The following is a 144,179-nucleotide window of genomic DNA, read 5'->3' on the forward strand; positions in this document are numbered from 1 at the left end:
GTTTAAATGTGCTGGTCGTTCCCCACGTTGTGCCGGTAGCTAGCGAAAGCTTCTGGCCAGCAACGGGTCTCATCGGGTTGGCGGCCCTTCATCGCGTTGTGCCGGTATCAAGTGTGGGTAGCGGGTTCGGGTAGGTGGAGTGAAGGGTTGGGGTAGCGATGTGGACAGGCGGTGGGATTGGGGGGTTTTATAGTGACTTGCAAAACGGTTATTTTTTAAAATTTAAACCTAGCCGCTAAGGCCTAGCCAACCCAGCCAATGAGAGCCGGCCACGGAGGACCGCTAGGCATGCCCAACGCCCGGGCTGAAACTCCCGCTCAAGGGGCCACGCCGAAACCCAAACCCACCCGGGGTGATGACTTGGGCATTTGTACCCAAACCACGCCCCGACCCTCACCCCATACCTCATAGTCTAATAAATGAATATAAGGCATTGCTCAATATAAAAAAAAATCACATAATAAATAAAGAATTAATATATATAAAATGAAAAGTGAATGATATTGTTCATTCACTTTTCATTTTATCATATATTAATTCTAACTAAACTAGTTATAAAAATTGTCATCGCATTGCACGGACCTTTTTTTGTAATTTATGTAAAACCCGTGAGGATCACAATGATATCAATCTAACCTTGTGAGAGTGCGGAAACCAATCACAAGGTGATTCAAGAAACAATATAAAGATCAAATAATAAACACACAATAAAGAACAATCAAACCGAAACTTGCATTCAACTTAGAAGATGACTGATACAAGATCGATGGAACTCGGTTCCCTAGCTTGGTGTCGCCTGCCTTCTACTAGTAATCAACAACCCCTAATCAAGTGATTAGGGGTGTTTATATACAAAACATAAGGGCCGAAACCTAGTCAAGCCCATGCGACACATATGCAAGCCCAACCCACAAGTGTTTAACCCAAAACATAAACAAACTAGTTACAAGATCAATCCCTATTGTTAACCTACATGAATAAACCTTCAGGTTCTAACAATCTCCCCCTAGGTTTATGCATGCAGGTTCTTCCGACTTCAGCTGCTTTGATGACCACCACTTGCTCTGTCACTACGTCCTCCAAATCCTTCCTTATGAATACGAATCACAGAAGCTACTGCAGACGTCCATCCCTTAGCAATTTCTTCATACTTTTCTGTAGCTCGGATTTGGTTGCTTGCCAATACTTCAAGATCTTCAACAGCAAGATTCAATAAATCAACCTGATCCACCAAACAGTAACTCTCATCTCCATCACAAACGATTACAGCTTGACCTAGACGTTCATTATACGCCCAAAAGTGCATAGTCTTCAGTGCCCCTTTAGGAATCTTTCTCACCAACGGAATCGTCTTTTCCTTGTCAGTAGCGGGCCAATGCACTATCTTCATCCGCTTGTTTGTATATGGATCCCTGATTCCTTTTGCTGGTTTAACAGTGGTGTCTGCTGTACGCATTGAGGGAAAACCTTTGGCAACTTCCCTTTTCAATCTCTCGAAGAACATATGACCAGGTCCATTAAGCTTATCATCCACATAAGGTTTATTTACCAAATCTATTAAATCAACCTTAGTGAATGACTGAAATTGCCCTGAACGCTTGTACCATTCGACTGGTCCAACTTTTCTCTTAATCCACCACCTGTTACGATCATGATCATAACCCCAGCTAACAACACCAGATCGATTCCCTTTCTTGTCATCGAGAGTTTCACCAACATCCATCAAATGATGTGTAGCACGTGCATCTTCATCATCAGGATTTGCATTTTTGTTCTTCAGAATTACAAACTCTCTTCTTCTTCTTCAACCTCTCTGCTTTCGCTTTCTCTGCTTCTGGATCAGTAACTCTTTCAAAGTACTTTTCCATAGCAGCAGCCTTTTCAGCATTATCTTTCTCAAAAGCTTTCTTTCTGTTCTCTACATCAGTGGGATCAGAAAACTCTTGACCAAATTTCTTTTCAAGCTTGCCTCGCAGATCATAAACAATATTAAACAATAGACCAACATCTCCCTGCAGTTGTTCAATCTGTTGATCTTTCTTTACAATGGTGTCTTCAAGTTGTATGATCTTCGCATCTTTATGGATAGAATCTTGTTCGAGCACAACCAAGCGTTTCTTCATATCTCTCATACTTATAAATTCATCATCATCACTGGAATCACTGTCGAAAGGCATTCTGAGTGGTTCAATAGGCCGTTTACCACTTGAACTGCCCGGTTCCTCATGAATAGTACCAGAAGGTCCAGCACTAACAGTATCAGAAGGCCCAGCTTCAGTGTGAGCTTCAACATTAGGTACAGCTTCAGTTTGAACTTCAACATTAGGCACAGCTTCATGTTGAGCTTCAACATTTGCCATAACTGTATCATCACCTTGAATTCCAGCATCAGACTCAAAGAAACTATCTGTAGTAGTGGTGGTGTCATCAACATTTGTTTCGAAATCAAACTTATATAAACCTTCAGCATCATCAGCAACAGTTACGGATTGATCTTTGCTTCGTTCGATAAACATTCCGGGTCTAGGATCCCGTCTTTTCCTTTTTAGTGGAATATCATCAGAATCCCTTGGGCTTTCTTCAGGCTCTTCAGTAGACACTGACAGATTGGTAGGAGGATTACCCATCGTATCAGCCACTTTCTTTAACAACAGAGCCAAATTCTCAGCAGAAATCACCGGATTAACAGTAGAAACAGCATCAGCATTGACTTCAGGAGGAAGCTCAAAATCATCATCATCAGAATCACATGCAATCTCAACACCTTCATCGTCAGAGTTAATAGTGATACGCTCTGGCTCTGGCTCATTTTCAGTACTCCTTTGAGTGTCATGTTCTTCAGCAACTATGGCACGTGCAGGTACGGCTTGTGCCCTGACTGGATTCTCAACAACATCTTCGGTCTCTGCAAACTGACCGAACTTCTCTAATTCAATTAAACCCTCAAACTTCTTTTCTGTTCCTTTCTTTGTTGTAAGAGTACCAAAACAGGAAGGACCCATGGGCTTTAACTCCAGTGTGTTACCCGATCTCCTCAATTCAGGATAACGAGCATTCAGAATCATCTGCACAAACCTAGGATACATCAAAAACTTATCCTTTCGTAGCCCAATAGCATTCCTTTTCATTGCCTCTAGAACGTATCGTGAGTAATTGAACGGCTCATTGGTAATTACACAAATCACTGCAGCCGTCTGCGTTGTGTTTAGTTGATCAATTCCCCCTCGGTTCTCTGTCATGCACAATAGAAACATATGCAATAACAAACGCCAGTATGGATGAACAAACTTTTTGACCAGAGGAGGAAATCTTCCTTCATAGCTTAGACGTGGCAAGATAGCTTCAATTGCTCCAGCAGCTAGCTCGATTGGATCCGTTTCTTGATCATTAAACTGCAACGCTTCCCTGATGACCTGCTCTGTCACGATAATCTTTGTTCCGTCGATCTCGGCAGTTATTGCTCCCTTTCCTTCAACAATTTCCACCTTTGCAGTCTTCCAGAAATCTCGTATAAGACTTTCATACACAACCGGATTGTCTCGAAGAGCGTGAACAATACGGCAAGTATTTAAGCCTTTAATCAAAGACGTGTACAACTGCTTGTGCTTTACTGGTGGAGGTGCCAAATACGCAACTTGATTGTGAGAGGCAATAAACTTTAGGTCCATTTTCTGCACATCACACAAAACTTATAAGTTTCCAATAGCACAGTGATAAAAATTAAAAATAAAACAAACACTGTTACTGTTCACTCGTAACCATGAGTCGCAACCCAAAGTCTCGAGTCGAAACCATGAGTCGCAACCAGGATAACTGAGTCGCAACCATGAGATTGCGAGTCGCAACAGGCCAAAATGAGTCGCAACTATGAGTCGCAATCTCGAGGTTGCGAGTCGTAATCAATGGTTTCGAGTCCTGCTGTTCTTGATTGCGACTGGAAACTTCATCGGAAACTTCAACATGTCATCGGAAAACTCATCGGAAACATCAAATCTTCATCGGAATCTTCATAGATTCGCCGGAATCTTCAACAATCCTGCAAAATCTTGAAGAATGACGTCACATTTACCTGTTGATGATCTAACTTGATTGTGAGTCGCAACCGGAATATGAGTCGGAATCTGGTTACGGCCGGAACTTCGAGAGAGAATTCAGAGTAGATTGCGAGTGAATAATGAAGTTGTGACTCGTAATCTGCCTTTTATATGACCACTGTTGCCCATGGGCCCAAGTCTGTTGGGCTTAGGCCTCATGGACTTGGGCTTAGCAAATATTTTCAGAATTTTTGGGCTTAATAAATGTTTTTCAACAGTAACTTAAACAAACCCAATTAAAAATTGATTTTCAAATAACCCATCAAACCCATTGAGCATTATTTTGCAAAACAAAACCTAAAACAAAAATAAATAATAAAATATTATTTACAAAAATAAAAACAGGAAATTTGCATAGATGCTCAGGGATCAAATCACAGGGTCTCGGGCATGACTTCACTTATCAACACTGATCTACTAGAGGATGATCTAGACAATTGCCAGTATATTTGTCCTCTTAAACTCATCTCCCTAGATCTTTTCCATATAACTGCCTGTATCTCTTTTTATCATGTTTTGATATTTTAATAATGAACACCCAAACAAATACTAATCAAATCCCGGAATTATACACAGCTCACTCTATCATGCAAGCAGTTTCCCTACCACATATTTCACAAGCCCAATCCAAATTTCTGAAATCTTAACTGGGAATAGGTTGAGAAAAGAACAGAATAGATCTTAGAATGAGATGATATAATATACAGATCAAATGAGTTTTCTCAATTTGATATAGGTTTCTTGGGTTTCTTTTGGGCACTAGAGGGCCTCTTTCGGGTGTTAATTGATCTACATATCGACAACGTACAGCTAGGTCAGCATGTATCTGGATGCAGCAGAAGCTGACGTTGCCTAGCACCTCCAGGTCAGCATGTATCTGGATGCAGCAGAGGAGGTACACGACTTTTTCAGATAAGATTTCAGAATCAGACCAAAATTGTGTGTATCGGGAAAAGCATACAAACATTCAAATAGACTTGAGCTAATTCCAAGTGATTTTCTTTTCTGAGGTCATGTACTGGTTTAGTTCTGAACAGAAACAGCTATTGTTTCCAATCTTAAGGATAGAGCCTACCAACACATCATACTAGAGTCAAACAATTTCGATACTGGTCTTACATGAGTCAGCCCTTGACCATAAAGTGAAAATTCATTTCATTTCCCAGTCCAGCCATACTTCCTTTTTGAAACTCTTTTTGTATTTTTAATTTTTCAATTTTTTTTGTATTTTTCGATTTTTTTTCTCCCCCTAAATTTGTGCATAAATAAAAAACTACCTAAGAATAGAAAACTTTATGAACAAATTTACCTACGAAAAACAAAACAAAACAAAAGTATGCTCAATCAGTAAAACGGATCATTTTTAGAAAATCCACAAGCACTCTGAATTTCGAGCTGCTGACAGGTTTAGTGAACAAATCGGCAGCATTTGCATCTGTGTCGATCTGTTCAAGCGTAATCAGACCTCTGTCAAAACAGTCTCGAATGAAATGAACTTTAATATCAATGTGCTTGGTTTTGGAGTGAAAAACAGGATTTCTAACAATTTGTATTGCAGCATCATTATCGCAGTAAATAGTAGTGTTAAGATATGTCAAACCATAATCCTGCAATTGATGTTGCATCCACACCACTTGAGAGCAAGAAGCAGAAGCAGCAACATACTCAGCTTCAGCTGTGGATATCGCCACCGTTTGTTGTTTCTTGCACTGCCAAGAAATGAGCCGATCACCCAAAAATTGACATCCCGCAGAAGTGGATTTCCTGTCACTGTCAGTACCTCCAAAATTGCTGTCAGAGAAAGCAAACAAGTCAAAATTGGAATCTCTCGGATACCACAGGCCAAACCGAGGTCGGCCTTTAAGATACCGAAAGATCCGTTTAACAGCAATAAGATGAGAAGTTTTAGGATTAGCCTGATAGCGTGCACAGTTGCAAACAGCAAACATGATGTCCGGACGGCTAGCAGTGAGATACATCAATGACCCGATCATTGACCTATATTGACGTTGATTTACAGACTCTCCTTCTTCATCTTCAGTCAACAATGGTCTCTCAGCCATAGGTGTCTCAGCAGGCTTTGCATCCGTGAACTTGAACTTTGCCAGCACATCATCCACATACTTCCCTTGATGAATCAGAATTCCTTGCGAACTCTGCTTGACTTGAAGGCCCAAAAACAGAGTCATCTCCCCCAGAGCACTCATTTCAAACTTTTTCTTCATAACTTTCTCGAATTCCTTGCATAGATCCTCGCTTGTTGATCCGAAAATAATATCATCAACGTAGATTTGAACTAAGATTTGATCGCTGCCTACTCTCTTGATGAACAGAGTCTGGTCAATAGTGCCACGTGTATATCCATGAGCCAACAGATGTTCTGTTAGGGTAGCATACCAAGCTCGAGGAGCCTGGTGTAACCCATACAGTGCCTTGTCTAACTTGTAGGCATAATCAGGATGATCGGGATGCACGAATCCTGGCGGTTGCTCGACAAAAATTTCTTCCTTCACATCTCCATAGAGAAACGCAGTCTTGACATCCATCTGATAAACAGTGAATCCCATGTATGACGCGTACGCCAAAAAGATCCGGATGGCTTCAAGTCGTGCAACAGGAGCGTATACTTCATCATAATCCAGTCCTTCGATTTGCCTAAATCCCTGAACCACCAGTCTTGCTTTGTTTCGAACGATAACTCCTGCAGAATCCTGCTTGTTTCGAAATACCCATCTAGTTCCAAGCTTACGCTTTCCTGCTGGCAACTTGACAAGCTTCCATACTCCAAGTTTTTCAAACTGGTTAAGCTCTTCGTGCATAGCATCTACCCAGCCAGGTTCCTGCAAAGCTATATCAATAGTTTTAGGTTCGATTTGAGAAAGATAACTAGAATATAAGCAAGTGTTAATGGTCCCTGATTGACTCCTGGTCAAAACTCCTGCATTTACAGGACCAATCACATTTTCGATTGGGTGATTGCGTTGAACGCTCGTCGGTATGGCCAAATCTGGTACCGTCTCCTCTTCAGTGGTGGTGTTGCTACACTCCCCCTCATCAGGTGCACTTGTAGTGTGAATTACAGGAGAAGTGACTGTACAATCCTCAGGGATAGGATCAGGAAACATTGCAGAGTCACTGGTTGATGCACCTTCAGGGGATTGGTTGACCACCGGTGTCGGTGTAGGATGTTGCGTGAACACCATTCCCGGTGGATCAACAGTATGATGCTTCACAATTTCTTCCATCTGTACTTCGTCCTCTGTATCTTCAAATGACAATGATTGTTTTGGAACTGATTCACCTGCAACTGAAACATCACTTGACAAAATGTTAAATGATTTAAACAAAGCAGAATAATCATATAACCAATCTGGACCGACTCTAGCGTCCGTAGCATTCTCTTCAAGCCATTCGATGTTGCACGACTCAACGACTTTCCTAGTTACTTTGTTGTATACCCTATAAGCAGAGCCTTTAGCATATCCAACAAAGTAACATTCGTCACCTTTGACTTCAAACTTTCCATTTGAGTCCATTAGTAATAATACACATGGACAACCAAAAATACGAAAGTGTGAAACCGAAGGTTTATGTCCTTCCAGAATCTCATAAGGTGTTTTCATGTGACGTTTATTAACTAAAGCATGATTCTGGATATAACAAGCCGTGCTAACAGCTTCGGCCCAAAAGAAGCTAGGAAGCTTTGAATCAGCCAGCATGGTACGTGCTGCCTCAATTAGAGTACGATTCCTTCTTTCAGCCACTCCATTCTGTTGTGGAGTGCGAGGCGCACTGAACTGTCGATCAATTCCCTTTGCACTGCAGAACGTATCCAAAGTAACATTCTTGAATTCTGTCCCATTGTCTGATCGAATAACCTTCACCTTAGTACTCGCTTGATTTTCAGCCAATGTAATGAACTGTTTCACCAGTGCAGCAGTTTCGTTTTTGTGACTGAGAAAATACACCCAAGTGTAGCGAGAGTAATCATCGACGATTACTAGACAGTAGGCTTTCTTCCCGATACTCAGCACATTCACTGGACCAAAAAGATCCATGTGAAGTAGTTCGAGTACAGCTTTTGTCGAGGGTACTGGTTTAGACTTGTGAGGTTTTCGATGAGCCTTCCCTTTCGCACAAGCAACACACTTCTCCACCAACATGAAATCCTTGATCGGAAGATCTCGCACCAATTGACCTTTAGCTAGACGATTCAGATTTTTCATATTCACGTGCCCGAGTCGACGATGCCACAATAAACCATCATGCTCTGAAATCTTCGAGAATAAGCAGGTGATCTCTTCACACGGCTTCTTGTTCATATCAATGACGTAAGCGTTTCCTTTTCTTTCAGCAGTCATCAAGAACCAGTCTTCTGGAATAACGATCCCAGGCTTCAGAACATGACATCCCTTCTTCGTAAAATGAACTGAATTCCCTCTATCACAAATCTGCGAAATGCTCAACAGATTGTGTTTCAGTTCTGGAACATAATTGACATTTTCAAAGCTGAGAACACCGTTTTGAACAGTTCCTTTCAAAGTGATTCTGCCAGATTCACCTCCCGCAAATGAGACATATCCACCATTAAATTCTTTGACATTCACAAGCTGGGATAAGTCTCCTGTCATGTGCCTGGAACAGCCACTATCCATGTACCAGAGGCGCACGGTAGTCCTCCACAGCTGTTCCTGCACGAGTAGCGGGATTAGTTAGATTTAGGAACCCAGCCCATAGTGGATCTGGGTTTCCCTTGAGCATCGAAATACGTAACTCTTTGCCACACTAAATTCTCTTTGTTTAGAAATTTTGAAACATTTCTGTGTGCGGCCTTTTGATGATATGACTTCATTGGGTTGGATTGCATGCCATTGACCTTAGGTTTCCAAAACTGTCTTGACCAGTTAGAATTTAAACTTTCAAAAGCGTTACCAAAATAATTTCTCTGATTACGCTGAAAATTTGTTTGTCGATTCTGATTAAGGCGTTTGGCTGCATTCCAATCCTGATCAGAAGGTCTAGTCCTGTGATGATCTTTGCTCTTCATCGTCTTAGTCCGAGCAGACTTCATAGACTCCGAACATTTAGATCGATTAGACGTAACTTTCTGATTTTGCCCAGATGATTTCTTGTCTGGTGTCCTTGGGAGTTTACCACAATTTCTGGCAATGTGGCCGGCAATGCCACAGTTAAAACAAGTTTGACGTTTCACATTTTGAACATTTTTGACATTAGGTCTCTACTTGTTCGATTTCATGCGATTCAACGTTTTAGTTTTCTGACCATGTTTGATTTGTGGTTTTTCTTTAATCAACTTTTCTGCTGATGATTTCACCCTTTTACCAACCCCCTTTTCCTTTTCACCTACTCTTGATTCCGAATTTGAACATGTATGAGCTTCATCCAAATGTGTTTTATCAACACATTTATCATCTGAAACTGATTCAGGTTCACTTTCCGAACAAGAAGAAGTTTCAACAGTATGCTCTTCCTTAATGCATTTCTCGAGTGAAACTGATTCAGGTTCACTCTCTGATCCTGAAGAAGTTTCATCAACTTGCACTTCCTTAACGCGTTTCTCGAGTGAAACTGATTCAGGTTCACTTTCTGATCCTGAAGAAGTTTCATCAACATGCATTTCCTCAGAGCATTTACTTTGTGACACAGGTTCTGATTCATTTGGTAATTCGGTTTCCAATGGGGTCCCACTAGATTCAACATTAGGGACTCCCACTGAGACAGGTTCAGAAGAAGAATCAGGATACACTTGATTTTCTTGAGAAATAGTTTCAGTGGTTTCACTGAATGCATCCTTGGGGACCGCACCTGTAACATTATCACAAACTGAAACATTTGATATGTTATCATCACAAACATTAGCTGAAAAACTATCATCACCACAAATATTGTTCAAATCATCCACACAAACATTATCAGTTTTGCCCAAAACAGCAGGCTCACAAGACGAAACAAACGCAGAAAACGACGCAAACAAAGAATTGGTAAAAGCAATGTCTGACTCAGTTGGTTCAGAATAATAATCAAAATAAGGTTCAGAAATGTTTGAAACAATAACTGGTTCACTCCCATGAACATCATCACATCTTACTTCTGAGCTATCATCTGCACATGACAACGAGATGTTAGGATCAATTGTGCCTTTAGGAATAAACTTTAAAGGCGAGGGCTTTTGTGGCTCAACAGTTTTGTTGTGAACAGACGATTTGCTAGATGAGCCATAAGTCATTTTGCTTTCATTCAAGATCTCCTCCTCTGACATTGGCAAGTAAGTGTAATTGTTATTGTATGGAGGAGGAGTCTGATTGTAACCCAAACCCGACCCTTTCTTCTTAGAGTAAGCCAATTGTTCATCACACAGATTTTTTATTAACTTACTGGAGGAATCAAATTTCTTGATGTTTAATTGATTGATTTGGTATTTGTCTCTTACACTCTCCAGTTCCTTAGTTACTTCACATAATTTTTCTTTGACTATCATTAATTGGCCTTTAGCTACACTGACATCGTCCTTTAGTTGAACGATGTCCTTACGCTGAGCTTCGACTTTTTCTTTGAAAAGTTTTTCATTTTTTGTTAAAGTGAAATTTTTTCTTTTAATTTCATTGTAATCTTCGATTAGCTCAGCGTTGTGTATTCTATAGGCCTCAACACGTTCCCTACATTCAGGAGTGCAGAAAACTGAAAGTACCTCTTCTTTGGTGAGACCTTTGACAGGTGCTGACAGGATTTGAGTCATGAAAGCGAAATCGTCAGCAGCAGTCTCTTCCTGTGACTCAGGGTCATGCTCGTTAGAGGTCATGAAAGCAATGTTAGAAGTTGCAGCTTGATTATCTGGAGCTGATATGTTCAGACGCTCAATCTCAGAGGACCAGTCAAAGTTGACATTTGGCTGCACCACCAGCGCTTGTGCTAATCCCTGCGGCTGTGGACTTCCAGAGGCAGCTGCATCTGCTATACTTGCAGTAGATACAAGAGCCCTTTCTCGATTAGGAGTAGCTGGTTGTGCAGGAATAGTAGGATTCTGGTCTCTGTTCATGGGTGGCTTCGGGCAGTTCCTAGCATAGTGTCCTTCCTCATGACAGTTGTAACAGCGAAGATTGAAGGGCACTTTAGAAGCTCCATTCCAAGCGTTGCCCCACCTGTTTTTACCCGTTTTCTTCACAAACTTTTGAGCTCTGAATGCCGCCATTGCCATTTGCCAGGTGATATCCATTTCTTCAACATCATCTGGATGAATCTGTGACAAATCATCTTGACTCCACTTTGGTGGATCAAGCTTCCCTGCAAGAAAAGCATTCAAACAGTTGATTACAGAAGCTGCTATGTCTAGCTTTTCCTTTGACTGACTTGCGAAAAATGCCATCATCTCATTGTTCGTAGAGTGAGCAGAGGCAGAGGCAGCAGCAGAAGCCTTTCCAGCATTTTGAACTGAAGCTGGAGAAGCTGAAGAGATGATTTGATTTGAGGATCCAGATTGAGAGACAGAGGAATTGTTGCGAAACATTTGAAATCCTCCTTGTGATAGAAGAGCTGTGTTGCTGTCGCTAGACGTGGTTGGAGCTATTGAGAAACCGGCAGCCAGCATGCTGTTCTTGTAGTTAGTCTCTCTCTGCTTGTCATCCAATTCACAAGCTTTGATATGCGAGATCATCTCAGACAGGGTACATCTTGCAAGATCTTTGGTCTTCTTGATCATGGCAACATGATGATCCCAACTCTTGGGCAAAGCATTGAGAAGTTGTCTGTTGGTGGAGGCGTTTGAGGTATGAATTTCTTCCATCTGCATTTGAGTCACCAGCTTGACAAACCTTTGGATCTGATTATCTACTGTTTCACCATAAATATGGTTGAAATTGTTGAAATTTTGTTGCAGCAAGTTCCTTCGACTTTCTTTCATATCTTCGTTACCTTCATACACTTCTACCAGAGAGTCCCACAGTTCCTTGGCAGATTTGCAGGTGCGAAAGCCCATGGCAATATTAGGACCCAAACCCATGGTCAAGTAAGAGAAAGCTCGATCATCTTCTTCAACAATAAGCAAATCATCTTCAGTGTATTGTTCTCGAGGCTTCTTAACTTTAACATCAGGTTCTGTAGGACTTTCCATCATGATTTCCCTAGGTCCCCTCAAAATGCTGCGCCATAGCTTGTAATCTTTAACCTTAAGATGCTGTTCAAAGCGCCACTTCCACTCGGGAAAGTCGTTGGCATCAGTTAGCCTAGGAATGCGTGATGTGGTCCCAAGCTTTGAATCAAGTTCTTGTTGCTGAGTTAGGGTAGACAATTCACTGTTGGTGGTTGACATTGTTAATTAATCAGTTAATTAATTAATTAATTTTATTTAGTCCAAAGTCAACAGTCCAAATGTCCGTCACAATGTGTCGTTGCGAGTCGAAACGAGGTTGCGAGTCAAAAACTTCTGTTGATTGCGAGTCGTAATGACGATGGTTGCGAGTCAAGTCAAACTGTGGATGCGAGTCGTAACCGAAGTGGTTGCGAGTCGTAACAGAACAGGATGAGCCGAAACCCGGTTGCGAGTGAAGGTCAAACAGCTGGTTGCGAGTCGTAACTGGGCAAGATGAACCGAAACCAAGACTGATTGCGAGTCGTAACTAGGCAGGATGAACCGAAACCAGCAACTGTTGCGAGTCGTAACCGAAACGTGATGAACCGCAACTAAGAGATTGCGAGTCGTAACCTGCAAAACAAAAGTGATAAGAACTGTTGTCTCGCAATCCCGACTTTTCAGCAAATTCCAAAATTCAAAGATATTGTAATCTTTGAATCTGTTGCACCGAAATCCCGAAAAATAAGCAAACACCAATGCTGAAATCAACAGAACCAAAATCAGTGATTTTTCAATGAATATTTTTTTAAGAACAGTCGATGAACAGATCTGCAAAAACACTTCAACAAACCGGATCAGTAATATATGATACTTCTTGAATCCGATTGATATCAAACCGAGCCCTTGAATGGCTTCAATGGCTCTGATACCAATTGTAAAACCCGTGAGGATCACAATGATATCAATCTAACCTTGTGAGAGTGCGGAAACCAATCACAAGGTGATTCAAGAAACAATATAAAGATCAAATAATAAACACACAATAAAGAACAATCAAACCGAAACTTGCATTCAACTTAGAAGATGACTGATACAAGATCGATGGAACTCGGTTCCCTAGCTTGGTGTCGCCTGCCTTCTACTAGTAATCAACAACCCCTAATCAAGTGATTAGGGGTGTTTATATACAAAACATAAGGGCCGAAACCTAGTCAAGCCCATGCGACACATATGCAAGCCCAACCCACAAGTGTTTAACCCAAAACATAAACAAACTAGTTACAAGATCAATCCCTATTGTTAACCTACATGAATAAACCTTCAGGTTCTAACAATTTAGTCTGTGTTTATATGTGTTTAAAATAACTACGAGCGCGTTGTACACGGAACCGCTGACAAGAAAAAAAAAGAAAATATAGAAAAAAACACTAAAAATAATCAAAAGAAAATCAACTAAAAAGTTGTATGGTAATGATGTTGTTCAGTAGAAACCCGTAGTCAGAGATGAGCAAATAGTAATGGGTACCGGTACTGAATTTCCTGAACCGAAAGATCCTAAGTACCAGTTCGGTACTGACGTTTGGCGTTCCGGTACCGGTTCGCTACCGGTTTTTACATTCATATACCGATACCGTAACCGGGGTATCAGTTGGCACCGAGCTCATCCCTACCCTTGAAACAAAAAAAAAGGTGTAGGATACCGTTGTTGTTCGTACGGTACCCGTGATAAGGGATGAGCAAATTGTACTGGGTAGCAGTACCAAATTTCTCGAACTAAAAGACTATCAAACTCAATCGGGTACCGGCTTTTAGTGTTGAACCGACATTTTCGATAAAAGTAACGGTTGACACCAAACTTATCAAACTTATAAAGTAAAGAAAATAATAATTATTATTATATTAAAATAATAAAACTATAAAAACCTGTATCTAATATTTGATTATAATATAATAGATTAAAAAAACTGTTCATTGCGTCCTGATTTTAATTTTAATATATAGATAATAGATAATATATAGATAATATTTACATCTTACGATCCTATCAAAACAAAAAGAAACAAATTATTATTTTCTAATTCATGGTCATGGTTTACTTTCATGGATCGTCCCTTTATCGATTGAATTCTGAGTTGAATTATTCTACAAACCAGTATAAAAATAAGAAATGTAATTTTTTCAAATGAGAAAACAAATGTCTTGAAAGAAATCAAATGAGAAATGTCTTAAAAGAAATCAAATGAGAAGGGTAATTTTTTCAAAGATAATACAAAGATTATGCATATGCAAGTCACGTTTGTTTTAAAAAAAAATATATATACCATTAAATCGAGCTTCTTTTGATCTTTAATATGAGTACCATAAAAAAAATGAAAGCTCAGTTGCGTATTACATAACGGACATAACGTAAAACACAATGAGAAAACCCAGTTACGTATTACACAATGGACATAACATAAAACACAATGAGTATCAAACTAAAAAACACAATAAAAGGTAGACGAAAAACACAATCGATTACAACAGATAAAAGACACAATGGACATAACATAAAACACAATGAATATCCAACTAAAAACACAATGGAAAGTAGAACAAAAACACAATCGATAACATATAAAAGACACAATGAACATAACGTAAAACACAATGAGTATCAAACTAGAAAAACATAATGGAAAGTAGACTAAAAACACAACTGATGACGACAAATAAAAGACACAAGTGAGAGCAAATAAAAGATATAATGGACAATAAACTAATATACAATGAACAAAAAAAATAAAACACAATGTATAGCAGAACCTATAACACAATGTAGAGAGTACCCAAATATAACATCATCTTCATTGTGTCATACATTCTGTTATATGTTCTGATAAAAATGCAATGAACAAAACCCAAATTAGCATTGTTTTATAAGTTTTGATAATAACACAATGTATAGAAACCTTAGTAAAAATGTAAGGACCAAACCCAGTTGAAAGACACAATGGTCGCATCCTTTAACACAATACAAAGAATACCCAACAAATATGAAATTTTTTATTTTTATATAGTAATATCATACTTATATTAAAGATAAAAAACACTCGTTATTATGATGATTTTTTTAAACAAATGTCGTATGAAAAAAGTTATGGACGTTTTAAATTTAGTAGAGGGATTGATATGTGTCTTGCATGTGGAGAGAGAAAGTCAATATATGTAGAATTCCTTTTATCCCATCTATTATTTTCTTTTCCTTAAAACTAACTTAACCCTCCAAATCTAAGATCAATGGAATACAATTCTTCTTACCATTCTTATTTATGTTGTCCTTTGCATGATCTTAATCCCTAATAGAATATCTGTAAAAACTAAAGAAAACAAAAAACAAATTAGTATTTTCTAACTCATGGTTCATTGTCCTGGATCATCCCTTATTTTTCTAAATATCTATCTACTATAATAAAAGAAACCAATTTTTGTACACGTGTCATTCATTGAAGGTATCCTTAAATCTATATAATTATTATATATTAAACTAGGTTATAACCCCGTGTATTACACGGGTTGAATAAAAGTAATTTTATATATTAAATAATAAAAAGTTATATCTATACGAATCATATTGTATGGGTTGAATAAATGCAATTTTATATACCAAATAATAAAAAAAAGTTATATATTTAAAACCATGTGTAGTACACGGGTTGAATAAAGTAATATTGTTTACCAAATAATAAAAAAGTAATATCTTTAAAAACCCTTGTGGATTATACGGCTTGAATAAATATGATTTTATATACCAAATAATAAGGAAATTATATTTAAAAAAAAAACTAATGACATACTCGGTACGCCATAGATTTGGTGATTGCGGAGATGATTATTAAAAAGAAGATATAGTGGTCAAACATGTTATTCAAGAAGCAAATAAGCAACCATTTGAGTGATAAAATATAAATTATATTTAAGAAACCCGTAAGAAATCTAATTTAAAAAAAAATTAAGACTTTGCTATTATTAGTAAAGTCAATGATTTTATATTTGTAATTTTGCTTGGTATTATTTTATTAAAACAGTGTATATTATACATATAATTATATTATGTATTAAGTTATTGATGTTATCCAAAATGTTTTTTTTTATTTTATTTTATGTCTAGCATTATAAATACCATAGTAAAAGTTTAAAGTTTATTAGAGATAATTATATCATTGAAAATAAAAAGAGTAAATTTGTATATGTCATCTTAAAATTTGATGGAAATTTACCATTTTTTACATACTAAATGCTTTATATAGTAATATAGATGCTCCTACTAAATATTATTTTATTTAACTCTTCTACTTAACTATGGATAATTATAATTTATTTTAACTTTAATGTATACTTCTCATATATAATATTATTTATTTGATTTTCTATATCATAAAAGGACACATGGCGTTATATGAGATGATCTCAATTATTTTTTTCTACCTAAATAAATGTATACTATAACTATTAATTGATATATATAGCTAATGGGTAGGGTTACTCTACAAAGTGTGTTTTTGCTACAAAGTGTAGGAAGTGATTTTGACTATTGGATGAGTGTCTTTGATGGTTGAGATCATCTTGGTGGCGTTTTAGTAATATGTGTGTCTTAAAATAGGATGATTTAATTAATTAAGGGTAGATGTGTCATTTAGCTTGTTTTAAACATGGAAATAATAGTCATCCCATAAATCACTTCACATTTCTAGCGATTCTCTCTCTCTCTTTCTTTCTTTCTTTCCTTCTCTCCTTCATGAAAAAACACAACGCTAAAAAAACACATCATGAATCATACAATATCACACATCGTGAAGAAACCCAAGAAAATATATCGTGAATCATACAATATAACACAACGTCATTTAACTTGTATGGTGTGTTTTACAATATAACACATCGTGAAGAACCCAAAAATTATATTACACAAGATCAAGAAACCACAAAAGACAAGTCATTTGTGAATCATAACTGGTATAACACGTTGTGTATAACCTGTAACTAGTAAAACACACCGTCAAGAAATTATAAATACATCTCCTTCCTAAAAACACGTTAATAATTACAAAATACATCTCCTTCCTAAAACATAAACTGCTATAACACACTGTGAATTAACTTGTAATTGGTAAAACACATCGTCAAGAAATTATTCATGAAGGATTGCAGCTGGCAAAACACATCGTCAAGAAATTGTTCATAAAGGATTACAGCTGGTAAAACACATGTTACATTGTGAATGTTTAACACAACGACAACAAATCCTCTAATTAATCCAATCATAAACTCCTAAAGCACAACGATATTAATCTGCTTGCTGTTAAAACACACTGTCAAGAAATCCTCCAACATTAATTCAATATCATAATCATTGTTAGATAAATCATACAATTGCTACAATACATCAATTCAAGTTATGCAATATCAAAAAACAACCATCACCACAATCAACCATAACATTTGACGCCATGATTTTGATCAGTAAAGATGTTATGAAGAACCAGATGCAATATGAATGCTCTGGGAATATGTTGTATTAATTGTATAATTTAAACGAAACTGTCGAATTGATTTCAATGAGATATCTACTTTCCTTAATTATATGCTTAGTTAGTTAATCTATTAATATAATCCATAATTACAATAATAATTAAATTACCTTAATACCCTTTAGATTTAAAACTCCCAATTGCCACATGTCACATGTAGGAGACTTCCTACACTTTGTAGGAAAAAATGGCTTTGTCGCCAACTCCTACCCTATAGCTAATATTTTTAATACTTAATAATAAATTAATATCTTCCAAAAAAATAATAAATTAATAATATAAATAGATAGATGGATGACGTATGAATTGTGTATATATTCGTTTGTTGCATGATTATTGTATTATCTTTTAAGCCGTATTCTTATATAGATTTATTTGTTATTAATATTAATAATAATATTAGTATTATAATTATCTATAAGACATGGCCTCATATAATGACAAGTGTCCCAAAACAGTTTTCTTTTATTATATAGTATAGACTAAATAAATAATAAATTATTATTAAATCTTATCATACTTTAATAAAATATTATCCTCAAATCTGAATTGTTAATTTAATATATTTTTAAAAAAATACCTCTCTTTCCTACTTATCTTATTTTAAATATATAAATAATAAATTAATATTAAATGTTATCCTAATTTATTAAAAATATATTTTTTTATTATTTGGTATACAAAATTATATTTATTCAACTCATGTAAAATACGGGGTTTTTAGAAATATTTTTTTTATTATTACTATTCAAAGTTACATTTATATAACCGTGTAATACACGAAGTTTTTAAAGATATAACTTTTTATCATTTGCTATATAAAAATAGATTTATACAACACGTGTAATACACGGGGTTTTTTAAGGATGTAACTTTTTTTATTATTTTGTAGATTTTTCGACCCGACTATACACGAGTTTTTTAAAGATACTACGTTTTTAGTATTTAATATACAAAACTACATTTATTTAATTTGTGTAATACACATGAGTTTTAAAGTTATAACTCTTTTTTTAGATCTATTCAACACGTGTAATATACGGGGTTTTTAAGGATGTAGTTTTTTAATTATTTGTTAGATTTATTCAACCCGATTATACACGGGTTTTTTAAAGATCCGACATTTTTAGTATTTAGTATACAAAATTACATTTATTTAATCTGTGTAATACACATGGTTTTTAAAGATATAACTTTTTTTATTATTTGATATATAAAATTACATTTATTTAACCCGTACAATATGCGAGGTTCATAAAGATATAATTTTTTATTATTTAATATATAAAATTATATTTATTCAACCCGTGTAATACACAGGGTTCTAATCTAGTTACGTATATTCAAATTCATCTTCACACTCGTAAGTTACTATTTTCAAAAAAATTACTTACTCCGAAGGATCATGATATCATCTCATTTTCTCAAATAATTTGTTGAGTTAAATGTAATTTTAGTCCATGTGGTTTGTGCCATTTTGTTAGTTTACTCCAAAGGTTTCATCTGTCACCTGTGAGTCCAAAAAGGTTTCACCGTTGCCATTTTAGTCCACTGGGTTAACTTCATCCATATTTCTGTCAATGAGAAGGGCAATTCGGTCATTTTATATGACCGAATTTTCCTTTTAGTTAACAAAATTACATATAAAATGATCGAATTGCTCTTCTCGTTAACAGAAAAATGGATGAAGTTAACCTAGTGAAATAAAATGGCAACAGTAAAACCTTTTTCTATGCACATGCAAAAAATAAACCTTTGGACTAAACCAGCAGAATGGTCCAAACCACAAGGACTAAAATGACATTTAACTCTAATTTATTTGTATTTGTTTTTTTTTCTACTTACTCTTTACTACTACTTTGAGTATATTCGGGTTTTATGTAACTTTGAATTTATCTATTTCGTGCTTGGCCTTATTGATCGACACAAGAGTTCATACAAGTGTATGTCCTGTTTATTTATCACCATAAAATTAAAAGTTAATTACATAGTTAGTCCCTATGGTTTGCACAAAGTAACATACTTAGTTACTAATAGTTTAAAATCACCTTATAGGGTATTAATTTTCATTTTGTAACGTTTGGAGGTGTTAACGTTAATTGTTTGTTAAACTATTAGTACCTAAATATGTTATTTTGTGCAAACCACAGGGACTAACTATGTTAATACCCTAGAAGTTAATATCTCCAAATGTTACAAAATGAAAAGTTAATACCATAGAAGGTGATTTTAAACTATTAGTACCTAAGTATGTTATTTTGTGAAAACCAAAGGGACTAACTCTGTAATTAACTCTAAAATTAATAAATAATCATTTTCTCTTCAAGAGACATAGATACAGGATGAAATTATTAATGAATTATTTTGACATGTTGTAGGTCCTTATAAAGATCTTATAAATACCTCTTCTTTGTTGTTTAATGCATAAACAAGTGTGGAATCCAAGTTTATACACAACTGAAGCAAGAACACTATCAATAACACAAAAAATATCACTTCAAAAGTTCAATGTGTTGATTTCAGCAGAGTAACAGTACATGAATACACAATAGTATGCTCCCACTCTTTGAAAATGTGTTCTCTGCTCAATGAAACAGTGATTGTTGTATATATACACATACAACAGATGTGATCACGAAGGTAAACATCTGTCATGCGAAGGTGACCTGTTTTAGACGAACGACCACCTTCGCATTCATTCATTCAGTGAAGGGGGCCGAAGGTCCACCTTCGCACCTTGCCATGCACGAAGGTTTACTTTCGTGTCTACGAAGGTCACAATTGACCTTCGGCATATTATGCGGTCGTTGGTTTAAAAAATTAACAGAATTACTAACTGTTGGCCAAGTCAAGACAGGAGGATGTCTTGACTTGGTCAACGTACATCAAAACATGAAGTACAACACAAGTTAAGACCGTATCATTAAAAAACATAAACATTACAAGCTACAAACATAAATGTATCAACAAACTCCCCATTCGCTATAGCTTGTTGTCTTCGGTCTGATTAGCATGGTTGCGAGTCGAGACCTGTCTTCGATAGTACCCAGCCAAACCTAAGAATTGTCGAATCTCGGTCTCTAAAACATTAAATATTGTATCTCGAATGCTTGAAAAAGTTTTATGGAACCAACACCGCTCATCGGGTATCTTTACCGAAGTCGTTATTATTGCCACTGTCAAGGAAGCAGCAGTCACCAGTCACGAGATTCCGGCAAAGAAGTAGTCCACTACGTCCATTATCTGGATTGTTCTTTCAGACTGACCATCCGTTTGTGGGAAGATTCCCAGATTTTCTCACCGAGGGAAAGCTGGTTTTCACAGCTCTTTGAAACCAGCCTTACACATTGTCTCCTAGAAAAGGCGACTTTACGCTCGAAGGTCAGTTTGACGAAATTATCATTCGATTATATCATTGGTACCATGTTAGTTTGATTCCCTTTATACTTCATTGCTTGATAAAAATACAAGCAAAGTCAATGAACTGTTATAGGTCACTGAACCAAGAAGAGCCATGTGGTCTTTAGCAGTGTCTTCTGAGAAGCTTTGACCTTTTTTCGACACACCAAACCATCCAAAACTTATTTCTAAAAAATGAGTTTTGTTGTGAAAAAGAGGAAACAAAATTTGCGGCCCAATCAGCTATCGGTAACCAGGTTAAAATTTTAAGTTAAGTCTGTGGAGGGCATTTTAGTGGAAACAAGACGGGTTATCGGGGCTTACGCGGGCCGCGAGCGACCCATAATTTTTGACTTTGGTGTGGCTGATCTGAACTCGAGGGGAGTTTGTTGGTGATGATAGGAGCCGAGGACAGGTAATCCTTAATTTGCTAGTTAACACGCTGCAACGCGCGTGCAATATCTTACCCGACCCAATGTGTTCGGCCCAAGGTTCTTCCATTATGTTCCTTCCCAGATCAAGAAACGACTCGATTGCACGGTTTGCTGATGCTCTACCTCCAGACTATCCCACCCAGTCTCTTAGACTGAATTCCCTAGTACGAGACCCTTACCGAGATCATCAATGCTGAGAACCGGAAGGTCGAGTTCGCTTCTAAGATACTTACCATTTAGAGTAGATGGGATGCTTGGTGGGGAGGATGTAAGGACCTGCACGAAAAGTTGTTGCTGCTTTGTGTACATTGATGCCCATAGCGAGTGCGGAACGCTGTCTTGGGAATATCTTCTCAAAATTGATAAAAAGTGTGGTCGATCAGGTATGGGGTATTCAACTCCAGGTATGAATGGAAAACGGGTCAAGGAATTCATCCAGATCCTGAATTCACAAGTGGTACCAACACCACCGAACACCAGTGAACAATTTCGCCACAATGAAAACATCCCTTGTTGCCCTGTTGCTGGTTCTGCGGTGCTTGCTGCTGCACACGGGGGTTGTTAAGGACAAATACTTGCATTGACAGTAGCTTGAGCTGGGGCTTGACGAGGACCATGAAGTTGAAGCTGCAAGAATTCAAGACATTTGAAGTTTGGCTTGCGATTGCATTCACATTGACTTAGTTCCAGGCGCCGCGCCGGGCACGGTCGACATGACTTTTGGTAACCGTCGGCGGCTCCCGCCCACGGTAGGGTCGGGGGTGCTGTGAAGAGTTTTCTCGGGTTAATTGAAGTAGCTACTAACAACCAATTGAAACAAGAAAAGTTGAATAGTATTTATACAAGGGGGAGGTGCCTGAAAACAAGCGGGTGGCCTCCCGGTGGGCCTGACAAGGTATTTTTAATTCGTGATTCTTGCAATAAATCTTGATAAGCCTCAGTCCACTTACTTCCAGAGTTGATGCCCTGATAAAAGCATATTCGAACGACCCTTTTATACTTCATTGCTTGATTAAAATCCTTGTCTTCAAAGAAGATTTCATTCGAAAGTTAGGTGCATCATCTTTAAAAACAATCATAGCGTCACAGGTATCAGAATCATAACACCAAAGCTTCGTGTTTCCCAAGAAATCCTGCTTCATCTCCGTTAACAGGATCTTCTTCATTACCTTTGGAGGCTCATACTTTAACTTATACCGACCAGTATTCGTTTCAGGACCAAGGTATAAGTGATTTGAATATACTAGGGAAATTGAGGCTTGTAGAGTTCATCCTTCCACCCTCTTCGTTTTTCCAATCTGAGCTTCTTATTAAATAGTTTAAAACGTGGATCTTCTGCTAGATTGATTACCCCAAGACTTGCTAATGTTGATACATCATAATAAGGTAGAGAAAGAAAACTCAACAATGATCTAAAATACTCAATTATGTGTTCTCTCTTCATTACCATGCAATGTAGTCCTTTTACAAACATCCAACAAAGGATACTTCCCGACGAATGATTCTTCTCTAACTTCATATATTGTACCTGACTGGGAGGAGGTAGAGGTTTAGGATGGCGTTTAAGGAAACCGGCCTTCCATTCTTTAAAAGTCATCTCTCGGTCAGTTGGAATGGCAGATGTGTCATGTTCTTTCAATCTTTCTTGAATGTCATCCTCTGTAGAATACAGGAAGTTGTCATCAAATTGGATCAAACTCAGTATTGTCATCATGAACATACGTCTCTTTATCGATATCGACTACAAATTCAGTTTATTCAACGTTATCCAGATCTGTGATATCGAATTCAAGTGGAAGTGACTCGACTTCAGCATCATCAACTTCTTTAATCTTGAATAGGGCCTTTAAGTGATCATTCGTAAGACCATGCACAAACTCCCCTTCTTCTATAGGTTTACCTGTAACTGGGTCTGTCTCATGCATTGGAGGGATGGACGACTTTCCCTAAACTTCCAACTCTTTCAATACCACATCACCAACATCTTCTCTGATAGATTTATACGACTACCCCTGAGGATCAGATCCTATTGGCCTGCCGTTCCATTTTTTGGTTCTCAACTCTGCATTTACGAGTAAAGCAATTAGCACCTCAGTAAAATCACCTTCATATGTTTCTTCCATAGCTCCAACAATATTTCTTTCAAAGTTAAACTAGAAGTTTTCTTCAATACTTTCCAGTGCACCAATCATATCAGATTCATCAGTCGGTGCGACCGTGGTGACTGCAGAGACAGGAATTATAGCAAGGCTTGAACCACCGACTAATGCTGAGGAAGACGTGTCTGGGTTTGAAGCACTTGGAGGATTGTCGGGCTTAGATGGATCTTCTTTGTCATCATCTTTCTTTTTTCAACACTTCATCTGGTTTACACCTTTCATTCTAGATTACATCCACCATGCCCTTCATTTCATCAAAAGTTTGCTTGACACTCTTGAATCCAACCACTATCTTTCCATCACGTTTTTCTTGCCAAGCTCTGAATGTTGCATTCTTTCTAGCGAGTTCTTTCTTTAGTTTTCTAATTAAACATTTCTTGCCTTCAGTCTATCAATCTCAATCATTTTGGCAGCGTCTGCAACTTTGAGTCTTTCGATTTTAGCTTCATGTCTTTCATTAGTGGCCTTCAAACTCCGAAGCTTTGTGATCCGAAAAAGCTAACACCAATTGAAGCTTATGTTAGGACACCTGTCCACGCATGGCAGTGTAGGTCCCTTAATCCTATGGATCTTGACAGAATTGTCTATCTAACCTAGAGTGCGGAATCCTCTAGATCAAATTATCACAGACAGATGTAGAAGCAGAAATCACCACAAACTGATCTTTATTGATTATCTATCAAACTTATTACAATCAATCAAGATCCTAAATACACACAAAAATTTGTCTAAGCCCTATAGCTATTACGAATTCTCTCTTAATCTCCCTGTAAACTCTTTCTTTAGTGATTATGGTGATTACCCTAAACCCTAATGCAAAGCCTTGTTTATATAACACACGTTTGTAACCTGGGCTAGGGTTAAAGCACATGGGCTGCTAATTGGACAAGCCCAATTCGCCTACCATTCCCCCAATGTGGGTTTGGTTTGGCCCAATCAGATTAACTAACTAATACAAAGCTAAACCCGCTAACCGTTTATCGTTTCACTAATTACAAGATATCTAAAGACCCAAATCTAAAAGTTGTTGTCACAAACATGCACTAACAGACTCCCCCTTGACAATAGCTTCATAAAACAACTTTGTCTTCTATCATCTTGCATTCTTCATGTAATCTTTTCATTGTCTTTGGTCTTTGGATAGCTTCAGCTTCAATAGCTTCTGTCAGCAACAGACTCCCCCTAAGCCGATGCATCCAATCACCAAATCTTCAAAATCATTAGCACTTGAGTAAGCTCTAGTTCAGTAGTTGCATAGCAATCTTCAAACTCTTCAACCTTTGTCATCAATGTAGAAAGGAGGTTTCTACCATGCATCCAATCAAACTCCTCTTCACTAAACTTCACAGCAAAATCATCACTTTACTTAACAGGAACAAATTGCAACTATCTGTATACAAGGAGGTTTCATGATATTCATCGTTTGAAGTGTTTGCTTCGGAAATACTTTGAAAATTAATGGAGAAGAAAGGGGCGAGTGAAAATGGATGCATGGGTTGAAAAGATCTATATAAATATACTAATAAATGAAAATATTTTTTTGACACATGTCAATCTCTGGTGCCTCCTTATCTTATTTTTCAATTTTTTTTCCTACTAAACAATATTTTAACTAAATAGATTTTAGATATCTTAGTTTTCATTTTTTTCTTACTAAACAATAGTTTAACTAAATATAATATAGACGAGGATAATAACTTTTTATAAAACTTTAAATTAATAATCTCCTTATCCTTATTTTTCAATTTTTTTTCCTATTAAACAATAGTTAAATTAAATATAATCTAGATAAGGATAATAACTTTTTTATCAAGATTTGAACTAATGATAATATATAAATGATAGTAACGTTTTTATCAAACATTTAAATTAATAATAATACATGATTTGTATTTTCTACTTCTCCGTAGGAGATAGAAGAAGTTTTTTTTTTTCCTTCTAGAATGAGGCAAATATATAAATTTTTATTCTCATTTAAATCGTATTTAGTTAAATTATTTTTAATATAAATATTATATAATATTTAATAGGATACAGAAATAAGAAAATAATATTAAATTACAAACTTCACATATCTCTCTTATTTATCTATTATATCTTTATTTTTTTCTTATTAATAATCATTTGATATTTCATTGGTTCTACCACGTGTAATACACATGTTTCTAATCTAATAATAAATAAAAAACAAATTAAAAATTTTAATTAGTAATTAGTATATTGAATTCATCATTTAAATACATATATTGACCATTGTATTGTTAAACATTGGTATTCCTTTGTTTTCCTTGATCATACAGAAGTCCTACCCTCAAAATATATAGCAACGAGGATCCACTAAAGACTCCTAGAAATGTGGATCACAATAAAGATTATATCAATCAAATATATTACCAAAATAAACATAATAATATCTTCTTCTAATAGTCCCCCTCAGCTGGAACGTGGACGTGCAGAGACGTTTGAGCTGGATCTAAATGACTCAAATGAGTATCTGGGTAGACCCTTTATGAAGATATCAGCGTATTGATGAGACGATGGAACACGAGAACCCGAATGTGGCCCAGCTGAACTTTTTCACGAACGAAGTCGATGTCCATCTCTACGTGTTTAGTACGCTGATGCTGAATATGATTCCCGGATAAGTAAACAGCGAAGACGTTATCACAGAAAACAATTGCGGCTTTTTGTGTTGGAGTGTGAAGCTCAAGGAGAAGATTTCGAAGCCATGTGGCTTCGGCCACGACATTTGCTACTGCCCGGTACTCGGCTTCAGCACTAGATCTTGATATAGTCAGTTGTCGTTTGGACGACTAGGATATAAGATTATCGCCAAGGAAAATACAATACCCGGAAGTGGACCGTCTCGTGTCCGGGCACCCGCCCCAGTCGGCGTCAGAGTAAACCAGCAGTGAGAGATTGGGTTATGCAGAAAGGCGAAGTCCAAGATCAATAGTTCCATGGATGTACCGTAAAACGCGTTTCATAAAGTCAAAGTGTACATCTCTTGGGGCAAGCATGAACAAGCAGATCTGTTGAATGACATACGAGATATCCGGCCACGTAATAGTGAGGTATTGTAGTACCCCGGCTAAGCTGCGATATAAGGTACTGTCTGGTTATGGGTTTCCTGCTGTGGCACTTAGTTTGGAGGCCGTGTCAACTGGAGTATGACAAGGCTTACATGCTGTCATGTTAGCTCTATGTAGAATGTCGCGAGCATACTGGGATTGAGCTAGGAACACCGATTGATGATCTCGTGTGACTGTGATGCCGAGGAAGTGATGCAGTAGGCCTAAGTCAGACATAGCAAATTCAGCAGATAACTGAGTGATGATCTAATTTAGGAAGTCTGGTTTATTTGCAGTGACCAATGTCGTCGACATAAAGTAGAAGATACGCTATATCATCACCACGTTGATAAATAAACAAGGATGTGTCACACTTGCTATTATGAAATCCCAACGAGGTAATAAATGTAGAAAATCGAGTGTACCAAGCCCTCGGAGCTTGTTTTAGCCCAAATAAAGACTTCTTTAACCGACAAACATAATTGGGGTGAGCGGGATGAACGAATCCTGGTGGCTGATGCATGTAAACAGTTTCTTGGAGGGTACCATTTAGGAAAGCGTTTTTTACGTCCAACTGGTGAATTAGCCAAGATCTTGATACTGCTAATGAGAGGACAGTGCGAATGGTTGCTGGTTTTACCACAGGGTTGAATGTCTCAGTGCAGTCTGTACCGACAGTTTGTGATTTTCCGTTGCAAACGAGACGAGCTTTGTACCGATCCAAGGTGCCGTTGGCATTAAATTTATGACGAAATAACCACATTGAACGAATAACCGGGTTGTTTGCAGGACGGGGAACTAATTCCCATGTATTATTAACCTGTAGTGCACTAAATTCATCATTCATGGCACGCATCCAGTTATGGTCCGGTAATGCTTTGGTATGCGAGTTTGGGATTGGTGAAATATTAGAAGTGGTAGCGAGATTGTACTTTGGGTTTTGTTTCGTGACCCCTACTTTGGATCGGGTTTGCATAGGGTGATCGTTGATGGGATGGTGAGGTGGGGAGGGGGTGGGTTGGGAACAGGTTGCGGGGTATGAATGATGTCGGTCCTGGAAGGAAGGTTATGGGTTTCTGGTTGGTTGAGCGGATGGGTGTTGGTAGTACCAGGACTAGTGGGTTCGGTGTTGGAGGATAAGGGCGTGGGTGTGGGTGTGGGAGTTGTAGTGTGGGAATCGGAGGGTATGGCAATGGGATAGGTTGAGGGAAAGAACTAATGTGTGATAGGTGGAGGGTCATCCAGAAATTTGTAGGATGTAGGGGTGGAGACTTCGGTGAAAGGGTAGGTGTTTTCATCAAAAATTACATGTCGCGAGAGGTGTACCCTTCCGGTGACCGGGTCATAACATTGGTACCCGCGAAAGTCGGAGGGATAGCCCAGGAAAACACATCGGGATGAGTCAGGTAAAAGTTTGTTGGGTTGTGTAGCAGACATGTTGGGGTAGCAAGCACAACCGAAATTCCGAATGTGATCGTATGTCAGGTGGCATAAGAATAGAGCATAGGCGGGTGTTTTAAACTGAAGACGTGTGGTGGGTAAGATGTTATGTAGGTAGGTCGCAGTGTGGAGAGCTTCGACCCAAAACGTGGGTGGAAGGTGAGCGTGAATCAGAAGAGCCCGAATGACATAATTAAGACGACGGAGCGTTCTTTCCGATCGGCCGTTCTGTTTAGAGGTTTGTGGGCAAGAAAAGAGAAAAATTAGACCATGTTGATTAGCAAAGTTTTTAAAATTATTATTGTCAAATTCACCTCCAAGGTCACACTTGAATGTTTTAATGGGTAATTGGAATTGTGTTTGGATAAGCTTGTGGAATTTCGTAAATGTTGAAAATGTGTCAGATTTGTATTTGAGTGGGTAGACCCGTACATAGTGTGTATAGTTATCAATCAATACCATATAGCACTTGTAACCAGAATTGCTTATAATGGGAGACGTCCATAAATCACAATGCACAATATCAAACGGTTTAAAAGTACTCGAAATAGAATCAACAAAAGGTAATCTTTTACTGTTTGATAATTGGCAGGAAGAACAAACAGAAGAGTCAACATTTTTATTGCATTTAAAATTAAAATTACGATTAAGATAGTTTAGCACATTCGCTCCGGGATGCCTGAGATGATCATGCCATGGTTGGTGAGTTCCAGAGGACAGCAGGGTGAACTCTGGCTTGGTGAACGGGTAGAGATCTCCAGTGCTATTGTGGCGGGAAAGGAGGCGTCCATCCTTGAGGTCCTTCAAAGAAAAACCAAAAGGATCAAACTCAATGGAAACATGGTTATCAGTAGTAAATCTACGGACAGCTAACAAATCTTTTATAACACCAGGAGAGTGAATAATTTTGTTAAGTTTGTAGGTTTTATTTCAGAGGGTGTATAAACCATTACCCGAACCATTAATGGGTAAGCGTTGACCATTTCCAACAAATATAGGACCAACAGGTAATAAACTTGGAGAAGTAATTTTACCTGAATCAGAAGTGATATGAGACGAGGCCCCCATGTCCATGTTCCATTGCGGGTTACTATAGTTCAAGTGCATGTGGGAAAGTGCGACACTGATGTCACTTGGGCAGAGAGCATTGCCATTCGGTATATCAAATAGAGCAGGTGGGGTAGAGGTGGTCTGTTGGACAAGATGGGCCTGATGCGACGGGTTGTAGTGGGCCGGTTGGGATGGGTAAGGTGTGGGTGGTGGAGTCCATGTGGGTTGGTTATATCGTTGCTGAGGGATGCCTATTGTGGATTGGGCCTGCTGGGTATAGGACTGGGCTTGGGCCGGTTGTGTATGATTCTAAGAGAAGCCCATGTTGGGTTGGGGAACTTGGGTTTGGTTTTGGCCCCATGAAGTTGGCCTCTGTTGCATGTTAGGATTTGAAGACCGGTTCCTATTATGACGTCCTCCACGAGCGGATGGTCCACGACCCCTTGCTGCTTTGGCTGGATCATAATTTCTACCCCGGTAGCCGTTGGGGTAAGGCGAGCGAACCGAATCTGAGTTTGGCGCAGCCCCAGTGTGGAGAAGAACCGTGTCACGATTTGGCTGTGAACGAGCAGCATGTCTATTTTGCTCGTCTTCAATCATACCCCGAGCCGCATCCCATGTTGGTTTGCTTTGATTAATAATTGCAGCAATGGTGTCGTATTCAACGGGTAGGCCACAAACCATTTAAATAACGAGTCGGTTGTCATTAACCGGTTGGTCCACATCGCGTAATTGCTCAGCTATGTCTTTCAATGTTTGACAATAATCATCGAATGAGGAGCAGGAGGAGAGTGTAGTGTTGGTGAATTTAGTTTCAAGGGTAACGGCGCGAGCGTGTTTGTTGTTGATAAAGATTTCTTGTATTTGCAACCAGGCGGCTCGGGCTATAATATTTGTGTTCAGAACACGGGCAAGTAACTCATTGGATAAAGTGTTGTATATCCCTTGTAGGATGAGGGCATCAAGTTTGGACCAGGCGGAGTAGTTTGTGTCGGTTTTAGTGGATGGGTTGGTACCGTCAATGTGATGAAGAACTTTATAGGCACGAACATGAAGTTTGAAAAGCTTAACCCAGGATGAGTAGGTTACTTTCTTGCCGTATAGGGTGCGGATCTTATTGTTTATGTTGGTGACCGTATAGGCTGGGTGTAGGGGTTGTTTTTCTCGGACGGATTGGTTTTGTGAAGGTGAAGAAGTATCATCAGTGTTAACCATGGTTGTGTTTGGATGATGATGCAGGCGTAAAAGAGAAAAAAAATTAGGGTTTTGGTGAGGCTCTGATTACCATGTTAAACATTGGTATTCCTTTGTTTTTCCTTGATCATATAGCAACGAGGATCCACTAAAGACTCCTAGAAATGTGGATCACAATAAAGATTATATCAATCAGATATATTACCAAAATAAACATAATAATATATTCTTCTAATATGTATGTGTTAATCGATTACATTATATTTATTTAACTCCTTATCTTAATTTTTAAATTTCTTTTTCCTATTAAACAATAGTTTACCTAAATATAATTTGAATAAGGATAATAACTTTTTTTTATCAAACTCTGTATTAATAATAATATACAAAAAATAATAACTTTTTTATAAAACTTTAAATTATAGGGTTAATCAGTTACATTATATTTGTTTATTTAACTTCTTATCTTAACTTTTCAATTTCTTTTTCCTATTAATCAATAGTTTAACTAAACATAAATTGAATAAGGATAATAACTTTTTTATCAAACTTTGAGTTAATAATAATATATAAAAAACAATAACTTTTTTATCAAAATTTAAATTAATAATAATATATAATCTGTATTTTCTCCTTCTCCGTGGGAGATAGAAGAGGTCTTTCTTTTTTTGCCTTTGAAGAATTAGACAAATATATAAATTTTTATTCTTATTTAAATTATATATTTAATAGGTTACAAAAATAAGCAAATAATATTAAATCATAAACTTCATGGATCTCTATTATTTCTTTTATTTTTTTCTCTTATTAATAATGATTAAGTATTTCATTGGTTCTACCACGTCTAATACATGTTTCTGGCCTAATAATAAATAGAGTAAAATTCCGTTTTGCTCCCTGTGGTTTGGTCGTTTTAATAGTTTTGCCCCAATCACTTAAAAAGTGTAATTTTCCTGCAACAGTTTACTATGTTTTCTCTATTTTGCTCCATGGCCTTAACTCTATCCATATTGTCTATTAACTAGAACGACATTTTGGTAATTTTAGGAATAGAGGTAAGGTCTTTTTGGTAATTTACATGTGAAGATATTTCTAGAATATATATACAAACACGTGATTGTAATATACACACACTCGCATCTTTCTTCTATCTCTACATAATATATCCCTCTCTTCCTCATCACCAACCACCATCCACCACCGCACAACCACCAGAACCCACATCACTAGAACCCAACCACCACCACCATAACCATCACTTCCGGCAACACCTCACCGGAACCCACATCCTACAACTACAAGTCCTCCCATTTCCCCTGCCACCACAGCCACCTGCTCTGACCGCCACCACAACCTCCTTCTACGACCACCAAAACCACCCAACCCCCATCACACTATGTTTCCTCTATCTCTTTCTCTCACTCGTGATGGTCGTCGTTTGCAGATCTTGACCGGAGATGTGAGTGAAACCCTTATTTCTTTTGCAGATCTGAACAAGACCTATTCATCTTCCCACCATTTAGGTCGTTTCGAAAGACAAGAAATAAGAGGATCTTCAATAACAAAAGGTTTGATGCATTAAGCATTGTTAACAACATATGAGAAAAAGGAAATTGGCCCAACATAGTTTCCAAACATGGCATACATATTCCGGCCCAACATAGTTTTCATGTTTTTAGCCGACCAAAATCTTAAATACTAGATAAGGTAACCATCACCACCCATGACGGCAGCAACATTGGCTATTCAACCACCCCTTATACCGTCGTCAGTTGTGAAGAATGTAGTACACATTAGAAGCAATTCATTTGCCTTGACGACATCGCCACCTACTTCTGGTGGCCGTCGCCGCTTTGCCGTCAGATCCACAAAAGAAAACGCAAAATCAAAATCAAATGATGGGGTCAGGATATCTGAACAAGATCTATTCATCTTCACTCCCCTTTCATTTGCAAATCTGGACCGGAATTGATTAGTTGATTAGGGCTTTAATTTTGGAGAAGGTGGTGGTCGGCGATGGTGTCAAGGTGGTGGTCGACGATGGTGTCTACTGGTTTGAAGAGAGAGGGAGATAGAGAAATTTGAGGGTGTGAGATGAGAGAGAGATTATTTAGGTTTTTATATATAAAAATAAAATACTGTAAATCTAATATATACACATACATATATATTTAAGGAATTAATTAAGAGGATAAAAAATTTGGATTGGAAAAGCCTGAAATGCCGCTCATGTGAGGGGCACGCGACCAAATTAATGAACGTTGTTTATGGCGGGGAGCAAAATGGGGAAACATAGTAAACTATCGGAGGAATAGAAAGGCAAAACCCGACCCTACCCAACCATTACCCGACCCGACCTGAGAACCGATCAAGCATAAAATACAGAACCGATTCACTACCCTAAATATAGGGTTGGTTCCGAGTTTTTATGTAATCCGGTTTGTCGGGTACTAAGTATAAGAACCGACCCGACATATTTCATTTTTGAGCATGTTTTGTTATGAACTTGGGAAGGCTATTGTACATTCACAAACCATCCGATGATGATGAAACACAACATTCTCCATGATTTCGGCCTTATATACATTTCAATCTATGTTTCTATTTCAATTCATTAACGGTGGTGAGTTATTTCTTTGTTAATTTTCATTCAAATGTTATTGATAGTCATGCCTAACTTGAACTAATTTGACCACGCAAGTAAAATATGTTTGTTGTATATTAAATAGTTATGTAATAGTGGATACGAATTTGCAAGTATTTCATGCTTGATGGGGTGTTTACGCTTCAATCTAATGTTTATTATCCATGATTAGTCTCTTTGGACACCAAGTGTTCGATAAAGTGTCCGAGTGAAAAATTTGACCAAACATATTAACAAAGTTTGTTGTTTTTGATCAATTGCACTACTAAAAGTAGATAAAACCTTCTAACAAAAAATTCATAACTTAAACATCGAAGAATTCAAAAAGTATTGAGTATTCACATTAGCAGCCAAGAAATTGACTGCAAATTCAATGCAGATGGTTTCTTTCTCTATATGAATGTATCTGTGAGAGCATCATGCAACCATTGTATGTTGTATATTTTAGGGATTCAAGCCCCAATCGCTACTGGGCTATGGCCTAATCTTTTTTAAGTAGCACTTTAGTTCGGTCCATAGGTCCAAGTCGGGTTTCACCATGAAAAGAACCGAGAGCCGACCCGACCTGATTTTATATGAAAATTGAAACTGATCTAAATACTTAGGTACTTGGGTTCGGGTTGGGTTGGGTATATTTTCGGTTCGGTTCTCGGTTATTTACGGTCCGGACCTAAACTTGCTCACCCCTATGGAGGACAATGACAATCTTTAAATGATTGGGGCAAAACCATTAATAACGACCAAATCAAAACCACATGGAGCAAAATGAAAGTTACTCTAATAAATAAAAACAATAAAAAATTTAATAAGTAATCAGAACATCGAATTCATTATTTAATATACGTATCTTGACGAATGTATGTTTTAATTGATTACATTATATTTATTAAACTCGTACAATACACGAGGTATTTTATTTGAAAATTGAAACTGATCTAAATACTTAGGTACTTGGGTTCGAGATGGGTTGGGTATATTTTCGGTACGGTTCTCGGTTATTTTCGGTCCAGAACTAAACTTGCTCAAATGACAATCTTTAAATGATTTGGGCAAAACCATTAATTACTAACGACCAAACCACATGGAGCAAAATGAAAGTTACTCTAATAAATAAAAAAAACAAAAAATTTAATAAGTAATCAGAACATCGAATTCATTATTTAATATACGTATCTTGACGAATGTATGTTTTAATTGATTACATTATATTTATTTAACTTATACAATACACGAGGTATTTTAAATATATAACTATATTGCTTTATATAAAATAAAATTTATGCAACCAAAGATATAATTATATTGCTTTATATAAAATAAAATTTATGCAACCATGTCTTACAAGGGTTATAAACTAGTTTAAATCTAATGGAGAAACATACAAATTCAATTATAAATAAATATAGCCATTCATTAGTACGCAAAAGACCAAGACCCAAATATACGAAGTGATTAAACTTTATGAGTCAGTAAAACGTTTTCATTCAGTAAACATAGTTGGATTTTCTAAGTAAGCTTCAATTGATCTTTGATACCAGGGAGCTCCTCTTTTTTAACACAACAAGGAAGAGTTGCATAAAATATTCCATGTTTCATCCGTCTCCTGATCAAATTATGCTTCTTTTGGATGCCCTCTGGTAAATGTATGCCTGTAATATAGTGTTCCGTCTTTGTTTTTCCTTCAATGAAGAAAGTATCGTACTCGAAAAATAACTTAATGTCCTCTCTCTGCAGTTCAGACATTTTTAAGGACACGTGTAGGCCTTGCTTGGTTAACTTCATCTTTTGGCGTCCAGGCATGCTCATCTTTATCTCTAGGCCACGACGAGTCACACACTTATAGATTGAGAACGAATTAATCGGCGACAGTGTTGCTATTACCTGGCATAATCCCTTGCCTAGAATCGATCGATCAGAGAACATATCTGAAGAACAAACAAGATATATAATCAGAACATATATATTCATCTATTTTCAACAGATAAGGTGAAAAGCATGTACCATAATAAATCCAACTGCGTGTGGCGGTGATGTCACAGAAACTGTCAATGATGTCATTAGCGATGATGTTAACAATGTTGTCATCTTTTTTAGGAATTCTCTCTTCCTTAATTTCACTACTGGTTTGGTCTGGTAAGCTCATGTCCCCCTCTTTAAGTAACTTGCCTTGAAGAAACAAGGTGTTGTGTTCAGCACATGCCCTCATGTCCTCAAGTTTTAGTCCAGGCAAATCGAGGTTTATTTTCAGGCCTTGATCGGGTACCTTTAGTGTTAAGCTTCTTTCGCGGGAATCCAAGTCCATTTCGAATGACACTGAAGAAATTTTGGGACACAGAAGTCTTATCGGTGATTGAACCGAGGAATCTGAAATCGAACAAGATTCATTAGATACATTCAAAATAGTCATATGTTTTAGATGAAGATACACTTATGATCATTTGTAAAGAGTTTAAGCAAATATGTGTACTTTAAGATTCATAAAATGCATCAAGAAACAAACTAAAAGACAAAAAAAGAAGGAAACTACCATCTGTTGGCATAGTAGTATAACTTCGGTTGATGCTAAGAAAACGGGATGCAGAGACAACTGTTGGACGAAATGATCTTTTGATGAGGTTGGAAGTAATGAGGCGCAGGGAGGAAGCCATTTTGGATTCAATATAATAACGTAATGAAAGCACCATTAAAGATATTTTTATATAAGCAGGGAAGTTAGGGTTTTGGTGGAGTTTCTTGGAGAAGAAGGGTTACAATTTAGTATGAGGGATTTTTTTTTTTCTTTTCTAAAATTATGATAGATTTTCATAAAGTTCAAATCATGGTTTAATATATCTTTTTTGTTTGTATCTCTATTAAAGATGATATTCATTTTTTTATTATGTAAAATTTTGAATAAAATAGAACTTTCAAAATTTACAGCATTATGTAAAATTTTGAATAAAATAGAACTTTTAAAATTTACAGCATAGTACATACATATCTCGTCTCTAGAGTGCTATTTTGAGGTTTATTGTTAATCATTTTTTTAACAGTAATCTCTTTGTAGATTATCAAGAAATACATTTTTAACTTATCAAGAAATACATTATTATTTTTTATGGTTACTACTTATTAGTGTTGAGGTACTTGTATGAACTTAATCATGTTAATCGGCTATCACTCACTTTTTAATATTATCATAGTTTTTTTTATGTTTTTAATGGTTAGTAACCAATGTACTACATAGGCTAAAATCTATACTATATAATAAAAGAAACCTGATTTTGGACACATGTCATTCAATGAGGGCATCAATAATTTATTGATAAATTTTAAATTAAAAAGATTTAAATATTATATTAGAATTTTATTATAATTAGATTAGATAAATGATTTAAACTTCAAATATATTTTTTTAAAGTTCAAATATATCTATTTTGTAAATGATAAAACTAGGGAAGGTTCCGAAATATATTGTAGATAATCGGTATTGACGTATCATATTAAATTAACCATTTATAAATTAAAGACCACAACTAAAAAGAAAAATAATTATTCCATAAAAAAAGTAATTCGTGTTCCATATAAATCTTACCAAGAATTTATTAACATATTTAGATTTACTTAGTTGTCGTATGGTGTCTCATGTCTTTATTTTTATTTTTCACTTATATAGATGTTTCATTGGTTCAATTGTACATGTAAAGTATTACACTATACATAGTATTTTCTCAACTATAGTTAATTGGTTTTATTGATTCAACTTTTGTCTATTTACATTACTTATCTGTCTAGAAGTCACTTTTCAAATCTTTCAAATGGTATGGGACATATTACATTATCAATAGTTTTTATTGGTTTCCTTGGTAATTGTGATAAAAGTAATTATTTCATACAATTCATATTGGTTTATAGCTTTGAACACGAGCATACCTTATATTAATGTTAATGATAGCGAAAGTGAGGAAACTATATTTGGATGGTAGAAAATATAATATTATGCCAATATTAAGAATTTTATTATAATTAGATTAGATAAATGATTTAAACTTCAAATATATTTTTTTAAAGTTCAAATATATCTATTTTGTAAATGATAAAACTAGGGAGGTTCCGAAATATATTATAGATAATGGGTATTGACGTATCATATTAAATTAACCATTTATAAATTAAAGACCAGAACTAAAAAGAAAAATAATTATTCCATAAAAAAAGTAATTCGTGTTCCATATATATCTTACCAAGAATTTATTAACATATTTAGATTTACTTAGTTGTCGTATGGCGTCTCATGTCTTTATTTTTATTTTTCACTTATATATATGTTTCATTGGTTCAATTGTACATGTAAAGTATTACACTATACATAATATTTTCTCAACTATAGTTAATTGGTTTTATTGATTCAATTTTTGTCTATTCATTTACATTACTTATCTGTCTAGAAGTCACTTTTCAGATCTTTCAAATGGTATGGGACATATTACATTATCAATAGTTTTTATTGGTTTCCTTGACAATTGTGATAAAAGTAATTATTTCGTACAATTCATATTGGTTTATAGCTTTGAATACGAGCATACCTTATATTAATGTTAATGAAAGCGAAAGTGAGCAAACTATATTTGGATGGTAGAAAATATAATATTATGCCAATATTAACCATCAGAATAATCTATTATCAGATAAAATCGGACATGTTACCTTTGAACAATAAAATGTCAAAATAAATATTAGTAGTGGTATAAAATTTTAAGTTCCTATGACAAATCCTAAAACAAATATTAGATCATATTATTATGAATGGCTATACAAACTTCAATATTTATTTCGTATTTGGTCTGCATATTACTCTATATTATATATACTTAGATCATATTATGAACATATTTTTTTAATTTCACATTATAATTATGATTCACCCCGTGTATTACACGGGGCAATAATCTAGTATAATATATATGAATCATGAGTGTATAAAGAAACAATATATAAAGAGTTAATTACATAAGTCCCTGTGGTTTACTTTTACATTAAATAACAATCTAAGGTACTAATAGTTTAAAATCACGTTTAAGGGTACTAACTTTTGATTTTTTAACAAAGTAAGGTATTAACGTTAATAGGATGTTAGTTAATAACCCTGACACCCTCACGTGCCATAACGTGAGGGTATAATTGTCATAAAAAGTTCTGTGGCTTTCCCTCCCAATTTATAACCTGTTCCCCCTTCCCCCAACTGAAACCCTAATTCCAGCCGTAACCCCTTAAAAATCCAAGACATCAGGATGGTTATGTGCAAGTGTGGTAGAGCAGCATTGATGAAGACATCCAAGACCTCCTAAAACCCTGAACAGGACTGGGGATGGATATTGAGAGCTGAGGAGTGGAAGAATCTTTGTTATTATCATCATTTGGTGGCCATTCATCAAAGAAATGGTGCATTATTTTCTGAGGTTCATCATTTCTGTCAATTTTCAAAGCCAGATGATCCAACAAGGTATAAGCAATAATCAAAGTACATAGAAACCTGTATGGGCTAGAATCCAACAAGAAGTGGTCTTGTGAGAAAACATTAGAATAAGGTCTAGAATAAGATGGAAGGTGGGTGGCGTTATTATTATTGTAATAGTCAGAAGAAGAGAGTGGATGTGAATTGGGAGAAGGGTAATTTGGGGATTTGGTACAGATGGAAGATGGGATCATTGGAATGGCTATTGGTGGTGTTTTAGGTGTTGGTGTTGTTGACATGTTGACTTCCACAGGCTTTCTTGAATGGTTTCTGCCTCTGGATCTATTTTCTCCCAAATCCCATCTGGAAGCAGTTCCATCCAACTGCAATTTTTATCAAGAATTCAAAAAGTTTTCATCTTTATGCATTAATTCATATACCCTAGTTCTCAAACTTGAGAAAAGTCTTGATCTTGACATCAAGATTCTTAATTAACATGCATCTTTGAGAATTCTTGATTTTATTATCAAAAAACAACTGATTGAGGAAGAATAGTAACATAGCATGCATATATATTGAAAAAGTTTTGATCTTTATGCAATTGTTGATGTGCCCTGGTTGTAAAAACGGAAAAAGTTTGATTCTTGACATCAAGAAACACTCAATTAACAAATGGTAGAAGCTTAACATGTTGAAAAGGTTTTGATCTTTTGGTGAAAGAATAAAGGAAGGTAAGAGAATGAATTACTCGAGGGATAAGGTGGCTGGTGGTGAAGGGGGAGCTTTGTAGAAGAATCTAGACTTGTTTTGATGGTGAAAAGCATATCAGGGGGTATAGGCATACCAGAGGTCACGTATTTGTAAACAAGTGCTTGATGTTCAAGTTATTGCAATTGAGTGGCTAGGAAGGGATACCTTCCACTATGATTCCTTACACCTTCACCTGTTGTACTCATCATCTTGATTCTTGAAACTTTAGGTTTACAGAGTATAGGGGTTTGAAGTTGTAGAGTCTAACGGTTAAAACAGGGTTTAATTATAAGCATTTAATTTGAGTCAATGACAATTATACCCTCATGTTTAATGGCACATGAGGGTGTCAGGGTTATTAATTAACAGGCGATTAACGTTAATACCTTACTTTGTTAAAAAATCAAAAGTTAGTACCCTGAACGTGATTTTAAACTATTAATACCTTAGATTGTTATTTAATGTAAATCACAGGAACTAACTATGTAATTAACTCATATATAAAAGAAGGGTGAGGTTCGGCTACAAACTCTTTTTCCTACAAAGTATACAGAGTCATAAAACACCATAATTTCAGCCATAAAATACACAACAAAACCCACAAATAACAAAGCGAAAATCACTAAAACACAATATCCAAACTCTAATAGTCCATAAAAACTTCAAACACACCATCGCAGAACTATGAATATAAAACATAACATGATAATCAAGATAAAACACACTAATGTTAGTGTCACACCCCCAAAATCCACCTGCGGAGTACTTCCGCTTGGGAGCGTGACATGACCAGGATCAAGCCACAAATTATATCAAACATAGTATATAATAATAACCATAGACATAATTGATGTTCAAAACCAAACATTGTATATGTAGCGGAAGCATTTAAGTAAAACCCAATCATAAGTGTTAACGTATGAAATATCATAAGTGTTTAGTAAGCATTCATGAATCCTTGTCCACAACGACCCGCTCCTCCTTGTGCAAGCTCCATAAAGTACCTAAGGTCCTGCAAGGCATGCAGCAAATAATCAACAAACTAGTTGAGCGAGTTCACAGAAAGTAAGTTCATAACAGTAATGCGTAAGTTCATCTAGTGGGGGCTTCCCATACAAGCATATGCTATTGGTGAGGGATTCTCACATTTATCCTTAACAATGGGGGATTCCCATTATGGTATTTACTAGACTATTTGCAACCATGTGTTCTTCTTAATCCGAGAACAGGAATACGTACTAGGTCACGCAGGATTTACGTGAGTGCCCTTCCCCGAGGACAGTGGTACGCGTGGGGTTTACGCAGGATTTACGTAAGTGTCCTTCCGACCCGGAAGACAGTAGTAGGTATTAGTTTACGTAGGATTTACGTAAGTGTCCTCCCGACCCGGGAGACAATGGTAGATACTAGTTTACGTAGGTTTTACGTAAGTGTCCTGACTATCCTGAGGACGATGGTCTATAGTCTAGTGATTGCGTAAGTACGAGTAATCATTCCATATCCAACATATCCAACCCAATTCCCAACCCGGGAATCCCATGCCTTGGCTGTGTGAACTCACCTTGGTTTGCTCGGCAGATACACAAGGAATACTGGTAAGCTAGTAAATGGTCAACCTCGTCCTAACAGGGTTACCACACAAGTCAGGTTTTGACTCAAGTATTGCACACCGTTATCACATAAGATAGCATATAGGGAACACACACGGATCATGGCAAATACGCAACCTCATGTTCTACAGTTATATCATATTCAAGGATGGGCTCGCACAAGCCCAACCGTCTTGTGCGATCCATCGTATGTTTCCCAAACATACCCGGCCCAAATATTAAACCCATCAGAAAGTGGCCCAAAAGATATACGTGTAAGTGACATTGTGCGATTCAGTGTTACTTGTGCGGTTAAGTCCAGCCCAATAACCTTCCGGCCCAGACAACATAAACCGGCCTTGTGCGACTCGTATTGGGCTTAGTGGCCCAATCGTTGAACATATGTGCGATCCAGCCGGTCTTGTACGATCAGGAATGGGCTTGTGCGTCCGGATCTTTGGGCTGTCCGGCCCAACAGTTAAATGAACATATAACTGGTGTGTGGCCCAACACCTTGTGCGATCCACACTAGCTTGTGCGATCCACCAGGTGTTGTGCGATCAGGCAAAGCTACTTGTGCGTCTAATACTTGTGCGACTGAGGTGCCTTATACGTTTGAACTTGTGTGTGCTCTTGTGCGAATGGACTTCCTTATGTAATCAGGAAGTCTTGTGCGATCGAGTTTAATGGCCGATTATTATGAAATCAGTTACAATTATTCAAAGTTTCCAAGTTTATCATGATTGTCAATTAACATAATTCCAAGTATTTGGTTACCCTAGTATCGATCAAACAGGGATATCGAATATCCAATTCTCATGAACCCTAAAATCATCTCAACTCATAATCAAGAACAATCTATCGAAACACTTAAGCATACCCGATTTAACAATCATAGAGCCTATTACAGAATCATCAATAAGTTTAACAAATCCGAGACATAACATAACAGTGGATTATCATCAATATACAATACCGATTTCATAACCATGTAACCGATTAACCATCTATTCGGTTTGATTCTACATCATGCAACCTACTCACAAGAACATCATCATATAGCAGCCGATTCATCAACAACACTCAAAATAACAACTAACATATCAAGTACTAACCGGATTAGAGGAGAAGCAAAAATGATCCGAGCACAATGATCTTGCCGTCGGTTCCAAGTAAAACGAGAGAGAGAGGTAGCGACTAGGGTTCTTGTGTGTGTTAGTGTTTTGTGTAACCAACTAACAATACCAATCCCCAACTATGGGATTTACACGGTTAAGGGAAGTGGGCCGTAACCCATACCGGGCTGCCCATGAGTCCCGAAAACAAGCTAAACGGCCCAAAGGCTTGTGCGAGTGATGTGAGCTTGTACGGTTCAAGTGGTCTAGTGTTGTGCGGTTCAATACATACATGTACACATAATATACGCAATGCACATAACACAACATTCATTCAATTATATAATCAAGTTCACATAAGTACGTAACATCGTAACATTCATTAACTCAAAGTGTCATATAGGTACGTAACGTTACATCAAAGTGAGTCTAAAGTTCGAGTTGTCACATTATCCCCAACTAATTGGAAATTTCGTCCCGAAATTTGGTATGCACTCACTGAGGAAGCTAGGTAAACTGTATTGTTCACTGATTTTCCTGGGGTGTCACATCCTCCCCCCGTTGATCTGGAATTTCGTCCCGAAATTCCGAAGTAGTAGCTTCAGCCTCAGCAGTGGTTGTACTGTTCGCGAACAATTGGGGGTACTTTTCTGTCATCCTGTCTTCGCGTTCCCAGGTGTGCTCTGGACCACGTTTGGAGTTCCAACGAACTCGAACAAGAGGGATTCTCTTGTTTTTGAGGACCTTCACATCCCGGTCCGTGATTTCGACTGGTTCCTCGACGAACTGCAACCGCTCGTCGATAGTGAGTTCTTTGAAAGGAATGATGAGGGTTTCATCTGATAGGCACTTCTTTAGGTTCGATACATGAAAGACATTGTGAACTGCCCCGAGTTCAGCTGGTAGGTTCAACTTGTAGGCTACTTTGCCTATCTTCTCAATGATTTCGAACGGTCCGACGTACCGCGGATTTAGTTTGCCCCATTTGCCAAAGCGAACCACACCCTTCCAGGGTGAGACTTTTAATAAAACCCGGTCCCCGACCTGAAATTCCAATGGCTTTCTACGCTTGTCCGCGTAGGCTTTCTGACGGTCGCGTGCTGCCGCCATGCGCTGTCGTATCTGTGCAATCTTTTCCGTGGCGTCCACTACAATCTCTGGACCCGTAATCTGACTATCCCCCACCTCTGCCCAACAGAGAGGTGACCGGCATTTACGCCCGTACAATGCCTCAAATGGAGCGGCTTGGATGCTGGTGTGATAACTATTGTTATATGAAAACTCCACCAAAGGGAGGTGCTTTTCCCAGCCGTTGCCGAAATCGATAACGCATGCCCTAAGCATGTCTTCAAGAGTTTGGATCGTTCGCTCAGACTGCCCATCCGTCTGAGGATGATATGTTGTGCTCATGTCTAGTCGTGAGCCGAAAGATTTGTGCATCGCTTGCCACAGTTCTGACGTGAATCGTGCATCGCGATCCGAAATGATGGATGTGGGCACCCCGTGCCTCGAAACAACTTCCTTAAGATAGACGTCTGCGAGAGTGGAGAACTTATCCGTTTCCTTTATAGGTAGGAAGTGTGCAGACTTGGTGATTCGATCCACGATCACCCATATGGTATCATTCCCCCGCTGGGATCTAGGTAGGCATGTAACAGAATCCATGGAAATTTCTTCCCATTTCCATTGCGGTATCTTGGGCTGCTGGAGTAGACCCGCTGGTTTCTGATATTCGACCTTGACCCTCGCACAAGTCAAACATTTGCCGACATAAGTGGCAATGTGGGCCTTCATGCTAGGCCACCAGTATGTTGTTCTGATGTCGTGGTACATTTTATCCGACCCTGGATGTACCGAGTAGCGAGACTTGTGAGCTTCATCCATTACAAGTTCGCGTAGACCGCCATAAAGTGGGACCCAAATACGCCCCGTTACATAGTAGGCGCCGTCTGCCTTCTGTTCTAACCGCTGTCGTGAGCCGCGTAGGGCTTCTGCCTTAACGTTTTCTGGTTTCAATGCTTCTACCTGAGCATCTCGTATCTGCGCAGGAAGGCTAGACTGAATCGTAAGCTGTAGCGCTCGCACGCGCCGAGGTAAGGTGCCTTTCCGACTGAGGGCATCAGCCACAACATTGGCCTTGCCTGGATGGTACTTGATAGCGCATTCGTAGTCGTTCAATAGTTCAACCCATCGTCGTTGACACATGTTCAAATCCTTCTGCTTAAGGATATGCTCGAGACTCCTGTGATCGGTGTAAATCGTGCACCTGGTACCGTACAGGTAGTGTCGCCATATCTTAAGCGCGAAAACAACAGCTCCCAGCTCTAAGTCGTGCGTCGTGTAGTTCCGTTCGTGAATCTTGAGTTGACGTGAAGTGTAAGCAATAACCTTGTCGCGCTGCATTAACACACATCCAAGTCCCCGAATGGATGCATCACAATAAACCACGAAGTCATCTGTGCCCTCAGGCAAAGAGAGGATAGGTGCACTGCAAAGTCTATCCTTTAGGTGCTGAAAAGCAGTTTCCTGGGGATCTCCCCAACGGTAGGTGACACCCTTCTGTGTCAGTAGCGTAAGCGGCTGAGCAATCTTTGAGAAATCCTTGATAAACCGTCTGTAGTAACCCGCCAAACCCAAGAATTGGCGTATTTCCGTTGGCGTTCGTGGTGCAGGCCAGTTCCTGATCGAGTCTACCTTGGATGGATCGACATGGATCCCATCCTTGTTCACTACATGGCCTAAGAAGTGGACTTCACGAAGCCAGAAGTCACATTTCGAAAACTTAGCGTACAGCTGTTCCTTCCGTAGGAGTTCCATAATAAGGCGTAGATGCTGCTCGTGTTCCTCCTGACTCTTGGAGTAAATCAGAATGTCGTCGATGAAGACAATGACGAACTTGTCTAGATAGGGTTTGCACACCCTGTTCATAAGGTCCATAAATACGGCAGGCGCGTTCGTTAATCCGAACGGCATGACAAGAAACTCGTAGTGGCCATAACGAGTTCTGAATGCAGTGTTGGAGAGGTCCTCATCCCGGACTCTCAGCTGATGGTACCCCGACCTCAAATCTATCTTCGAATAGTAACACGACCCTTGCAACTGGTCGAATAAGTCGTCTATGCGTGGAAGAGGATAACGGTTCTTCACCGTCACCTTGTTGAGTTCACGGTAGTCTATGCACATTCTGAACGTACCGTCTTTCTTTTTCACAAATAGTACTGGAGCTCCCCATGGCGAAGAGCTTGGACGAATGAAGCCCTTTTCCAAGAGCTCTTGTAGCTGCTTTGACAGTTCCTCCAATTCTGATGGAGCTAGACGATATGGTGCGCGAGCTATGGGTGCTGCTCCTGGAGCGAGCTCGATTTGAAATTCGACCTGACGGTGAGGCGGTAAGCCAGGTAAGTTTTCAGGAAACACCTGAGGGTAGTCGCGTACAACTGGAATATCCTCTAATTTCTTTTCCTTTGCTGATGCGTCTGTAACGAGTGCCAAGATTGCGGTGTGACCCTTCCGCAAACATTTCTGAGCCTTCAAGAAAGAGATGATGCCAACCACAGCACCACTCTTGGCGCCTTGGACTTCGAGAGGTTCTTGACCAGGACGTGGAATGCGAATAATCTTCTCGCTGCATAAGATCTCTGCCTGATGTTGGGACAACCAATCCATCCCAATCACAACGTCGAAACTACCCAAAACTATAGGAATGAGATCGATAGAGAAAGCTTGACCAGCTAGGATAAGATTACAACCCTGAACTACGTGCGTGGCTTCTAGACTTTTACCGTTAGCTAACTCTACTACATGTTTGGTGGGTAAAAGTGTTGGTGCACGTTTTAGCAGTTGACACATTTTCACAGACATATAGCTTGTATCCGCACCCGAATCAAACAAAATAGTAACGTAAATATTGTCGAGGAGAAACTTACCCATAACCACATTGGGATCGTTCATTGCGTCACCTCGACCTAGCACAAAAGCACGTCCCCTAGCCTCGTTGCCATTGTTGTTGTTGTTCCCACCGTTGTTGTTCCCGTTGCCCTGGTTATTGTTGTTGCGATTCTGGTTCAACTGAGGACAATCGCGTTTGAAGTGACCTTCAGCCCCACACTGGAAACATCCCCGGTTTCCACGCTGTGGCTGCTGCTGCTGCTGTGGGTTCTGTGGAGCTGGTTGTTGCGGTTGCTGGTTCTGGTTTGCAGGCCGTGGGCTCCTACAGTCTTTGGCCTCGTGACCCATCTTGAGACATCTTTGACAACGACCCTTGTTGCACTGGCCGCTGTGATGTCTGTTGCAGTTGTGACACTTAGGGTGAAACCCTTGATACCTTCTCTGTCTATGACCACCAGAGGATTGCTGACTAGGACTCTGGTAGTGGTCAGTCTTCTGCTGCTGAGCTTGGGATTGAACGGATGCTGAACCTTTGCTAGAATCCCCATCCCACTTTCTTTTGTTGTCACAGGGTGTAGTGGGAGTAGCGGCTGAAGTGGTAGCACTGATGCGTTTGGGCAACTTGTTCTGATCTACCGCCTGATCCGTAAGGCGATGAGCAAGACGCTGGATGTCTTGGATGTTATCGAGGTTAGCCGACGTAACGTGGCTCTGAATTTCCGAGGCTAGACCCTTGAGGTACAACTCGATGCGCTTGATCGGAGGGTCTACCATGGTAGGACACAAAATAGCCAGCTCATTCGATCGCTTCGTGTATGCTTCTATCTCTGACCCCGTCATCTTCAAATGATAAAACTCGTTTTCCAGCTTGTGAATGTCGTCACGCGTGCAGTACTCACGCTTGATGAGTTCCTTGAAATCGTTCCATGGGGTGGCGTTAGCAGCTGCCAGCCCGAGAATCTGAACTTGGGCGTTCCACCAAGTTAGTGCTATTCCTTCTAACGTGCCAGTGGCGTATTTCACCCTGCGAGCCTCAGGGCATTCACACATTTCGAAAACTGACTCGAGCTTCTCAAACCAGTGGAGGAGTCCCACTGCCCCCTCTGTGCCGCTGAAGGTACTTGGACGACAGTCCATGAAGTTCTTAAAGGTGCAAACTTGCTGCGCTGGTTGACCTATTGTGTACGAATAGGGCAAAGTTTAAATACAAGGGCTAGTTTAGGAATGTAGGATCTAAAGATCCTAGCGTAAGTTATAACTACAGGATATTCTACCTGCTTGAGCAGCTGCAAGTGCCGCAGCAACTTGAGCTTGAACGAGAGCCTCTAGCTGGGCTTGAGTCATGTTGATTCGTCCAGACATGATCTTCGTAGTAAAAGTAACATAAGTGAGAGTGGTTCGCGAGTAGGGCGATGACAGAAAAGCGTAAGCACGTAGGTGTTCTCATATAATAAAGTCATGTGTATCTAAGCGTAATGCGAGCAGAGTTCTAGGCAGTTCTAGCAAACAGGTAATAAACATAAACCTTATTACCTAGGATGTCGAGTCTTGCACGTGGAGCGAAGCGTCGTTGTGGATCGTTGAGAGCACTGTTCTGGTTATAGTCTGGTTTTAATAAAAACGTTTTCCCATATTAAAACCAAGTTCTCTATAACCAATGGCTCTGATACCAATCTGTCACACCCCCAAAATCCACCTGCGGAGTACTTCCGCCTGGGAGCGTGACATGACCAGGATCAAGCCACCAATTATATCAAACATAGTATATAATAATAACCATAGACATAATTGATGTTCAAAACCAAACATTGTATATGTAGCGGAAGCATTTAAGTAAAACCCAATCATAAGTGTTAACGTATGAAATATCATAAGTGTTTAGTAAGCATTCATGAATCCTTGTCCACAACGACCCGCTCCTCCTTGTGCAAGCTCCATAAAGTACCTAAGGTCCTGCAAGGCATGCAGCAAATAATCAACAAACTAGTTGAGCGAGTTCACAGAAAGTAAGTTCATAACAGTAATGCGTAAGTTCATCTAGTGGGGGCTTCCCATACAAGTATATGCTATTGGTGAGGGATTCTCACATTTATCCTTAACAATGGGGGATTCCCATTATGGTATTTACTAGACTATTTGCAACCATGTGTTCTTCTTAATCCGAGAACAGGAATACGTACTAGGTCACGCAGGATTTACGTGAGTGCCCTTCCCCGAGGACAGTGGTACGCGTGGGGTTTACGCAGGATTTACATAAGTGTCCTTCCGACCCGGAAGACAGTAGTAGGTATTAGTTTACGTAGGATTTACGTAAGTGTCCTCCCGACCCGGGAGACAATGGTAGATACTAGTTTACGTAGGTTTTACGTAAGTGTCCTGACTATCCTGAGGACGATGGTCTATAGTCTAGTGATTGCGTAAGTACGAGTAATCATTCCATATCCAACATATCCAACCCAATTCCTAACCCGGGAATCCCATGCCTTGGCTGTGTGAACTCACCTTGGTTTGCTCGGCAGATACACAAGGAATACTGGTAAGCTAGTAAATGGTCAACCTCGTCCTAACAGGGTTACCACACAAGTCAGGTTTTGACTCAAGTATTGCACACCGTTATCACATAAGATAGCATATAGGGAACACACACGGATCATGGCAAATACGCAACCTCATGTTCTACAGTTATATCATATTCAAGGATGGGCTCGCACAAGCCCAACCGTCTTGTGCGATCCATCGTATGTTTCCCAAACATACCCGGCCCAAATATTAAACCCATCAGGAAGTAGCCCAAAAGATATACGTGTAAGTGACATTGTGCGATTAAGTGTTACTTGTGCGGTTAAGTCCAGCCCAATAACCTTCCGGCCCAGACAACATAAACCGGCCTTGTGCGACTCGTATTGGGCTTAGTGGCCCAATCGTTGAACACATGTGCGATCCAGCCGGTCTTGTACGATCAGGAATGGGCTTGTGCGTCCGGATCTTTGGGCTGTCCGGCCCAACAGTTAAATGAGCATATAACTGGTGTGTGGCCCAACACCTTGTGCGATCCACACTAGCTTGTGCGATCCACCAGGTGTTGTGCGATCAGGCAAAGCTACTTGTGCGTCTAATACTTGTGCGACTGAGGTGCCTTATACGTTTGAACTTGTGTGTGCTCTTGTGCGAATGGACTTCCTTATGTAATCAGGAAGTCTTGTGCGATCGAGTTTAATGGCCGATTATTATGAAATCAGTTACAATTATTCAAAGTTTCCAAGTTTATCATGATTGTCAATTAACATAATTCCAAGTATTTGGTTACCCTAGTATCGATCAAACAGGGATATCGAATATCCAATTCTCATGAACCCTAAAATCATCTCAACTCATAATCAAGAACAATCTATCGAAACACTTAAGCATACCCGATTTAACAATCATAGAGCCTATTACAGAATCATCAATAAGTTTAACAAATCCGAGACATAACATAACAGTGGATTATCATCAATATACAATACCGATTTCATAACCATGTAACCGATTAACCATCTATTCGGTTTGATTCTACATCATGCAACCTACTCACAAGAACATCATCATATAGCAGCCGATTCATCAACAACACTCAAAATAACAACTAACATATCAAGTACTAACCGGATTAGAGGAGAAGCAAGAATGATCCGAGCACAATGATCTTGCCGTCGGTTCCAAGTAAAACGAGAGAGAGAGGTAGCGACTAGGGTTCTTATGTGTGTTAGTGTTTTGTGTAACCAACTAACAATACCAATCCCCAACTATGGGATTTACACGGTTAAGGGAAGTGGGCCGTAACCCATACCGGGCTGCCCATGAGTCCCGAAAACAAGCTAAACGGCCCAAAGGCTTGTGCGAGTGATGTGAGCTTGTGCGGTTCAAGTGGTCTAGTGTTGTGCGGTTCAATACATACATGTACACATAATATACGCAATGCACATAACACAACATTCATTCAATTATATAATCAAGTTCACATAAGTACGTAACATCGTAACATTCATTAACTCAAAGTGTCATATAGGTACGTAACGTTACATCAAAGTGAGTCTAAAGTTCGAGTTGTCACAGTTAGTCATTCGCTAATCAAAATCTTATCATCCAAAACACAACACAAAACCCACAAATTTGGCGTTTTAGTAATCTTCACTTTGTTATTTGTGGTTTTTGAGTGTGTTTTATGGTTGACATAATGGTGTTTTATAAGTTTTTACACTTTGTAGAAAAAATAGACTTTATAGCCAACTCTCACCCTATAAATAAAATTACATATTACTTTAAACTTTAAGTAGCCGAACAAAAATTACATTTACAATTTCCAAACCTATAAGTATTTCATAAATCTCTAAATATTGCATTGTATAAAACATAAGTTATTGACCTATGTATTACACGAGTTGTAGATTATGAATTAGTTTTAGTTGCACATAAGATTAAACCAACAATATCGGGTCAGACTTCCATTTACTTCGAACTGTATCCTAACAATTCTTGATGATATCTCAAATCCTAAAAATTGGTATTTTACGTGGTTAATAGTGTCTATGGGTGAGCAATAACCTAAGTGTTAACTTAAACTCAGCCGGAAACAGACGAAATTGAAAACGGAATTATCCAAAAACTGATAAATAGAAAATCCAATTGACTAAAAATGGGTTATCTGCTTTTTTTTTGTACCTTTGGTTAACCGAAATCAACCGAACCGAAAAATTCATATTTCATAAATTTAATGTTTTATAGCTCGATTTCATTTAATATAATTTAAGTTTTATACCTCCATTTCATGTGTTTATACCCCCAGGGTAAGGATAGTGTGGAAAGGGCCTAAAGTGTGAGAAGTGTAAGTAGTATTTTAAACGTTGAGATCAATAGGGACCAAATTGTAAATGTGTTTTAATTATTTGGCCTGATTTGAAAATTATAGGGGTAATATTGTCTTTTTATATGTTTCAAATAAGGTAACCTCTCATATTTTTTAGCGATCCATTTTTAAACTAACACTAAAATTCCAGACATTCTAAAATTCCGGAAACATGTAACTGCTACCAGAAATATATAACACTATATAACACCATATACACCATATAACGCTATGTAATACTATATAACACTATATATCCATCATAGACCTGTTACTAGAAAAATATAACACTATAACACTATATAACACTGTACATCCATCGTAGACCTGCTACCAGAAAATATAACACTATGAAACTATATGATACTATATAACACTATACATCCATCATAGACTGCTACCAGAAAATATAACACTATAACACTATATGACACTGTATAAAACCTTCATTCTGCATCTATCACTATATAACACTCTATAAAACCTTCATTATGCGATCTTCAGAAAGTTATATTTGATGAACGATTAAAAAAAATACAAATTCGTAGATTAATTCGTATTTCTAAAATAAAGGGTGGCGGTTATGAAATGTTATCAATTAATTGAATCAATGAGAAAATTACTTATTTACTCTTTTGAATTAATTTAGATTGAGGACACATGTTATCTCCACAATATTTCTCACACTTTTGAATTAATGGACAAGATCTTTAATCTATACATCAACCAATGACTTCGATTTCAAATAACCGAACCTAACCGAATCGTAGGGGTGTTCAACGATGCGGTTTACGGTTAATTTGGTTAATACGGTTTGGTTAATTCGTTTTTTTATATTTTAAGGTCATAACCAAACATCGAACTGAACCCAAACTACAACCGAACCGAATAACCGAATTTGAATTCTGTTTGGTTTTCTGTCAAAATCAAATTAATCGAATTTAACCAGATTAAGTGAATTCAACCAAATTATTTTTCCCTGTTTGGTGGAACATGTACTTGTTTATACACAACTACAAACACATCCTTTAATACAATATTAAAACATACCAAATGTTTAAAAAAACCCCAAAACATACACAACCTAAAGTAGTCTAAAACAAAAGCACCGAGTTTAAACGAGTCTAAAAGAAACGTAAAAGTTCAAATAGTCGAATAGTCTAGAGTTTTGAGTTAACAATGTGATATGTGAGAAGCTAGGAGATGATTTAGGCTATAAGTTTTGGACTCCATAATTGTGTATTTAGATTAATGGATTTGGGTCTTGGATTGGGCTATTAAATTAAACACGTATATATATTTTTTATAAAATTAAAAGATTAAAACGGTTAATTTGGTTAAACTGAATTTAAAAAAGAATCGAACCAAATACCAAACCAAACAACCGAATTTGAATTCGGTTACGGTTACAAACTAAACCAAATAACCGGGTTTTTATTAGGTTCGGTTTGGCTTTTGGTTACCTCTTCGGTGAATGAAAAGCGCATTTTATTCTTTTAAAGATTAATAAGACAAGTGTTTGACATGAAATTGTTATGTAAGAGAAAAAGTTATAAGCTTTAAAATGATGGTTAGAGAGTTTACATGAGGAGAAAAAGTTTAGCCAAACATTAGTTTTGAAAAGTTAAACCAAACATGGCCAGAGCTATCGTCTGATCTGACTTTGTTTTAGGGTTTAATACATCCTACGAAAAACTCTCCGACTGTTACCATAACGTAATGCCGTTCTTCTCTATGCGAATTTTATTCTTCCAATTTCACTGCAATTTCATGAATTTTGTTTTTGTTTGATTTAGGTTTTACTGACGCCAATGATGCCTCGATGGAGCAGAACCCTAGGTTACCTATACCGACACAATAAATCAGTAGATTTGTATGTGTTACCGTGCAGGCGAATTTCTAGGGTTGCCGCCGTTGAAGTGCCGCCAGCTTCTAATGCTTCTGCTATATCGGAGGTATCTTTTGAACAACTCTGGAATTATGTTTCCAGTTTGAAATCTGTATTGTTAATTGTTACAGTTTCAGTAGTTTCAAAAATTGTGGTTGTATGAGTGGTCAACTTAGGGGATGAAGATCTTATTAATGCTAGATAGAACCATAGTTGTCGAAGGTGCAAGCTGCCCTTATGGTGCAAAGGGTGAGCCTTGGGCCTAGGCGCTTAAAAAGCGAGGGCCTGAGATAAGCAAGGCGCATAACATAAACATATCATTTATAGGTCTTTTAGACATGTTTTAGGAGTTGGGACTAGTTTAGGCCGGTTCCATGCCATTCTTTGCGAATCGCGTCACCTGAGGGCTTTGGCGCGCACCCAACATAGGATAGAACTGCTACTATTTCTCTGGATAAGTAAAATCCTGAATCCGATCAACATCTGCTAGTTTTGATGACAGGTGATATGCTTTTGTATCAACTCTTCAACAGTAACAGTTGTAATTGGTATTACTAACAAATAACGGTTGAGTTATTTGTTTTTCAGGGTGAATTATGTCATTTATAGGTTATTGGACGTGTTTACTTGTTATGATCAGAGTGCGTTGCTTTCTGCAGGAAAGTCTGAATAAGATGTTTCGATCTAAGCCTTCTTCTTTAGCCTTGCCACCTGAATCCCCTTTGAGAATTGAGGAACCGACTTATGAGGGTCTCCGCCATTTTTTCCTGAAAATGATGTTGTTCTATAGCAAGCAAAGCAAGTCTATTCGGCAAGCAAATGTTATTTACCGCCGTGTTGTATCTCAAGTAGATAAACCTGTCATTTATGATGGTTAGTCGTTTATTATTCTCCTCGATCATCATTATAAGATAGAATTCTTTGAAACTGTATTTGAAATGCTATGTAAATGAACCATGAATTCCCCACATCCAAGTTTTATTTAGTATAACAAAGTTCTAGATGGATAATTTCAACAAGAATATTTTCTCTCACGTGATTTTTTTGCTTTGTTAGTACGTGCCGTGGTGACAAACGTTATATAGAGGGGATTTAGTCATTTAGGTTATATTTCATTCTTTCTAATTGTATATAGTCAAAATGTTGATGTTTTGATGCACATAAGATTTTCCAGACAAAGTGTATATCATAGTTGTCAATAGCTCACTATAGTGCGCTACGTCGCGTACAGGTCATATGTCACTATATAGTAATAGCGATAAATAGCAGCATTTTATTTATTTTTATCATTATTTTCTCATCTCCACTGCTCGATACCTTAGGTTTGGTCTTGTTTCTCTAGTTTATCGCTAAACATGAAATAGTGGGCGCTATTTCGTCGCTGTCGCTACGTAGAATATAGGTAGCTTCTAACTATCGACTGCTATTCGCAATTGACAATAATGGTGTATATGCAAAATTGTTTGTAGTTGTATTATAAAATATGTGCAAAGCTTAACTAGACAAATGATTTAAGAAGGATCTTTCACCACTAGCAAATAGTTGAATCTTGTAGTAGACCAAAGTCAATTTAATGAATGTTTGGTAATTATTAATAACGAGCAAATAGTTGATTTTGGGTTAAATAGAAATGCTGCATTTAGTTTGAGGCGTCCTAGAATAGAGATTGCATTTATTGTAGCTGGAGGGATTACATGTTCATATCATATAATATCTGTTGTCTTTTAATCCATGAGAAACCCAACGCTTTTTATTAATATGTATGTATTCTATTTCTAATGAATATGTTTTACTTTAATATGCAGTTTTTAAAATGGAGAAAACTTTTAGAACAAATTTCTCAATGCTAGTAGTACACATGTGGCTTTGTTTGCGTCGCTTGAAAGCAGAAGGAAAGGAAGGCATTGAATTGGGGCAATACGTGTATGAAATCTACAATCATGATTTAGAGACCAGAGTTTCCAAAGCTGGGGTTGGTAGTCTGGATTGGTTGACTTTTGACTAAAAATTTGATATCTTTTTATCAGTTGATGTGATGGTAGAAAAGATCGATGATCTTGCTAGTAAAAAATCTTGTTGTTGTGGACCATAGCTAATTAAAAACTTATCCATTTCTGGTGACTAAACAGAATTTTCTTGAAAAATTAATAACACGGTTATTTTCTGACTGGAGTGCAGGTTAATTTGCTCTTGTCTAAATGGATGAGGGAATTGGAAAAGGTATTTTATGGGAATATTGTCGCTTTTGATACCGCAATGCTTCCGGAAGCTAAACAGGATGATTTGCAGAATGCAATATGGAAGTAAGAGATTCACTAATTATTCTTTATATCAAATGACATTAGGGGTTTGCTACAGCACTTTTTGTTTTTGTTTTAGGTTTTGTAATTTGTGTTTTTTTAAAGTTTCAGTTGCACCCTTTATACTTTAAATAACTTGTGTTCGTTAGTTATACCGATTGCCGGTATTGTAGAGGTCATGAAACAAACCGAACGTCGGTACCAGTATCGGCATTTTTTTAATTGTTTTCAATCGCTGCAAAACACGCCTCGATGTCCTTTTGGTCATATCAGGACTGTATTATTATTTTATGTTTTTCTTTCAGTTGTTATTATAGTGAGTGCCAGTACCATAACAAACCAAACCAATACCGAGCGAATTCCCCCTCCGGAGATTTACAAAATTCTGAAGCTTTAGTTATTCTTATTATTATAATTAGTCATATCATTGTTTAGTTTTTTCTTTTCATCGAACGAATTCCTGCTAAACGTTATTTTTACATTGCATCTACGTTTCCATTTAAAATGTGTTAAAAATCGAGTCGCCACCGCCGCAGAGCGCGGATGTAACCACCGTTTTTTAAATCATTCTTACATGTTATGTAGGAATGTCTTTGCTGAAGATGGTTCTTCAAAGCTAGATGTCTCTGCATTACCAGCTGTCTTGGTTAGTTCTTACCTTGCTTTAATAAATAATGGATCCACAACGAGAATGTGCTTGTCTTTCATTAACTACAGCTGCATGTCTACATTCAAACTATATTTAGTCTTTTAACTTTATGGTTTGGAATTTTCAGGCATTCACAAGATATGTCCGACGAGAATGTACCTGCCTGTCATTAACAGGTATCTTACAATTTCTTGTTTTATAGATTTACTTGCAGTCCTTCATATCTTGATGTTAATAGCACTTCCTCTGTAAACAAAAGGAAACATTTGACTTAAGAAAATCTAAAATTTGTTACCCATAATGGAGGCAAAAAAATTGTTAATATCGGTAAAGGGCCAACAAGTTATGGACAGAACAAATAACCTTTAAATCTGAGTTCAAAACGGGTTGGGGTGACAATCAAATTTATTCTTTATCTATTTTTTTCTTTTCTGAATACAGTATATAGTTAATATGTGAATATGAATGCATTTTCACTAAAATACATATAAAAGGTACTCTATATTTTTTCTGCATTTGGATACACTTTGGTTGACTTTCAACCTGTTTGACGTTTTTTTTAATCATTTTTTATGTTAAATCCTTCAATTTACCCATTTGCACATTAGAGATTATGAATAACCCAATTTGACTCATGCTTAAACTGATATTACTTTAACATTTACCTTCAGAAGAGTACAGATCAACATGGCTTGTATTAGAACTCGGGTTATAAATTCTGTACAAATATCTAGTGTCAAATATGATTAATAGTGTACAACCAGTATATTTATTTTAATAATACTCGGTATATTTATTTTAATAATACTCATTTTTTGAATAAAATTATTAAGGGGGTTTGAACTTTGAAGCTTTAAAATAAATACATTTTGGTTGACTTTCGACATGCTCTACTCAGTTGACCCATTTCCTTGTTAAGCTATATTTTTTTTTTGGCAATTTGGATTTTAATAATCCCACCTTTATCACTTGGCCAATAATAATCCTAACTGAGAATATCCTTGCCACTGGTCCCAATTTTCTAATTATTTTTATTCAGTGGTCCTCCACTCCTCCGTTAAAAACACACTTAACCCAGTTAGTTTTTGCTGATGTAGACATATGAGGTGGAAATTTTTTTTATGTCCATGTCAGCAAAAAAACATTTTTCCACCTATATGTCTATGTCAGCAAAAAACTATCCACATCAGCAACAAAACTAACTGGGTTAGGTTTTTTTAACGGGGTTCCATTGAAAAAAAAATAGTTAGAAAGTTGGACCGGTGGCAAGGATATTCGCAGTGGGCATTATTATTTGCGGATTATTATTGGCCAACTGAGCAAAGGTGGGATTATTAAGATTCAATTTGCCTTTTTTTATTTAGGTTTTTTTTCATCACTTTGATATGATTTTGCATGCTTATCTTATCAAATTTAAATTGGAAGCATAATTGTGGATATGCAGATAAAGAAGCAATGTTCTCTGGAAACTTCCTGTTCACTCCTCTGGACAACCCAAAACCCTAGATCTTTTCAGACTGTGAAAGCAGTACCCTACCCATGAAGGTTTTCAGTTATATAACTAGCATAATTGAATAAACATTAGTTTTTTTCACAACGTATAATGTTGATGTGTAGAGAATTTCAACTTTCAGAATGAATATAAAAAGAAAGAGAGGCTGCTACCACAGTGGTGGTGGGGAAGGAGGACGTAGTGCAAGCGGCGGTGGTGGTGTGAAGGGTGGAGGATGGTGCCAGACTGCCAGTAGTAGTTGATGAATTGATTAGACCTTGTTTTCGTTTGCCATGCGGAAATGTTTTATATATGGACTTGCTAATATTACGCCCTGTTATTGCATCATGATTTATTGTGTTTATGCAACCTCAATCTCAATAAAACTTGAATCGCTGATGTTTTGTTTTTTCTAAGTTAGCTATGATGGCTACAAAATCGAGTATGTATATTACTTTTGTTTGTTTAAATGCAAGTGGACTCTTATACGATTCGAGAATACCATATGGGCTGTCTGCTTTAGGATCTTATTGAAGGCAAAACTGTATGCTGTGTCTAGTGATTGGGTTTTGAGACTCGGTGTAGATGTGACAAAGCAAGAGTCGAGCCTTTGAAACTCTGGTAAGAGTTGAAGGCTGCCATTTAGTTACTGGTCTGAACTGAATGGACACCTGCTTCACGCAACTTTCCTTCTCTCTCTTGTTCCGGTTGTCATTGATTGGTTGTCATCCTATCAGTTTATCGTTGCCTTGGTGAATTGCGCTTCTTGTTGCTGCCTCAGTTCATAATATATATTGGCTTTGGGTGTCTAGCAGAGATGCAATCAAGATCGAAAAACCGTCCCAACCCTAGTCATGCAATTTAGTCTTTGCATTGGATTTTTAATTCATTTAATCTGGAAAATCACTTAAAATTTAAGAATGACAAGTAAACGGGCAACAAGTTGAGTCGTAACCAAGAGTTAGATAAGTATGGTTTGTTTATTGAGTTAATTTCATACGCGTGGAGTTCTAAAAGGTTTAGGATTAGGTTTCTATAAATAGTTTTGATAAGGTTATTTGTGCTGTGCTTTTTTCTGATGCTTTTTCTGATTTCGTTATTCTAATAGAAGATCAATTGTTGGTGAACATCTTGTTTGTAAATTCAGTTTTGAGTTAAATGCGATTTTAGTCCATGTGGTTTGAGCTATTTGGCAGTTTAATCCAAAGGTTTCATTTTTCGCATGTGGGTCCAAAAAGATTTCACTGTTGTCATTTTAGTCCACTGGGTTAACTTCATCTATTTTTTTCTGTTAACGAGCAGGGCAATTCGGTCATTTTATATGGCTGAATTGCCCTTCTAGTTAACAGAATTACATATAAAATGAACGAATTGCCCTTCTTGTTGATATAAAAAATGAATGAAGTTAACTCAGTGGACTAAAATGACAACGGTGAAACCTTTTTGGACATACAGACGAAAAATGAAACATTTGGACTAAACTGACAAAATGACCCAAACCATAGGATTAAAATGACATTTAACTCTAAAGTGTATTTGCTTATGGGCCATCAATAAGATGCCCATTAATTTCACCATAGCCTTTGTAAATTTATAGATCATCTGACTTTAGCTAGTAAATTTGCATTTGATTATGTGATTTTTGTTTTGGGTTTGAATGTGCTGCTGAAGGTCATGGTAAGCAGGCTGGTGGTGGTTGTCACGTTACATGTGTGGTGGTTGGCACCTTCCCAAAACAGAGCCATAAGCATATTTTGTCAAAGAAAACAAAACAATAGAGCTAGGAAACTATAGAAAACAAACCGTGAAACTAAGCAAGAATCAAACCGTTAGATCTGGTATGGTTCAGGTTAAATTTTAACAGTTCGGTTTTAGTTTAAAACGATTAAAAACCGTTATTATCAATTTGACTTATGGTTTAACCAAAAATTTGTCAATACCGGATCATGCACATTCCTAGTATACACCATCTCAGATGCAACTTTTGATATATTTTTTTGCAACCACTTAAGTTCTGGCCATTGCTTACATTAGTTTTCAGTTAGATTTTGATAATTAAAGGTTCTATTTATGCGTGTATCTGTCTTTAAGGGACATGGTGTGATGGACTAGTGGAAGGTTCAAATCAATGTGCAGGTATTGGTGGCTATTAGGAGTATTTTAGTTTTTCGTTTAAAAAAATCAGTGTATCTATCTGTTCTTGTTTAACAAGAACATGTTAGATAGTTGATGACGGTAGTTGACGGTGCTGTTTCATGTTTAGTGGAGACCACATTGGTGGCCTAGGATCATATACAAACACCATTTTTCATAAAAACCCTACGAACCAATTAGAATTTGACACATGGCCAACATTTAGGATATTTCGGATATTTCAATAAGACTAAATTACCCTTATTGAGAGTTAAATGTTGGCAATGATTTTTCATAATTTTTTTTTGGATATTTCGGATATCCAAAATAGTTTTTTAAAGACTATTTAATATTTTGTTAAAAATTGTTATATATTATATATTTTTCAAAATTCGGATATCCGATCCAACATCCGAACCCGAGTCCGAAATTTCTATTTGAATTATGATATTATAATCCTGTATTCAAAATTTTCATTTGATTTGGAATAGGAGTATCCGAAACTCAGGATATTTGAATTTAAACACCCCTAGTTATAACAGCTAACAAACTAACTTTTGAGAATATAGACAAGAAACTATACATGTGTAGAACTAAATCATTGTGGGGAATGTCTTATTGACTAATGTCACACTATTAGATAACAGATATGACAAAAATGTAATTTGGTTTATGATTTGTACAATGTTCTAGCATCTTGCTCGTCCTTAGTGTTTTGCTAATAAAATACCGTTGTTAAAGAAATACATGTATAGTAAAGACAATTTATGAATATGAATGTGTTTAAAAATTATAAAATGTTGGTTTAGAAAAACCAGCTATCTTTAGTTTATAAAAGTAAATGTTCTTGTTTTTATCAAAAGTTCAATGGTTTTGATTTTAGTTAACGTTTTTTCTTACAATTACATGATTTAATTATAATGACCAAAATGGTTCAGTAAAAAGTTTAGGGACTTTGGTCGAAAGAACTTATAAAATTGATCGATGTTTGCAATGACATGTCATGGATGTTTATAAAACATATTTAAAAAGTAAAATTTGTACAATATCTTGGAATCAATCATATGTACATAAGGGAATATTGATCAATCAAGTACCTACTACGTGGCACCAACTAACCTCATACTCTCATAGTCTCGTAACTTCCAAATCACCAATTGAAAGGTTTTGACTCAATATTTTAATCTTATAAACTATTCCAAATTGTCTTTGGGGTTTTTTTATAATTATTTTTTTAAACATATTACATAATTAGTCATTGTATTTTGTTAGAATCTATACTATATAATAAAAAAAATTAATTAGGAGACACATGTCATTCATTAGAGCCATCTATTTCTTAGTATTCCTATCTCTATCTCCTACTTAATTATAATTAATATTAATATTAATTTAAAGATAATTATAAAATAAAATTTACTATAAATTTAAACAATTTGTATAGAAGATAATATAGTCATTTGAAATATTTATTAGATTTCAAAATTATTTATCTTGAAATTAACAAAAGACGTACACTGAATATAAATTAATATAATATAAAGAGTTAAATGTCATTTTAGTCTCTGTGATTTGGGTAATTTTGTCAGTTTAGTACAAATGTTTTATAATGTACATGGTTTATAAAGTCATAAAGATATAACAAATTATAACTTTTTATTGATTGGTATATAAAATTAAATATGCTCAACCCATACAATATATGAGTTTCTTAAAAATGTAACTTTTTTCATTATTTAATATATAAAATTAAATTTACTCAACCCATCCAATACACCGGGTTCTTAAAGATATAACTTTTTTCTTATTTAATATATAAAATTACATTTATTCAACCAGTGTAATAAACGAGGTTTTTAAAGATATATTTTTTTATTATTTGATATATAAAATTACATTTATTCAACCCGTGTATTACAATACACGAGGTTTTTAAAGATATAACTTTTTTATTATTTAATATATAAAATTACATTTATTTAACCCATGTAATAAATGAGATTTTTAAAGATATATTGTTTTATTATTTGGTATATAAAGGTTTTTAAAAATATATTTTTTTTATTATTTGATATATAAAATTACATTTATTCAACCCGTGTATTACACGGGGTTCTAACCTAGTGGTATTTATATGCTTAATAGAACCTTACACATAATTATGTGTAGCTTTTTTATAACACCGAGTAAACTTCTATTTCATATAAAATCAGTAGGTTAAAACCTCGTGTATTACACGGGTTGTATAAATATAATTTTATATAATAAATAATAATAAAAGATATATTAAAAAAAAACTCGTATATTGCACGTGTTGAATATAATATAATGTCATATGTTAATACAAACAGTCATCAAGATTTATTTTTTAAAAATGAACATTGATGTACTATTTACTTATATTATAATATTTTACTTTGTTTTTTTATTTTTCATAAATGTAATTTATATAATAAATAATAAAAACGATATATATCTTTAAAAAAACTCGTATATTGCACGTGTTTAATATATATAATGTTATATGCTAACACGTCAAGATTTATCTTTTAAAAATGAACTATAACATACTATTTACTTATTATAAAATTTTACTTTGTTAAATATGTATTCTTAACTAATTTTTTGTTAAAAAATATTATTATTATTATTTAATATGATCATAATAAAAATAATCGGTTATGTTCTTATCTAATTTTTTTGTTTAAAATTATTATTATTATTTAATGGTAAAGGATCCTGTAAAAAGTCCAACTTTTGTGAGAAGTGTGAGAAATAATTTGGGAATGACAAGTGTCCCTTATCTTAACTAATTCAAAAGGGTATATTAGTAATTGTCCATTCTTATCAATTAATTGATTTCCAAAGATAAGCCAAAAATATCAGGCGATATATTAGGGATGTGATTCGAATTCAATTTGTTCTATACATTTAATTGTTTAGGGTAAGTTCTTGTTGTAGTGTTATATTCCCCAGTCAATAGTGTTATATTATGTACATGTATCTTTAATCTCCTTTTCATAGTGTTTTATCCCCATCAATAGTGTTTTATTATGTATAGTGTCTTACAGTAAACAGATAGTGTTATATCTTTCTATAGTGTTTTATCATGTAATATACTGTTCCTTTTCATAGTGTTTTATCCTCATCAATAGTGTTTTATTCTGTATAGTGTCTTATAGTAAACATATAGTGTTATATCTTCCTATAGTGTTTTATCATGTAATATACTGTTCCTTTTCATAGTATTTTATCCCCCATCAACAGTGTTTTATTTATGTATAGTGTCTTACAGTAAACAGATAGTGTTATATCTTCCTATAGTGTTTTATCATGTAATATACTGTTCTTTATAGTGTTATAAAAAGTTGTTGTGAAGGAAATCGAAGAATTTATCTCAGTAGAGAAATTCGCTGATTTTTTAGGAGATTGATGGGGGTTTTGAAACAGTTACCATAAATTCGCTGATTTATAGGAGATTGATGGGGATTTTGAAACGGTTACCATATTTGAAACGTTGGAAAAGTCACTATTGCCCTTTAATTTTACATAAGGTCCTTCTAATTAAAACACAATTTACATTTTATACCCTATTGATCTCAACCATTAGATCAAATATCAAATGGTTTAAAACACTTCTTACCCTTCTCACACTTTAGACACTTTTTACCATATCCCTACCCATTATTTAATATGATCATAATAAAAACAAATGTTTATCCTTATCTAAATTTTTACTCTTATCTAATATTTTTGTTTAAAATTACTATTATTATTTAATATGAGAGATAATAGGAAAATAAGATGAGAAAACACCAGAAAGTGACATGTGTCCAAAAAAGATTTTCATTTATTAGTTGCTAGCAGAGTTTGTTGCCTTGGAGGATCCTGCCCCTCTTTCTTAGATGAAATCCCAGCTCTTCTCAGGATGTCCCACAAAACATCTCGCACCCAGTCATGCCGATATTTGAACCCAGGGAGCTCTTTACAATGCACTGCGTGCTCTCCGTATTTATCCATACAAGCTTTACGACATATTGGGCACGTTTCATCTTCTGGATACATAGGGATCATCAGCCGGTATTTAAGGATGGACAATGTGTCGGGAAAAGCATGGCGCAGTACTTAGGAGACTTTCAGTTTGGGGTGGGGATGTCAAACGGTGCAGAGGCGGTGCTTCACAGTGCGAACAGGTTTCTCAACTCCTTTCATGCAGATGGTTCCTTAGCCTTGCTTACTGTGGACTTCTCCAATGCGTTCAACATGGTTGACCGCACAACCTTCCTGAAAGAGGTTCATCAACATTGTCCGTCAATCTATTTTGGACACATGTCACTTATCGATGGGTTCAATTCCTTTACGCCCAGCCTGCTCGGTTGTATGTTGGTAATGAGTGTATTGGGGCTACTACTGGAGTGCAACAAGGGGATCCCTTGGGGCCCCTTCTCTTTTCCCTTGCCTTACACCCACTCATTCTCAGGGTGCAGGACCGATGTAACCTTCCGTTTCATGCTTGGTACTTGGATGATGGGACGATTATCGGCAATGCGACAGAGGTTGCTAGGGCATTAGATATTATTAACGAGGAAGGGTCATCTCTAGGACTTTACCTCAACATTAAGAAAACAGAGGTTTATTGGCCGACATGTGATGGGCAGAAACTTCGGGACGGGCTTTTCCCGAAAGGGATTGGCAGACCAGAGAGGGGGGTTAAGCTACTGGGTGGAGCTGTTAGCCGTGACCCTAGCTTTGTTGGCGAGTTGGCAGGGCGGCGGGCGACGGGGGCGGTTGAACTCATGAAACTCTTGCCATGCCTTAGGGACCCTCAATGTGAACTCCTTCTGCTAAGATCTTGCATGGGGGTTGCTAAGTTACTTTTCGGGCTGCGAACTTGTCAACCTTATTTGATGGAGGATGCATCATTCCGGTTCGATGATGGCCTCCGAGAGGCTATAGAAGACATAGTCGTGGGTGGTGGCCCATTCTTTGGGGACCTCCAATGGCGTTTGGCATCACTGCCAATGCGTCTAGGTGGTTTGGGCCTGCTCTCAGCTCGAGATGTTGGGGTTTATGCTTTTGTGGCGTCCAGAGCTCAGTCTTGGGAACTACAGGATCATATCCTTCGGAACAGTGGGGTTGTCGGGCTCGACGGGGACTATCTGCAGGCGCTTGAACGATTAAATGTCCATCTCCCAGACTTTGATATCGGCGGTTTCTCTAAAAAGAACACCGCCCCCTCGAAACCACAAACAACTTTGGCGAATGCTCTATTTAGCAAAATCGCTCAAAGACTGGGAGAAAATTTTGATTTGTCATCTCGCCAGAGGGCGGTGTGGGAGTGTCTGAAGGGTCCCCATGCTCAGGATTTTCTGACTGTTATCCCAATTGAGGGGCTGGGACAATGTATGTCAGCAGTAGAATACAGAGCAATCCTTAAATACCGGCTGATGATCCCTATGTATCCAGAAGATGAAACGTGCCCAATATGTCGTAAAGCTTGTATGGATAAATACGGAGAGCACGCAGTGCATTGTAAAGAGCTCCCTGGGTTCAAATATCGGCATGACTGGGTGCGAGATGTTTTGTGGGACATCCTGAGAAGAGCTGGGATTTCATCTAAGAAAGAGGCTCCTGTGAATTTCCTTACGGACCCTATGGAAGGGAGATCTACTCTGCGACCAGCAGATCTGCTCGTCTTTGGGTGGGCTAGGGGGAAACATGCTTGTGTTGACCTCACGGGGGTTTCCCCTCTGGTTGGTTTAAGGGAAAACGGGTTTGTAGCTGGACAAGCAGCAAGAAAGGCAGAATCGAAGAAAGTTGACAAGCACGCTAAAGCTTGTGCAGAGAACCAGCATGTTTTTGTCCCTTTTGCCTTTGACACATTTGGCTCCCTAGCGCCAGAAGCTATCCAATTCCTGACCAGGGTCCAACAGGTCATCCGCAACAATTGCTCGGCACCAGGGGGACGGGATTTTGTCTTTGGCAGATTAGGGTTTGCAATTCAGAAAGGGGTGGCGGCGCAGCTTGTTGCCCGTCTACCTTTTGTTTTGATGTAACTTGGCAAGTATGAATGAAAAATTTGAGATATAATCTCTTAGGTATTTATTAGTATAGAAAGATTTTATGTTTTGAGTTGTTTAAATAAACTAGCGAATTTATAGTAAAAAAATTAAGGCAGTCAACTCGGAAGAAACCTATCTAAAAGATGAGAAATTCACAAAAGTGGCCTCACTAACCTCTTTTTTTTTTTTTTTTTTTTTTTTTTTTTTTTTTTGCAAAATATAGACTTTGACCTCGTTTAAAATTATCACTTTGATTTTTCACCATTTAAACTATCCGTAATGGTTAATACCCTGTAAATAACATTTTCCGGCACATCAACATCATAATATCTTTTAAAAAAAAGGTATAATAGTTAACACCCTTAATGTTCTTGTAATCATTACTTTTCAATGGTTTCATGAATCATGACGACACTTTTACATAAGGCGTCGCACAAGTTGCCAACACTCTGGCATAATGTGATTATGGTACACGATATGGTGCGAATGTGCCAATGAGCTTGTGGTGGAGTGGTAAGGGAGAGACTTGGGTTTCCAAGAGATCCAAGTTCAATTCCTGCTTCTCTCCATTAGTTTTAAGCGGCATCTGCTGATGATGCGGTGATCGCTAGTTCAATCCTTGAACTGAATGAGTTTTACCTCAACACACTGTCGTGCCTTCGGGCGAGTGTTCACGGGCTTCTGCCCTAGGTGAGAGTTTTCTCCAGTTTGGAGACGAGTGTATCCTGATGTAGTGAATTTCGCCAGTAGCCTATTTGGAGAATTCGTTGTGCGAATGTATATATCTTGGTGTATAAATGGGAAAGGTTTTCGTTTGATTGACAATAATATATTTTTTTTGACACATGAAAGGTTTATCGTTTTGTTTAAAAGATTGAACAACTAGATTATTTTCATCATTTCCCCTGAAAGATTGTAATTTATGAAATTTAACGAGTTTAAGTCCCATTTAACAAAAGTCATGTAAGGTTCTAAAAACTAAAATTTTCATTTTTTCACACATCTCCAACTTTATAAAGTTATATAAAAGTTGAAAATTAGTAGCTTGGCACTTACCAGTTACCAATTGTAGTTAAAAAGAAAAAAAAGCAATAACTAGTGTGTTTTCTGACGTACTTTGTAACGTCTTAATGATGTCAAAAAAGCTAAAAACCAACATTCAAACATGTTTTAACTGACTTGAGATGAATTAATACAAAACATAAAGTTTAAATTAGGTTATGGCTTTGGTATTACTTGAAAGTGAAACATATTCCTTAACCTTATTCCACATATACATCACATTCCTTCACAAGTCAAGAATCCTCTTTCTTCTCTCTCTCTCTCTCTCTCTCTCTCTCATTACACCTAAACAAGTTCCAGTTTTTCTTGAATCTTTAAGCTTTTGATCATATACCCACATGAAGAACAGACTCAAAAACACATTCATTGTAACTTTATCCACATTTTTTGTTCAAACCCACCTCATGTTATCCACCAGAGTAATTACCAATTTGCCAATAGGGGTATGATTTTTTGGATTGTTTGAGGTTTTGATCATATACCCACATGGAAAACAGCCACAAGATTGTAGTGATCATATCTTTATCCATTTCCTTTGGTATATTCATTGTTTTGGCTTTAATATGTGTTTGTAGAAGAAAAGGGTCCAAAAAAGATGAATCTTGGGATACAGAATCAAGGTTTAAAAACAAAGGAAAAGGTGTAGAAGAAATGGAGATTAATGGGGAATTGGTTAAGTTTAAAGGTGGTGAAAATGTTACTAGTGTTGATATATTGGATGCTCCTGGTGAAGTTATTGGGAAATCTGGTTATGGGACTTTGTACAGGGCTAATTTGGTGAGGATTGATTCAGTTGTTTGTTTGAGATTCTTGAGACCAACTTGTACAGAAAAGGTACAAGATTTGATGCATATGGTACAGCTGATTGGGCCAATTAGGCATCCTAATTTGGTCCCTTTATATGGTTTCTATTATGGGCCTAGAGATGAGAAGCTTCTTGTGCATCCCTTTTATGAGGGAGGAAATTTGGCTCAGTTCATTAAAGGTATTTATCCTAGGCTTTTGTTCCCTTTTCTTGCTACTTGTTTTATTAAACCAATAGGGTGGTGATCCATTAATAAAATAGAAAATCTTTAAACATTTTGGGAGGGAGAGATTTTAGGTTCAAATTCAATAGATAACAAGTAATATGTTAAAAAAAGTTGTTTTTATCAAATTGTTTTTTATGAACTCATAAATTTGTAGATAAGCAGCTAACTAAATTATAAATACTTGGAAAGTTTTACATTAATATATGATGAGTTTTTTTCTTTTAACCTTTTGATATTGGTTACTTTGACCTAGCTAAAATTTGTTCTTTTAAATTTAGATATTTAAAACACCGGTTATGTTAGTTTTCAATCATTGTCAACCTAGAATTTGGGAGCATCTTTCGATAGTAGGTATTTCTAATGTACCATGTCAGAATGCTTAGACCGTGTGTAGTTCGCTAGCACCTGCTCCAACCCGTCATTGAGGGGCGTAGGGCAAACACCGCTCCAACCCGTCATTGAGGGGCGTTAATCATCTCATCATTATTCGGGCATGTGGGACCACCACCTTCTTCAACCAATCAAATGTTTTCTATTTTTTTAGATTTTATCCATTTGTTTAAATTTAGTTAATCAACTACACCTAATTATTGTGTGGTTCAGTTACGATTCACTGCTTGTGTGGTAGAGACGGGACAACCTTTTAATTATTCCACTAAACATAAGGTTTTGTGTTATCGTTTCATAATTTTTTCAGTGACACTTCACTAACATAAAATCATGAGTTTTTACTTACGGTTTTTTTTTTCATGTGTAATGGTTTTAATATTTTAATTAAAATAAAATTTAAATCTAATAAATTAAGAAAAAGTTATTGATTGAAAAGGAGGGGCCATCAACATTCCCCATCTTCTCGCTGTGAGTCTTGCAACGCCCCACCGCCTTTCACCTTCGACAGCGCCCCTTGGGGCACTGTACAACGCCGGATCACGCTGGCAATTTTTCAACCTCACGGGAGCGTGATCCAGTAACGAGTGGTCTAACCATAGATATATTTTAATTCCGTTTCTTGAGACAACTCATGAGAATTTACTTATTCCCCTGCCTCGAAGTCAAATGTGTTTTTTTCTTAAATATTACATTTATAATTTATAATGTGGTGTGTTACATTCTTAATTGTTTACATTTATAGTTGTTTAAGCTGACTTGGTAAATGAAAATAGCAAATGATAAAAAGTAACAAATTATCATGTCATTGTAACATAAGATAACCTCTGTCCCTCCTACTCCTTCCCTCTCAGAATCTCTCCCCTTCCATTCGTATTTTTTCTTACGTCTCTCTTCCATGTCCTCCCAACTCGTTTCTTTTTCGTGGACCACAAACGACCTCTTTCTTCGGAGATGGAGAATGTCATAACATTTTTGACTGTTAATTAAAAAACAAAGAGTCCCGAGAATTTGGTTCAGCGGTTAACTGGTCTGCCATCTCTAGTGGAGACGCATGTTCAATTCCCGCTTGGGCCATTTTCGATGGACATCTGGATGTTTAATCCCAAGGGTTTACGGATTCCATCTGATTCCCACGCATAGGGGGCACAGTCTCATGGCGGTCGAGTAATCAACCTTGGATGTAACCTCAGGCAGGATGGATTCACACGTGAGATTTTTTGCTATTCAAAAGAAAAAGAATTAAAAAATAAGGAAAACAGACATCTTTTAGGATATGATAGACTATAGACATAAAAAGGACACAATAAATTTGTTAGAAAAAGCTGGGTCGTTCAACTTACAATGCTAGGATTGGGGTTTGTAAGGGCAGTGTGTAGTATTGAAATGCAGCAAATGATTGAACTGTACGAGCATTTGATGCTGTGACTTTTTCTAAAGCAAAGGCAATTCTATTGTGGGAGTCCATCTTTTTATAAAAGCAGATTGTGCTTTTGATCTTTCTTCTTTCTTTATATTTTTAGTTTGAATCAATGTTTTAAAAACCGGTAAATACCGGCCGGTTATACCAATATTACCGTTTCTAGATGTAAATCCGGTACGAAACACCCCGATAAATAAGTGAAACAACATAAGGTTTGTACCAACGGTAAAATCCGGTATACCGATTTGAAACGTAATACCGGTATCGGCCTAGGGTTATTTTAGTTTCGGTTGTTACGTATTTTTATTATATATGTTACTTATCTAACGTAATTCTTATATTATTATTATTATTATTATTATTATTATTATTATTATTATTATTATTTGTAAGTCGTAACTAAAAGTTCTTATTTAATATTGTATGAAACACAAAAAGTTGATGTTTTCAACACTCAAATGACTTAAACATATCGTACACTTTTCATTTAAAAGAGTTTGTCGGAAAATTAAATGGTTTTTGATTATCTTTTTGATTATTTTTTATTATGGATTTACTTTTAGGTCATCTTTTAATATGTAATCATGCATTTTTGGATTAACTTTTGAGTTGATGTTGTAATTTATGAAATTATAGAGCTGGGTAGTCAACCTGGTTGAACCGCTCGGTACAACCTGGTTCAACAGGTTGAACCATTTTTTAGCCTAATCCGGTTTGATTTAAAAACCGGTTTTTAAAACATTGGTTTGAATAGTATTTCTGAAGCTTTTTGAATCAATTTCCAATTGTGTACTCTTTCAAAAGATTCAAGTTACAAACTAAGGGAGTAAGTTGACCATCATCCCTTTCTAGTTCTCGCTCTTGCATCATCCTTTTATTCTTTGCTTCCTTTCCGTAATCGGATGAACATACTCCTGTTGACCCCATGTTTGGGATTAAGTTTGGAAATGACTTATTAATTTATTGGAGCCAATAAGTAAATAAATCATTTGGAAAATCCCCAAATCCTTGGCTTTTGGAAATGACCTATTAACTTATTAACTTTTTCAAAAAGCTAATAAGTCAATAAGTCATTTCCAAACTCAATTCGAATGTTTATTTTGATGATGTAATGACTACTCTAGGTGCATTTTAAGAAAATGAAAACTAGTAGAAATAAAAAATTTAATTTAATGTCGTTTTTTTTGTTATAATTTGTGTCGAGTCTAAAAGATTTCTTCATACTCAGTAAATTCCACCAATAGCAAAACTAAGGTAGGGTCTGAGGAGGGTAAAATGTAGACAACTTTACCTCTACCTAATAGGAATAGAGATGCTGTTTCCAGTGAGACCCCCGGCTCGATAGTAGTTTTGCATCAAGCCTTGGGGCTTAGACATAAGGCATATAATACTCAGCAATCGGGACAAAGATCGACTAGTGCATATACCCTTCTGTCTTTCAGCTATCAACGCCACCACATGATGCATGATTAACCGTCCCCCGCTTTTAACGTTATTTTCACGAAATTAGTAAAATAACGTTAAAATTAGTTCACTTTCACTTTTGTCCCTCGATGGCCCACACATGTATACATTATATGCGCATACCGCAAGCGGAGCGTAGTGTAAAAGATTTCTACACAAAAACTGAATAAGTGAAATTTATTTTGTCTTTTAAGCTTATAGCTATAGATGTAAAATTAATTTACTAGTGTGCTTATTTCATTGTATGTTGTCATATATGAACACTTTAAACCATGACTAAACCTATTCAAATTTTCTTCTTAACTATGTATAGATCAAGAAGACGAATGCCATAAATGGACAGTGATTTCTAGGATATCAATGGGCATTGCTAGAGCATTGGAGTATCTACATACTGGCCTTCAAAAACCCCTTATCCATGGAAATCTAAAGTCAAAGAACATACTTCTTGATCAAAATCAACAGCCATTTGTGTCAGATTTTGGTCTACACACCTTCTTGAATCTAAATGCAGCTCAAGAAATGCTGGAAGCGGCTGCTGTAGAGGGGTATAAAGCACCAGAATTGATCAAAGTACAAGATATGAACGAGGCAACCGATATCTACAGTTTTGGAAGGATTTTACTAGAATTGCTTACTGGTAAAGAACCACTTGACAAGAAAGAAAACCTTGATAAAGCTTTATACCACCCTGATATCTTGTTTGACGAAAAAAATGGCGATGGGTATTTGATGAACGAAGAACGCGTTATGCGATTCGTCCAGCTGGCAATAGATTGCTGCTCTCCATCGCCTTATATGAGACCTGATATAAAGCAGATTTGTAGGAAACTTGAAGAAATTTGATAAAAAGAAGACCAAACTATGTGCGCAAATGATGAGCATGGTTGACATAGCCCAAAAAAGTCAAATAGGTGAAAACGCAAAAGAAGTGGTGATAATTTCAACCCATTTACTTGTAAAATGCGTCAATTTGAGTTGTGGTTTATCTCTCTGGTCAAATGGTTTTGAAAAGGTAAGATAGTTCAAAGGTCATTGACGTATATTTTTAGTGTATACACCCTGTGACAATAGTTATCATGATCCAAAACCATTATCCTATTTTTCAATGCCTAGGCTTCATATTCGACATGTAATACCTAATTGTTTTTACACGATGAATATACACTACTCATTGTATTATCATATTGAATTTTGCTATTTCGGTTGATGGCCGATAACAGATGGACTAAAATAATATGGAAGCCTAACGTAACTATATAAAGTTCTAATCTCATACCCGATTATAAAAGTTTGTCCCATATCCGACCCAAAGCTTGTCAAGTATCTATCGGGATAATTAACTCTCGGGTATCAAGCATACCTATCGGTTTCGTGTATACCTGTTGGTTTATTAAAAATATTCATTGGGTATACCCGGCCTAAAACCCATTGGGTGTCTATCAGGTAACTAGTAGTCAAATGTTTCTCGCAAAAGAAATGGTTAAATGGTATAATCTTGCTGTTGGTTTTGATTCCTTCATTACACTTTGTATAACACATCTACGACTTACTAAACTATAGATGTCAAAAGAGTTTTAGAGTCGGTGGTGTTAGTTGGAGCAATTTGTCTATTGCATAAGATAAAGGAAAGGAAAGGAAAGGTCTCCCATCATTTCACCATCCCTAGACCCTACGACTAACTTTTGCTATAAGTGGACTTTTTAGGGTATTTGTACACCCATTGGGACCCATATATACGCCTTGGGCCTGTACAAGGCGTCTAGGGTTTATGTCTCCGACCAACTGGTCAAACCTCGTACAGTGTCAAATCAGTCAAATATACGCTGAGTATACTACCTATACGAGGGGCTTATATGATGCCTTTGTATGCCACGTACAGCCCTGTACGTGGCGTACATCTGTCTGATTTGACTTTGACACGATGTTATCTGGGCACGTGTTTAAAAATATGTGCCTCATATAGGTCTATACGGGGCGTATACTTCTAAATTTTAACTTTATAAACGGTGGCATGCATACGCTTCTTCATATGTGATTCATATCCTATCTTCGTTCGTTCTTTTGTTTGCATTCCTCATTATTTAACAATTATCGGATGACTATTCATTCTTTTCTTTGCATTTCTCCGTCGTTTTACCAATTGTTGGAAAAATGTCATTTTTCTGGGACGACAACTATTTCTTTAGGCAGTATTCCAACGAGTCGTGGGGGTGTTTGAAACCGATCTTGTTGGTGCATATTTTGTATGTCTGCCACTGTGCGAATAGGCTAGATAGAGCGTGTATTGAATATTGTATAGACTAGAGTGAAATCCAGTACGAACCAAAGGAATTATGATGTAACAGCCGCTTCGTACGAACGGACGGCATAGTGGGTTCGTACTGATGTCTCAAGACCAAGTAGGTTCGTACGAAGCCACCATATGTGGGTTCGTACGAAGCCATGAGGCCTATATATATGGGGCTTGGGTCTTGGGTTGGGCAAGCTTTTGGTCCCTGAGGGGAGATGCTGTCCAACTGGTTTCACGCGTATGTAATGTTAAACTTTGAATAGAAACCAGATTATAAGTGACTGTTCGGTTTTGTATTTTACTTCTACTCATTTCTTGTCACCGAACCGGTCGTCTCGGGACCAAAGCTCCGTCAAACTCGTCGGATCCTGGAATATCAAGTGGTATCAAAGCTACGGTACCGATTCAATCAATCTAAGAGTTGATTGAATCACCTACGCTTATAGATTTTGGATGTGTAGGGAGTTTTGACGTAAAAACATAGAAAAACATTAAATTGAAGGTCAATTCATGGATGAATTTTGAAATTGAAGACATCATTTTGTTCGGAATTGATTTTCGCACAATCCTTTGAAGTTTCATCCTGAAATTCAAAGAAATAAAGATTCTGGATCGAAAAATGTGTTCGAAAGTGTTCTTGAAGAAATCAGATCTCCTGGTACGAACGCGTAGCTTCGTACGAACCCACATTACGTAGGTTCGTACGAACCCACCTACTGGGTTCGTACGAAGGGAGATTGAGATGCTGATACCTAAGTTCATTCGTAGGACTAGGTTCATACGAAGCCACTTCATGGGTTCGTACGAAGGGACACATGGTGCTCAGTTGAGTGGCTTTGCCGTGGCCTACAGTTTACCAACTGTAAGTTACGGTTGATATAAGGTTTATAAAAAATTTCCAGCAACTCTCACTTATGGCTTACGGATGGTGACATGGACTTACGGTTGGAATATTTTCACAAAGTCTGATGAACCGTAACTTACGGTCTGTCGACCGTAAGCTACGACGGGTTTTAAGGCCGTGCGCAGGTTTGTTTTTTTGGGAGGAATTAAAGGGAATTAAAACCCTAATTTCAAGATAACTTCTTCACCTACGAATTTGGCAGCAAAAGGACATTACTTTTTGGCTCTCAACTTACCATCAACATCATAATTCTTTCACCAACAGCTGAAGCAATCATGCAAGCATCATTCTTTCAAGCCTTTGAAGATTACTTGTGCGAGATGAGCGACTAATCCTTTTGTGGTTTCCTCCGGATGGAGGATTCTTGTAAGTTAGGTGATATTATGTGTTTTTGATTATGTCTGAACTCGGTGATCTAAGCATTCGGTGCTTTTCACCTTTGATTTGATTAACTGGTTGTAAATAATTGCATTTTATTGAACTTTAATCTTTAATCATTCAATTCCCGAGAGTTCTAGTAATTGGGATATTTGAGGTGGGATTAGGGTTGGTAATTGTAATTGATATTCATTTGATAACCTCCTGTTATGTATTGATCGGAGTACTTAGTCTATGAATGTCACAATCAGTTAATTAGGTTAAACACTTATGTCTATGTAAGTGTTTGGAGAAAACATATAATTGAACTCTAACTGAGAATCTGAATTCCGGAGGAACCATTGTTCTTCCAATTGATAAAAACTCAACTTAGTTCGTTTAATTTAGCAAATTAACAAATTCACAATCAAGATTTCTTTTTCTGTAATAGATAATCAATACTTAATATTGCAACACTTTCCACAATACTCCTCTGGTTCGATACCCGACTTATTCTATCTACATAGTTTAACTCGGTTTTTGCATGTTCTTCACGATAGACATCACGCTTATACCACGAGGATGAGTTCGCTACGGCTGTTAACACACAAGGACTGGTAGTGGTAGAAACCAACGCTTCCAGGTTTTTAGGATGTGACTGTAGAGTCTAAGACTTTGGATCACACCCAGTCTAAGGGGAGGGCTTCAACTATTATTAACCCGCTCTTTAGATATGTACATTTATTGTTATTATTAATATTATTTTTTATTGTTATTTATAGATTTATTATTATTATAACTAACCCGTTCCACAGGTACGCACGTTTATTATTATTGTTATATTTGTCATTGTTATGATTACTATTTATAAATTTATTATTATTACTAACACTCTTTGCAGGTATCTACAAATGCTAATCGCCACTTCCATCACGACTCGTGGGAAGAGCCGGGAGTGGTGTACGAGTGGCGGCCTCCTTTCCTTGTACTGTCTCGCACATGGTTTGACGCAATACTTCGCCTCCGCATAATTGCAGCAGGAACGCGAACACTTGTACGGGGGCGCGCGCGTCACTGTGATTGCTTGTTCGTTCTTTCATTTCCCTAACGCTGAACCCCAATTACGCCCAACGATACAGCCAACGAGGTTGGGGAAGCAAACGATGTGGGGGATGAAACTTCTTAAGAAGTTCCCCGTCCTTAGCGAGCGGTTCCGCACTCGGGGTGGACATCTCTTCGCGCTGGCTCCGTTGCCCGTAGAGTTCCCACAAATCTGATTGATATTGACATTCCAGAGCCGTCAGGGCCGCCTCAGTGACCACGACACGTTATGCCCAGGAGCGACATCGTATCAAGAATTACAAGCCGATGTTGACGTGCTTGCTGATACGGTCGACACACTTACTAATTTGTTGGGTTGGTTGGTTTAGGAAGCATAGGACCGATGACAGTGACAACAGTTACCTGCCATACCACTCCCATAGCCTCGGGTACGACGACAATAGCAGCAACAGGATCTACAGCCAGATCCACATCACCAAACTTAGACGACTAAGCGGCTTTTCTTGTTTTTGTATCTAGTATTAAGTTATAGTTTATCTTTTGTTATGTATGCACAAACTTATGTTATATATGTTATATTCAGTTGTATTTTAGTTGTTCGATTACGTGATGTTTGTTTTTATTACATAATATTTCATAATAATTTGTTAAAACTGTAATATTGAAACCATGTAATATTCGAAAGGAAAAAACTAAAACTGTATAATGTTTAAACGTTAAACATTGAAACGATATAATATTTGAAACGGTATAGTGTTGAAAAGATAATATTGAAAGGGTATAATGTTGAAAACAGTATAATATTTAAACGACATAATATTGAAACAATAGAGTGTTGAGAATGATATAATGTTTAAACACTAATATTTGAAACAATAATATTGAAATGGTGTTATGTTGAAACGATAACACTGAAACGGTATAATGTTGAAACAATATAATGTTCAAATTGTAAACACTAAAATGGCATAATATTTGAAACAGTATAATATTTTAAAGGATATAATATTGAAACAGTATAATGTTTGGACTGGACCAAAGTTCATAAAAAACAGTTTCTTCGTATAGGCCTCATACAGACCTATACTCTATGTATAGGTATCAGAAAACACCAAATTCACCAATCTAAATTCATTTGCTTTATGCACACTGCGTACAGACCTATATGCGACGTACATACATCCAGAATATGTGCCTGACACCATTCAGACCCTGATTTTGATGTAGCTCTATATGCTGTTGGTTCAGTTCTGTTTGAGCATGAAGGAAAACAGTAAACATACCTGTTATGGCCGATAGTGCAGTGGAGAATCCAGTGAGAGAAGACGACATGGAGTTCGACATCTTTGTCAGGGTGATCTGGTTCCTCCTTAGGGTGCTAACTGATGATGGTGACTTAGAAACCGAAAAGGGTATCGGTTAGGAGAGGAGGTCAACGTGATGATGTTATGGCTAATGGGGTGGTGTAATTGTGTAACTGAGTAATCCCTAAACCTCCACATAATTCTCCTTATATAAGCACCCAGGAGGAAACCTAATTAGTTAATAAGGGTAATATGGTCCATCAACAATTACCAACTAATTATTTAATAGGTTATTATATATTTTGATCTCTATAATGTAAATGATTATGATGGCTATAGATTAAATATTAATACGTAATATATTTAATCTTACATTCTCCCACTTAGCCGAGTAATCATTTACTATGAGTATTAGATAAGCCTGATAAGGAGTTAACACTCATTTTAGCCTTAAACAAGTACTATAGCAGAAAAATACAGCCGTTGAATCATTATGCGACTCAGGACCCCCATTAATCTTACTATAGCCTTAATTTAAAACCTAGTCATCATGATCAAAATACGCGTAAGCCCTTTGTTTGATTTGAAACTTTTATTTGTCTATATGCCATTATACCGGTTGAACATATTCTAACAGACATACAAAATCAAACTTGAGGAAATTTCATTAATCATAAAACATAAGCTAGTACAATATGCTCAAATAAGGTCTTTACTAAATCTCATATTCCGAACATGTTCTTCGTAAACCTTAGGAGGGAGACCTTTAGTCATCGGATCCGCAAGCATATCCTTAGTACTAATATACTCGATACAAAGATTATTTTCCTCAACTCGTTCACGTACAAATAGATATTTCGTATCGAGATATAAACCAGCTCCAGTCGAACTGTTACTGTTCGAGAAACTAACGGCAGCTGAGTTATCACAGTAAAGCTTCAATAGTCTAGAAATGGAATTAACGATTTTGAGTCCAGTGACCAGGTTTCTAAGCAACATTCCATGACAGGTTGCGTTATAAACAGCAATGTACTCTGCCATCATTGTGGAAGTTGTGGTCAACTGTTGTTTATGACTCTTCCAAGAGATAGGGCCGCCTGCTAACATAAAGATATAGCCCGAAGTGGATTTCTTGTCATCTTTGCATTTGGCAAAGTCAGAATCAGAATATCCCACCACTTCTAAATGATCACTTCTTCTATAAGTCAGTTTATAGTCTTTCGTCCCTTGCAGATATCGAAGTACCTTCTTAGCTGCTTTCCAGTGATCTAAGCCAGGATTAGTCTGATAACGGCCTAGCATTCCAGCAATATAAGTGATATCTGGACGAGTACAGACCTGAGCATACATCAAGCTCCCAACTACTGACGCGTAAGGTATCTGGCTCATTTGCTCCTTCTCAACCTCTGTTGTCGGACACTGGAATGAACCGAAAACATCTCCCTTAACTACTGGAGCGACGGAGGGTTTGCACTGTTGCATGCTGTACCGTGTAAGGACACGATCTATGTAGGCCCTTTGGGACAATCCTAAGATCCCTTTGTTTCTATCTCGGTGAATTTCGATGCCAATGACGTAAGAAGCATCTCCAAGATCCTTCATGTCGAAGTTATGCGAGAGTAAACGCTTCGACTCATGCAACATGTCTAAACTATTACTTGCCAATAGAATTTCATCTACGTAAAGGACAAGTATAGTAAAGTTACTCCCACTCATCTTGAGGTAGGTGCATTGATCCACTTGATTCTTCATAAAACCTTGCCTCTTCATGACTTCATCAAACTTGAGGTACCACTGACGTGATGCTTGTTTCAACCCGTAAATGGATTTCTTCAACTTACAGACTAGATGCTCCTGACCCTCAGGTTTAAAGCCTTCAGGTTGTTTCATGTAAACATCTTCGTCCAAATCTCCGTTAAGGAAAGCAGTTTTAACGTCCATCTGATGCAGCTCTAAATCGAAATGAGCTACTAGGGCCATGACGATCCTTAATGAATCTTTACGAGAGACAGGTGAAAACGTCTCTTGATAATCAATTACCTCTTTCTGAGTGTAGCCCTTTGCAACCAATCTCGCTTTGTAGCGTTCAACGTTCCCATTCGGATCTAGTTTTGTTTTGAACACCCATTTGCATCCTACGGGTTTGACTCCGTTGGGTAATTCTACCTAATCCCAAACGTCATTTTTCTTCATGGATTCAAGCTCATCAATCATTGCTTTATTCCATTCAGAAGACTGATCACTGCTAATGGCTTCATTGTAAGAGATAGGATCATTGAGCTTTCCGGGATCCATTTCAGTCAGGTAGGTAACATAATCATCCCAATTAGGAGGCCTTCTTTGCCTGGATGACCTCCTGAGTGGATTATCGGGTACAACGTTGTCTTGGTTTTGAGCGTTTGATGTGCCTTCGTCATGAGGTATAATGGGTTCTGATTGTGGAGGTGAATTTGGAGTTGGTGCAGTAGCTTCAGGTACAGTAGTTGCATTGGGTACAAGAGGAGTAATTGGAGTAATGGTAAGCGACGAGTCTCTCCCCCCGCGTCTTGTACTTCTTGCAATTCTTCGTAAGGGTTGGTACTGCTCCCACTGACCTTGAAATCCTCCAGGAACGCGGCACGCTTGGTTTCAAAAATACGGGTGACATGGGAAGGACAATAGAAACGATAACCCTTAGAGTTCTCAGGATACCCGATAAAGAAACAGGTAACTGTTTTAGGGTCAAGTTTCCTTAGGAAAGGATTGTAAAGTTTTGCTTCAGCAATGCAACCCCATACTTTCATATATTTAAGACTCGGTTTCCTTCCTGTCCAAAGTTCATAAGGAGTTTTAGGAACAGACTTAGATGGAACTCTATTGAGTATATGAACAGCTGCTTTTAACGCTTCAGTCCAGAGGAATAATGGTAAATTAGTGTTGGCTAACATACTGCGCACCATGTTCATAAGGGTACGGTTTCTTCTTTCAGCGACACCGTTCTGCTGAGGTGTACCAGGCATGGCGTATTGGTTCACAATCCCCTGGCCCTTACAAAACTCATAAAATGGACCAGGAGCTTGACCCACATCAGTATGTCTTCCATAATATTCACCGCCTCTATCTGATCTCACAACTTTAATCTGACGATCTAATTACTTTTCAACTTCAGCCTTATAATCTTTAAAAGTTGTAAGAGATTCAGATTTCTCCTTAATAAGATACAAGTACATGTAACGAGAATAATCATCAATAAAAGTGATAAATGAAGTATGTCCTGTTATGCCAGCGATTTGGTAGGGACCACTAATGTCAGTGTGAATGAGTTCTAATAAATTAGAGCTCCTAGTGGCACCTTTCTTATTCGCTAATGTCATTTTACCTTTAAGACATTTGACACATGTTCCAAAGTCAGAGAAATCGAGAGGAGGTAAGACTTCATCCTTTACGAGACGATTTAATCATTCTTTTGAAATGTGGCCTAAACGCTGATGCCACAACATGGATGAAGTCTCTAAGTCTCGTTTCTCTTCCATCTTTGTGAGTGATTCATTAATGTTATATGACAACAAAGATTTGGAAAAGTTATCTTCTAGTTCTAATCTATAGAGACCACCATCTAGAATACCAGTACCATAAAGAACAGAATCATAGAGGATAGAGAGTTTTTGATGACCATGGGAAACAATAAAACCGTCCATGTCTAACTTTGGTCCTGATACAAGGTTCCGAGTTACCTCAGGAACATATAAGGTATCATAAAGTTTAATACATAAACCAGTTTTCATAACTAATTGTAATGTTCCAATGGCCTTCACTTCTAATTCTCGATCATCCCCAACCTTAAGCGTTCTTTGGTTTCTTTCCAGCTTCCGGATTGAAAGGAATCCCTGAGTAGAATTGGTAACATGAACCATAGAACCAGAATCAAACCACCAAGAATTAGCAGGAACACTTAAATTATAGGACTCAAGTATCATAAAATAACCGTTACCTTTCTTAGCCAGCCACTCCTTAAAGTCAGGGCATTCCTTCTGCATGTGTCCTGTCTTTTTACAGAACTTGCAGCGGATACTGCCTAAGGAGTTCTTAGAGCTGGAAGGTGCACTGGTATTAGAGTTAGGATTAGGCCTTTAGACTTTTGAAGCATCCTTCCTCTGATAATTGTTCTTCCTTTTCTTAGAGTTGGAAGTGGTGAAGTTGGCAACATCAGTAGTGCGATCCATCCTCATGCGCTCTTCCTCCTGTACGCACATGGCGACCAGCTCACTCATCGTCCATTTTTCCTTCTGAGTGTTGTAGTTGATCTTAAATGCTTCAAAAGACGAAGGAAGCGAAGTGATGATAAAATGAACAAGGAAACCATCACTGATTTCCATTTCCAGCCCCTTAAGCTTATTGGCGATGTCATTCATCATCATGATGTGCTCGCGAATGCCGCTCCTCCCATCATACTTAGTAGTCACCAGCTTGAGAATAAGGGTACTAGCGTGTGCTTTAGACGTTCCCTTGAACTGCGCCTCCACAGAAGCCAAGTAGGTTTTAGCATCTTCAGAATCAGGAATAGCTCCCCTGATAGCATTGCTTATGGACTGCTTCATAAACATGAGACACATGCGGTTACACCTAGTCCAGTTTTCATGAAGTATCTGCTCAACAGCAGTGCTCTGAGTGGTAAGGTCCGCTGGCTTATTCTCCCTTAAAGCATAATCAAAATCCAGCAGCCCAAGCGTAAGCATGAGAGCATCCTTCCATGCAGCAAAGTTATCACCAGTCAAAGATGGAATCCCTTGATTGGGCGCTGATAGTGGAAATAAGATGAGCAAGTTATGATACTAAGGAAGAAGTCCTAATGTGATCTATGGGCACGTTAAACTAAGGCAGGCAAAATAATAACCATTTTACATAATGAAGCTGTGATAATGTCTATTACTAACATCAAAATAATAGACTTAGTTAAAATTCTACTTAAATGAAGACAAAACAGCTTTGGCCAGAAGTGTAATCATTTAAGCATATGTGCAAAGTGGTTGTAACAAATCAGCTTTGGCCAGAAATTGAAACAATCACTTTAGTTATGCACTTGTTAAGTATGCCATCTATGAAAGAATTAAATCAGCTTTGGCCAGATATTAAAACTTCCATGCTTATGATGCACACTTAACATAGCTTTCGTAATACTTGAATGATAAATAGATGTATCAAGTCAGCTTTGGCCAGAAATGATACATCAGAAGCTCATGCAAGTTAAGCTATTTTGGTTTTGCAAAACATTATCTGATTCTGATTATTTAACTAATTAATTACAAAACCAATTTATTAATAGCAAACCAATTTATTAATAGCAAAAATTTTTCTTTAGTTCACATTTAAACAGCCTAAAATAATGAGGTTTCGAGTCGCAACCACGGTCTCGAGTTATGACGTTATGGTCTCGAGTCGCAACCACGGTCTCGAGTTATGACGTTATGGTCTCGAGTCGAGACCTTTGTCTCGAGTTATCACGTTATGGTCTCGAGTCGAGACCTTTGTCTCGAGTCATCACGTTATGGTCTCGAGTTGTAGACCTTTTGCTCCCTTATTTCGAGTCGAGACCTTATGGTCTCGAGTCGAGACTTTATGGTCTCGAGTCGAGACCTTATGGTCTCGAGTCGAGACTTTATGGTCTCGAGTCGAGACTGATGGTCTCTAGTCGCAAACTAATGATCTCGAAACTTCCTGCTACAGCTGTTTATTGTGATAACATAACTGAAAATTCGAAATCTAAGGGATTATGAGATATTATTTCCTGTTTTAAGGTGATCTAATTTTATCAACATATTTCGAAAAAGATAGTAACTGTTTATCTAATAACAGTTTCGAATAAAATTAAAAGATAAAATTAGATCAAACATGGAAAAAACACCCATTAATCCTAAATCATTCCAAAACATAACAGAATTCTTCGAATTTTCCCAAGAACATGATGAACCCTAAAAAACATAAAACATAAATTCTGGAACCCGAAACCTGAATTTTAATAATTTTTCTAAACAGACTTCGGTTAAAACATATTCCAGTTAATTCGGTGAACATATAATTAATCTTTTCTCGAAAACAGAGATCTCGAGTCGATCTCCATGACTCGAAATCGGCTGTTAGATTCATAAGGTTTCAAAAAAATTCCGTTTTCCAAGTTTCAATCCCAGAATTATGGATACGAAAACAGAACTGACTAATCAACATATGCTCTGATACCACATGTTGGTTCAGTTCTGTTTGAGCATGAAAAACAGTAAACATACCTGTTATGGCCGATAATGCAGTGGAGAATCCAGTGAGAGAAGACGACATGGAGTTCGACATCTTTGTCAGGGTGATCTGGTTCCTCCTTAGGGTGCTAACTGATGATGGTGACTTAGAAACCGAAAAGGGTATCGGTTAGGAGAGGAGGTCAACGTGATGATGTTATGGCTAATGGGGTGGTGTAATTGTGTAACTGAGTAACCCCTAAACCTCCACATAATTCTCCTTATATAAGCACCCAGGAGGAAACCTAATTAGTTAATAAGGGTAATATGGTCCATCAACAATTACCAACTAATTATTTAATAGGTTATTATATATTTTGATATCTATAATGTAAATGATTATGATGGCTATAGATTAAATATTAATACGTAATATATTTAATCTTATATATGCCTTATACAAGCCTGCACGAGGCGTTTATAAACCCTAAAGTGTGCAAATAGTTTCCCTGGGTGTGTGAATAGTTTGGCCCTTGTGAAAAGACTAAAGGTGGAAATGCAGTGTATAAGCTATCTTTTGGTGGGCCCAAGAGCCAAATAACGCAAAGGAAATAAAGGAACTCGAGTGCCTAGGCACCATTCTGTGTTCAGTTACTGAAACGAGCGGACACGACAAATGGATATGGAGACTGGGGTGAGTTCTCGGTTCAGAGTTTGCAGGATAGTATGCTATCTGTAAATGAAAATGGGACAACAACGACCTTCTACTTCAAATGAAAATGGGACAACAACGACCTTCTACTTCTACTGGAACAATTTAGACGCCGATAAAAGTTAACTTTTTGTCTTGCAGGTTAAACTTGGGCGGGCTTCCTATGAAGACAACATTGGCCAGGAGAAACATTCAAGTGAGGAACACCAATGCAGTTTCTGTGACACCTATGAGGAGACAATTAGCCTCTTGCCAATTCTCACAGAAGTCTGAGAGTATGTGGCACAATGGTGTAATATACCTTCATGCTTTTCCTTTGGAGCTAGTGATGGGTTGAATTGGTTTTCAATACTAAGCGTCCTAGGGAATTAAAGAGGGTAATTGAGGAACATAGGCATCTTTGAAAAAATATATACCCTTCCGTAATGTTTTATTATTATTTAAAAAAAAATAATCAAGTTAGTATTAGGCTCAATAAACTAATGTCTAGTGGGCTAAATTCTAAACCATAAAAAATGATTTGTAAATGGGCCTATATTGGAATTGGTATGCGTTTACTATAAAAAAATAACATATACATATCATAATTTTTTTTTAAAATCGCGTACCTCTCGAAATTACGGGTCTTATACAGAGGTCCTCCCCACACACCATCAAAGCCGCCACTGTTGAGGAAGTCAATTTAATGGCCTTTTTATGGCTAAAAATCAGAGCTATGGCATGAATGCGTACATGGGACAGTGGAGTAGATTTAATTTGTCATGTATGGGTGTATGGTTTTTTGAAATTATTGTTAAACATTGGGGGATGTAATCTTGTGCTAACATTGGTTAGCTTGTATATAATGGCATGTGTTTTTTTTTTTTTTTAACGATCAACAAATACTATACAAGCTGACCACCCGGGTAAATTCATTGGCAAAAGGTCACCTACGTCTTAAGAATACAGACAACGCTAGCGGCCTGGCCTGCCCACCATTTCAAAAAAAAAAAAAAATGATCACCCTAAGGCCCAATGTGACAAAATCTCTTATCCACCTGGAATAAATTGCAACAAATAAGACTTAAACCCATGACCAAAATACTTGAAGGTCATATAATGTCTTCTCCCAAACCAGTTGACATGGAAGTTACCGGGGGCGAGAGTTTAAGGATTCCATCCAGTTCTCACGCATCAGGAAGCACGGTCTCTTGGTGGTCGAGAAGTCAACCTTCGAAATAACCCCGAATAAGGTGGGTTTACAAATGAAATTCTAGAAAAAACCCAGTACGTCTTTCTCTTCACAATTCATCTCACCACCACCACCACCACTGCCGCCGCCGCCCACGGCCGCCGCCGCTCATGGCCACCACTCCATCGCCCACCACCACCACAACTGTCACCCCACCCTCACCAGTCTGTCATCATCCACAAATCACAACCCCAACCCCATACCTAGACTCTCAATCCTGATTCAAAATGAACACAATCTCCTGCATAAAAGAGGTTAACAAATTGGCATTTATGGCGTTTGTTCTTGATGCGTCGTTCATCATCGCCGTCACCATGGCCGGAGCTGTCGAGATACCTTGGTTCCAATCATATGATGGATTGCGTTTTACAGAATAGTGGATTGCGTTTTAGTAAATAATGTGCAGAACCTATAGAAGAAGAAGGAACATGAATGCTCTGATCACAGATGAATTTTAAGAATTCAATTAGTTGAATAATAACATATTGCGTTTTACTTCTAACATATTGCGTTTTATTTCCAAGCATAACTGCAATCACAAATGGGTTTTTCTTTTTAGTCGTGAATTACAAGAAGATTGCAGAGTTGCAGATAAGTTATTTATATTTATGACTGTAGAGTTTCAGACTTTCAGATAAATTTTCATTTGTATGAAAAAAGATTGCGTTTTACGAAAATATTTATTCATTTCTTCGTTGATGATGGTGGGCAATTTGATAGTGATGTCTTGGAAATAATTTTCATTTTGTTAGTGAAAGGCAAATGTGGGTTTTATGTGATTGAAGTATTATTTTCATTTTCATTATGTATTTATTTATTTGACAGCAAACTTAATTTCGTTAATAAAGTGTTGCTGTATATACAAGAAACACTTTGATTTTAATAACGATGTTTGTTACACAAATTTTGTTTTATACCATACTGAAAAATAAGGCATTCTAGTTCATTGCGTTTTAGAAAGAACGCATTTTGAAGCGTTTTTAGTCCATTGCGTTTTAGGTAAAACACATTTTGTGTTTTTAGTCAATTGCGTTTAGAAAAGAACACTATCTTTTGTGTTTTTAGGCTATTGCGTTTTAGAAATAAGACATTTTTATGTGTTTCTGGCCATTGTATTTTAGAAAAACACATTTTTGAAGTGTTTTTAGTCCATCGCGTTTTAGGTAAAACATATTTTTATGTGTTTTTAGTCCATTGCGTTTTAGAAAGAACACTTTATTTTGTGTTTTTAGGCCATTGCGTTTTAGAAATAAGACATTTCTTTGTGTTTTTGGTGCATTACGTTTTATAAAAATATCATTTTTTACGTTTTTTGTCCATTGCGTTTTACGCAACTGGGTTTTCGAAATTTTTTTCGAAAATATAGCAATAGTATACTCGTTTTAAAGATAAAAAAAACGTTCGTTTTTTTGGTGTAATTTTTATAAAAAATAATGTCGTATGTAAAAAAGTTATTAACGTTTAAAAAATGGGGGGAATTGGAGGAGAGAGAAACTATTGTCCTGGATTGACTACAATGCCCTTACACAAACCCACGCGCCTCTTTTTTTTTATCTTTAATTTCACTCATTTAATGTTAGCCATTGATTAAATCAATTGATGGACAAGATTACTCCCTAGCCTTACTAGTCAAAAAAAACTTAATATTATATCATAACCCTTTATATTTAACTATTTTGGGTTTTATACCCTTCTTCTCCAAGAAACTCTACCAAAGCCCTAACTTCCTTGCTTATAAATATAGCTTCTAACGATGATTTGATTACGTTACATGGAGATGGCTTCCTCCCTGCGCCTCATTACTTGCAACCTTGTCACAAGATCCTTCCTTCCAACAGTTGCCTCTGTTGGAATTTTCGTGTAACTTTTAGAAAATAATTTTAGTCAATTTGTCAAACAAACTGAACGCAGCGGAAAACATGTACACGAGGTTCGGTTCTAAACCGTTTCCACCAGTGATCTCTTTACAATCAAAATAGGTTATAATAAAATTAAAGAATCGTGACATCCAAGAAAGACACCTTGGTTCAACGAACGATCTCGCTAGATGATCGTTGACCACGAAATATGATTTGTTCGTTTGAAACAATTTCAAACGAAACCTTTAAACTAAAGAAAAATAAAGTTCAAAACTATACTTACCTTTTTACCAAATAAAAGAAACAAACACGTTCAGCTTTCCTTTGATGCAAGAAGTAAGAGCTTGATTTTTGTGATTATTCTTATTCTTGTTCGACCAAAAAGCCAACCAACAACAGAACCTATTTGTTCTTTTTTTTTTTTTTTTTTTTTTTTTTTGCAACGATGGTAGATCAGCCAAGTATTAGAGATCCATCCTAACTATATGGATGCATATATGAGACTAAATTGGAAGTAGTTAATTAAAGATATAATATGTATATCTTTTATTTAAAACCAACATTAGAATTGTAATCTAATCACAACTCCACATAATTATCTCATAATTATAACAATAATCTCATTACTTTTAATTATCTAATAATTAACAATATTTATTATAATTAACAAATTAATTATAATATTAAATCCGGCTCTCCGTAATTATTCTAAATAATTACCTGTTTCTTTCCTTACGCTTATTATTTCGTGATCCGGTGATTATCGATTAAAACACGGTCAAATGTTCGTTGCCCAAAGTGTAACTCTTTGGGTCGTACCTTGACGGCAACATTGAATTATAATTGACAATTGAACATTATATCCAACAATCTCCCACTTGGTCGATTGGCCGATTAAGTTTCAATGTAGACAATAGTGGGTGCCTAGCTGCATCATATTGCCCCCGGCAAGGTATGACAAATTTATGTCAACTAATTCTTTGCACTAATCAAACCTTTGGTTTTGCAAATACTATAGCCCGGGTTATCGACTCATTTATCCCTCTGTATTGAACACTTGTTGAACACGAGACATGGATCAAATTCATTCTCATATATTATTCAACCATTTCTAATTTCGTTCCTGATTTGAAGTGGTTTATCAAACTATTACTAGTTCAAGCGTGGCCACGCGTTTAACACCAGTTCAAACCAACGAAAGGCGCCAGAGTGTTCTTCTTCTAAGTATAGAAGTACAGATCCCTTTGGCTACAAACAACTTCCACTAAACTTCATATCATTCCCAAAACTATCCTTATTACTGCCAGTTACGTACAGCGTTAGATAGAATCAAAGAGCAATCATTCATTTAAGTTAGTTCTAGTATGTACCGCAGGTCTAAGGATACAATGATCGTACCTATTTAAAATGTCTTATGACTAAGATCCATGAAGATCATTTTGAAACGAGTTACGCCCAATATGATTCAACTAATCATATCAGTGAATATGGTTCTCAACACTTTGAGTATCCATGATATGGATCAACCATCTAATTCACAATAGTCTTTTACCAGATTGGTTCTCACGAATCTGATAGACTACGGACATTTTAGAATACAATATTCATAGATACTTAACGTACTAATATTTGAACACAAATATAATAGTTTAAAAGACATTCAACCATTAAATTCAAATAAACATAAAATACTGTTTACAGTTCAAAATGCACCAAATTACTAAATTACAAAATCAGACCCAATGTCTAGCATATCTAAGACCTATACATTCAGCATGCTTCTCGTGTCTCACTTGAGGTATAGGCTTAGTAAACGGGTCCGTTAGATTCTGATCAGTATCAATTTTCTCTACTACGATGTCTCCTCTTTCCAAAACTTCCCGTATGTAGTGGAATTTTCTGAGAATATGCTTCGTGCTGTGATGCGACCTTGGTTCCTTTGCCTGAGCAATTGCACCTGTATTGTCGCAAAATATCTCGATAGGCTTCTGTATGCTTGGTATAACTCCGAGATCAGCAATGAACTTTTTCATCCAAACAGCCTCCTTAGCAGCTTCTGAAGCCGCTATATATTCTGATTCAGTGGTCGACTGGGCCACCACGCTTTGCTTAGAACTCTTCCAAGTTATAGCACCACCATTTAAAGTAAAAACATAGCCTGTCTGAGATCGTGAATCATCACGATCCGTTTGGAAGCTTGCATCAGTGTAACACTTTACCCTCATCTCTTCTTCCAAACCGCCAAATATCAGAAACATATCCTTAGTTCTTTTTAAGTACTTTAGGATATTTTTCACAGCAATCCAGTGACTTTTACCAGGATTCTGTTGATATCTGCTAGTCAAGCTCAGAGCAAACGATACGTCCGGTCTAGTACATAACATGGGCATACATGATGGAACCGATAGCAGAGGCATATGGAACCTTTTTCATATCCTCTTTATCTTTGTCCAATTTGGGACACTGATGACTATTCAGTACGGTTCCAGTTGCCATTGGCAAGAGACCCTTCTTGGAATCTTGCATTGAAAAACGTTGAATGACCTTATCAATATATGTACTTTGACTAAGTCCAAGTAGCCGCTTAGATCTATCTCTATAAATCTTTATTCCTAGAATATAAGCAGCTTCTCCATAAACCTTCATTGAGAAACATTTACCAAGCCAGGATTTAACGTCCTGCAACATCGGGATATTGTTTCCAATGAGAAGTATGTCATCTACATACAGGATTAGAAAAGTAATAGAACTCCCACTTGCCTTCTTGTAAACACACGGCTCATCTTCATTTTTGATAAAACCAAATTGTTTGATTTTCTGATCAAAACGAAGATTCCAGCTTCGAGATGCTTGTTTCAATCCATAAATGGATTTATTCAACTTGCAAACTTTCTTTGGATTCTTAGGATCTACAAAACCTTCAGGCTGCTCCATATAGACATCTTCTGTTAGGTGTCCATTTAGGAACGCAGTTTTGACATCCATTTGCCATATCTCGTAGTCATAATACGCGGCTATAGCAAGTAGAATCCTAATAGACTTAAGCATGGCTACTGGCGAGAAGGTTTCCTCATAATCAACTCCTTGAGTCTGAGTAAAACCTTTAGCAACCAAACGAGCCTTATAGGTTTGCACATTTCCATCCATGTCTGTTTTCAACTTGAAAACCCATTTACTTCCTACAGTCTGACATTCGGGAGGAAGTTCAACCAAATCCCAGACTTGGTTATCATACATGGATTGCATCTCGACGCCCATGTCTTCGAGCCATTTTTCAGATTCGTTACCTGAAATCGCAGCTTTGTAGGTTGAGGGCTCTTCTTGATCTATTATCAAGACGTACCTATCAGGTGAATACCGATTAGGTTCATGACGATCCCTCGTACTTCTGCGGACGCCTAGTGTTACATCAGATTCCTGAATCCTATCAGGTTCAGGTCCAACAATATTTTGTTGAGAGGCAGATTCGACTATTGGTTGATCAATTTGTGGTTCTCGAATTTCCTCAAGATCCACAAGATTATCTCCATTTCCTCGCGCCATAAGCTCATCCTCTAGGAATGTTCCTCGACGCTTAGTGAAAACTCTATTTTCAGCAGGATTATAGAAATAATAACCAACCGGATATGCATATCCAATGAAAACAACTTTTTCACCGCGAGGATCAAGTTTGTCCGAAGACTCACTGGTAACATAAGCGTTACATCCCCATATGCGAAGGTAAGAGACTTTAGGTGGTTTACCATGCCATATCTCATATGGTGTCTTTTCTACCTTTTTAGTAGGAGCAATATTCACAAGACGTGTAGCAGTTTCAAGAGCATAACTCCAAAAGGATTGTGGTAAGTTTGTACGACACATCATTGATCGAACCATATCTAATAAGGTTCGATTTCTCCTCTCAGACACACCATTAAGTTGTGGTGTTCCGGGTGGAGTTAGTTGGGATATAATCCCACACTTCTTGAGATGTTCATCAAACTCTTGATTAATGTATTCACCACCTCGATCGGATCGAAGTGCCTTAATCGTTTTCCCTAGTTGATTCTGTACTTCATTTTGGAATTCTTTGAACTTTTCAAAGGTTTCATGTTTAAACTTCATAAGATAAACATATCCATATCTACTACAATCATCAGTAAATGTAACGAAGTATCTTTCCCCGTTCCTTGACATAGTCCTGAATGGACCACATACATCAGTATGTATGAGTTCTAACAGGTCTTTAGCCCTTTCACTAGTTCCGGTAAAAGGGGCCTTAGTCATCTTGCCACTTAGACAACATTCTCATAAATCATAAGTCTCCTGGCCCGTGGATTCTAGAATCTCTGCAGTCTGGAGCTTCCTCATGCGATTGATGTTAATATGGCCAAGACGACAATGCCAACGATATGTTTGATTAAAGCTAGTTTTAACACGTTTAGAGGAAAGAGAGCATACCATATTATTTGATCTATTGTTAGAAGTATCTATTTCATAGACACCATTGTGAGGCTTAGCCTCAAAATAGAACACACCATTTAAAAATGCAGAAATGTTACCATTAACAATATCAAAAGCATAATTAAAACCTTGTTCTCTTAAAGCAGAAACAGAAATAATATTCTTAGTCAAACTAGGAACATAAAAAACATTGTCTAAAGAAATAAACAATCCAGAAGGTAATTCAAGAATAAATTCTCCAACTGCCTTCACAGCAACATTCTGCCCGTTCCCAACGTGCAGCTCTAATCACCTGCTTTAGCTTCCTAATCCTTTTTAGTCCCTGCAAATCATTACAAATGTGAAAACCACATCCAGTGTCAAACACCCAAGATTTGCTCGAAAGGGAAAATAGATCAATAACATGTATACCTGAGGATTCTCCTATTTGCAGCTTCTTAAGCTTCAACTCAGCCAGGTACTTGGGACAATTCCTCTTCCAATGCCCGATCTCATCACAGCGAAAACACTTGGCATCTTTATGAGGCTTTGCCTTCGGAGTGGCAACCTTTTTGCCTTTGCCCTTGTCTTGCTTACTCGCTTTGCCTTTTCGCTTGGATTGCTTCTTCTTGGTAATTCTTCCTTCCCTGATCGCCAGCACTGGATTGCCCTTAGTTGGGATGTTTGTCTCAGCAGTTTTTAGCATCTGATGCAACTCTGGGATCGTTCTTTCCCACCCATTCATCTTATAGTTCATTACGAACTGATGATATGAATTGGGTAGCGAGTTAAGGATCACATCCGTAGCTAACTCATTACTAAGGGGTGCGTTCAGACGCTCCAGTTGATCAAGGAAAGACTTCATTTTCACTACATGAGCACTGACCGAATTACCTTCCTGCATGCGACATGTAATGAGAGATCTCATCACCTCAAAACGCTCATGACGAGCTTGCTGCTGAAACATGTTTTTCAGCTGCTCACTCATCTCATATGCGCCCAAGTTTTCCAGATTCTTCTGAAGTTCTGGAATTATCATAGCAAGCATAAGACATGTCACATCTTGGGAATCATTAACATGTTTTTCCCATGTCCTAGGGGCTGCACCCGTATTAGCAGCAGGTGCTTCGGGAATTGGTCCTTCAAGGACATAAGCCTTTTTCTCCGCCCTGAGAACAATTTTCAGGTTGCGGTACCAATCCATGAAGTTAGAATTATCAAGTTTAGCATTTTCAAGGATGGACTTAAGCGAGAATTTGGTGTTATCAGAATTGTTTGTAGACATCTGTAGAATTTAGAAGAAAATTTTATTAGTAATTTTCATGTATTAACCTAATTCAATTTTGACCCAAGATATACAAAATTTTAGGAATTAGGATGAGATCCCATCTCCCCATAACTCAATGAATGGACTTAGCACTCTTCACTGGCATAGATTAAAGGGTAGGTGACGATCACCAATTGTGTCAACTACACAATTCTCGGTTTGGGGTCGCATGACGAGTGTTGTCAAGCATTGGGACGTTAACCCCAACTACACCCACTTTCACAACCGTAGAAGACGAATGCAGGGTAAACACTAACATTCGCTCTCGTGTCGCAAAAGTGATATTTGTCCTCAAATAAGAACCGTAGCCCGGCCCATGTAAGCATGGAAATCGCGGAACTACCCCTAACCAAAACCGTAGGCCTGGATGCAGGGTAAACACTAGCACCAGGGGTTCGGATAGATCAGTTCGGGTGTTCTTAATTTAGGGTGGCGTAGAATATCGTTTTTATTTGGGTTATATTTTAAAATTACGAGTTCGGGTCATTTTAAAATACTTGTACGGCCTATGGCATGAACATAGGCTATACAATTCCTTTGTAAAAATCAATTTTACGTTTCAATTTGTGACGACTTGAAACACCTTTCAATCACTCGACCGATTAATTTTAAATACCCTATTTAATCTAAGTTGGTCGTGTCGTAAATTTATTTTAATCAATAACTTTTATTAATTATGGTTTTCAAATTAACTTTTAATTTTTGTAAAACCAATTTTGATTTTTGTATTTTAAAATAAACTGTTTATTTTAAGTACCTAACCAATACTTATTAAACCTTTTATTAAAATTGTCGTTTTAATGATCGTGTATTAATTATTAATTTTATGTACGTAACAAACATCTCATGGCAAAACGCATAATAAAATAAATAAAGATGCAATTCCGGGTTCAGAATATGTTCGGTTCGTTCGAGCCCAAGAACATGAACCGAGCCCATTAAGTGTAGCACAAACCCTTTTGTGCTCCCACTTAATCTTGGATCCCATCCAAAAAAACTTTTTTTTTATAAATTAAATTTCCGATAAGAAGAAAAAAAGAATTTAATGACATCTGATTTCTTTTTAAATATATCGGTTTTATATTGAAATCACTATTTCAATATTTCCGGTTTTTTTTATTTACTTAACCGTATAGCTTCAAAACTAATTAGGTGCGCGTTTCATAAAAAAAAAAAATCTAAACCCGAATTTGCATAGTACGATCATTAAGCTAAACGAAATAGGTTAAGGCCAACAATTATTTCAAAGAGGACTTTGACAAGCGTTATTTTTTGACCTTAATAAAACTTGCCTATAACTATTATGCGTGACAGGTTCCTATGTCAAATCTACTCGATTTTAAGCATGCAATTCTATAACTTTTTTATAGATCTATAAACACTATAATAAAATTAGCCTACTTTGATTTGTAAGGTGGCTCTGATACCACTGTTGGAATTTTGGTGTAACTTTTAGAAAATAATTTTAGTCAATTTGTCAAACAAACTGAACGCAGCGGAAAACATGTACACGAGGTTCGGTTCTAAACCGTTTCCACCAGTGATCTCTTTACAATCAAAATAGGTTATAATAAAATTAAAGAATCGTGACATCCAAGAAAGACACCTTGGTTCAACGAACGATCTCGCTAGATGATCGTTGACCACGAAATATGATTTGTTCGTTTGAAACAATTTCAAACGAAACCTTTAAACTAAAAAAAAATAAAGTTCAAAACTATACTTACCTTTTTGCCAAATAAAAGAAACAAACACGTTCAGCTTTCCTTCCTTTGATGCAAGAAGTAAGAGCTTGATTTTTGTGATTATTCTTATTCTTGTTCGACCAAAAAGCCAGCCAACAACAGAACCTATTTGTTCTTTTTTTTTTTTTTTTGCAACCAGCCAAGTATTAGAGATCCATCCTAACTATATGGATGCATATATGAGACTAAATTGGAAGTAGTTAATTAAAGATATAATATGTATATCTTTTATTTAAAACCAACATTAGAATTGTAATCTAATCACAACTCCACATAATTATCTCATAATTATAACAATAATCTCATTACTTTTAATTATCTAATAATTAACAATATTTATTATAATTAACAAATTAATTATAATATTAAATCCGGCTCTCCGTAATTATTCTAAATAATTACCTGTTTCTTTCCTTATGCTTATTATTTCGTGATCCGGTGATTAACGATTAAAACACCGTTAAATGTTCGTTGCCCAAAGTGTAACTCTTTGGGTCGTACCTTGACGGCAACATTGAATTATAATTGACAATTGAACAATATATCCAACAGCCTCTGCATCCCGTTTTCTTGGCGTTGACCCTGGTCACCGAAGTTATAGTCATATGCCAATAGATGGTAGTTTTCTTCTTCTTCTTCTTCTTCTTCTTCTTGTTTTCTTGACTATTTTTGTTATATCTAATGAATCTTGTCCGATTTCAGATTCATATGATCAATCATGGCTAAGAATCATGTGTCCTAGGATTTCTTCGACCTCCTTCAAGATGACGATGAATGCTAAAGACAGACGCTTAGAGATGAATATACGTGGAGACAGGTGAAGGCCTGAATGTAGAACTTAAAATCCCAGTCGATACACATACACATAACGAGTGGTATCTCGAGGACATGAAGTTACCAGACATGACCACTAGTGATATCAAGAAAGAGATGAAAGATGGAATGTTAAGGGATGACATCATGGCTAACATAACCGGGAACGTCATCTCTACCTTCCGTGACATCACCGCTGAACACAGTTGGCCTTACTTTGGTAGTTGCTTTAGTTTCACCCTATCTATTGATATTCAGTGGATGAATTATATATACTGATTATTTATCCTGAAGTTCTTCAGATATGTTCTTTGATCGATCAGTTCTAGGCAAGGGATTATGCCCTGCGATAGCGAAGTTGGGGCCGCTTTATTCATTCGCAATCTATAATGAATTAGATCGGCTTCTAAATTCCCTACTCATACGGATGAGTGTGCCTGTGTTGGCCCCAAAATGGATCTTTGATCTCTAGACAATCGAATAACTTGAATATATAAACTGAGAATTTGTATAATGGAATGATTGAATGTAATGAACGAATTACAAATGAAACTATCTATCCCTATTTATAGTTTCTAAAGGGTGCGATCCAATAGACGCGTCCTTTCACGAACGGGTGCGTCTCTAAAACATGTGGATGTAATTAAATATGAAGGGGTGTGTCTTCTTGTCCAAGAGTCGTGTCCCTTCTCTATGTGTGGCTGAAATCGAATGGGTGCCTCCCAAGGGATTTCGCCACCCTTGGGGTGGTAGTTACCAAGTTCTGATTTGTCACAACTGCCCCTGAACTTTGTAACCGCCATGTAACCGCCACTCTTCTCTTTAATTACCATAAAACCCTTCTAGTTTAGGATGTGTAGGGATTATAACTTTCATTCACCCCCTAATCACGAACATCCTTGAGTTGTAGATCTTGAACTTTGATCAATTCCATCTTCTTGAAACTCCTCGGTATCCGACGTTTCACACGGATCTTCTTATTCACCAACCTTGCTCCTCACGAACCTTGTTTTACTTGAACTCGCTTCAAACGAACTTGCTTCACACTTGTCTTGACCGTACTTGATTTGTATCACACGAACCTTTTTTTTGTGTAGTTGTCTCAACACGAACTCCACCCGGTCTTGATTAACTTGCCCACTATCATATCACATGACTTGCATCCATCTCGCATAGATTTTGGATAATCTAACTCACCTAGATTTCTCTTGCGGTTGTATCACACAACAATTACTTCTTCTGACCCAGTCACAGGATACGCGCGTCTTCTCCTTGATTTATCTTCTTCACGGTTGTCTCTCACAACGTGTTCTTCATCATTGATTGCTCCCTTCACAGTTATCCTCGCATCACATGATTCTTCTTTCTTTCGACTCCCCACAAATCGACTACACTTTTCCACACGGTTTCGAATCACACAAACCTTTTTTGATGTCTCACCAATAGTATTCATTATTTCAATAACTTCAACTTTTTCTGCATTCACTGCACTTTTTTGTGCACTCACTGCAAATTATCTTCTTGTTTCCTGTATTCACTACATCATGTTTCCCTTTTCTGCATTCACTGCATCACCGTGTTTCTTTGCATGCACTGCATCTACAATTGTCTATTCGGCATAGCACTTTGTTTCTGATTGAAAAAAAAAACTTTCGAGCCTTCACTTGGTAATTCTAGATTCTTCGAACACACTTCAAATCACTCGAATGATTCCATCTTTACTCGCTTCTTCTTCACGATCGACTCACTCGATTTTCTTTTTCCCAATTGATTCGCTCAATTTCTTTTCTGTACTATGAATTTGACCTTCAAACCTTCACCTGCGAATAAAACTGATCGCGTATAACTACTGAATTAAATTCTGATTCTTCCTAGCACTCCAACGAAACAAGAAAACAACCCTGTTTTGTGCTCCTGTACTCGGTTTCATTCGCTCACGAACCCTAGTCTGATTGCTAACTTAGAATTCTCACAACCCTTACTTTCTTGTTTCTAAATTTCCTGACCACCAATACGAACCACTGTACTGGTAAAATTCAATTCTCTTGAATTCAACAAACTCTCAAATCTTTATCCCGCGAATAACCACAACGCATATTAATTGAATTCCTGACAATCTAATTCGCACTAAACCCCGGAATAAAAAAAACCTTAGATTCCTAACCCTGGTTCGATAACCTTGAACCCATAAAACTAAAACTTGCAAATCGAAAAATAGAATGATGAAACCTGATCGTGAATAACTCGGCGATTCGATGCCTTGCGATTCCCTTGCCTAGAGCCTGGCGCTCTGATACCAATTGTTGGCCCCAAAATGGATCTTTGATCTCTAGACAATCGAATAACTTGAATATATAAACTGAGAATTTGTATAATGGAATGATTGAATGTAACGAACGAATTACAAATGAAACTATCTATCCCTATTTATAGTTTCTAAAGGGTGCGATCCAATAGACGCGTCCTTTCACGAACGGGTGCGTCTCTAAAACATGTGGATGTAATTAAACATGAAGGGGTGTGTCTTCTTGTCCAAGAGTCGTGTCCCTTCTCTGTGTGTGGCTGAAATCGAATGGGTGCCTCCCAAGGGATTTCGCCACCCTTGGGGTGGTAGTTACCAAGTTCTGATTTGTCACAACTGCCCCTGAACTTTGTAACCGTCATGTAACCGCCACTCTTCTCTTTAATTACCATAAAACCCTTGTAGTTTAGGATGTGTAGGGATTATAACTTTCAGCCTGGACACGTGAATATGAAGTTATCCACCCAAGGTCTCCATGTGTCCCGTAGGATGTATGGACTGGAGAGAGAGGACGTGAAGACATTTTTCGATTACGACACTTTCTTCATCGAAGGAAAAACAAATAAGGAACACTATACTACAGGCATTCATTTACCTGAGGGCATCCATAACAAGAATTATATGATCAAGACACATATGAAAGATGGAGTATTTTATGCAACTCTTCCTCATGTGAAAAAGGAGGAGATCAAGATCAACTGAACTTTGTTTCCTCAATGAAGGTTAACCATGGTCTTTTGTATACTAATATATGACTATATTTATTGATTAGTTTGTTTGTTTGCAATGATGAAAACATAAACTTAAATTAGTTAGAGTTAATTACACAAATGGGTCCTGTGGTTTATATCTAATTTCGCCTTTGGGTACTAACTTTATTTTTTAACAGGTTTAGGTTCTATCGTTTCAATTTTGTAACACCTTTAGGTACTAACACCAAAATTAGTTAATTAATGACTAAAATACCCTTGCATTTTTTTAAGTTTATCAATGTAGCACATTTGGGTACTAACACCTAATTTTATTTAAGTTTAAATCAATTTTACAAAATATATTTATTTTTTTGATTTTCATCTTTTTATTATATCTCTTAATTAACATAAACTCTATTTATTTTTTTTATTTTCATATTTTTATTAAATTTCTTATTTAACATAAAATCTACTTGTTACACCAGTATTTTTTTTAAATAGATTTTTTAAATAAAATCTACTAGCTATATAGTTTTATGTAAATTAAATTTCTTACCAGTTTTAAATAATGTAAACCTTACTCGTTTTCATTCTTGGATATATATTATTATCAATCATTTCAATCCAAAATTGAAAACGAGTAAGGTTTACATTATTTAAAACGAGTAAGAAATTTAATTTACATAAAACTATATAGCTAGTAGATTTTATTTAAAAAATCGATTTAAAAAAATACTGGTGTAACAAATAGATTTTATGTTAAATAAGAAATTTAATAAAAATATGAAAATAAAAATAATAAATAGAGTTTATGTTAATTAAGAGATATAATAAAAAGTTGAAAATAAAAAAAATAAATAGATTTTGTAAAATTGATTTAAACTTAAATAAAATTAGGTGTTAGTACCCAAATGTGTTACATTGATAAATTTAAAAAAATGCAAGGGTATTTTAGTCATTAATTAACTAATTTTGGTGTTAGTACCCAAAGGTGTTACAAAATTAAAACCATAGAACCTAAACCTGTTAAAAAATAAAGTTAGTACCCAAAGGCGAAATTAGGTATAAACCACAGGACCCATTTGTGTAATTAACTCAATTAGTTAAAACACTTATTAAAAGAAAGATCACACTCGGGTCTTAGGTATGTGAAGCACCGATTAAAAGAATGATCACACCCTGGTTTCAATTCCGGTATGTGAAGTTGATCAAGTAACCTAGTTCTACAACTTTGAAGAATCACATAGACATGATCCTGTTAACCTAGGCAGTGGCGGATCTAAGAACTTTTTTAATGGGTTCCTTTTGATGGATTCTTACTAATTCTCACTATTTTTTTCCGAATCATACTAGGTTCTCACTAATTTTTCCTATTTTTTCTAAACCGAATGGGTTCCTGGGAACCCACAAAAGTAACCTAGATCCGCCCCTGAACCTAGGTAATTTGATAAGTCATGACAAGAAAAATTACTTGATTGTTATGATTAGCAATCCTAAACCGTATGTTACAATTAAAGTTTTATCTAAATGATTGCCATTTCAGATTCAATCAATGAATCAATCCCAATTGTTAATGATAAAGAAACTAAAGGCTATGGAAAACTATACCCAATTCTAGTTAAAATACAGGTTGAACTTAGCAAACCCAACGGTTGTATCCCATCAAAATCCATGCCTAGCTAAAACAAAGGTTGAACCCCCAGGATCTAGCCTTGCATCTGACACTAACCCTACATCCAGGTGTGATCTAGCCTTGCATCTCCATGACAACGTCTTCAAGTCTTGATTTGAAACACGAAAACACGAATGAAAGTGGAAACCCCAGGATAAAGGGTTGGTCCAGGACTGTTGTATGTAAGAAGTCAATCAAAACCCTAGGTCATTGGGCTAAATAGGTGACTAATTAAGCCGCCACAAATTTGAACTTTCATGCGAACTAGCGTAGGATTGGCTTAAAACTACGTCCATGCCAACTCCTACACCATTAACTTTATGTGTTATGCGAGTTGCTGCTACAATGTCTACAGTGTTATGACCACGACCGATGCGTAGTACTTAGCGGCCCCAGAATATTTTGTAGATGAAACCAGAAAACGTTTAAAAAAACTAAGGTAATATGTAACTAAAGTCATTGGTAACCGATTAACTTAATATGAACACATATCTACGGTGTTATGAGCATGACCGGTGTCTAGTACTTGGGCCACCCTGGGTGGTGCAAAATTTGCCCGTGATAGAAATTGTTCACGAGTGGAAAAGTACAAAACACCACCGCCACCGCCACCCACTCTCCATCACGCGTGGAACTTAATTCGCGTTATATTTTTGACGCGTTATGTTTTGATTGTTGTGAGGGAAATTGTTGGTTGGGGGGAAATTGTTAGGTGTGGTGGTGAGTGATAACCATTTCCACTAAGGTTGAACGTAGTGGGGCGGTATAGCCCCTTATAGCGCCGGAAACACCACCCCCCTGGGCGCTATGGCCCAAAAATTTTTTGAAGCGCTATAATTATCGCGGCGTGAAGAAGATTGAATTTGAATTTTTGACCGTTTACAAACGGTCATTTTAATAAAAAAAAAATTCATTTTATTTTTAAACCTTTCCTTTAAATCATTCTCCTCTCTTATTTTTTTACCACACACACTCAAACATTCTCATATCTTCCATATTTTTTTAGAATTCTTGATATTTTATACAATGAATCCATTCAACCGGGGCTTCATTCCTCCCCGATCTAGTGCGGACCCAAACCAAAGTGGTAATCCTACTCGCCCCGTGGCGCCGGTTCCCACTAGACCCAACCCTTTCGGCTCCGGTTTTCTCGATTACAATCAACAAAGTCCCGGGTTCATGAATCTTTTGAACCAACCGCTATCATGGGACCCTAATCTCTACGGGTGGAACCCAAATCAAAACACGGATGGGATGGGGTCGTCTCAAGCGTTTGGGTCGGCTCAAGCTTTCGGCTCCCCACTACACGAACCCGATGTTGTTCCGGAGACGCAACCCGAGGTACCGGATACGCAACCGGAGACGCAAAAAGGAAAAGGAAAAACAAAACGGGCACATAAAAAGAAAGTGGAAACCAACACCCGAGCGAAAAAAAAATGTGATAACGTGGGAGCCCGAAGAGGAGTATGCGTTAACCCGCACTTTCATCGATGTTTCGGAGGACCCGGTCATATGTATGTTTATTTTTTTTCTGTTTTTAAATTTATTTTCTGTTTTTTTTTTTATTTTCTGTTTTTTATTTTCTGTTTTTTATTTATTTTGTGTTTTTTTTATTTTCAGTTTTTTGTTTTTTATTTTCTGTTTTGTTTTTTTATTTTCTGTTTTGTGTTTTTTTCCGTTTTATATTTTATTTTCTGTTTTATATTTTATTTTCTGTTTTGTTTTGTTTTTTATTATTTTCTGATTTTTATTTTTTTTCTGTTTTTTATTATTTTTTGTTTTTTATTTTTTTCTGTTTTTTATTATTTTCAGTTTTTATTTTTTAAATTTTGAACTAACATTTTATATTGTTTTGTTTGTAGCAAACAATCAAAGTAAAACCGTATTTTGGAACCGAATACGAGAACTCTTTTTCGAGCTCATGGGTAGAGGAGAGGAATACCGCCTACCGGACTCTATATCGGGGAAGTGGACCGATATAAACAAGAAGTGCACAAACTTTCAAACCGTGTACCAACGCTTGTATTCCGGATGGAAAAGTGGAAGTAGCGATGAAGACATTACGCAAGAGGCATTGGTCGAGTATACGAACGCTAATGGCCATTTCCCGTACATGAAGTGTTGGCAAATCCTTCGCCATAGCCCCAAATGGGCCGTCGTATCTACTCCAAGTGGTCGTTCGGGAATACACGGCCATCAAAGAGGTCCAAAACAAACGAGTCGGGTGAACCCGAAACGCCAGCCTCCGACGCTCGAAACATCGGCTTGAACGAGGATATTCCGGATGACGAGCCGGTGGAGGAGCTACCAAGACCGCCCGGAAGAAAAAGTCGGGCGAAAAAACCCGAGTCGTCGTCGATGTCTATGGGAACGGATATGAGTAACGCATTTTCGGAGATAAACAAGCGGCTTCAAGACATACACGAACTCGGTAACAAACGTTTGGAGGAGAACCGCGAAGTTACGGAGATTATGCGGGATCGACAATGGGCTCACGACTTTGAGTTCTACTCCAAACCGCATGACCACTTAACGGGAAAAGCTTTGAAAATGGCGTTGGCACAAAAGGAGCGGATTGAAAAAAAATATAATCTTTGATTGTGTAATTTTTTTATGCTAGTTTAATGTTTTTTTTTTCTAGTTTCATGTTTTTTTTAATTTTATTGTACTTTTTTTTATTTAATTAAATGAATTTTATTTTTAAAAAAAGTTACAAATGAATTAAAAAAATAAAAATTAAAAAATGAGTAATGATTACACAGGGGCTTTATGACTACGGCCTCAAATTGCATAACGCCCCATAAAGCCCCGGGGTGACGTGGCATGCCACATGTCGCATAACGCCCCTAAAAGGGCTTTATGACTACACATGGCCTAAAAAGGTTCTAAGTGATGGAATAAAGGTTGATGACATGACGGAACTTGATTGGATGTTGGGAGTGATAGAATTTGTACAAGTGATGACCACCCCTACCCCCTTAGCGCCTCAGAATATTTTGTAGATGAAACGAGAAAACATTAAAAAAACAATTATAATCTATACAACCTAATAAAAGCCTTAATTAGGGGACACATGTCCACCTACTAGGGCCTCCATACCTCTTTTTCCCGCCAAAATACACATCTCCTCATATTCTTGCAATGACCCGACACGGGATCCACATACCCATTCGGGTCCTTAATATTCGTTCCATATTTAACACACTAAACCGTCTATCATTCCCATTTTTCTTTCTTCTCTTATACTCTTTGTGATTTTAGGGTTTTTTAACCTTCCTATCTATCGATCGACTGTCGATTATTCATCCGATCTAACCACGATTCTTGAAACATCGACGGTATGTACAGCTTCTCATCAGATCTAATTTTTTTATCTGTAATTTGTCATCAATTCTGATTTTAGGGTTTTTTTTTTTCCTTTTTGTACTTTGAATGTTCATAAGGTGTTATATCGATTCTTCGGACATACAAGGTATATATGTTCTTCCTGTAATACGTAATCTTTTAATCTGTTATCTTTTTTATCTATTGACTAATCATAGTCTTTTGTTATTGCCTTCCTTTTTTTCGATTCTTCATCAGGTGTTATAGATCTTCTTCAAACAAACAGGTTACTGCTTCAGAAATTATTTGATTTTATGAAGTTGTTTTTGATTATAGTTTTTTTAATTTTAAAATTTTTGAATATGTAATCATGATATTTTTTTTTTAACTGTTGTGTGTAGGTTTTGATTATGTCAGGAAGTTCATCAAGGTAATATTTATATATTCTACAATACAATATGTTTTGTACTACTCTTTATAATTATTGTGTTATATATGTAACTGTATTTATACAAATTTTTTAAATTGGAAATTATTTATATTTATTTGATTGTTATGATTTGATAAGTATTTTATATGTCTAACAGGTGTATTAGTAATTATTAATTATTAATGTACATTTTTTAATTAGGTTATTCTACATATCATCTCTATGAATTCATTTTATAGTTTTTTTTACATGGTTGTTGATTTTTAAAATTTTTTAGGTTTATTGAAAGATTTAAGTTTGTGTTTATAATCTGTATAATATGTATGTGTATTTTGTTTTGTTAGATATGTTTATGTTTATGTTTATCTGAATGTTTATGTTTATCTGAACGTAATATAATTTTTATAATTCAAATCAGTAGCAGGGAGCCATCTTTCTGTAGGCATTTGAGTAGAGCCGATGAATTTATTATGGTAATTCATAATTTCTAACATATATTATATTTATATATATTTTTCCTTTTCATTATATTCCTTTGTTTATTATATTTTTTTAATTAAAATTTATTTTCAATTGTTTTATTTATAAGGCTCTTCCCTCTCACGCGACGACTAAATTATGGGGTGTCTATATGGCTCCTACTAATGTTCATATAGAAACAGACGACGGCCGTAAATTTACTGTTTACATAAGTGAAGCAAAAGGAATCTTTTTCCTTTTCCATGGTTGGTCTGATGTCATTACACATTTAGGAATTAAAGCTGGCACTTTTGTAATCTTCACTCCTTTGGATTCTACAACATTCAAGTTAACATACTGTGTAAATGGTTCGAGTTCTATTTGTTTCTGGTCATCCATTGTAGCTACGCCTTCTCAATTTACTGTAAGAATATTTTTTAATATATCTATATTTTGCTTATTTTTTCGTTATATTTACATTTTTTCATAATTGTTTACAAGTCTTATGTTTATTTAAAATTTGTGTTTTCATTTATACAGGTGATACCTGATTCTGTCCTTTCAAAGTCTCATGATTATACGGTTGCTGATATAATTTCAACTATGTATTTAGGCAATAAAGAGTTTCATGTTAAAGTTCAAAGTTGTAATGGTAAAGTCTGCTTTACAGCGGGTATTGATGTGATAGTTACTCAACATCAATTGGAGGCCGGTTCTTATTTTTTATTTACAAAATGGTTTGGTCATTCTTTCCATTTAAGAGTATTTGATAAAAATGGTATTGAACTGAACTTTGATCATGTACATGTCGATGATGTAAGTATTTTTTTTTGTTTATTATTTATATTTAACATATAAATATAATAATAGATTATTTGAATTATTAAATCTAACAAATTTTATATGTAAGTTTCAGGTTGATATTGCACCTATTGATTCTCTTCAAGATCTGCCTCCCACTGCTGTTGCTGAACAAGCCACTGGACATATTATTCGTTTTGTTCGAATGGCTGCTGACTATTTTGTAAGTTGTAATATCTTTTTAGTTACTAATAAATATTAAATATATACTTTTTTTTACATAATACATAACTTATATAAGATATAAGATTGATGTTTTTATTAATTTAAATTTTTAAATAAAATACAGCGGCTTCCTGATGATGTTTCCATAAAGGCTAAACTTGATTTGGGTGTTAAAAGTATCACAATCAGACTTTTGCATCTTAATCCTCAGAAGGAATTTCCTAATGGTACTATACGTCAAGCGAGACTCGAAGGTTATTGTTATGCATTAAGTAGTTGGTCGAGATTAATGAACATTGCTGGCATTAAGGTGGGTGACACGGTTTATTTTTGTTTTGACGAAACTGAACAAGTTTTGAGTGTAGAAAGGGTTGTTTCTCCTTTGAACCATATTTAGTACTCCTTTGACATTATGGGTTTGTTTTTTTTGGTTTTTATATGATACGTATATTAATTACTTATGTCTATACAATTTTATCACAAACTTTATAGTTTTAAACTTTTAGTTATTACAATTTATATTATCTGACCTATATTTGGACTATTAGTTTGTGTTCCCATTATTGAATTGCCCGTTATCCTAATATCAAGTTATATTAAATTTTTACTGTGTATGATTAGAATAGAAAAACAATGTTTAAAAAGATTGATCCAAATAAACCATAAATAAATAAATTTTACAATATTAATCCATATTACATATAGAAAACATTTGTTAATAACTGATGTTAACATCATAGTTATCATAGTTAGTAAATATAAATAAACATATTAAGATATTTTACCATGTCTGTTTATTACTCTTTATTATAAACCTAAATATTTTGAGTTAGATTATACATTAATTAATAAAAATGTAAATCGGAAAAGTGATTCATATATCTGTCTTCTTCATACTGTTCGCTTTTATCTATATAAGCTTAATATAAAATATAAAATGTTTACCTCATTTTACAATTTCAACGTTAAAAAATTATTAATTTTGACTGATTTTGTATTGTATGCACCATAAATTATTTGAACATATTCTTTTTAATATAAGATTTGTTTGAGTTGTTGTTTTTTTTCTTATTTTTAATTTTAATTTTAGCCTGTATCTGTTTTTCATTGAATATCTGTTGCATGGTTGATAATTAACATTACTGTTGATTTTCAGTATAGAATCTGCTGTCTAATTCGCATTCAAACATGTTTTTGTAGGTTTATAGTATTCCTGTGCCGTCTACATTGATGTATACATTAAGGTATATGCTTTTTTACTAACGTATTGTATTATAATATCCCTGTCACTTATTCAGTAAGGTATATTTCCAATTCAAACCTGTTTTGTTAAGAAGAAACGTTCAGTTGAATAAAAAAATCAGGCAAAGTGTTTTGCTTGGAACATAGAGGCGTCATTGATATTGCCAAGGAGTCTCAGGAAATGTTAAGTTATATAATTTTCTTACACTCCTCGGCAATGTCAACGACTCCTAAAAAAAGTTCCTTCGAATCTCTCTGACTGATACCTTCATCGACAGATTGTTTCTTTTTCTCATCACAGATTTCCTATATATTCCTTTCAATACTTAACCGCCCTGTTTTCATTATATATGGAAAATTGTTTATAATTTAATGTTTCAAACGTTAACTTGAGAAGCGTTCTCTTTTTTTTGTTCATCATCAGACATCCAAATACAAGCATCGGTAAGTATATTGCACCTCTCTTTCACATTTGTATATTTTATTATATATAACCACAATTATAGTTATTTGCTTTTTATGTTCTATTTAAATGATTCGATTATACATTAATAACAAAAACTGTACATCGGAAAAGTGATTCATATAAATGTCTGCTTCATACTGTTCAATCATATCTATATATCTATATATCTATATCTATATATCTATATATCTTTATATATCTATATATATATATTGAATACAATAAGTAAAATAGGTTTATTTATTTTTAGAAACAATATGTAATTTTTAGGAATGGTGATTACTGTATTATTTACTTATATAACAACCGTAAATTTTGTTTATGTTACTAATGATACACGTAAAATATTCATTTATTTTTGGAAAGAAGTTTCAAATTGATTTTATCAATAATAATTCGTTATTATATTTTTTTAAAGAATTCAAAGTCATACTATCCATATTCAGTTTTTTAGTATTTTTTTGGTATTGATTTAGAAGATGTTGTTGATTGGATCTTGATTGCTGTTTGCTGATGCTGATATTGAGTCTTGATGCTTGATTATTCAAAATTTATCATTTTTATTATAATAATTGATTGTTTCCTTATATACCTTTTCATTTTGGTACTATAAATATTATTTCAAAACTTCATCCATTTCCGCATTGTGTCATTCATATTACTGCATTATTTGGTTACGTTCAAATTTTTCATCGTACAATTTTTATAGAACCATATTATAAACTTCTTTGACTTCTTTGATTTAAAAGATTTCTTATAAACTATTTCTGTATTTCGAAAATTGTTATGCATTTTGTTTATTTTACTTAGATTCATATTCTTTAGTTATCTTGATTCGTATATTGAAATACGTTTTATTTCGTCTGATAGATATAATGGAGAACCATAACATTACTATGTTCAGAGCTGTTGATGCCTTTCAAGAGCGGTTTTCTGTCAAGGTTAGGGTGATCAGGGTTTAGGAACACCCTGAAAGGAGGAATCCCAGTCAGTTATACTCATTTGACATGATTCTAATGGACGAAGAGGTATATTTATTTTATTTTTATCAAATTTTAAATATATATATGAATTTTTTTTTAAATTTATACTTTATTAAGTATAATTTTCATACGTTATACAGGGGACAAAGATGGAGGCAACATGCTTGAATAGAGTTTTACCACAATTTCGCCCGTCATTAGTTGAAAAGAAATGTTTGATTATCAGGAATCCAACTATAGGTTTTAATAACTCTACGTACAGGTATGTTGACAATCAAAATAGGCTATGTTTCCAGGGGACAACCGAAGTTATTCCATGTGAGGATATTGGTGGATCACCGTATGGTTTTGATTTCTTGAGTTTTGCGGACCTCTTGAACAGTAATGGTATTTCAAACTCTACAGTAGGTATGTATGTTATAGTATTTTTTAAGAAGATGTTACTCTTTTTTTAATTAATATTTTTTTATTTTCATTGTGTGGCGTCTTCTTATTGATCTATTTTTTATTGTTGTAGATGTTATTGGTTATTTGGTTCGATCATTTCCTAAAAAGACTGTAACTAACAAATTAACTGGAAAGCAGGCTGTTAAGGTTACTATAGAGATATCTGATCTGGAGTAAGCAATTAACCCTTATCTTAAAATCCAGTATACATATTATTGTTACAATTAATATGTTTGTATATTTTTACCATACTTATATAATGAAACTTATCCAACTTTATTTATACCATTTTTTTATGAATTTGATTAATTACTTAGGGGTCGGACGGTATTTCTTACTCTGTGGGATCAATACTGTGATAAAGTTTTGTCATTTTTTGAGAGTATCAAGGGAAAAAATATTCATGCAATCATTATATTGCAGTTTGGCAAGGTCAAGTGGTGGAATGGTTTGTTTTCTTTCTTTAATAACTTTTTTTTATTAAAATCTTACTTATTTTATATATTTGTTATTTCTAACATTCAACTGTTTATTTATAGGGGTTGCGTATGTTAACAATTCATACACCGTTAGTCGTCTTTTTTGCAATCATGATTGTCCTGAAGTCGATGAGTTCAGAAACCGGTATGAAAAAAAAAATTGTACACATTATTTCTTATCTATCTTATCTATTGAATTAATTGAATTAATATCCATATTATGATGAATGTATAACTTATAAAAATATACATTTATATTTTTTCTATTCAACAGTTTGTTTGAAAATTCTATTGAAGTCAGTGAATCCACGAGCCTTGGTTCCATGGCAAAATCTGTTGAAGAGGAAATCTTGCAAAGCAAAGACTTTATGAATATTTGTGATGTCTTTTCGCTTAAGACGGTATCATTTTTTGATAATTTAAAACTTTTCCGTAAAACTTTACTTTATATTTTTTTATGTTGTCATATACATATGCAGGTTTGCAAGGTCATTATTCTGGGTAATATACTGGGTGTTTACAAAGATGAAGGATGGTTCTATGAGGGTTGTAATAGATGTAACAAGAAGATCAACAAAGTTGTTAATCTGAGTGATGACACTCAGGAATCAGGTTCAGCTGTTACAAAGGAGGTTCTTACCTGTGTATCTGATCGTTGTGCTTTTAAAACTATAACTTCTTCACTCAAGTAAGACAATAGACCTTTTGAACCCTCAAATTTTTTAAGTATAACATTTGTTTTTGGTTTTAAAATATGTACTTATGCTATCAATAGGTTTAAGATTCAACTTAGAGTTCAAGACCCATCAGCTTCTGTTACACTTACTTTGTTTGATCGTGAAGCACGGAAGTTGTTAGGAAAGTCTGTTGATGATATTCTTACTGCTAACCCTGAATTTGTAAGTTTTATTTTTTGTATTAAAATTGGTTATGTTTTGTATGTACAAAAAATTCATCATAAATGATAAAATATTTTACTATTTTTCAGCGTTCTGATTCCATGAAGATTCCTGCTGAAGTTGACACATTGGTTGGCCAGACTGCTGCTTTTAAAATTGATGTTACTGGCTACGTCTTGAAGTATAACATCCATAAGTACGGTATACTGAAGCTGACTGTGGATCCTAACGTTATATCTGTTCTTCAAGAGAAGCAATCCTCTTCACAGATAACTGTATGTTATATAAATTTTTTTACCTTATTGATTTACGTTTAAAATATTTTACTTTCCTGTAGTTTATATTTTTTTTATATGAACAAAATATGCAGTCTTCTCAAAATATGTCTGTCAATGTTGATGCTTCAGAATTTGAATCTCAGACATCTGATGGTTTCAAGGTATTCGTGTCAAATTTTGTTTTCTTCCTCTTTGTTTTATTATATATATGTTCAAATATGATATGCAATTGTAACCTGTTACATTTGTCTTTTGTTAGAACTCTGCTTCCAAAAGAATCGAAAACACTACTCCTGTGTCTAACATGGCGAGCACCGTTTCACCTGTTTCATTGGATCTCACTGATACTCCTGATTCCATGTTAGCTAAGGATGAAGTGAAGCGAAACTTGGTTCAAGTCTACGATGTTGAAGAAGATTCTCACACATCTGCAACGAAGATCCAAAAGACTGGAGAGGTTCAGGATTTCAACAGTGCGGAGAAGAGGAAACTCTTAATTCCTAAAGTTGAGAAATAGTTTTCAAGTTTTCATAACATTAAGATATTTGGTGACTTTTGAGAAGTTGGTTTTTGTTGATGTCGTCTATAACAATTGATTGTTTGAATTCGTGGTTTGGATTTATGGTTTTTCTTTGATGGTACGGACAATACATGTTATGAATTTCCAAAGTTGTGATATTTGATTTCGAGTAATAATTTTTATTTTAATGTACCTGTTTTTTTTATTTCCTTAACACTATTTCTTCCGGACAATACATGTTTTGAATTTCGAAAGTTGTGATATTTGGTATCGAGTAATAATTGTCATTTTAATGTACCTGTTTTTTTTCTAATAATTATTGTTTGTCTTTTTTTTTTACATTTCAGTTAAGACTAATTAATAGTATATGGGTATTTTTTATGTGGTTTTTAGTATAACAAATCATTTGTCTTTGAACATTTATTATGATAACAACTATCGAAATTTTACAATCTGTAGAAAAAACAAATAAGATTTTTTTAAGTATATTTTTTACATGACTTTATGGTGTCCACTATTAGTTACTAAAAAATATTTTGTTTAAATATGGTCATGTGTGCTAATTATAGAAAGCATACCTATCGGATATGTGATTTTGCTACATTCCATATGTATTTATGATCCAACTAATAAGTTATTTAAAAAACGGCTAATTACCTATAATGTAGATTTCTTAAATTTAGGGTACACCATAATGCATTATTTCTTAATTACTATCAATTAAATTTATATCCATATTTAAGGTTATTTCCTTTTCACTACTTGAATACACTCTCATGTATTCTTATTTATATGTACCTCATTTCTTCTCACAACAAAGAACATCATCATCGAATTTGACAAAGTATGAAATAGTGTTCTATTATGCTTACCGGTTTCATGTGATATTAGGTACGTGTTCTATCCTCATTATACATTTACTTTATCTATCTTTATATATATATATATTATTTATTATATATATTATATATAAACTTATGTCCAACAATATATGACAACTAATTACAGTTTGCATTTTAGAAAATGTCTCACATTCGTAAAGGTTCATCCGCATCAAGTCCCGATTTACGTAACATAAATGTTACTTCAGGAACTCCTTTGTCTGATATATCTAACGGTATGTTCTATAATTTTTTTTTTTTTAGATATTATTAATTCAATTATCGTTTCAGTTCATTTCATTGTTTTACTAATTCATATATCATCTCAGTTGATACATGCAGCAACATTGACAAACCTGAAGCTGTACAAAGAACAAAAGCTAGAAGAATATATTCCAACAGTAAAAGATTCAATACAACCTCATCGCAGACTCAATCCACACTAAATTATTCAACTCATAATAATAAAGAAAATGTAACTTCAAGCACATCTACCGTGTATAACAGATCATTAGTTACGCCTGGGATAAACATCAATTTTTCCTCTGGTATATCATATTCGGAAACTCATAATACGAATCTTCCTTTTTCAACAAATCCTTCACATGATATTTCCAATGGTATTTTCAAATCTATACTACTTACTTTATTACAAAATTTATATTTATATAAATTTAACTAATGTATATGTCATTTGAGTTTCTATACGTGATGTAGACAAGGATGAGGCTGCAAACAGAAGGAAGGCCAGACGTATATACTTGAATAGCAAAAGATTGAATAAAAATTCAACACAGACTCAATCGTCACTAACTTCTTATACGCCAAATAAAGAGAATATTAGTCCGAACACTACTTTTACGTTGAATAGATCCTCTTTTAGCGTCCTCTCAAGTATCAATGTCTCTTCCGGTTCATCTAAATTCAATTCAGGTAATGCGCGAGTAATGTTGTTTTTAACATATTATGTAATAAAGTGTTTTTTCTTATATCATCAAGTGTTTTATAAACCATAACAACTTTATATCTCTCAAATTTTACTAATTCATGTCATTTATGTACATTAATTTTATTTTAGTTACCAATATTATTATCAAGCTTTTTAATATATAGTTAACGAAATTATATATTTTTTTAAGTATGTTTTTTATTATATGATTTTATATCATTTGTTATAATAATTTTTATAGGAAACATTGCATCTTCCAGTGGTATCCCAAGAAACATTACAAGCAACTCAGCATCAGTCATGATACCTTCTTCATCGTCTACAATTCCACCAAATACTGTTATAGCATCAGATGAACCTTCACCATTGATAAGAATGTCATCAGGAAAGCGGAAATTAGTAAGAAAACGACGAAACTTAACACCTATACCTATTATTGATTTGACAACAGATGATGATAACGAGGTTGCTGATATCATTGATCAACATTTAAAAGGTGTTTCAAAAGGTATAGTTAATCCTCTTTTATTTAATACTACTTCAATTATTTATTTTCATATTGTTTTTGGGATACATAGATTTATTACTTTTAATAACATTAATCTTTTAACTGAAATAAACAAATGTACAGACTACTTGGATCATGGTGACCAGATTATCGTGTGTCGAACGTGTAGCGCAAAGCTATGGAAAGCAGAGGCGGATAGGGGAGAACAGAAGCGAAATAAACCTAACTATTTCCTTTGCTGTTCATACGGCAAAGTTTTGTTACCTGATTTTAAGCAGCCTCCTGAAAATTTGAAAGATCTATATGTTGGCGTCAGTGCGAAGAGCAAATTCTTTTTAAAAAACATTCGTCGTTATAATTCTATGTTCTCATTTACATCTATGGGAGGAAGGATTGACAAAACTATCAACCGTGGAAATGCACCTTATGTCTTTCGATTAAGTGGTCAAAATTATCATACTATTGGGAGTCTATTACCTGATGATGGAAAGGAGCCAAAATTCAGCCAGTTGTATATATACGACACAGATAATGAAATATTTAATCGACAAAATGCAGTTGGGTATGTATTAATTTCATAGTGTTTATAATTACCTATAATTGTCGATTTATTTTATATGATATTAATGTTAGTAATACATATATAATCACTATTAATCCATACATTTTGTTACTTTTATAGGGGCTCAAACACTTCTTTTACAATAACTGAGTCAGCTTTTGATGTTCAGATCATTGAGGAACTTACACTTATGTTAGACACTAACAACGCTTTGGTTAAAATTTATCGACAAGCTAGAAATTGTTTAAACGAAAACCCTTACATCGACTTGAAGCTTTGTCTAATTGGTAAAAGATCCAAAGATGGTAGGACATATAACCTTCCTGAAGCTTCTGAAGTTGCTGCATTAGTTATTGGAGATCTGACTCAAGCTGTTGAGAATCGTGATATAGTAGTGAAAACAAGATCTGGTCGGATTGAGCGCATAAGTGAATTACATCCTTCTTATCTTTCTCTACAATACCCTCTTTTATTTCCATACGGAGAAGATATGTACAGGGTTGACATTCTTCATAGAGGTCTCAATCCAGACACGAACAGCAAACGTCCAATGTGTACTATGCGTGAGTTCTTTGCTTATAGACTACAAGATCGTGTCGATAAGTTTTCTTTGATTCATAATGCAAAAAGACTTTTCCAACAATTTGTTGTTGATGCTTACACTATGATTGAGAGTGAAAGGTTGTTTTACATACGGCGACAACAAACTCATTTGAGGTCAGAAACTGTTCAGAATATTCAGAATGCAAGTAATGCTGGAAAAAAAGATATGTCAAAAATTGGAACACGTATCTTTATTCCATCTTCCTTCACTGGCGGTTCTCGATATATGATGCAAAATTACTTAGATGCAATGTCTTTGTGCAAATGGTTTGGGTATCCAGATTTTTTCATCACTATTACGTGTAATCCAAAATGGCCGGAGGTGCAAAGGTTTTTAAAAGATACAACGATAAGGCCTGAAGATAGACCGGACATTTTGTGTCGAATTTTCAAGATAAAACTAGATTCCATAACAAAAGAATTGAAAGAAGGCAAGTTGCTCGGTAGAGTTAATTCTGGTATGTTTATTTATACGATAACATCTAAAGGCTACTATTTTTAAATAACGTTACGTTTTTTTTATTAGTATTATTATTATTAATCTATATTTAATGTTGATAATATAAGTTACTTTTTCGTTCTAATTTATTATATATTTGTTGTTGTACTCTGTAGTTGTCTATACTGTTGAGTTTCAAAAACGCGGACTTCCTCATGCACACATATGTGTATTCATGCATTCTGACAGCAAGATTCTATCTGTTGACCAACTAGATCCAATCATTTCTGCCGAAATTCCAGACATAGCCGAGGATCCAGAGTTATATAAACTTGTGGCAGACTACATGATTCATGGTCCGTGTGGTCCTCTCAATATGAATTGTCCTTGCATGATCGATCGTAAGTGTTCCAAGAAGTTTCCTAAGAAATTTGTTAATGAAACATGTTTGGATAAAAAAGGTTTTCCAGTTTATCGTCGAAGGGATTCTGGCCTATCTGTTGTTAAATCACGTGTGAACGTAGACAATAGATATGTGGTTCCATATAGTAAAGTTTTGTTAAAAAGATACCAGGCGCATATTAACGTTGAATGGTGCAATCAAGTTGGTTCTATCAAATATTTGTTCAAGTACATTAACAAAGGCCCAGATAGAACTACTCTTAGAGTTGTTGAAAGTGGAAATCAGGATGAGCAGGAACCTGTAGTCGATGAGATAGAAAAGTATTACGATTGCCGGTATATTTCTGCATGCGAATCTGTTTGGAGGATCTTTTCATATGATATTCATTATCGATATCCCGCAGTTATTCGATTGCCGTTCCATTTACCTGGTCAGCAAAACGTAGTATATGGCGCAGACGATGACATTGACGAGGTTCTTAACAAACCATCTGTTGCTTCTACTATGTTCTTATCTTGGATGAAGTGTAATGAAAAATTACCTGAGGCACGTAATCTTACTTATGTTGAGTTTCCATCAAAGTATGTTTTTAAATTAAGAACTCGCAGTTGGGATATAAGGAAACGACATCCGTCAATCGGTAGGATTCATTCGGTGTTTCCTTCAGCTGGTGAAGCATACTACCTCAGAATATTATTGAACAAAGTAAAGGGACCAAAATCTTTTGAAGATATTCGTACTGTAAATGGTAATTTGTATCCAACTTTCAGGGACGCATGCTATGCGCTAGGGCTTTTGGACGATGATAACGAGTACATTGAAGCTATCAAAGAAGCTAATTTGTATGGAAGTGCTACTTATCTACGGACGTTATTTGGAACAATGCTGATGTCTGGTAGTTTGTCTAGACCTGATTTTGTATGGGAGAAAACATGGACGTATTTATCGGATGACATTTTATATAGACAAGAAAAACATTTGAATGTTGATGGTATGTCTTTTTTTTAATTTTTGCATGTTATCTAATATTCAATTAATATATTTATTAAATTAATTTTTTTTGTTGATAATTTTTTTATATGAATGAAATAAAAAAAACTTCATTTGTACAAAATTTTTTTTGTTATTTACCCTTCAAGTTCATTTATGTATATTTACCAAAATATACTTTAATATTCGACAGTACGAATTATTGTATTATTAAATACATCTTCAATTTTGTTTGCAGGTTTAAATTATTCTGACGAAGAAATAAAGAATTTGGCGTTGTTAGAGATTGAGAAGTTCTTACTTCGTAATAATTCATCTCTGAGGAACTATTCAAATATGCCTTATCCTGATGATGAGTCTATTTCTTCGTCTAACAATCGATTGATCAACGAGGAGTTATCTTATTTCCAAAATACCATGGAAGATGAGTTGAATAATATGTTACTACTTTTAACAGATGAGCAACGTAATGTTTTTGATCAGATTATGGAATCTGTTAGAACAAACAAAGGTGGTGTCTTTTTTGTTTACGGATATGGTGGCACCGGTAAGACCTTTCTTTGGAAGACATTGTCGGCAGCAATTCGAAGTAAGTCTGAAATTGTTTTAAATGTTGCTTCAAGCGGTATAGCTTCTTTGCTACTTTCTGGAGGTCGAATAGCCCATTCTTGATTTTCCATCCCTCTGAATCTAAATGAGGATTCTCTTTGCCGCATGAAGCCTGGATCTGAACTTGCGTGTCTTTTAAAAAAAACACAACTTATTATATGGGATGAGGCTCCTATGATTCATAAACATGCCTTTGAAGCATTGGATAGAACCTTAAAAGATATATTGATGCCTGATTGTTCAAATAGCGAAGCTTTACCATTTGGAGGAAAGGTAATTGTATTTGGTGGTGACTTTAGACAGATTCTTCCTGTTGTTCCTAATGGCTCTAGACAGGATATCGTGAATGCTTCCCTGAGTTCGTCATATATATGGAATAAATGCAAGTTACTAAGGCTAACAAAAAACATGAGGCTTACTGTTGGCATGAATCATGGTGATATTGACAAGACAAAAGAGTTTGCTAAATGGCTTTTGGATATTGGCGAGGGAAAACTTGGTGGTCGCAACGACGGAGAAGCTCTTATTGATATACCTCAAGAACTTTTGATTACTGAGTCCACTAACCCTATTGGTAATCTGATCAACTTTGTGTATCCGTCGATACTTGAATCGTTCAATGATCCAAATTATTTTCAGGAAAGAGCCATACTTGCTCCTAAGAACGACGTTGTTCACGAGATAAATGATACCTTATTAGCAATGTTTCCTGGTGATCATAAAGAGTATCTAAGTTCAGATTCCATTTGCCAATCTGAGAATGTAACTGACCATATTCGACACAATGTTTACCCCCCCGATGTTCTAAATGGTCTTAAGGTTTCAGGAATGCCGAATCATAAATTGGTTTTAAAAGTTGGTGTTCCTATCATGCTGTTACGTAACCTTGATCAGAAAAACGGTCTGTGCAATGGTACAAGATTACAAGTCGTAAAACTTGGTGATCGGATTATTGAAGCCAAAGTGATTTCTGGTAATAATATTGGTACTAGAACTTTTATACCAAGGATCAATCTTTCCCCCTCTGACAAACGAATACCTTTCAAGCTTCAAAGAAGGCAATTCCCGATAGCTGTGTGTTTTGCAATGACGATAAATAAAAGTCAGGGACAGTCGTTATCTAAGGTTGGTTTGTTTCTAAAGCAGCCTGTTTTCACTCACGGACAACTATATGTTGCAGTTTCAAGAGTCAAAAGCATGGATGGTTTAAGGATGTTAATATTAGATGTTGAGGGAAACGTTACTAATAAGACTACAAATGTTGTATACAAAGAGATATTCTCAAATTTATAGTTTTGATTCGAAGTTTCATTATTTTAATATTAATATCCAACTGTGATATTATTTATTCCTTTACTCCGAGATTTATATTTCCATTTTACTTTATATTTTTTTATACATTTCATTTGTAATATATATCACATACAACTTATAAAAATAATCTTAACCACATATAAACAAACACAAGTTAGTTTGTAAATAGATATATTTAAACATTGAAAACCAACAAGTACTTATGCATGATACCAACTGTTAATTACATTCAAATGTATGGTACTTTGTTAGATTATATAATAGTAGTTGTCTTTAACCATAAACTACCTACTAACAAAATAAAACATCATAACCATAGAAACTTTGTCCAAAAAAGAGTAAACCAAATAACATGATCACAAAACAGTTATCATTTGTTCAACACAAACACCTTCATGATTAGATTACCTGTTAACATGCATTAACCCCATCCACATTTGATAAGATCAGGAGATTTGATGAGCTTACAAATGTGAAATGCAGTCTATCACCCAAACAAAGTCCATTCTCCTTCATGAACATCGGCCAACCTTCGATTGCATACCTTACAGCATTTCCATTCTTTTGGCGCCTAACATTCATTTTGATTGTTTTTCCCTTCATGTTCCTCACGTTTAACTTATGAGATTTATTTCGGAATCCGGCTGCTCTTACAACATTAGCAGGCATTCTCTGCATGCAAATCGAAGTTTAAGAACTCATTCAGCCATATTCATGTTAAAATATTTCAGTCTATGATTTTTATGTCAAAAATACATACCATGCGGTTTTCTCCTTTCATTGTGAAATCATACTTTCCAATTTTCTCAACAGTAGTTGTTTTTGCAACAACTTTTCCTTCAACCTCCGCTATCTTTAATCCATGATCATCCCTCTTTCTTTTTTCCTTTACCTTTTTTTTGAACACATACATTATATTTAGAATAAAATCTAAGTTAATAATAAATGTTGATCACTACATATTGTTTATTTTTGATAAACGTACCATCCGTTTCCGAGTTATCTCTCCATCTGTTGAGACCTTTTCCATTTCAAATTCTGTCCTGCATACAAGCTCCTTACTGACCTCCGCACGACAATATGCCTCTACATGTTTACCTTTCTTCGTAACCTATTAAGATAAAACAAAAAAACCTATTAAGACAATATGCATCTACATGTTTTCCTCTACATGTTGAGACCTTTTCCATTTCAAATTCTACCTTTGAGTTTTCTTTTCCAGCAATGTTCTTAATCACTTCCTGTTTTTTACTAATTTCATGAATCTGTGTATCATATTTAATAAAATTACAACATCTGATTGTAATCTGTTTTAATCTACATAAATATAAGGTTATTACCTCAGAAATCATCTCATCTGTGGAGTCATCATCATCATCACCGAAGCTCTGTTATACAATAAGATATTAGCAAAAGAGACGTAATTATTACTAAACTGTTATACTTTAAGTTGATAATACTTACAAAGTTGACGGTTTTGTAGTATGTGTCTTTAGCTATCTCCATCAGAGACTCATCATCACTTTCTTCTTTTTTATTCAAAACAACTTCAACTCCTCGACGATAAATCTTTATCTCAAATTTTTTGCTTTCCGTATTCGTCAACAACATTATATCATCATCTTCTATCCCAAGATCATCAAATAGTTTCGGACAACCTTTCGTAAAAACATAATTATCATTTATTTTCTCCGTCTCAACTTTCCAAATCTGACCTGCTGCACATATGTTATAATAATCGTTGACTGGCGTGTGAGAGTAACATTTTGTAACATAAGCTTCGGGAATCACCTGAAAAGTTTAGTAGCATTTTACTCTCAAATATATATGTATATCATTTATTTTACAACTATAAAGAAAAACAGATTAATATATAAATGTATACTTACTATTATCTTTAAAATGCCGTAACGGTTTACTGTTACGAAAGATTCACCACATATGTTGTTGACGAAACAATCAATGTGAATATCTTTATCTTTCAATATCCTTAAGCGCAACAATGTCTGTTTTTTCAACTGAAGATCCCTTACGACATTTTTCCAACCATCAGTTATAACCGATTCCCCGCTTATACTTCTCAAATAAGCTGTCCAACTTCTTTCACTTTGATGATGTATCATTACTTTAGTTCTTTGCCAATAATCACCGTATACACTCTTAACAAACTCAATTGGCAGTACCTGTTGTTAAATTTATGTTAAAGATATTATCTAACACAAATTAGAGATATTTTATTTTCTAACAATTGTAACATACCAGTTTCATCGAGTAATCATCATCCAACACAGTTATGCATGAGGAACTCATCTTTATATACCTGTAAACAATGATGTATATATTTGTTTGCAATATACAATAATACAATATACAATATACATATAAACAATAACAAAGCAACTGTTATCTCATCATCTAACCATATTTTTTTCACAATGACATTCACAAACTATATCAACCAAATAAGTATAGTAACATAAATTTTATACATTCAAAGACAAACAATTAAATGTAATCCGTTTTAGATAACATAAGGTACACAATAAATAACATTGTTATTCAAGTTTTGTAATGTTGTAACCCAATCAATGATTCAAAATACAATGTCAATCAAGAATTTTTAATTTTCACAATAAGATGCACTAAATATATCAACCAAATCATGTTATTAACAGAAATTATATATTTTTAAACACATTCAATACGATCTAATTTATTTTAGATACACATAAGATACACAACATTTAATTTCATAAAACTGAAAAACCTGATTTCATGTGTAAACCGTAAACAATCGCCGGAAAAACTTCGGTGAAGTCACTTAACCCGGAAATTGGCGTTCAACTCAGATGATAATAAGTGTGTGAATCAAAGAGGAGATTTCCGATAAAATGATCGGAAATAATGGAGGTAAACTTACTTTACCAAATTTCTTCTTCACCGTCGGTTTATGTTTCTTGAGCCAAGTGATTGTTCATTGAAGGTGATGGAGTGTTGCAGCAGCTTTAGTCTTTGATATGATATGTGATGATTATAATTTATATTTTATTTTTAATTTAAGTATCGATTTTTATTTTTAACATATATCCGTTATTTATGTAATAATATTAAACTAATGTTTTTTATTTTACCCATTATGTATTTGAATATCATACAAAAATATATATTCACTAATTAGTACTAATATTTTGGAAAACCTTTTATTATGTTAAATTTTTATTACTAGCAATATTTTGTAAATCTTTTGCTATTTTTAAAACACATTTACAATAATTACATTAATTTATATATTTTTGTACAATATTGAGTTTATTAATTATTTACATAAATAGTTATAAGAATTGTTGATTCTATAGTTTCTTAAATTTTATTTCCAATTTTCTCATATAAATACATGCTGATATTTTTTTCTTTCATTCTATGTGTTGCTATTAGTATTCGATTGTTAGTATTCTTCCTGAACTGTCGTGTTCGGGTGAATATGTATCGTCATGGTCCGTATTTCATCATAACTCTACTTGATCCACTATCCCTTCAACAGGTACATAACTTTCATTATTGTTTTTATAAACTATTTATTAGTATTGTTTGATGTTTGATATTTATTCTAAAGAAATTTTTCATATATTTTTTTTTTTTGTTTTCAGGCTATACCTATATGTATGAGTAGATTTATATGGACGAATAAGTTACAATCCTCAACTGTTAGCCTTAAATTTGATGAAAAGCATTCATGGCGTGTTCGCATCCAATTAATAGAAGATGTATTCTACTTCACTGATGGATGGTCTGAGGTTTTAAATTACTTTGGCCATGGATATTTCTTTATTATTTTCAACTATCTTGGTGATCGTACTTTTAAGTTCAAGCTTTTCTGTCATGATCCAAATCAAGAGTGGGGGAAACCGTTTTGTAAAATTATTCAAAATCCTTTACAAACTCCAATGGTACGTACTTTTATTATAGATTTATATTGTTTATTTTTTTCTCGATTTATGTAAAACATAATACTCATACATTTTATAATAATTAATTTCTTTACAGGTTATACCAGATACTTTTCTTTCAGAACATTTTGATTATCCTTTACCGGATAACGAGGTTATACTTAACGTATCCGAGATTCATAAATGGGAAGTCCGTATTAGAAAGATTGGTCCAAATTATTGTTTTGCTGATGGTTGGTTTAAATTTATTGAAGATCTCAGGTTAAATCCAGGCGATATTTTGTGTTTTAAAATAAACGACGTGAAAGATTTTAATATTACCATATTCAATAAGCACGGTCGTCAAGTTGTGTTAAACAACACTCCTTTGATTGAGCAAGAATATGAACATATTACCAATGTTGAAGGTTATCGACAAGTTAGTGACGATCCTAACTATCCTTTTTTTGCAATGACAGTATCTACTGAATTGGTATTCTACTATGCTTTTTTATGTTTAATTTTTTTTTATTTTTAGTTTTTTTCATTTAATAACATTAACATATTTGTAATGTGCTTACAAAATGTAGATCCTTCCCAAATTGATTACTGACATAAGTGGTTTAAATGAGTTTTCTGAAGTAAACATCAAAGTTGTTAAAGGAAATACTTGGGTTAAGAATCTTCGTACACACAATATTGATGGTCAAATAAGGTTTGTCAATCAATTTATTATCTTATTTATTATATATTATTATTTAACTTTCACCGTATTTGTATATGAATTAGTAACATTTTTTTTCATATTTTATCTAACATAGGTACGGTGTTGTTGGGTGGCATGATATAATTGAAGCTGAACATATTTCCTTAGGTGACGATTGTTTCTTCAACTGGTCGAAAGCGAATTCCAAGTTATTGGTTACGAAACTCAAGCAAGCATAAGTGCTATAGTAATAGGCTTTCACTTTTTATTTAAAATCCGAAAAAACAATTACCGTACAATAACTTTTCGATCACCCTTTATATACGTTTCCGGTACAATGCGTTTGTTATTTTATTTATTTTAAATTCAAATTGCCATTATAACCAGAAAATCAAATCGTATCAACTTCAAATTTCAATAGTACGTTCATGCATACAGTTTCTTTATGATCAGTATAATCGTATTATTTTCAAAAAAAAAAAAAAAAAAACATGTCATTTCTCAACACCGCGAAATTCGCGGGTATTAGCACTAGTATGTAACTAAAGTCAATGGCAACCGATTAACTTCATAGGAACACATGAACATTAATAACCAAAAGAAACCGAAATGTAGTTCTGGTGTTGCTTCACTTGAAGTCAAGAGTTTGAGTCTTGCCGAAGACGAATTTGGTCTAATTTATGCTGTTAAAAAAAAGTAAAATCAACAAATACTTTGGAATATATTATAAAAGAAAATTTAATTTTAACATTTTACCCATCAATAGGGGCGACAAGTCATATGTCGCCACTATTGGTCGATACGGAGAGTGTGGTGTCCCCTATTAAACCGTGCCACTCAACTGGCCAACCTTTATTGGCGACCAACTAGCGGCGACGATCATTAGCTTTAGCGGCGGCAAATGTCGCCGCTACTGTCTCGTTTTCTTGTAGTGTCATTTCATTATTTTAATTAACACAATGTAGCTCTAAAGTAGAACAATTGAAAAAGAAATATATTCGTATTATTTTAATTAATACAATATAGCTCTAAAATAGAACAATTGAAAAAGAAATATATTCGGTTTTATAGGATAAACCCTAATGTAAATATATGACACTTCTTCCCCAAGAAACTCCACCAAAACCCTAAATTCCCAGTTGGTATATAGCTTATAACCGTAGTGATTCATTAGTCATTAGGTTACAGTGCTGATCCGAGATGGCTTCCTCGCTGCGCCTCATTACTTCCAACCCAATCGCAAGATCGTTCCGTCCAACAGTCGTCTCTGCATCTCGTTTTCTTAGCATCCAGAGGAGTTATGCTACTTTGCCAGTAGATGGTAGTTTTCATCTTCTTTTCTCGCCTGTTAGCATGTTTTTGATGCAGTTTTCTGATGCCATGGATGTATTTTCTCATACAAACATGTGGTAATATAGTTAATGAATCTTGTTGGATTTCAGATTTCTATGATCAATCATGGCCAAGAATCCTGTGTCCCCATATTTCTTCAATACACTTTAGTATGGAAATGACTGCTGAAACAAGATCCTTACGCCTAAGCATTGATGAAAATGTGACAATAAAACTTAATATGCCTGGACTAAAAAAAGAGGACATGAGGGCATGTGCTGATCAACATAACATGTTCATCCAAGACAAAACACAGTTTACTAACAAAGATGACATCATGACTAAAATCATCGCTAACATCACCGCTAATTTCCGTGACATCTCGACTAAACGCGCTTGGCCTTACTCTGGTAGTTCCTTTTCACCCTCCTTTAACCCTATCTGATGCAGCTAAGTGGATGAATTATATATTATGATATATATCTTGTTTGTTCTTCAGATTTGTTTGCTGATCGATCGATTATAGGTAGGGAATTATGCCCTGTAATAGCGATGTTGTCTCCTATTAATGTATTCTCAATCCGTAAGGAAGAGACAGCTGAAAAGCTATTCACACTTATAACAATCTATGAACACGAGGAGATGAAGTTAACCAAGCAAGGCCTACTCATACCCTCTCTTTATGAATTTTCTGAATGGAAGAGAGAAGACATAAAGACATTTTTCAATTACGACACTTTCTTCATCGAAGGAATAAGAAAGAATGAACACAGTATTATAGGCATCCGTTTACCAGAGGGCTTCCACAAAAAGCATAGTATGGTCAAGAGAGAGCTGGACAGACCTAAACGTTCTGCACTTCTTGCTTGTGTGAAAAAGGAGGAGCTCAAGATCAACTGACACTTAGGTTTCTGTATGTTTGCTATAGATATTATTTCTAAAAGGTCTTTTGCGTATCAATGAACGGCTATATTTATTTGCTTATTTTTTCTTATAAGTACTAACTAGGTTAATGCCCGCGTAATACGCGGGCTTCAACCAAAACCATATTATTTACTTTGAAATGAAATGTTCTGTACAGACGCATACATTGGAAGAAAAAAACAGAAAACTATTTAAATGCCGGAAAAAACTTCCTTGTAGACTACATTTGTTGTTTTACTCGTTACATTCCCATCTTTGTCTAGTTAAACGCGGCTTTAACAAAAAATCAATTATTTATGTTCAAATTAACTATTATGTAAAAACACAATCATAGTATGTAAGTTAGATGTAATCAAATAAACTAATAATGGAAACAACATATTATAAGTAAAGGCACTTTTTTACCAAATCAATCACAATGTTCTGGTGACCCAATAAATGAACTGATCTAAACAGTAAGATCAATTAATTTAGAAAAAATCCTATATGTAAAGGCAATACTGAGTCAAACTCATTATATGCTCATGACACGCAAAGGAATGCAGCAATATTGATGCAACCTCCTATTATTAAACATCAGAGCCCGTGTTTACTTTAAGGGATCAAAATAAGATAAGACAAACTGAACACCTTATTGTCAAATCAAACAAAATTAAAATACAAGACCAGACCCTTTTATCCATCAACCCAATGTTTTTTTGAACAACCAACGTAAACTTTATTCAAATTCTAGCAAGGCGCTAGCGCCAAACATACATCCACCAAACGGAAACTTACACCAAACTGAAAACAAAAACATAAGCTTACAATAAACAAAACCCCATGCCAACACAAGCTACCCATTGTCCCTAAAGATGTCAAACCTGCACCAATCTTCCCAGTTGAGCGATTGATCCTTTGCTCGGGCTTTTATCCAAAGAAAGCTAATTCTTTTAACCTTCTCAACTATCTTCCCCACTGATGCTTGAAGACCTCTAAAGATAGCGTCATTCCTAGCCTGTTCATTTGACTTGTCAATAACAAAAAGTAACAAATTAATTGTATTTTACATCTAAATATTAAGATAATTGACATAGCTTCAGTTTCACCTACACATACCTTATTACTCTGATTCAAAAACCATCTCATATATTGAAAATGTCAGAACCTATTCACAGCAATCTACAGTTCTATAATGATGGTATTAGGAGGAATGACAAAATTACTTACTGTAATGAGAGCTACAATTCCAACCGATCAGTCTGTGTTAACACAAATCACAACAATTAAACTTCAATTAATAGAAAATAAAGCCAAAAATCGAATTCTAAGGCGTTTTTGGTTTTTTAACATGTTCGGTTAATAACCAGTGGGTTAATTAACCGGTTTTTCCATTTTTTGTTTATTCGGTTAATCTGTAAATCCGTTAAAACCGGTTAAAAAATTGGTTAATAACCGGTTCCATTACTAAATATCATTAACCACTTGCTACTCTAATGGTTATTAACTGGTTTCAGTTTCAATTAACAAACCGGTTATTATATGAACCTCTAAACTGGTTGTGGTTGCGAAATCTATATTAATGCTAAATTCCTTTGAATGCGCATAACAAAAAAAAAAACAGTAAACCATGTGAGTTCCCAGTTTACTTACAACTGTATTTAAAAAACAAAAATAAAATAAGCGCTTACCGTGGAATGAAACTGGAAATCCTCCTCCTTTACTATAAATGGCTCACAATCATCGCCGCCCATACCACTGACAGCCTATCTTCAATCAGATTTTCCCACTCAAACCACCTACTCCACTCATGCCTCTCTATAAATCAACAGTTTAAAAAAACAAAACCTCAATACTTTACCAAATACTTGTATTAATTCATTTACCATAAAAGTATAATTATGTCTCAATCTTAGCATACCAGCAATAACAAAAACCCTGAATCCAGTTAATTCTTTGATCTCCTTGTCTTCGATATCAATGACCTGCAGCCAAAAAATCGACGCTAAGGTAATTATGAAAGCAAATTAAAGATCAGTAACAACACAAAAAGAATTATATAGGTGTTTGTTCAGCAACAACTTTCATTAAAGCGTGATTGATTATATAAATTGCAGTCTCGATAAGTCGATCAATTGTCTGCAAAATTGTTTCAGTAAAACATGTACGTGTATGGTTTTTGTTAAATAATAAAGATTGCTTGAGAATATATAAATAAACACCTCTTAATCAGCCTTGGTTCCCGTGATTGAAACAGAGTAAACAACATATTATTAAGCTATATAATAAATGTGATTGGGAAAACGTAAGTTTCCGACTACAATTTTGATGTTTAAGTTAAGTTCAAAATCTGTATAAATACGCCTCTCGACCACTTCATGGTGCTCTTGATGAATACTCTCTCTTAAAGCCTAAAAAATTTTGTAAAAGTTGAGAAACTACATACAACAGATAAATAATAGAGGATCAAAAGTATATACAATACCTGAAATTCAGACATCTTGTCTTTAAACGTTTTTTCAGTGAAGTGCAAATGAAGATCATTAATTCATTACCAATAAAGATTAACTTTAAAATTCAACCAATTTCTTCCATTTATAATAAATTAACCAAGGGAGCATAGTACGTTACAGTGTGATTGCGGTTTTTGATCGGTCTACTCCTGTTCCTTTTCCACACCCGGGTTTCTGTCTATTTGTCAAATTCTGTTTGATGATTAAAAGTAAGAGTTATACGTCAAATAATTTAATTTTGTAAAAGCACAAAAACTAAACATATGATGTATATGATCTAAAATTCTAACCTCCTTGTCAAGTTCCTCAATTTTTATTTAATAAACCGTGCAACTTTTCCAACGTTGTCAACATCTTTCTCCATGTGTTGCTTGATTGGTGCATATTAACAAACAATTAACCATTAATTCAATAACAATATTTGGAATGTTTTTGATTAAATTGTGAGGATAGTAGGACACTTGACCTTCTTCGAGCAGATAGTAGTGATATAAATATAATAAAAACAGAACCGAAATAAAAGAATTGAAGTTTAGATTTCATAGCAGCAGCCTTGGTTACACCCTTTGACTCCTCATGGGCATCCTGTATAGAAATTTGTTAGCACAATTATTTCAGTAATAATTATTACTATATAATTATTACTATATCATGAAAAAAATTTATTCTAAAGACAACTCAAAAAGACCTATAATTTTTTAGTAGTTTATTCAACTTCTCATATTGTTTCTCAATGGATTGAACCTGTTAAAAGAAAAAAACAATAATGGATTAAGCTAATGAAATTAGACATGTATAAATAAAAAAAATTCAAAAAAGAGAAGAAAATGAAAAGTAAATTTGTCACCTTCTTGAAGAATTCATCCAACCCTAATTCTCAAGAATTCGCGTTATGTTGTGTTCCCATTCCAAGATCTCCACCGCCATATTGTTGATCGCGAGGATTCTCAAATGGCTCACAATCATCGCCCCCATACCCACTGTCAGCACATCTTTGACCGGATTTTCCCACTCAAACCGCTAACTTCGGTTATGAAATTGCCCGTACCAGGAGGTCCATAAAGAAGAACACCCTAATCGCAGGGAAAATACACATATTTCATATAAAGTTTGAAAAATATTATTTTTTAAAGCTATCAATTCGTACCTTTGGCGGTTTAATGCCGACCCTTATAAAGAGCTTCAGATTCATCAAAGGCAACTCAATGGATTCCCGGAGCTCTCAAATTTGATCCGATAGCCCACCAAGAAGTCCGTCTTGCCATCACATACTCATTACCTGAACCAAGAAGTCTAACTTAGAGAGCTTTCAAAATAAATATTAAATAAAACATAAAAATTGGACCTAAAATGACCAAAACATTGATTAATGGTGAAACGTAAATCAAATAATGATGTCATTCTACATTGACAATTTGCAAGATTAGGGATAAAATTTACTCATGGCATCAGCCATGATGAGTATATACAAATGCTTGCTCAATATTAAAAAAGAAAAAGAAAAATACCTTTTTTCACATATAATGTGAAACCGCTTAGTTGATCAAAAGTAATTGAAACTTTAAAGATAACTAAAATAGCAAACTGACCACAATATACATTCTCCAAACTGAATTATTGTAAACACCTAAAACCATCCAGTTGATCAGGTTTTGAAGCCACTCTTTAAGCCATGAAATGATATATCTATCTAACGTCCCCATGTTCGGCCCACGAGCTCCGAATTGAAACAATTTTGAGTATAAACAACCCGATATACATTAGGGAAATCAGGCAAAGAGAAAAAACCACCGCTTCCCACTGTTTCATACATCAAATTCCATTTTCAGCAAAAAAAAATAGCAAGTCACTAACCCTTTATAATCTGCAGATAGTTGACATTTTCTTAGTTGACCCTTATTTAACAAAAAATATGGATTTATAAATGAATTCATTTGTATTTACACATAATGGGTAAACTTCCCATGAACAAAAGGGTAAGATACTCTGTTGTAGAAGCCATAGATGATAGGCCAAAAATTAATCATAAATAATATAAGAAAATTAGGTGGTCAGCTTAAAGAGATTATAAACTTCTCTATTATAAACCAACACTATTATTAGTCTATTACCAAATATCACGAAAAATAGACATTGAAGTGAATGCCAGACCTCATGAAGGGCTAGTGCTTTTGAGAAGCTAATTACGAATGAATATCCCCTTGACGCAACCTGAAATGGACAATTTAGCTTGAACAATAGCTGCTAAAGGTTCCATTATTGTATTAAGAACCTAATTATCAAAAAACAAAAGCTGTAGATCTAGATTACCTTTGCTTGACATGTATCCACATTAAATTAATCCACTAACAAACAAATAAAGTCAAATGATTTTCTACGATCTATACCTAAATGGAAAATAAGATTACAATATAAACCATTTTAAAAGTGACAACAATCTTATCCAATCTCAATCACCAAACAGAGTAAACGTCAAAATATTGAAAATTGTTAAATAAAGAAAAAATTGATATACAGAATCGAAAAAACCAAACAACCTTAAAACATCAATGTTTAAATTACATGAACAGAAAGATAAAAATTAGAAAATCATTACCAAATCCATTAGCGAAAAACCTCTGATCATCTATGTCGTCGGGTTCGAAGCGGAACCAATCTTGATTGACCTACTGGTATCACTGATCCGCAAAATCCATTGTATTGTAATCGAAAATCAGACTTAAGAATCCATATTCTCAACAAAAAAAAAGATGGAGAGGAAGATAATTCTAAGATAAACATCAAATCAAATCGGTGAAACAGATCGATGTAAGATAAAATCACCTTGGAGAGAAAGAGTTGTAAACCCTCAGGACGTTCAGGAAGATGGTTCGGCTTAGAATTGCTTCACGATGATGTGTGAGTCATCTTTGAGAGGATGATTTGAAAACCCTAAGCTCCGATGAAGGTTGATCGAATTGCCGTGTTCGCCATAGAGAGAGAGAGAGAGATTAGGGTTTTGAATGAGAAGGAACGATGATTAATGATTGAATGTGAGAGAGAGATTAAGAAACGTATAAAAGAAGGTTCTCCAATCCTTGATTTTTAGCTATGTCACATGTGTGCTGACATGGCTGCTGATTTGGCTTAAACTAATGGGTGACAAGTGTCCCCCAATGGTTTTGTTTATTATATATATATATATATATATATATATATATATACACACACACACACACTTGAATTTGCGTGTTTCTTATTAAACCCAAGTGATGCAATCAAGTAATCGGTTCCCCACAACAAACTTGTCTGATTTCTTCCTTTCGGTTGTACCTAAGCAATAACCACCGCAACGTTGGACTTCTCTTCATCATTGACAGAGCGGTCAGATGTCTCTCACGATTTAAGTGACTTGGTCGAGCAAGCAAAAGACCCTTTGTTCTAATGAATTACATAAACTAATTTTTAAACCATTAATTACTATAGCAATAAACATAGAAAAAACAATATTAAAGTACTATTTTATTTTAATGACGATTAACTTCAAAGCGCACTGGCTTGAGACTTTCTCATTGCTTCATCCGGTGTTCTTTTTTTACGTTTTTGAGCACCAGATAGTTGTTTAAGAAACATAATTTCTAAAAATAAAATCCAAATTCAAAAGTCAAAACCAGTAATCAGTTCTATACTAGTGCTAATGCCCGCGAACTTTACGAGTTTGACTAAAGAATATGTTTTCGAGTTATTAACAAAGAATATTATACATTATGACGAAATTCTCCAAAGAAAATTATTATAGAACTCTCAAGTTCATAAAGTAAATAAAACAACCGTCTTCTTGATATAAATAAAACAAAAAGATAAATAAATAATGAAATTATGTTTCTGTAGTTCGAACCCGAACACGAATTGACTCTAGCACGATCCATTCAACCCGAGTCTTTTATTCTAATTTTCTTTTACTCAAACTAGTATACTAAAACTAAAATATAACTAAAAAACACAAATGCATATTATAAAATCTTATGTTAATTTCTCTTTTTAAGTTATAACTATGTAATAAAATACATACTCAATTTAATTTATGACACACAACGTATTTTAAAAATATAACATAATACAAATAGGTTAAACTGGTCAGCCCGCCAACCCGGCAATGTTGACACAAACCCGACCTGTTTAGCTGAACATATTTGCAGGTTCAACATAAAACTTACCCGAATCTCGAATCCGTTTAAACTAAACCAAAATCCACGAATTTCGAGTTAGGTTTCGTGTCTAGTTTGCATGAACGATTCGTTATCTAGAAGCATTGCTGACAGATGGCTGCAAGCATATATATATATATATATATATATATATATATATATATAGAAAGAGAGGGAGAGAGAGTAGGGATCCTACGGAAAATGTGTTTTTCCTAGAAAGTGTAGGAAACGATATGGGCCATCAGATGAGTGTGTTTAATGGTTAAGATCATTTTGATGGCATTTTTGTAATATACATGTCTTTAAAATAGGTTAATTTAATTAATTGGGGGTAAATGTGTCATTTAAGTTGTTTTCAATAAGGAAATAACTACCAATCATAAAACGACCTCCAAAAATGTCGCAATTTTTCTCTCTCTCTAATCCCTCACATTTGAAAACAGCAAATCATACAAAAATAACAATAAATCACATTGTGATGAAATAGTAACTGAAACCAGTAACTAATAAAACACATTGTGATGAAAACCAGTAACTGATAAAACACAACGACAAAAATCCTCTAATTAATCCAATGATAAACTATTAAAACACAATGGTATTAGTCTGTTTGCTGGTAAACCACAATGTCAAGAAATCCTCTAGCAAATCAAACAAAAAATCAAGTTAATAGTCAATGGTAATAGTCTGTTTGTCGGTAAAACACAATGTCAAGAAATCCAGAAATCCTCCGGCAAAAATCATTGTATGGATTGTATGATTTAAATTAAAACTATTAAAACACAATGGTATTAGTCTGCTTGCTGGTAAAACACAATATATATATATATATATATATATATATATATATATATATATATATATATATATATATATATATATATAGGGTAGGGATAGTGTACAAAGTTTCTAAAGTGTGAGAAGTGTAGGAAGTGTTTTAAACCATTAGATATTTAATCTAATGGTTGAGATCAATAGGGTATAAAAATGTAAATTGTGTTTTAATTAGTAGGCTGCTTTGTAAAATTCAAGGGTAATAGTGTCTTTTCATATGATTCAAATATGGTAACCGTATCCCATACAACTAAAACCCCCATCATTCTCCTAAAAACCAGCGATCATCCCGTCAACTTCAATTCTCCGAATTCCTTGAAGATAATCAACATCAAAAAACCTAGAAGTGTTTTAAGCGTAATAAAAACACATTCTTCGTCATCTACATCCTTTAACATCCAGGGGTTTATATAACATTGATGTGCGTTGTTTTTTTTAGGTTAAATAGCAAAATCCAGAATTAAAGAGTGTACTATGGATTCCAAAAAAAGGTTCGACCAAGCTTATGGGTTTGAAGAGGAAGCGACAAGCAGTAACAGCGAAACCAGGTAGGTGTTTTATTGGGGATTTGATTTTAAGTCAGTCTATGGTGGTCGATGGTGCCTGTTGATGCTTGTATTGTTCTAAATAACTGGGTTATTAGCTTTAGGGTTTTTGTATTGTGACTTAAAGTGTTTTAATTGTGATGAAGATGGTGTGATAGTGTTAAATACGTGTTACATAACTGTTTTATTGATGTAGTGTTATATGCAAGTCTCTATGTTGTTATAAATCACTCCTGGTGTTTGTAGGTCCCTAACGATCCGATTTCAATCTCGGTTCGGTAAAAATATTGAGACGGGTGATTCGAGCCATAAACAATCGATAATAAACAAGAAAGATAAAACTTTAAGGATTGTAAAATGGATGATTTCATTGAAAGTGATGAACAAATACAAAAGATAATGATCCACCCCGGGTGAGCTCCCCCGGGTGGTGGCTCACAAATGCACACCTCACAAATGAGGTCTAGTACTCTATATATAGCCCCTAAGCCTTGTCCTCCAAGCAAGCCGCCTCTTTCTTGGAAAACCTACTAAACTCACTAAAATATCTGACTATTACAAATGAAAACGCCACATAATATAAACAATAAAATCGCCAACTAAAGTCTCCTTAATTGATAACATCATTCTCTAATTTGACCCAACATTAATAGTCAAATGGGGTGTTTTAACAGTTATGTTATACACTATTCTATGTGTTGTGTTGTTGTAGTGTTTTAATCTGTTTTATAGTGATAGATCAAAGTGGATTGTATTATGAAGATGTGTAGTGTTATACATTGTCAAACTAAAGTTGCTCTATTGTTTCGAATGAAATATAGTGTTATATAACAACTATGTATAGTTAGGGCTGTTCACGAGCCGAGCCGAACCGAGCGGACCTTTGCTCGTGCTTGGCTCGTTTACAAACCGAACCGAGCGGAGCGGCTCATTTAAAACCGAGCATCAAATCAAGCGAGCATTTTTCGAGCAGCAAAAATTCCGAGTGAGCGTCGAGTGAAGTTCGAGCGAGGCAACCGTGTCGCCTAATTTAAATTTGCTGAGAGAGATAGTAACAATGTTGGATCTCAAGTTTTTATGTCTTTAAAAACATGCACATTTATAATATTTTTCTTATGAATAACAATGTCGTGGCAGACGAGTCGATGATCATATTGCACGAACAATTACATTGAGAGCAGGAGACGATCGACTTAGGGTAACGACATGAACATTGAGGCGAGTCGATATCATATTGTACGAACAATTACGTTTAGTTTTGATTTTAATTTTTTATTGGCGTGGTTGGGCTAATACCTATAGATATAATTGTAAATTTGTGTATAGTTGACCAAAATCTAATGGATTGATACATATAAAACTATAAATTTAATTTATATTTAAGTATATATGTATGTGTAAGTGTGTGTGTGTATATATGTATAATTTATATTTATGTATATATATGTGTGTATATACATGTTTATAGATGTATGTGTGTATATATATATATGTATATATATACTAATTAACATAATAATTTGAGCCGAACCGAGCAGAGTGACTCGTTTACAACCGAGCGTCAAATCGAACGAGCATTTTCCGAGCAATTTCCGAACGAGTGTCGAGCGAGCGACGAGCGGCGAGCGATTTGAACATCCCTATGTATAGTTTTAAATTGTCTTTAACAGTTTGATCAAGCATGCTGACATAGTGCTTTCAATCATGTGGTGGTGTTATATACTATTCTATGTGTTTTGTAACGTTTAGTGTTTTAAATAATTTTATAGTGATATATTAAATTGGAGTGTTTTAAACAGATTTGTAGTGTTATATATTGACAAACTAAAGTTGCTCAATTGTTTTGAATGAATTATATTGCTTTATTTTTACTCATATGAGACTGAAACACTACATGCATATAACACTAGGTCACTGGGTATAACACGAGAATACCATATAAAACACTATTACATGTCTGTTTAAAACACTACATCAGCAGCATTGTATACAATACCATGAAATCAATTCCCAATATATTAACATAGGGTATAAAGTTGCTCAATTCTTCTTTTGAATCAATTATAGTGCTTTATAACCAATATGTATAGTTATAAGTTGTCTTTCACCGTTTGATAACTAATTGTAAAAGCATTTAATTTTAGTCCGGAGAAGCGGCCGAATACCCAATTTCAAAATGGGAAAGAGATTTCATAATAAGATTCGACAAAGCATCCTGTTGAGCGATTCGGATAATGATAACATAAGGAAAGATGGTATAGATAAAATACAAAACTATAAATGTAAAAAAATAGCCTGATGAAATATTTTTTTGTTATGTAATGTCACTTTTGTCGAAATTCTTGCACCGTGTATGAAAAATATAAAACAATTTAGTTTTATGGTTTTGTTGTCTTATAATAACAATATATGATCGATTTCCAGCTGTAACATCACATGCTGCGGACAGTGATGACGACTTCGTGTCACCGCTGCCAGTTATAGACCCAGCAGGTAAGAAATTGAATAATTCAAATGAACTGTTAGTGTTTTTCATGTAATTGTGATTATAGTCTAACAAACATGTATATATGGGTCTTTCAGGTTCAATAAAACAACCTACAGCAGCTGATGATCACTTAGTGACGCAAACGATAACAACTAAACCATCTGGTCAGTAATTTAAAATTATCAAATTATAATCATCAGTTGTATTATATTAACGAAATATGTTCCGTGTCCAGTTGAAAAAACACATCGTGGCGACAACGATGACGACTTCATGACCCAACCACCAATTACAAATCCAGCAGGTAAGACTTCAAAAATTCGAATGAAAAATATCAGTTTGTTTTCATTTAGTTGTGAACATAGTCTAATTGGATGTGTATATATGAGTTTCAGCTGCCCCATCACATCCCGTTGGCGGCGATGTTGACAGTGAACCCCTACAACCAGAGGGTAGAAGACATAAGTCAACAACAACTAGGAGGAAGTCGATCAGGCCACCGGTGTCATTGCCTTCAAAAAAATATGAGTCGTTTACCGGCCCAATGATTTAACTGAAGACGATTTGATATGTAGAACACGCACATGACCTTTGGCTACCTTTTCACGAACAAAGTGTAGGTCCATTTCGATATGCTTGGTGCGTTGGTGTTGGATGGGATTACCGGCTAGATAAATAGCACTTACGTTGTCACAATAAACTAAAGTGGCATGCTAGGGTCGTTGATGTAGTTCTAAAAGCAAGTTTCGCAGCAAACAAACCTCCGAAACAACATTCGCCACACCACGGTATTCCGCTTCGGCGCTTGAGCGAGATAAAGTTGGTCCGCGTTTAGAAGACCACGAGAGGAGATTATCACCCATGTAAACACAATAGCCCGAAGTAGAACGATGGGTGTCGGGACACCCATCCCAATCTGCATCCGTGTAAGCAATGAGGGAGGTCATTTGCGTGGGGTGAAGATGTAAACCATAGGTGATTGTTTCCTGGACATATCTTCATATTCTTTTCAAGGCATGCATATGTGTAGATGTTGGAGCATGCATATGAAGACATATTTTTTGAACGGCGTATGAGATGTCAGGCTGCGTGAAGGTGAGATATTGCAAGGCACCCGCAAGACTTCGAAATTCGGTTATATTGTCTAGTGGTGTGCCGGAGTTGCTACTTAATTTATGTCGGGTGTCGACCGATGTGGCGGCCGTGTTGCAGTTTTCCAAGCTGGCCCGTTGAAGAATTTCCTTAGCATATTTTTCTTGAGACAGGAAGAGAGAGTTGTTCTGTCGAGTGACTGATATTCCAAGAAAGTAGCTAAGTGGGCCAAGATATTTCATGGCGAATTCTTTAGAGAGCATGGTCATGAATTTTGCTCGAAGATCATCGAATGAGGTGATTAATAAAATATCATCCACTTATAGGAGTATGAGTGTCGTGTGAATGCCTTCTTTCAAGATGAAAAGTGAATGATCACATTGACTATGTTGAAATCCCAATTGAGAAACGTAGTCGGCAAACCGTTGGTACCAAGCTCTTGGAGCTTGCTTGAGACCGTACAAAGACTTTTTGAGTCGGTAAACATGATGCAGAAAATTCAAATCTCTAAACCCCATAGGTTGGTGCGTAAACACAGTCTCATTAAGGTGGCCATGGAGGAATGCGTTTTTGACATCAAGTTGATGAACTGGCCATGAGTTAGGTAGTGCGAGTGAGAGAACTGTGCGTATTGTGGCCGGTTTAACAACCGGGCTAAATGTTTCCCCACAATCGACACCCACTTGTTGAGAACGACCATCACATACTAGACGAGCTTTATACCGTTCGAGCATTCCGTCTGCTTTCTTTTTGTGACGTAAAATCCACATACTTCGAACTATATTCATGTCGGGCCGTTTGGGTACTAGTTCCCACGTGTTGTTATCAATAAGGGCCCGAAATTCATCGGTCATGGCATTTTTCCAGTCATAATTGGATAGAGCTTCGGAAGGTGATTTGGGTTTAGGAAAGATGTGGTGAGAGAAGGTTGCGTTAAGATTGAAAAGTTGTTTGGGTTTATGAATACCCGACATGGAACGGGTGGTTATGGTGCGAGTTGGAGGGGTGCAATGTGGGCTGACGGGTTAGGGTGGAGGAGCAGGTTGGACATTTGAGGGAGGGGTAGGGATTGGTTAGTTAGGTAGAGAATTATTAGAGGTGGGAGAATTTGAAATATGGTCAGAGTTGGTTCTACGAGTGGATGGAGGTGAGTTGTGAGTGGATGTTGTATTTTGTGAAGGAGAAGTGAGATTTTGGGTGTTTAGTAAGGTGGGGTCAGATGAGTTTGGTGGTTGATTTAATTGTGTGGGTGGAGAATTGTGGTAGGACCAGAGAAGGGGTTTGTATCATTTGTGAGAAATTCATAAGATGGAGGGTTCTGTTGAGACATTTTGAAAGGAAAAATATTTTCATCAAATATTACATCACGGGAAAGGGTGATTTGTTTTGTTTTGATATTGTAGCATTTGTATCCCCTATGATTGGAGGGATAGCCGAGGAAAAGATACGGGGTGTAGCGATCAGCTAGTTTGTGAATGGATGTGGATGGTAGTAGAGGGTAACATAGACATCCAAAAATTCATAAGTGGTCATATTTCGGTTGTCTATTGTAGAGATACGATGTGGGTGATTGGTTTGGAGAACTTTGGTGGGTAAGATGTTGAGGAGGTAAGTGGCATGATGTTGTTTATGGAGCGTATCTTGCGATTCCGCCTTTCCATTTTGGGATGATGTGTATGGACAAGAAAAGCAAAAAATCATTCCATTAGTTTTACAAAAATTATGAAACGATGTATTGTTATATTCACGTCCATTATCGCATTGAAAACATTTAATGGGGGTGTGAAATTGATTTGTAACGAGGTTGTGAAATTCAAGGAATTTAGAGAAAACTTGGGACTTGGAAGATAAGGCCTAGGTCCACAGAAAATTTGTTTTGTCATGTAGAAAAAGAACATAATAGCGACACCTGGTTGAGGAAAGGACCGGGGATGTCCACACATCACTATGTACTATGTCAAATGGTAAATGGGTGCAAGTATTAGAAACATGAAACGGAAATTTAATTTGTTTTCCAAACACAAACGGTTCACAAACATGATAAGGTTTCACATTATTGGAAAAAGACAATAAACAAGGTTTCAAATAATTTAATACATTATTGCCGGGGTGTCCAAGACGGCGATGCCAAGTGTCCTGAGATACAGCTAAAAAGGAAGAGGTTGGTGCATATAAGGTTGGAACTTGAGATCTTGAGGTAAGTGTAAGAGGGTAGAGGTCACCGGTGCTATCACATCAAAGAAGGCGTTCCCGTGTGTGGAGATCCTTCACATCAAAACCAAAGGAGTCAAACTCAATGGAAACATTGTTACGGTGGTGAAACGGCGTACTGATATTAGATTTTTAACAAGTTTAGGTGCGAAAAGAATATTGTTTAGTTTGAATTTTGGAAAAGGGTGTGAAAGAATGTGATTTCCAATTGCATGAACTGGAATGTTGGTGCCATCACCGACTATAATGTTTCGGTCCTTAACTTTATTAAAACAAGATGTGAGATATCTAGAGTTATTGTCATTATACCTGTGGCGCCCGTGTCCATTTACCAAGTTTGTTCGGGTGGATTTTAAAGAGAAAGTGTTGAAAGCTTGATCGAGTTCGGTGGGAATGTAGGTTGGTTCGATTGCGGTATATGCTTATTGTGGTCGTGGGCCCAAAATTCCTTGATGTGGGTTGGGCCGAGATGTAGGGGCTGTTGGGTAGGGGCATGGTGGGTGTGTCCAGAAGTTACTGTTGTTGTTGTTGTTGTTGGTCCAATATGGTGGCCGATTTTCGTGGGTCATGGTTGGGGTCACAGGTTGTTGAGTGGACCAAGGATAGTATGTTGGGTTTTGATGTGGTGAAGGGGTTGGAGTATATTGGGTGGATGATTACCTACCGCGTCCACGACCGTTTCGGCCACGACCTCGGCCTCGGTGACTGCGAGTGTAGGTGGTTTGGTTGGAAGGTGGTGTGTTATTTTATGGTGTGGAGTGTTGGTTGTGAGACGTGTGTAGAGCGGTTTCATTAGCAATCCGGTTTGCCTAGGTGGTTTCTTCAAGAATTAATTGAGATTGTGCTTCATAAAAGGTGGGAAAAGGATCTTTGTTTTGAATGATTGTGGCGACACTACCACATGCTTCATTCAAACTAACTGGATAGTAATTGAATAACTAAAGTACGTTCATCTACCGGGGAACCAACATTCGCGAGTTGATCGGAGAGCATCTTCACTTCTTGACAATATGCGGTCATGGATGAGAAAGAATCAAGTTTGACATTTGCAAACTTCTTTTGTAGTAGAACGGCTCGAGTGGCTTGTCGTGAAAAATACTTTTTAAAGCCGTCCAAGCATACGAAGCAGTTGAATCGGGACGGATGATGGTGCATAATAAGTCGTTAGAAATGGTGCCATAGATCCATTGAAGGACTATGGCACCGAGACGATTCCACACATCATCGATGGTTGATTCCGATGTTTGTTTGTCTGCTTCTTTAGAGGCAGCGGGTTTGGTTTGTTCTAGGCGTGGTGAAAGGTGTTCAAGAACTTGAAACGCTCGGCAATGTATTTTGAATAGTTCAGCCCAAGAGGCATATTGGCTTGTCTCCATTTCTAGGTTGATAGGTATGAATTTTTTTTATCTTAGAGGCGGTAATGGCTGGGTGGTTTTTCGGATCCATGGTTGAAAAAGAATGGGAAGAGAAAAAAAAGAGATAGATGATGATGATAAGAGTTACTAGTGATTTTGTGTGGGAGGGAGAAGGCAGGATCGAGAAAGAATTAGAAAGATAGGTGTGAGACCAAATTAATTTTAGGAATATGTTTTCCTTGTCCTTTTATTCACAAATTGTCTCGAATGAATATATACAGAGGGATCCTCCTATAATCATACCAAATGATTGAGCAATGATTATTCTAATTGACAACTAATACAATGAATACAATATATATATTCCATATATAGTAATAAAAACGACAACTTATAACTATTGTATGTCTGTTTGTTTATGTTTATTCACTTAAGTATCTTAATCAGCTGAATCAAAAGTATATATACCTAATATACGGCTACTGTTAAAACTGAAAGTAAGACCACCGGGTATGGGGCACGTCGTCGGCCCGTCGCCCTCGTCGTGGGTCGTCCCTCATCGCCCCCTGGGCACGTCGGGGCACCTCCGTCCTCTCCTAGACGTTGGAGATGGACCAAAAGCTTTGAAAATTGTGGAGCCCCTTCATTAATGTCTCTCTCCCCCTTGAATATTATATTGATTTTTTATTAAAGGAGGTAGTCCCCCCACACCCTTGGGTAGTCCCCAAGGGGATGCTCCTCCTCCCGTGGTGATATGACGCCTACGTGACGGGTAGTCTTTTTAGGGACTATCCAAACCATAGCCCATCTCTTTTCATCCTATATTTTACTTGAACAAAGTATAATTAATAACTTCAATGTTCTTTTAGGATCTAAATATATGAGCGTACATACTTGTAACAAAATTACTCAATGTAATTTATTTTAATCTAAATAAAGGGTTAGGATACAATAGAAAGTTTATTTGGGTAGGAAGCCTAGAAAGTAATTTTGACCATCCATTTATTTAATCAAGTGCTAAGATTAAATAAGTGAAATTGAAGGAAAAAAAGGAGGCGTGTGGGTTTGTCTAGTGGCATTCTAGTCAATCCAAGACAATAGTTTCTCTCTCCTCCAATTTCCCCCATTTTTTAAATGTTAATAACTCTTTCATACGACATTATTTTTTTATAAAAATTGCAAAAAAAAAACGACCGTTTTTTATCTTTAAAACGAGTATACATTTGCTATATTTTCGAAAAAAATTTTCAAAAACCTAGTTACGTAAAACGCAATGGAAAAAACCTAGTTGCGTAAAACGCAATGGAAAAAAAAACCTAAAAAATGACATTTTTCTAAAACGTAATGCTCCAAAAACACAAAAAAAATGTCTTATTTGTAAAACGTAATGACTAGAAAACACAAAGAAATGTCTTATTTCTAAAACGCAATAGCTTAAAAACACAAAAGAAAGTGTACTTTCTAAAACGCAATACTGAAAACACATAAAAATGTGTTTTACCTAAAACGCAATGGCTAGAAAACATTTAAAAATGCTTTTTTTTTCTAAAACGCAATGTACTGAAAACACATAAAAATGTGTTTTACCTAAAACGCAATAGACTAAAAACAATTCAAAAATGTGTTTTTCTAAAATGCAATGGACAGAAAACACTTCAAAAATATGTTTTTCTAAAACGTAATAGCCAGAAAATACAAATGTAATAAAATTAGAATCATAAAAATATAATTTCCTTTCAATTTCAATAAACTAACATAAAACGCAACAAAATTTATAAAACGCAATAAATGTTTTTCTTTTACCTAGATACTGTTCACACTCAACCCTCATTTTTCTTTTTCTGATATTTCTTTCTCTCTCTCACACTCAACCACAAATCCATAAAATCCTTTCTCTCTCTCTACGATTTAAAACAAAAATCCTTCTTGAAGATCTGGCATACCTTTTCACTTAGCAGTTTTGGTATCTTTGTTTTGATGGGGATTGGAATGAAGTCTAGTTTTATATTATCATTGTGGAAGAGATTAGATTCCTTTCTCCCTCACAGACTCAAACTTGAACACAAACACAAATCAGTTTCTTTCCATAAAACACAATAAAGAAATTCCGGCAACGCTGCTTCCGTTCTCTTCGTCCAAAACTTCTCTCGTATTTCCTCTCTCCGTCTTTCAGATCTCGATCTACGAATTTTTTTATCAGATCTGATGAAGTTCGATTGAGATTAACGAGTGTGGTGTTCGTTGTTGGTGTGTGTCGCAAGTTGTGGATTGGTGGTGAGGTATAGAAAAGAATATGGTGGTGGTGGTGGCGGCGGCGGCGGTGATGGGGGAGGGTGAAAGTTGGGGTTATAGTGATGGTGGTTGGTGGTGGTGGGTGGTGATGGTGGTGTGGGATGAGATGAGCATAAAAGATATACTGGGTTTTTTTAGATATAAGACGAATATAATTGTATTGGACTAAAATACCCTTCTCATCTGTATTCCTACTTTGCCACGTGGATGGTTAAGATTACTCCATATCCTTCCTAGCAAGATTAAACTTCCTATTTGATCCTCTCCCTCTAAATAAATATGTATGAACTTCAATGCATTTTTACCTTATTTTTAATTGTATTTCATGATAATTTTAATTATGAACAAGTAAGATTAAACTTCCTATTTGATCCTCTCCCTCTAAATAAATATGTATGAACTTCAATGCATTTTTACCTTATTTTTAATTGTATTTCATGATAATTTTAATTATGAACAAGTAAGGATTGCATTTTTCGAAACTTTGTATTTTTTATTATGAGTATTATGGTATTGTTTGAGAAAAGTAGCGAGGTGGAGAATTGGCAAAATACTACATGAATTGAGAAAATATGCAATTGATTGATGATATAATAAGAAATGAGAAATATGTAAGTATTCATTTAATAGTTTCATAAGGGTAAAATAGTTATTAAATAATAGTATTTTCAATGAAAAAAGGAAATATGTAATGTATATGGGTTAGAGAGAAGAAATATGGAATTGTGTTTTTTATTTTATGTTTTATGTAAAAATACCCATAAAGATACACAACGTACTTGTTATTACAATAAAGATACACAGCGTAGTTGCCTAATGGAACAAAATCTTATTACAATAAGCCCATTGGGCGGCCCTTCTCCCAAACCCTAATATAAAAATTTAACACTTGTTCTCCAAGAAACTATAGAATATCGACCCTAACTTCCCGGCTGATATAAAATTAGCTTTAACAATTGGTGACTTCATTGCATTACATTGCACGGAGATGGCTTTCTTACTATGCCAATGCCACATTGCTTCGAACCTAGTTACAAGATCGTTCCGTCCAACAGTCGTCTCTGCGCCTTGTTTTCTTAGCATCTACAGAAGTTATACCACTGTGCCAAAAGATGGTGGTTTTCTTCTTCTTTTCTTGTCTGTTAATTTGGCTGTAGACCCTTAAAACATGATCATAGATGTATTTTCCTCTATAATTATCATGATATCTGAACTATGTTGTTCAATTTCAGTTTACTATAATCAATCATGGCTAAGAAGCCTGTCACCCATATTTTCATCAGTTGACTTCGAAGTGGGATGTATCCTGATGATATTAGAAACTTAAAACTGAACATACGTGGATCAGAGAACGATGAACCCTTGTGTGTATCACTTGAAATGGAAGAAGAGACGGATGAGGGCATGTTGCTGATCCAAGGCAAGACCAGTAGTGATATCAAAGAAGAGATGAAAGATGGAATGTTAAAGCTGCCCAACAAAGATGACATCATGGCTAACATTGGCGCTAACATCATTGCAAGTTTCCGCCAGATCGCCACTAAACGCAGTTGGATTTACTATGGTAATTGCTGTAATTTCACCTTATATGTTGAACTTAGATGGATGGATAGATATGTATTCTGATTATACATCTTGTTTGTTCAGATATGTTTTTTGACCGATCGATTCTAGGCTGTTGGCCTTAATTGTGTGATCAAAGTTTGACGAGAAGTGCAAGGGTTGATTATGCACTAGTTTAAAGTTATTTAGACGGCGGTTACAAGGCGGTTATAAAGTTCGTGGGGTGATTATGTCATTCAGAAGTTTGTAACCACCACTCAAGGAATCGATGTGTCTCTTGAAGACACACCTCTAGATCGACGGCCACAAGGAAGACAAGAAGAGACATGACTTTTGGATCAAGAGACGCAACTCTTCAGAATCATTCTCAACCATATGTTTTAGAGACGTGACTATTCGTGAAAGGACACGACTCTACACTCGCACCCATTGAAGTCTATAAATAGTTTAGGATTTTCATTTGTTATTGTAATCTGGGATCTTGTATCTTGCATCTTGTATCAATCAGATTCAATTGTTCAGTTTCAATACAATTGCATATTAGGGTTAATCCCTCTCTTCTTCTTCTTTGTTCAATTATTATTTTGTTCTTGATTGATGGGTTGAATTCATGATCTCCTCGGATCTACATTGGTATCAGAGCCAAGGCTCAAAGAATCAAGATCATGGATTCAATTCTTCAATCAAGGCAAGGGTTTCGTGTTCGGAAGAATCATCTGAGGGAAGACAGGAAATCGTCGGGGGAACCGAGCATGTTGGTACGGGCCTGAATGGAGGAAAGAGCAGCCGGGCAGCGGAAAAGGTGAACAGTACGCGCAGGGGAA

General features: G+C 35.8%; 7 protein-coding genes, 1 long non-coding RNA gene and 2 pseudogenes across 9 annotated transcripts; 6 read left to right on the forward strand and 4 right to left on the reverse strand.

Moving 5' to 3' along the window:
- Positions 1-29,990: 29,990 nt before the first annotated feature.
- On the reverse strand, positions 29,991-30,521 carry LOC110869925. Its single transcript, XM_022119128.1, has one exon. The coding sequence runs from the start codon at positions 30,519-30,521 to the stop codon at positions 29,991-29,993; it is 531 nt and encodes a 176-aa protein (XP_021974820.1).
- Positions 30,522-33,852: 3,331 nt separating this feature from the next.
- Positions 33,853-39,537, reverse strand: LOC118480957 (annotated as a pseudogene).
- A 12,831-nt stretch (positions 39,538-52,368) lies between these two features.
- LOC110872755 (ubiquinol-cytochrome-c reductase complex assembly factor 1) lies at positions 52,369-57,625 on the forward strand. Its single transcript, XM_022121626.2, has 9 exons — positions 52,369-52,521; positions 52,602-52,760; positions 53,353-53,566; positions 54,499-54,665; positions 54,872-54,996; positions 55,579-55,639; positions 55,770-55,818; positions 57,087-57,187; positions 57,277-57,625. Exons 2-8 carry the CDS (start codon positions 52,617-52,619, stop codon positions 57,146-57,148), a joined length of 822 nt encoding a protein of 273 aa, XP_021977318.1. The 5' UTR covers positions 52,369-52,521; positions 52,602-52,616; the 3' UTR covers positions 57,149-57,187; positions 57,277-57,625.
- A 5,755-nt stretch (positions 57,626-63,380) lies between these two features.
- LOC110869926 lies at positions 63,381-65,609 on the forward strand. The gene is made up of 3 exons (XM_022119129.1): positions 63,381-63,560; positions 63,635-65,200; positions 65,553-65,609. The coding sequence occupies exons 1-3, from the start codon at positions 63,381-63,383 to the stop codon at positions 65,607-65,609; spliced, it is 1,803 nt and encodes a 600-aa protein (XP_021974821.1).
- Positions 65,610-66,638: 1,029 nt separating this feature from the next.
- On the forward strand, positions 66,639-71,883 carry LOC110872756 (putative kinase-like protein TMKL1). Its single transcript, XM_022121627.2, has 2 exons — positions 66,639-67,376; positions 71,010-71,883. The coding sequence occupies exons 1-2, from the start codon at positions 66,878-66,880 to the stop codon at positions 71,540-71,542; spliced, it is 1,032 nt and encodes a 343-aa protein (XP_021977319.1). The 5' UTR covers positions 66,639-66,877; the 3' UTR covers positions 71,543-71,883.
- Positions 71,884-107,419: 35,536 nt separating this feature from the next.
- On the forward strand, positions 107,420-108,958 carry LOC110932406 (replication protein A 70 kDa DNA-binding subunit C-like). Its single transcript, XM_035975982.1, has 7 exons — positions 107,420-107,485; positions 107,668-107,935; positions 108,045-108,147; positions 108,292-108,422; positions 108,514-108,598; positions 108,728-108,831; positions 108,933-108,958. The coding sequence occupies exons 1-7, from the start codon at positions 107,420-107,422 to the stop codon at positions 108,956-108,958; spliced, it is 783 nt and encodes a 260-aa protein (XP_035831875.1).
- Positions 108,959-111,173: 2,215 nt separating this feature from the next.
- Positions 111,174-116,157, forward strand: LOC110869927. The gene is made up of 8 exons (XM_022119130.1): positions 111,174-111,267; positions 111,361-111,651; positions 111,749-111,964; positions 112,222-112,488; positions 112,612-113,050; positions 113,171-114,111; positions 114,269-115,486; positions 115,724-116,157. The coding sequence occupies exons 1-8, from the start codon at positions 111,174-111,176 to the stop codon at positions 116,155-116,157; spliced, it is 3,900 nt and encodes a 1,299-aa protein (XP_021974822.1).
- Positions 116,158-116,199: 42 nt separating this feature from the next.
- LOC110869928 (ATP-dependent DNA helicase PIF1-like) lies at positions 116,200-117,387 on the forward strand. Its single transcript, XM_022119131.1, has one exon. It carries the CDS (start codon positions 116,200-116,202, stop codon positions 117,385-117,387), a length of 1,188 nt encoding a protein of 395 aa, XP_021974823.1.
- Positions 117,388-124,991: 7,604 nt separating this feature from the next.
- On the reverse strand, positions 124,992-125,538 carry LOC118479384. Of its 2 annotated transcripts, none has more exons than XR_004864355.1 (3): positions 125,506-125,538; positions 125,395-125,443; positions 124,992-125,305 (listed from the first exon to the last, which is right to left on the reverse strand). It is a non-coding gene; the product is annotated as an uncharacterized LOC118479384 (long non-coding RNA). The 2 variants fall into 2 exon arrangements; XR_004864356.1 differs by having other exon boundaries at positions 125,395-125,457.
- A 792-nt stretch (positions 125,539-126,330) lies between these two features.
- On the reverse strand, positions 126,331-127,776 carry LOC110869929 (annotated as a pseudogene).
- Between the last annotated feature and the right edge of the window lie 16,403 nt (positions 127,777-144,179).

Source organism: Helianthus annuus, chromosome 8 (genome assembly GCF_002127325.2).
Source record: "Helianthus annuus cultivar XRQ/B chromosome 8, HanXRQr2.0-SUNRISE, whole genome shotgun sequence".
In the NCBI taxonomy this organism is placed as follows: Eukaryota; Viridiplantae; Streptophyta; class Magnoliopsida; order Asterales; family Asteraceae; genus Helianthus; species Helianthus annuus.

Excerpts from the sequence above, each read along its gene's own strand:
- LOC110869928 (XM_022119131.1), top strand. The coding sequence starts at position 116,200 with ATGAAGCCTGGATCTGAACTTGCGTGTCTTTTAAAAAAAACACAACTT.
- LOC110932406 (XM_035975982.1), top strand. The coding sequence starts at position 107,420 with ATGGAGAACCATAACATTACTATGTTCAGAGCTGTTGATGCCTTTCAA. Across the intron at positions 108,148-108,291 it reads ATAGAGATATCTGATCTGGA|GGGTCGGACGGTATTTCTTA; the intron begins GTAAGCAATTAA and ends TTAATTACTTAG. Across the intron at positions 108,599-108,727 it reads GTCGATGAGTTCAGAAACCG|TTTGTTTGAAAATTCTATTG; the intron begins GTATGAAAAAAA and ends TCTATTCAACAG.
- LOC110872755 (XM_022121626.2), top strand. The coding sequence starts at position 52,617 with ATGATGCCTCGATGGAGCAGAACCCTAGGTTACCTATACCGACACAAT. Across the intron at positions 53,567-54,498 it reads TAAACCTGTCATTTATGATG|TTTTTAAAATGGAGAAAACT; the intron begins GTTAGTCGTTTA and ends TTTAATATGCAG. Across the intron at positions 55,819-57,086 it reads TACCTGCCTGTCATTAACAG|ATAAAGAAGCAATGTTCTCT; the intron begins GTATCTTACAAT and ends GTGGATATGCAG.
- LOC110869927 (XM_022119130.1), top strand. The coding sequence starts at position 111,174 with ATGTCTCACATTCGTAAAGGTTCATCCGCATCAAGTCCCGATTTACGT. Across the intron at positions 111,965-112,221 it reads TTCATCTAAATTCAATTCAG|GAAACATTGCATCTTCCAGT; the intron begins GTAATGCGCGAG and ends TAATTTTTATAG. Across the intron at positions 112,489-112,611 it reads TTTAAAAGGTGTTTCAAAAG|ACTACTTGGATCATGGTGAC; the intron begins GTATAGTTAATC and ends ACAAATGTACAG.
- LOC110869925 (XM_022119128.1), bottom strand. The coding sequence starts at position 30,521 with ATGGTTAACACTGATGATACTTCTTCACCTTCACAAAACCAATCCGTC.
- LOC110869926 (XM_022119129.1), top strand. The coding sequence starts at position 63,381 with ATGGCGCAGTACTTAGGAGACTTTCAGTTTGGGGTGGGGATGTCAAAC. Across the intron at positions 63,561-63,634 it reads GCACAACCTTCCTGAAAGAG|CCTGCTCGGTTGTATGTTGG; the intron begins GTTCATCAACAT and ends CTTTACGCCCAG. Across the intron at positions 65,201-65,552 it reads TCCTGACCAGGGTCCAACAG|ACTTTGACCTCGTTTAAAAT; the intron begins GTCATCCGCAAC and ends TGCAAAATATAG.
- LOC110872756 (XM_022121627.2), top strand. The coding sequence starts at position 66,878 with ATGGAAAACAGCCACAAGATTGTAGTGATCATATCTTTATCCATTTCC. Across the intron at positions 67,377-71,009 it reads TTTGGCTCAGTTCATTAAAG|ATCAAGAAGACGAATGCCAT; the intron begins GTATTTATCCTA and ends AACTATGTATAG.